Raw genomic sequence first — 144,179 nt, forward strand, 5'->3', positions numbered from 1 at the left:
ACTATCATATCTGAATAATATATTTTGTGAACCTGGCAAAGTTAATTGTACACTTCTTGTTTTCAGTCAGAAATGTTCCTCAAGATAGACTTCTATTTCTGTTATGATTGTGACTTCCTAGTAGATCACAAATAAAAGCTGTCCATTCATGTCAGGCTAACCAAGGGGACCTGAATGACGTGACTGTTTCCAGTCCCGTCTGTATGCCGCTTGTTTTCTCTTTGTTAGACACAATGCATGGAGCTGGTCAACGTCATGGTGAATATACACTTTTGATGAAAGTTAGGGAAGTCCTTAACAGAGCAAATCACGTTTTTACCCATTAGATGTACTAGAATCCCTTGTAGCAACCCAACAGCCCAGTCAGCATTCAACAGTCATGTTGCACACGTCAGCTCGTGGTTTTCTGCCATTACTGAAGTAATAAAAAATATTTCCTTTGAAAAGTGGATGTGATACTGGAGCAGGATATTGAGAAATACGTCGCACAGCACTTGCTTGTCATTGTAATTTGACAGTGCGAGGCACGAATTTAACAAATCTTATCGGTTTTCGTATTGTTAATAATTTAAATGTCATTCTCACTGCCTTTTAACCAGTGCTTCATTTGTAAATTAGGAGGTGCCGGTGCTCAAAGCCCTTCTCTAAAACACGAGGCTGCTGTAATTAAATCTGCCAGCACTGAATACTGAGGCAGCTTAATCCTGAAGCCATCTCGGGCCTCTTCAATCCAATTCAATCCCCTGCCCCTTCAGCACATCCTGCAACTTTCTACTTTCTCCCTTTATGATGCTTTTTAGCTTTTCCTTCTTTCGTCTATCACATATGTGTCTTTTGCTCGCAGCAGATGCTTGCGGCATAAGAATGAGACCCGGCCCTCACAAATAAGTGCCGGTGCACAGCACTGGAAACAACAAGCACAAATTAAGCACTGCGTTTAACATAGGTAAGGGACTCACATTTACAACATGTGAAATGCCTCAAAGAACTACAAATCAGGGGCCATATTATCCAAAACAAGGTGTCCATCCTGACCTAATGGTGATACTTTTATGATCCTATGTATATTTTATGGTTTATATATTGTTAATCATCGAAAAACACGAAAAGAAAGCAACTATTTGGAATTGGTGGGCCCTCATAAAATTAGTAGATAAATAATAAAAAAATATATCTTAGGAGGAGCGGGATGGGATTTGGTCGGAGAGTATCGAGGCAAAATTAAAAAAAAGCAAAGGCGAACTGAGCAACTTGGAAGAACTAAACGGAACTCTTTTTTCATAACACTCTATTGATTTTTACAGAGCAACCCTCCCACACTAATTCAGAAAAATAGAGTACAATTTAATAAAGAATTTGACCCCAAAACTGCAGACATCTATTAAGCAGCAATGGAGATATGCAATTTTAAATGTTTAATTAAAGTAGTGCTTAAAAGCACAAAGTGCCAATTGTGGTTATCTGGTTGCGGTGGACCGGGTCTATGTGACAAAGTCAGGCCGACCATGACAGAGCACAAGCTGGATACCAGAGTTATTTTAGTCTGCTTTTAAAAGTACCTTATGTTCTGGTGCGTTAAGATTCAAAGTCTTTGCATTGGCCTGCGTGGTGCGGGAGCCAAGGAGTCGTCAGCGGGAGCCGTGCTGAGAAGTCCGGCATAGAGATGGATCACACTGAGTTGAGGTCAATGGAGCCATCAATGGGGGCAGAAGTGCAGTCAACCAGCCCTTGAAGACACTCTGGTGGTTCTGAGTTCAAGTTGGTAGATTTAGTCCTTCTTCCTCTGAGAGTATGGCAGCAGAGCAGTCCCTCTAGCAACCAAGTAGCAGGGCAGTAGAGCAGTCCTTCTCCTGAGTTTCCCACAGATCCAAGTGTGATCTGAATAGTGGGAATGAGGGTCCCCTTTTTATACCTGGTACCCTCTTTGAAAAGGGAGAAGCTTCTGGAGTGTTCCCCTAGAGACATGTCTGGGATTTCCTGCCGCCCTGCTCTGGTCCCAATCTGTCTGGGGGTATAATAGGCTACTGTGAAATCCTTTGTGTGAGCTAATCCAGTGCCTTTGAAGTGCAGGTGTTGTAGGTGACAGCTCAACCCCCTATCAAGTCAGAGATTGTGCACTCTGCCAAGACCCAGGCCCTCCTTTGTGATGCTGTCTAGGAGGAATGCACAAAGACCAACTGCCAATTACACCTAATCATTTGACCAAGGAACAGGCTGCAGACGCCAAAAGATTAGGATAAGAAAATCCAACTTTACCTTTAAAGAGGGTTTTAAATCATAATTACTTTAACAATAAACATTAATTTTCTACCTGCTTCAAATCAAAAGTTATCAATTATTAAATTTAATAAAGTAACCCAGTGTTATCCTATGAGAGAGGTAGGCCTTTCAATATGGAAAAACGAATTTGAGAGTTTTTTCCACCAGGAAAAGTTAATGTCCAACTTTTTAAATGCACCATGCTCTCTAGGCTGTTTTGGGCCTACCCTGATGGTGCCTGTTGTACCTGGCCCTTTTTGCAGGGTCATCCCAAATCATTTTGCCTCCTGCCTCGTATTTTGTCTGACCTGTTGTTGTTGGCTTTTGAACTCAGAGCACTTTACCACTAATAACCAGTGCTAAAGTGCAAATGCTCTCTATGTAAATTGTATTGTTGATTGGTTTATCCATGATTGTCATTTCTGATTTACTGGTAAGTCCCTAGTACAGTGCACTAAAGGTGCCCAGGGCCTGTAGATCTAATGCTAGTAGTGAGCCTGCAGCACTGGTTGTGCCACCCACATTAGTAGCTCTGTAAACATTGCTCAGACCTGCCACTGCAGTGTCTGTAGGTTTAAACTGCCAATTCAACTTGGCAAGTGTACCCACTTGCCAGGCCTAAACCTTCCCTTTTCTTACATGTAAGACACCCCTAAGGTAGGCCCTAGGTAGCCCCATGGGCAGGGTGCAGTGTATATTTAAGGTAGGACATATAATAATGTGTTTTATATGTTCTAACAGTGAAATACTGCCAAATACTGGTTTCACTGTTGCAAGGCCTATCCCTCGCATAGGTTAACATTGGGGCTGCCTTTAAATATGATTAAAGCATAGATTCCCTTTGGGAATGGATAGACATGTGGAGGTTGGGGTTTAACAAAGTTGATTTTGAGATGGTGTGTTTGAAAATGCCACTTTTAGAAAGTGAGCATTTTCTTGCTTAAACCATTCTGTGGCTCTGCCTGTTTGTGGATTCCCTGTCATGGTCAGTTTGACAGTTGGCCTGTTTGCACCTCTCTCTAGACAGTGACACAAAGGGAGCTGAGGTGTAGCCTGTATATCCTGATGAGCCATCTGTGCTAAGAGGGAGGGGAGGAGTAGTCACTCACACCTGAAAGGGCTGTGCCTGCCCTCACATAATGCAGTCTCCAACCCCTTGGTGTGTGTCTGGGGCCTGGGCAAGGCACAAACAAGAGAGACTTTCCTTTGAAGTAAGCCTATTTCAAAGGCCAAAATGGGTATAAGAAGGGCACCCAAAACCACAGACTTTAGATCACTTCTGGATATCAAGAGGAACCTCTGCCAGTAGGAGAGGTGGAGCTGAGGAGAAGTGCTGCCCTGCCTGTGACTGTGCTTTGCGGAGCTATCCTGCAGTTGCTGCTTCTGCCTGGTGAAAGGGGACAAAGACTGGACTTTGTTGTGAATTTCTGCTTGTGAGGAAATCTCCAAGGGCTTGTCCTGAGCTTGCCTCCTGTTTTTGAAGTCTTAGGGCCATCAAAGACTTCCCCTGTCAGCACCTGGACACTCTGCCGAGACTCCTGCCCTGCCAAGTGGTGCCCTATCCAGTTCCTGGGGCCTTGACAGGTGAAGCTGGCAGACCAAGATTGAAAATCCACGCACAGACCGCAGTGCGGGGAAATTTCCAACGCAACCTCTGAAACACGTCTGAAAATCCACGCACCACCTGCAGTGTGGCTGAAAGGTCGACGCAAGCGGCTGGAGTAACGACATGCTACACCGCTAACAGAGGCTGGTAATATCGCAACCCACACAGTGCGGTTTTGCTTATACCGTGCCGCAGGATTTTCGACACAAACCTTGCTGGGTGTAGAAAAACAACGCAATGCTTGCTGGACCCAAGTGCTTGCCCGGATTGACGCATCGCTCTCCTGCAGAGAGGAAAAATGATGCACGCCAACCCAACTGGAGAAGGAGAAACAATGTACGGTCTTGCTTGGAGGTGAGAAATTGACACATCACTAACCTTTTCCGACGCACACTCGCCCATGCATGTTATTTTGACACTACCCGGGTACTTTTCAAAGCTAACAGTGTTTTTACTGTTTACAAAAGGATTTAATACTCTTTTGTTTTTAAACTTAATAATTTGACTTTTGTATGTTGGATTTTTGTCATTTTGGTCTTGTTTTGTTTAGATAAATGTTTCCTATTTTTCTAAACCTGTGTTGTGTAATTTTGTAGTGTTTTCACTAAGTTACTGTGTGTTGGCACAAATACTTTACACATAGACTCTGAAGTTAAGCCTGCCTGCTTGTGCCAAGCTACCAAGGGGGTGAGTGGGGGTTAGCGTAGGGTGATTCTCCTTTACCCTGACTAGAGTGATACTCCTTGCCTGGACAAGGGGTAACCTGGCTGCCAACCAAAGACTCCATTTCTAACAGTGACATATGTATTAAACAGGAAAGTTTAGGTCTGGCAAAAGGTTTATTTGGCCAGGTTGAAATGGCAGTTTAAAACTGCACACACAGGCAGCAATGGTGGGCCTGACACATGTATAAAAAGCTACTTAAGTGGGTTCCACAATTAGTGCTGCAAGCTCACTAGCAGCATTTAATTTACTGGCCCTGGGGACCTGTAGTACCAATTCACTAGGGATTTACAAGTAAATTAAATGTGCCAATTGAGTATAAGCCAATTTTACTCTGAGAAAGCACAAGCACTTAAGCCCTGGTTAGCAGTGGTACACAGAGCCCTAAAAGCTAACAAAAACGGGGTCAGAATACAGGAGAGTTAAGGCAAAAAGTTTGGGGATTGTGCTATATAGAGGGCCAAGTCCAACAGAAAGGGTCGAATGCTTATATGCCATGTGGTGGCTCAACATCATCCGAAGCATTCGTACAAACAGGAGGAGAGTTTTTAGCATACACTTCTAACACCCATAAGTATTGTGTCTTACAGTTGATCAGACTTTAATCAAAGGCCCTGGTGCCCTGAGTCCCTGGAGCCAAATGTTATCATATTTCGTTTGTGCCCCTCACTCTTTTTAACCAGCTTCTCTGTTGCTACGCATTGATCCATCCCTGTGGTCCATTTATTAATAGAGGGTGACTAGGCCTCCCAGCAGTGCCGCACTAGATCCCTCTTTGCAGCCAGATAGCCCATAGCTGTGAGTGTTGGGGAGGTGTCCAAAATTCACAGCACGGCTACATTGGGATATAGGTACTCTTGACTGACTGAGGGCCCTGCTGCCAGCCCACCAGTGTAAGCGAATGATTGGGCAGTCCCATCCATTGTGAAACAATGAGCCCAGGGAACGATTACATCTGGGGCATTGAGGGCCTTTGGTGTGACCCATCTGCCACAGTCTAGCGGAGGAGTAATAGAATTGTCATATGTATTTAAATTGTATGAGGCAAAAGTTCCATCCTTGCCTCATTCCACTCATCATCTTTGAGAGTGTCCAGGACTGCCTCCCACCCTGGCTCTGAGTTTCATTAGAGGATCAGATATCTTTGTTTCAAGGGAAATGTGGAGCCAGGAGATACTGGGAAGCTAGGTGAAAGGAAGCTGTTGACCCAGACCTGAGCCCACATATTTGTGTAGAGGATGGAAACTCAACACATATATTAGTCTCTGAAGTTCATTTTGCAGAGGGCCACTAGTAGGAAGGGCCGGAGCACTGTCTTGAAGGTGCGTTTGATAACGATTAGGAGAAGCCCGTTGTTGATTACATAATCAGCACAGGCCAAGGTTAAATGTAAATGTAGTATTCCTGTAAATATAGTATTCCTGTTAGACATGAATCCATTTTGTGTGGCATAAACTATAGAGTGCACCACCTTGACGAGACAAGAGGCCAAAACCTTAGTGAGGATTTTAACTTCAAGGTTGATTAGGGAGATGTGACAATAAGGGGCATACCCCTCAGGGGCTTATTGGCTTGAGGATGACAGTGATAGTTGCCCCTCTTGGGTCGTGTGGCAGCCTTCCCTTATCAAAGGTGTCTTCATACAGGGCCCATAGCTGAGGGTCCCACATGGAGGAGTATCTGTTAAAGGGCTCTAGGGGGAAGCTATTAGGACCTGGTGTTTTCCCTGAAAGCATTGATGAAATTACCTGTTGGATCTCTGCAGCTGTGAGGGGGATGTATAATTCCTCCCTCTCCACTGTCTGGAGGGTTCACATTTGGAAGTCTTGTCCTATGTGGTTGTTTCTTTTGGGAGGGCCAATGGTGGTCTTTTAGAGCATGGTAGTAATGAGCGAATTATGTTGCTATGAGGTGCTCTACTTGGCCGCTAGACAACACAGATGAGTGGCAGTGGCAAGCCAATAATGTAACTTCCTTGCTTTATAGCCCAAATGGTATACTCTTCCCTGAGAGTGAAACCTATCCAGATACTCTGTGACAAGAGTTTCTGATTCAGAGGAAGTTGTGTTAGTTCAAGTTGCTGCAGTGTAATCGGTGTGGGAGAACTCGTCACCTCCTAATCCAGTCAGGTAACCTCTTCCTCAAAGTGCAGACGCTCCCCCTTCCAGTCTCTAATGTTACAACATATGTGTGAAAATCCCCCTTATCCCCTCTGAGGACCATTTTGAAGACCTCCCAGAGCACAATCAGAGAGGAGGCTGTACCCTTTTTAACATAAAATCATTGGTGATGATGCTGTGACGATGTTCCATGAACTCTTTGTCTGGAAACCACCCGATATCCAGGGGACCAGCTTCCTCTCTCCAGTCAGTTTTCCACCCCCGATCAGCAGCACTGGTGAGAAGTCTGAAAGTCCTCTTGGATGTATGTGTGCTGCTACCGACATCTGTGGAGGAGTAAAAAAATAATCTAGATGGGGGAGGTACAATATGGGGTAGACTTGTGTACTGTGTCTCTGCATTGTGGTGCAGCCACCAAATTTTGACAGGCCATGTCAGGAGGCACGGAGACCGGGGAACCACCGAATGGGAGTCCATGTCATGCTGGGACTCCATTATAGTGATTAAGTAATCACCTATCATCATGAGCCCTGCATAGGATTTAGTGAGCAAATGTCAGACCACCCCTAGAGTAGAGTCCAACAAAAGAGGGGAGAGTGTACGTTGATGAGAGACCATGCTCGTCTGTCTAGATTTCCTGTGACCATCACAAAGCAACACTGGGGGTCCGTGGATACATTATGGACAACCAAAGGGAATGTTCTCTTCAGAAGGAATGTCATCCCCTTGGGTCCCCTGCTGTATCTTACCTCATTCACTCTGGAGTATCTGTGTCTACCCAGAAAGGAGCATTGTGTGCCAAGCAAATCAGTCTCCTGGAGCATCTGAGCCCCAAGGTGGAACCTTTTGGCATATAAAAGCACCGCCCCTCATTTAATCTTGTCATTAATCCCTTTGACATTCCAGGTTACTATATTGTAGCTCCTAGAGGGTCCTGACGTCAAGCCAGTAGACATACAGAGTGAGTATGTAATGAAAGGTGCTGTGCAGGAAGACGCTGATCAGCCTGGCACTGCAACATGTTAGAAACAAACTAAAGTAATAAAAAAACAGCGAATGGAGCTGCAAACAGCAGCAAATGAACTACAATACTATCCTCCTCCCTACGCTTCTCCCCTTGAACCATTTCTTGCCCTAACTAGGAAATTAACCTTGAATATCCAAGTCAATAAAAAGATCAACAGTGGGGTTGGGAGAGCCCATAGCCTCCTGTCAGTAGAGCAAGTTATTGACCATTACGGCTGTGAGAGTAGCAAGGCACAAAAGGACATGCTGGGTTGTCAGCATTCAAGTCACCTTTGCCACAGTTCCATATTCACAGAGCCCACCAGTGATGCAGACTGTGGGTATTTTTTGGGAGGTAAGGCCTTTTGTCATTCAATTGACTCAGGCACTGGAAGTAGGGGTGCTGGGGGTGCGAAGCACCTCCAGAAATAACTATCCTGGAGTTAAGAAGGTGGATAAGCAATAAATATGCTTTTAATTTAAATTTTGTCTTTATCTTGCCATATTTGCCGTGCATTCGAAGGCAGAGATCAAATGTCTTTAGACAAATTGTTGCGTATTTCTTTAACATGGAAATTGGTGTTTACTTTTAATTCTTTAGAGCATTTTGTAAAGTGAACTATGTGGCAATCTTGCTGTAGTACAGTGAGTGTGAAAAGGAAGGCTGTGCTTTGTCATTCTTTTCTAAAACAAAGTTTAAATACCTTCAAATGTGCTGTGTAAATATTTCAAAATATCAGCAGTCAAAAAAGCACTGATGAAGCATTTTTTGTAATTATAAAGTGTGATTTTTGTAATTTTAAAGTGTGACATAAATAAACATATTTAATAGTATCACAACAAATTAAGATACTTTACTTAATGACAGACAAATGAGGATTATTTGCTAAAACCCAATCTCCACGCATTGTTGATTATGTTCTATATAGTTTAACTTGCAAATTTAGTGGCCATTTCAATGAAAAATGTGCTGCCTGTAAACGGCAGTGCACTACCACACCATGCTTTAGTAATATTAGGTGACAGTGTGCTCCATGAGTTACACCAGCTGTCTACATACCAAACTTTTACCACTCTCCTGCTTAGGTGACTTGGGTGGTATTAGTGGCAGCACCACCCCTGAAAATTGTCCTAGCACCACTGTGATCAATATATCTGTCTATTTCTCCTGGTGCAGCGAGGAAGTTACTACTACTGGGCTGCTGCCCCTCTCCCCTAAAGTGGGGTACTAGGAGGGGAAGAATGGCCTAGCCCTATGTCTGGACACTCCTCAACCCATGATGAGGCACTCTCAGTGTGTCAAAGAACAGTGATTTATCTTTATAGATAAATTTGCAGGATATATTAAATTTGCATGGCCCTGTTTCTCCTAGATGGCCTGAAAGGTAGGGCTTTGTTGCTTCACTTTTAGTGTATAGTCTGGAAAGAGCATCACACCCCCCTCCCACAGTGTAATTTACCCAGTTTATGGGGTTCTCACAAGATGACATCTCTGTCTACAAAGTTCAAAATTCTTGAAGTCTGGGGGCCCTATGGTTGGTCTTGTGGCGAGTGACCTGTGTGCCCATGCCACCACAAAACAAGAGAATAGTTCCTCAATGACTTCAGCCATTCCATGATGAAACTGGGGTACCCCAACAATTTGAATGTTGTCCTGCTTCAACCAACTCTCTGCATCCTCCATTGTGGCCTCCAATTGTCCCACTCTGCACCGGAGGGCCATCACAGTGGCTTTGAAAGTATGTGTAGTGCACTCTACCTCTGAGAGCCTGCCCTCTGCCTTGGTCAGTCTGTTAACTGTGTTTCCGAGATCCTGGTGGAGCACAACAGGTCAATTCTCAACTCCCTAATCTTGCCCTGCAGGGAGGATCTCAAATCCTGTATAGCCTGGAGTATGGAAGCCCTGGAGTCTGGAGAAGTGACAGCCCTGGGGCCTCACATTGCAGCCCTCTTATCTGTCCATCACAGTGGTGGGTTTGATAAATTTATCAATCTTTGCCTGGGTCTGGCTTTTCATCCTGTCTTTGCTTATGACTAAATCTGTGGTCAGTGTGTGCCCAGCTGTTGTAGCCTTAGTCTGAGACAATGTGGTCTCTCAATGAAGTGTGCTGGGCTCACTTGCTGCAAGGCCATTCTGAAAACCTCTTTCTGCAACCACAGTGCAAATGGAAGTCACCACAAGGGGCAAGGCAGGGCACCAGCAGCGCAAGCGAACACGAGCATGCAGTTCTCTCTGCCAACTTGCTGCGGTGTTTCCCAGTGTGCCAACCATAGTTTCCACATGTTCCAGTGTCCCGGCAGGAGCTCACCTCTGGGTGTCCTCAAGGGTAACAAGCCTATATGGTCCTCAGCTTTGAAGCAACTCTTGCTGGGCTGTTAGCTTGTCTGTAAGGCTTGGTCCTCACCCGTTCACTATCTGGTTTCTGTTCCCCAGGGCACAGGCCTTTCGATTAGGTCTTTAGACGGTTGCTGCCATCATGGCAGGTAACCCAGGTGCTCCGTCTAGTGTGCTGGGAACTAACCCCACTACAGGCTGGGGTTGTATCTCTGCCTCAGTGGTGGGGTTTTTCAGGGTGCCCCATTGTGGATGGTTTCGGGGCTGAGTGCCTGCAGGAGGTGGCCCTGCGCTCACTACGATGGGCAACTCCCACTTCTTGCTGAAGTCGGGGACGAGTCACCAGCTCCTTGACTTGCTCGTGGTGCCTTTGGTAGTGACCCATCTCAACTATTTTTGCACCCTAGGAGGAAAGAGCGGGTGTTCTCCTACTCTTCTCAGCCCTCAGGGCAAAGCATATGCAGCCATAACCTGAATGATTGCAGCTTGCATGGGGTAAGGAGCAGTGCTCAAGAATGGGGGACCACCATCTTAGCCGGTAGCCATGCCCCCTAAATGGAACTCTTTTCTACAGTTCCAGAGAAGCATGAGAGTTAGGTCACAGATTGACAGCACTAGGTCGTGGAGTGTAATACAGAGCCTGTTTTATGAAGAACTCCTCATATTGGGGTATAAGTGAGCCTCCAGTGGGCACCATCAGCTTATCCAGTGTTTCTGTTCCAAATCCCTCAACCCATTTCTGTCCCCTTAGTTTTGTCACTGGTTTCCCTTGTGGTCCTAGCATGGCAAGGCACTGGCACATTCTTTTTGGCCTCTCCAGGCACCTTTCTTTACCTGGCTATTCTGCCAGATTCCTAGCAAACTCCTGCCTCACAGTGGAGTTCCAAAAGCTTGTGTGCAGAAATGTCTTGGATCTCCAAGGCAGCCTCCTTTATACTAGCTGTGCCATCGTCCTTGTCTGCATAGACCCTCGTATAGTCATTCAGTCTCTGTACTCGTGAACTTAAATTATAGAAAGCGTAATGGGATGCCATGGAAAATAATTGGAGAGCATCGAACCATGACCAGGGCAATGCATTAAAATGATAAAAATGGAAAATATCTAATGTATATTTGTATCACTGCAACAACCTTTTTTAAATATTTCCTTAACTGCATGAAAAGTGAAATACATCATTTAAGCTCAGAAATGTAACCTTTTCATTAAACTAATATGATCAATAAATGTATCAGCTAATAGCTCCTGATGAGCAGTTACTCTTACCAGGCTTTTTATAAATACAGATTGATTTGACAAAATGGCCAAAAGTCAACAAAGACCATATTCCATAAAAAAGAAGAACTCATTAAATGATTACTTACATCTAAACTTACCTTGTCTGATTAAAAATCCCTTCTGTTTTTCTTTCCGAGTCTTGAATACGTTGTTCAACAAAGAACCTTCTTTTCGGCATCAGTAAAACAAACTGTGAGTACAGGTCCCTTTGTTACATGCAATTGCAAATGCACATGTGAAGATGTATATACATACATGCAATGGAAATTTTTTAATGAGTTCCATAATAAAAAAAACACCAGCATGATGAGGCTAGTGTCATGAAGCATGGATGAGCATGAGTTGTGACGCCAGGAGCCATTTTTTGTTTGATAATTTAAAACAACAGACACCCATGGTAAATATTTACCAGCCTCCGCGCTCAAGGTATGAATTTAAATTCAGTTCCAGCGCATTCCGGAGGCTGCTTGTGTTCACACAACTATTCCTATGCGGAAAAAGGACACAAAAACTATATATAATTTACTAGAAACTAAAATTGAATGAAAAGTATGTATATATATATATAGGTTCTGAATTTACTCATACAAAACCATAGAAATTAAGCAGTTATAAATAGAGTTTTTTCAATTAACCTATAACTCATGTCCCCGCCATGCACAGTTTTTTCTTCAACAATTTAGGTTTAATTAATATTTGTAGTGATGTTATACAAGTTGCCATGATTGCTGTAATATCTGGGGTAATTAGTAGTGCATGGCAAGGGTGTGAGTTTATTTGAAAGAACCCCAACTATAACTGCTGAAATTGTATGTTTTTATTAAGATATAGTACTTTTCATTACTATACGTTAATCCAAGCGCCGCCGTGCACAGCCTCTAGCTGTGCGCTGCCAGGGTTGGCTGCACGGCCTGGCCAATGGCCAGTCCCTGCAGCCAGCTCCTTTAACCAATCAACCCGCACTGCGCATGGCCTTTGGCCATGTGCATCAGGGGTTGTCCACAGGGCCTTTGGCCAGTCCATGCAGCCAACCCCTAAGACCACCCAACCCTGCATGGCCCCCCTCCTCAGGCCCATATTGGTCCTGGGAACCCAATCTCCCGGGACCCAGTGTAAATATTTAATATTTTTATTGGGGAGGAGGGGGCTGAATGCCCCCCCAGGCTGATCTCGGCCACAAGGATCCCAGCCCCCGGGGCCTGACCTAAACATTACATTTTTGGGGAGGGATGGAGGACACATAACCCCACTCCCCAGGCCAATTCTGTCCCGGGGTTCCCATCCCCCAAGGCCTGGTCTATTTTTCTTTTGAGGGAGCCCACGGTCATGGGCCCCCTCCCCAGGCCATTCTCAGTCCCAGGGAACCTATCCCCAAGGTCTGGCTAATTTGTTTTCTTGGGCGTTAGGGGGGGGTCATGCAGCCCACCTCCCTAGGCCGATCTTGGCCCCATGTACCGCAACCCCCGGGGTTCACCCTGGTTTGTTTTTTGTGTTTTTTTGGAGGGGGCTGTGTGGCTCGTTCCCCAGGGCCGATCTCACCCTATAGACCCCATCCCCCGAGGCCTAGCCATGTGACCTGGGTCCCACCCCCCAGGGCACCTAGACTCAATGTTGGGGACTGTGAGAGCCTGAAGGCCCCTAATGTCCTGTCCCAGCTAGCTCCCTACCTCCTGTGGGAGCCAGCATTGCTGTCACAGAGAGAAAGCTGCTAAAGCAGTTCCCTCTCTGTGAGAGCAATGTTTCCTCTGTCTGCCTGCCTGCATCCCTGTTTGACAGCTCTCCCTTCATTGGAGCAGAGTGTTTGCTGTGACTTGGAGGCAGCTGTCAAAACTTCAGCCAAGCCACAGCAAACAGCGATGTCGTGGGGGTGGACACCCCGGAACATAGCAGGAGCCAGCCCTCGAGGGTGGCAGTCCCAAGGGCCATCATTGGGTCCCTGAGGGGGGGGCGCACAGTCCCCTCCAACATACATAGCCCCAGGGAGGTGGTGGTTTCATAGGCCGCAGATGGTCCAAAATGAACCCCCAATCTCTTTTTTTTTTACATCTACCCAGGGGAGGTGGTGGTACCTACGGCTGCGAGGGGAAGGCCCTGCATTTCAATAAGCATTGCCCCCGGGACTTGGCCCACTGGAGGGCTTGAAAAAGATGAAAGATGGGAGCCGGCACTTCATAAAAAAAAAATGTTTCCCCGATCCTCCGTGAATCATTGTAAAAATGTTTTTAAAAAGCTTCTTTGCTCGGGGGGGGGGCTGTGTCCATACCCTGGCCCTTATTCTTTCTTTTTTTTTTACATTTTTGTCTGTGACTAGGCTCAAGCCAAGTTCCAAGATGGCGGCCAATGCTTCCTGGTTTGGTGTTGCCAGCCAATCATATGTCAGCACAAGATCGGAAGGGGTTGTGAATCCTTCATGTCCCTATATATACAAATTTGGATTTTCTTCAATTTCTCCTGAACAGATCTACACCAAAAAACAAAAAGGGCTCTTTCTGGATGAAGAGCGACCTTTCTGTCAAATCTGGTGTAATTCCGTCCAGTGGTTTTGGAACTATCGCTGTTCAATTTTTCCTACGGGAATTAACATTGGAAATGCTCAAAATTTCACCCCCACTTTATCTCGTCCCCGGCTTCATGGGTGGCATCTTTGATATTATCACTGCAACATTTGCAATAAAATTATTAATAAGAAAACTGTGCATGGGGAAGGCCCGAGTTATAGTTATCTTAGGATGCAAGTTATAGTTACTTGATATAGCTTTCACTATAACTGCTGAATTTCAATGGTTTTGTTTGAGTAAATTCAGAACCTAACTATAACGTCCTTGTAACCTTTGGTTTTTTCAGTGAATTTCAATGTTTTTTTAATGTAAATTGATTTTAATAACTATACGTTATTCCAACCCCTGCTGCGCACGGCCTTTAGCCGTACTCAGCAGGGATTGGTCGGAGCCCGGCCTTGCAGCCAAGCCTTATAACTACCCAAACCAGCGCCATGCACAGCCTTTGGCGTGTGCAGGTTGGCCACAGAGCCTGAGTGTCTGAATGAGTCTGTGGTTTTTCTTTCAAATTTTTTCATATTAGCAAATATTTTGCTAATAATTTGTGTAAATTCATGAAATTTCATCATTTTTCATTAATATCGCGCATGGTGAAAAAAAAATATTTTAAACACATAGGTGCATACGTATACTTGGCTTGCCCAGTTTTTGCACAGTTTTAACGTTAACATTTTTTACGCTAAAACAGTGCAGAGCTAACTCTATATTGATATTTTGAAGCTAGATGGGCCTAGCATCAAAATATTGGAGTTAGCGCCATGTTTAGGATGCATGAAACTACCTTGCGTCAATGAGATGCAAGGTAGGTGTTCCCATCCTAAACATGATGCTAACCTCCAGGGCCATACTTCTCCCCAACGCAAAACCAACGCTAACGAACGAAGCAGTTTTTAAAAATAGCGTAAAGTCCAATTAGCAGCAAAAATTAACGCCTGGTCAGATCCATGCATGAAAAAGACACTCACACACCACCACTCAAAGAAAAAACCCAGAAGGAGCCTTGGAAACTGCAAGAACAACATGGTGCTAGTGCTCCAGCTTGGAACATGCCATCTGCGAAGACAGCAGATCTAACCACCACCACCGCAGCAACCTCAAACTCCACCACAATAGCCACAGAGACAGCACAGAAGGAGGGAAATAATCTTTAGACAGCGAATCACCATCTTATGGATGAGGGAACAAGATGTGGCCCCGATGTACGGACTCACAGGAAGTCCATCATATGCCTGCTGCACCTGATAGTGCCACACATCACGGCAAGGCTGCAAACTCCCCATAGCATTCCACCCATGACAAAACTCCTCACTGTCCTCCACATGATTGCGTCTGGATCATTCCAGACAACGGGTGCTCTAGTGGCTGGTATCTTCCAGACATCCTTCTCCGTCTTGAGGTACTGGGTTTTTCAGAACCGGTACTGATCCGGTAACCCAGCGGTGCCAGGGTACACCCAAAGACCTCGGGTACTTTCCTGATTCAGACTACAGAAACTCAGAGTCTTCTAGGTGAAGTCAAAGATCGAATTTATTGGCTGCAACCAATTGACAAGTGTCCTAGAAGTACAACAGCACGATTTGTATGTTCTCAGGAGACTGTGTTTCAATGCAAAGTCAGGTTTCCTTTTATACCGTTTTTTAAGCTTCAGGCAAACATTCTTGACATTTTGGTTGGTCATTCACATGTTTTCACTACAAAGGAAAAAACAGTGTCATGATGAAACCTCATATTTCATGTCATCCAACCCATAATAAATTACCCGGCAAGGCCTAGTATTTTACATCAGATAAGTGTGGACCCCCAATAAAAACGGGCACCTCCCCCTCGTAAAGTAAGAAGAAGAAAAGAGCAGGTGCAGGTGTGAGCAAGATTAGGCAGGGTGTGTGAGCGATAATAAGGGTTTTATGGCATGGTGTGCCTTGATGCTATCTGATTCGGCCACTGGGAGAGGGACTGACCAAACAGGTTTGGCCTGAGGCAATGGTTCCAGCTTGCCCAGGTCAGAGAAAAGTCAATCAAGGTGTACGTGTCCTTGGAATCAAATCTGACTGTATTATAAGCCTATGTGAGGGCAACTTTTAAAATGGCTGCCGTGTATAAAATGGGAGCCACGAGTGCAGGACGAAAATGGCGATTTCGAGGTGAAAACGCTGCTGGAATTGAGCGAAAATGCTCATGCTTAGTGTACTAGTCATTATCGGTCTTTTGATACTAAAATCGTACTGCTGTGGCAAAGTAAATTACATGGGTCCAGAATTTTTAGAACCACAAACCCTCCTTTTGCCCTTACATAGGTAATAAACCTATTCTCATGCTAATCTGAGTCCAGGTCTATGTTTATAAGGCCATGGAGATGTTGCTGGAGCAAAATTCTAGTACTTGGTAACTCTCTCTGGACAGGTCTCCTCGAACATGAAGTAGCACAAAAGGCGACATATGGCAGGACAAAATAAGGAATACCTCTATCTGCAGTAGGTGGCATAAGATCACACACCCAACAATTAGTGATGTTCACTACTAACTAGTGTTGATGCAGAAGCTGTACAAAAGAATTGCTTACAAATTCTGATCTTCTAACCTGCTCCTGTTCAGGAAAAGGGTGAAAAGAGTGCAAAGAAACAATAGTAGGAAAAGACATAGGTTGGGAAGTGGGTGCAGAAGTCAATTGAGTAGAGAAAAACAATCCCACCCATAAATGACAACGTCATGTTTAAAAGACACTAGAAAACACGTTATTAAGAACATATAGACAACGGGAGAAAGTAGTGACCACTATTTACAAATGAAATAATATTTTTTCACAACCCTAACCAAAAAGCAAATCCTAAAATTATCTAGTAACATTTTTAGGGCTCCTCTGCATTTCAGTAATTTTTGTATGTTCAGGTGGAACAGTGGTGACTCTCATCAATGCTCTAAGGTGAAAAGGGGGTACTCTTTCCACAGAAAATGGACTTTATTCTGCTTTTACTAAACAGAATAGTACTTTAAAACAATGCCAGCAAAACAATCCGTCTCCTAACACCTAGTCTATACAATCACACGGAAACCTCTTGTGAAACCAACTATGCCCAGAGTCCGTTCAAAAAGCCTCTCTGGCAGGCTTCTATTGTCCATCAAATTTTCTTTTGTTGTTTTCTTTCGCATGGGCCTCTCAATTCAGGCCTCTTCGTGAGAAAAGTACTGCTTAGTTGGAGTGCCCTCCTGGCAAACACCCACAGCTCACTCGAAAGTCTCAATGTCTTAAAGCAATGCACAAGTGTCTCTCCTCTGTGGCAGATACTACAAACAATGTGCTCTTCATTGATCAAGGGCACAAATCATCTCGTGCAGACCCAAGCACCATTAATTGGGAAATAGCTCAAGCTCAGCAGCACTTTCAGACTCCAACACTCATTATTTAGTGTCAGAGGACGCTCAAGCTGCTCTTTCATGGGCACCAAAATATAGTGCCTTTTTCCAAACTTGAAATCTCCGGTGCACTGCCCTTCTTCCGTTGGAGCAAAGAAAAGGGGGTGTGCGGCCAAAACTCAGGCCAAGGGGCTCAAGGGATTGCACACTGTCAGAGGTTACCAGCACATGACAGGTAGAGAAATGAAACCTCAAAACAGCTCTGCCATCAACAACAGGAATCCTTCTCTTTAGCTCTTTTACACTGAAACTTTGGTTTTGTGATGTCCAACGCCGTCTGATGGAGCAAGTACGATACCATGCGCTGGCGATCGCTGTCCAGCTTTGCTACTTCCTGGGTGCTGAGACTGTAGGGCCAAGACGTCCGTCTTTCATCTGTAGCTGTCACTGATGGGAATTAGGCTTAAATCAATGTCCTGCAGGTTATTATGACTTGATACCCGCAGAATCTAGTGACGTAGGAAGTGTGCCACAGCTGTTAGTTTCCTTCAATTTAGTACAAAAACAGTTCATGGTTTTTAACAAGGGGACTGCAAGCAGGTGGTCTGCAATCTTCAAAGGAGTAGCCATACACCATGGGCATAAAATACAAAGACAAAGGCAGAAGGGCAAAACAGGGTCTGTAGCATCTTTAATTCAGTTCTCTCCATTATTCTCTGCCATCTATAGCTACATGAGAATTCTATCTGAATGGATTTCCTCACACAGTGGCATTGTCTAATGGGGTAAACACATATTTGCCTCAATGATTAAGTCTAGGTGTTCCTCCTTACCTTAGAACATCTCAATAGAGAAATCACATGATACCGATTATCAGGGACATGTAGAAACCTTCCTTTAAAAACTGTGCATCAGGTGCACTATGCAATACACAGGCTAATAGTCACATGTGCAAACAAAAAGACAAGAACTAGAGGGTCCTGATATTTGCATGATTAGGACACATCTGATCCCACAAAAAATTAAAGTAGCAGGAACAGAAGGGAACCGAAAACCAAATTAAAATAGACATTGAAAATTCGTCATGTTCAAAAAGGTAAACATAAGATATCTCCTATTGAGATGGAAAACTTGTCTTACTATAATATTGAGTCAGTTAACCAGTCTATCGCTACCCTGACAGTCAGGCTGGAAAACATTGAAGCAGGCAAATTCTTGAAAACCAGTCTGGTCATACCAAAGGGAATTATACATAACATGGGGGTCCCTGGTACATGACTGCAGTCTGGAAATGTGAACCTGAACAATACATCAATAATAATAAAAGGGCTGACTGGTGAAAGGAATTCGAAAAAGATAAATGGGACTAGGACATAGCTAAAATCTCAATAACTAAGCATGGTGCGACATTGGTCAGGGGAAGTAACCAAAGAAAAAATCTATAGAAAGAACAAAAAAAATTATTTGGGTGATAGTCAGGCATGTGACACAACACCAAGAGTACGGGTGATACACAAAGGCCAAAGTTACACAAATTTTAACTCTACCGTTGGCGACTACACCATATACGGTACTCCTAGCTAATGTTTCAGTTCCTTCTTCAGGAAAAAATGAAAACCTGGTTTTCTTTTAAGGAACGAAAGCCATATGCTACTTAGGAAACAGAACATCATTAACTAATGTAATATAGAAATTAGGCCACCTTGAGTCACAGATCCATAATTTCATCCTTAGGTCCAATCAAGGATACATAAATGTAGGGCTGCCTGTTCCTTTAAGGGAAGGGGCAGTAACGTGACTAACTGCAGGTGACACACTTTGATCCTGTATATCTCTTTTTATTTTCCTTCAATACCATTATAGCCAAATAGACATTCACTGGTGAAGTGTTGTCTTTTATGTTCACAGCATGAAATATCATTATCTGTGGAATTTAGTAACCAGAACAAGTTCAACCAACTGTTGCGTAGCGATGGGCATCGTCATGACCATCCCCTCACAACACAGGGGAGCTTGTAATAGTATCAAAAGCAGCAACAAACATGCAAAAAACAAATAAAAAAAATAATAAAAACGCACAAAACGTCAAGCCATCAGATATACTTGCTGTGTATCAAGCACAAAAAGCATAGACAAAACAATAGCATGTGTGAATAAGCGGTGACACACAACACCATGTCATGTACTTTATGCACTGTAAACCTGCAGCCCAAAACCCAATATTTGGGCCTGTTTAATTTGTCAGGTTTATAATCCTTACCCTCCTTTTGCCAGTAGATCACCAGGCAATGGAAATCTGCTGTCAAATATAACTTTACTGTTTCTCTTCTAACATACAGGACCAGCAAGAACAATTCATGATAGGACCAAATACATGAAAATAAATTTCCATTACTTAACTGTTACCCTCTTGTCAGTTACTTCGCAACATCAAGCCACCTTAGTTTTACCTTTCTAAAAGTAAAAATTGTTACACTGACACTCCATATTAATTTGGCACCTACAATTTCCACTGTGAAAAATAAGTCTTAATTGGCAAATCATTCTCATTAAGGCATGTAGCCTCCAAAATTTTAGAAAAGGGCTGCATCTTATTTTCTGTCTAAGACTTAATGCAACACTTCGTTTTCTGTCAAATAAAAGCAACTAGCAGGCATAATTTTATTTTTTTAGAGCGGAGACGCAAATGTATCAGTTCTGCAGAGCATTTAACATGATGTTGGGACTTTCGAAGAAACCCCTTTTTTTATATTTTCCCTTTGGAATTAAGTTCTTTAATTGTATTGATGTTCTTCTGGAGAAACCAGAAATCCCACTTTTAGAGGCCCGGTAGGGTCATTCTGCATTTCACAGAGACAAGGCCCTAATTTAAAAGGTCACAAGTGTCAACATGACAGCCTCCTCCATTGTTTATGGGAAAACTAAAGATAGCATCTCAGCAGCATGACTTGAGCCAGCCTCTGTAGCTCTCCTAGCTTCTGCCACTCTGAATCTGTCAAAGACAGTAGGCCTTTCTATTTTCCTTCTAACCTGCAATAATTCACTCTATTTAAAAAAAAAAAAAATTCCTTTTTAGGCGCTAAAAAAATGTATCTCTATTTCCAGATTATTAAACTACATTTACTGTGAATAATTCACAAACCTTAATAACACACATACCAGTTGTTAGAATAAATGCTTGTAGCAATCCCATGCAATGGTACATATTTCATCAACCTCGAATGAATGAACGTCTCAGTAGGCCCAGCTGAAGTTAGAACCTTCAACCTTGATATTAAAACAAGCCTTTGTACTGGCACATTGACTCATTGAATCATAAGAAGGCACAACCTGCAAATATATATCAAACCTAAATGTATGCATTTACTGAAGCCTGAGACACTTTAAAAAGTACTCTGAATGAAAGAAAATGCAGTTGTCTTGAAGGTGCGTTTGATAACGATTAGGAGAAGCCCGTTGTTGATTACATAATCAGCACAGGCCAAGGTTAAATGTAAATGTAGTATTCCTGTAAATATAGTATTCCTGTTAGACATGAATCCATTTTGTGTGGCATAAACTATAGAGTGCACCACCTTGACGAGACAAGAGGCCAAAACCTTAGTGAGGATTTTAACTTCAAGGTTGATTAGGGAGATGTGACAATAAGGGGCATACCCCTCAGGGGCTTATTGGCTTGAGGATGACAGTGATAGTTGCCCCTCTTGGGTCGTGTGGCAGCCTTCCCTTATCAAAGGTGTCTTCATACAGGGCCCATAGCTGAGGGTCCCACATGGAGGAGTATCTGTTAAAGGGCTCTAGGGGGAAGCTATTAGGACCTGGTGTTTTCCCTGAAAGCATTGATGAAATTACCTGTTGGATCTCTGCAGCTGTGAGGGGGATGTATAATTCCTCCCTCTCCACTGTCTGGAGGGTTCACATTTGGAAGTCTTGTCCTATGTGGTTGTTTCTTTTGGGAGGGCCAATGGTGGTCTTTTAGAGCATGGTAGTAATGAGCGAATTATGTTGCTATGAGGTGCTCTACTTGGCCGCTAGACAACACAGATGAGTGGCAGTGGCAAGCCAATAATGTAACTTCCTTGCTTTATAGCCCAAATGGTATACTCTTCCCTGAGAGTGAAACCTATCCAGATACTCTGTGACAAGAGTTTCTGATTCAGAGGAAGTTGTGTTAGTTCAAGTTGCTGCAGTGTAATCGGTGTGGGAGAACTCGTCACCTCCTAATCCAGTCAGGTAACCTCTTCCTCAAAGTGCAGACGCTCCCCCTTCCAGTCTCTAATGTTACAACATATGTGTGAAAATCCCCCTTATCCCCTCTGAGGACCATTTTGAAGACCTCCCAGAGCACAATCAGAGAGGAGGCTGTACCCTTTTTAACATAAAATCATTGGTGATGATGCTGTGACGATGTTCCATGAACTCTTTGTCTGGAAACCACCCGATATCCAGGGGACCAGCTTCCTCTCTCCAGTCAGTTTTCCACCCCCGATCAGCAGCACTGGTGAGAAGTCTGAAAGTCCTCTTGGATGTATGTGTGCTGCTACCGACATCTGTGGAGGAGTAAAAAAATAATCTAGATGGGGGAGGTACAATATGGGGTAGACTTGTGTACTGTGTCTCTGCATTGTGGTGCAGCCACCAAATTTTGACAGGCCATGTCAGGAGGCACGGAGACCGGGGAACCACCGAATGGGAGTCCATGTCATGCTGGGACTCCATTATAGTGATTAAGTAATCACCTATCATCATGAGCCCTGCATAGGATTTAGTGAGCAAATGTCAGACCACCCCTAGAGTAGAGTCCAACAAAAGAGGGGAGAGTGTACGTTGATGAGAGACCATGCTCGTCCGTCTAGATTTCCTGTGACCATCACAAAGCAACACTGGGGGTCCGTGGATACATTATGGACAACCAAAGGGAATGTTCTCTTGAGAAGGAATGTCATCCCCTTGGGTCCCCTGCTGTATCTTACCTCATTCACTCTGGAGTATCTGTGTCTACCCAGAAAGGAGCATTGTGTGCCAAGCAAATCAGTCTCCTGGAGCATCTGAGCCCCAAGGTGGAACCTTTTGGCATATAAAAGCACCGCCCCTCATTTAATCTTGTCATTAATCCCTTTGACATTCCAGGTTACTATATTGTAGCTCCTAGAGGGTCCTGACGTCAAGCCAGTAGACATACAGAGTGAGTATGTAATGAAAGGTGCTGTGCAGGAAGACGCTGATCAGCCTGGCACTGCAACATGTTAGAAACAAACTAAAGTAATAAAAAAACAGCGAATGGAGCTGCAAACAGCAGCAAATGAACTACAATACTATCCTCCTCCCTACGCTTCTCCCCTTGAACCATTTCTTGCCCTAACTAGGAAATTAACCTTGAATATCCAAGTCAATAAAAAGATCAACAGTGGGGTTGGGAGAGCCCATAGCCTCCTGTCAGTAGAGCAAGTTATTGACCATTACGGCTGTGAGAGTAGCAAGGCACAAAAGGACATGCTGGGTTGTCAGCATTCAAGTCACCTTTGCCACAGTTCCATATTCACAGAGCCCACCAGTGATGCAGACTGTGGGTATTTTTTGGGAGGTAAGGCCTTTTGTCATTCAATTGACTCAGGCACTGGAAGTAGGGGTGCTGGGGGTGCGAAGCACCTCCAGAAATAACTATCCTGGAGTTAAGAAGGTGGATAAGCAATAAATATGCTTTTAATTTAAATTTTGTCTTTATCTTGCCATATTTGCCGTGCATTCGAAGGCAGAGATCAAATGTCTTTAGACAAATTGTTGCGTATTTCTTTAACATGGAAATTGGTGTTTACTTTTAATTCTTTAGAGCATTTTGTAAAGTGAACTATGTGGCAATCTTGCTGTAGTACAGTGAGTGTGAAAAGGAAGGCTGTGCTTTGTCATTCTTTTCTAAAACAAAGTTTAAATACCTTCAAATGTGCTGTGTAAATATTTCAAAATATCAGCAGTCAAAAAAGCACTGATGAAGCATTTTTTGTAATTATAAAGTGTGATTTTTGTAATTTTAAAGTGTGACATAAATAAACATATTTAATAGTATCACAACAAATTAAGATACTTTACTTAATGACAGACAAATGAGGATTATTTGCTAAAACCCAATCTCCACGCATTGTTGATTATGTTCTATATAGTTTAACTTGCAAATTTAGTGGCCATTTCAATGAAAAATGTGCTGCCTGTAAACGGCAGTGCACTACCACACCATGCTTTAGTAATATTAGGTGACAGTGTGCTCCATGAGTTACACCAGCTGTCTACATACCAAACTTTTACCACTCTCCTGCTTAGGTGACTTGGGTGGTATTAGTGGCAGCACCACCCCTGAAAATTGTCCTAGCACCACTGTGATCAATATATCTGTCTATTTCTCCTGGTGCAGCGAGGAAGTTACTACTACTGGGCTGCTGCCCCTCTCCCCTAAAGTGGGGTACTAGGAGGGGAAGAATGGCCTAGCCCTATGTCTGGACACTCCTCAACCCATGATGAGGCACTCTCAGTGTGTCAAAGAACAGTGATTTATCTTTATAGATAAATTTGCAGGATATATTAAATTTGCATGGCCCTGTTTCTCCTAGATGGCCTGAAAGGTAGGGCTTTGTTGCTTCACTTTTAGTGTATAGTCTGGAAAGAGCATCACACCCCCCTCCCACAGTGTAATTTACCCAGTTTATGGGGTTCTCACAAGATGACATCTCTGTCTACAAAGTTCAAAATTCTTGAAGTCTGGGGGCCCTATGGTTGGTCTTGTGGCGAGTGACCTGTGTGCCCATGCCACCACAAAACAAGAGAATAGTTCCTCAATGACTTCAGCCATTCCATGATGAAACTGGGGTACCCCAACAATTTGAATGTTGTCCTGCTTCAACCAACTCTCTGCATCCTCCATTGTGGCCTCCAATTGTCCCACTCTGCACCGGAGGGCCATCACAGTGGCTTTGAAAGTATGTGTAGTGCACTCTACCTCTGAGAGCCTGCCCTCTGCCTTGGTCAGTCTGTTAACTGTGTTTCCGAGATCCTGGTGGAGCACAACAGGTCAATTCTCAACTCCCTAATCTTGCCCTGCAGGGAGGATCTCAAATCCTGTATAGCCTGGAGTATGGAAGCCCTGGAGTCTGGAGAAGTGACAGCCCTGGGGCCTCACATTGCAGCCCTCTTATCTGTCCATCACAGTGGTGGGTTTGATAAATTTATCAATCTTTGCCTGGGTCTGGCTTTTCATCCTGTCTTTGCTTATGACTAAATCTGTGGTCAGTGTGTGCCCAGCTGTTGTAGCCTTAGTCTGAGACAATGTGGTCTCTCAATGAAGTGTGCTGGGCTCACTTGCTGCAAGGCCATTCTGAAAACCTCTTTCTGCAACCACAGTGCAAATGGAAGTCACCACAAGGGGCAAGGCAGGGCACCAGCAGCGCAAGCGAACACGAGCATGCAGTTCTCTCTGCCAACTTGCTGCGGTGTTTCCCAGTGTGCCAACCATAGTTTCCACATGTTCCAGTGTCCCGGCAGGAGCTCACCTCTGGGTGTCCTCAAGGGTAACAAGCCTATATGGTCCTCAGCTTTGAAGCAACTCTTGCTGGGCTGTTAGCTTGTCTGTAAGGCTTGGTCCTCACCCGTTCACTATCTGGTTTCTGTTCCCCAGGGCACAGGCCTTTCGATTAGGTCTTTAGACGGTTGCTGCCATCATGGCAGGTAACCCAGGTGCTCCGTCTAGTGTGCTGGGAACTAACCCCACTACAGGCTGGGGTTGTATCTCTGCCTCAGTGGTGGGGTTTTTCAGGGTGCCCCATTGTGGATGGTTTCGGGGCTGAGTGCCTGCAGGAGGTGGCCCTGCGCTCACTACGATGGGCAACTCCCACTTCTTGCTGAAGTCGGGGACGAGTCACCAGCTCCTTGACTTGCTCGTGGTGCCTTTGGTAGTGACCCATCTCAACTATTTTTGCACCCTAGGAGGAAAGAGCGGGTGTTCTCCTACTCTTCTCAGCCCTCAGGGCAAAGCATATGCAGCCATAACCTGAATGATTGCAGCTTGCATGGGGTAAGGAGCAGTGCTCAAGAATGGGGGACCACCATCTTAGCCGGTAGCCATGCCCCCTAAATGGAACTCTTTTCTACAGTTCCAGAGAAGCATGAGAGTTAGGTCACAGATTGACAGCACTAGGTCGTGGAGTGTAATACAGAGCCTGTTTTATGAAGAACTCCTCATATTGGGGTATAAGTGAGCCTCCAGTGGGCACCATCAGCTTATCCAGTGTTTCTGTTCCAAATCCCTCAACCCATTTCTGTCCCCTTAGTTTTGTCACTGGTTTCCCTTGTGGTCCTAGCATGGCAAGGCACTGGCACATTCTTTTTGGCCTCTCCAGGCACCTTTCTTTACCTGGCTATTCTGCCAGATTCCTAGCAAACTCCTGCCTCACAGTGGAGTTCCAAAAGCTTGTGTGCAGAAATGTCTTGGATCTCCAAGGCAGCCTCCTTTATACTAGCTGTGCCATCGTCCTTGTCTGCATAGACCCTCGTATAGTCATTCAGTCTCTGTACTCGTGAACTTAAATTATAGAAAGCGTAATGGGATGCCATGGAAAATAATTGGAGAGCATCGAACCATGACCAGGGCAATGCATTAAAATGATAAAAATGGAAAATATCTAATGTATATTTGTATCACTGCAACAACCTTTTTTAAATATTTCCTTAACTGCATGAAAAGTGAAATACATCATTTAAGCTCAGAAATGTAACCTTTTCATTAAACTAATATGATCAATAAATGTATCAGCTAATAGCTCCTGATGAGCAGTTACTCTTACCAGGCTTTTTATAAATACAGATTGATTTGACAAAATGGCCAAAAGTCAACAAAGACCATATTCCATAAAAAAGAAGAACTCATTAAATGATTACTTACATCTAAACTTACCTTGTCTGATTAAAAATCCCTTCTGTTTTTCTTTCCGAGTCTTGAATACGTTGTTCAACAAAGAACCTTCTTTTCGGCATCAGTAAAACAAACTGTGAGTACAGGTCCCTTTGTTACATGCAATTGCAAATGCACATGTGAAGATGTATATACATACATGCAATGGAAATTTTTTAATGAGTTCCATAATAAAAAAAACACCAGCATGATGAGGCTAGTGTCATGAAGCATGGATGAGCATGAGTTGTGACGCCAGGAGCCATTTTTTGTTTGATAATTTAAAACAACAGACACCCATGGTAAATATTTACCAGCCTCCGCGCTCAAGGTATGAATTTAAATTCAGTTCCAGCGCATTCCGGAGGCTGCTTGTGTTCACACAACTATTCCTATGCGGAAAAAGGACACAAAAACTATATATAATTTACTAGAAACTAAAATTGAATGAAAAGTATGTATATATATATATAGGTTCTGAATTTACTCATACAAAACCATAGAAATTAAGCAGTTATAAATAGAGTTTTTTCAATTAACCTATAACTCATGTCCCCGCCATGCACAGTTTTTTCTTCAACAATTTAGGTTTAATTTATATTTGTAGTGATGTTATACAAGTTGCCATGATTGCTGTAATATCTGGGGTAATTAGTAGTGCATGGCAAGGGTGTGAGTTTATTTGAAAGAACCCCAACTATAACTGCTGAAATTGTATGTTTTTATTAAGATATAGTACTTTTCATTACTATACGTTAATCCAAGCGCCGCCGTGCACAGCCTCTAGCTGTGCGCTGCCAGGGTTGGCTGCACGGCCTGACCAATGGCCAGTCCCTGCAGCCAGCTCCTTTAACCAATCAACCCGCACTGCGCATGGCCTTTGGCCATGTGCATCAGGGGTTGTCCACAGGGCCTTTGGCCAGTCCATGCAGCCAACCCCTAAGACCACCCAACCCTGCATGGCCCCCCTCCTCAGGCCCATATTGGTCCTGGGAACCCAATCTCCCGGGACCCAGTGTAAATATTTAATATTTTTATTGGGGAGGAGGGGGCTGAATGCCCCCCCAGGCTGATCTCGGCCACAAGGATCCCAGCCCCCGGGGCCTGACCTAAACATTACATTTTTGGGGAGGGATGGAGGACACATAACCCCACTCCCCAGGCCAATTCTGTCCCGGGGTTCCCATCCCCCAAGGCCTGGTCTATTTTTCTTTTGAGGGAGCCCACGGTCATGGGCCCCCTCCCCAGGCCATTCTCAGTCCCAGGGAACCTATCCCCAAGGTCTGGCTAATTTGTTTTCTTGGGCGTTAGGGGGGGGTCATGCAGCCCACCTCCCTAGGCCGATCTTGGCCCCATGTACCGCAACCCCCGGGGTTCACCCTGGTTTGTTTTTTGTGTTTTTTTGGAGGGGGCTGTGTGGCTCGTTCCCCAGGGCCGATCTCACCCTATAGACCCCATCCCCCGAGGCCTAGCCATGTGACCTGGGTCCCACCCCCCAGGGCACCTAGACTCAATGTTGGGGACTGTGAGAGCCTGAAGGCCCCTAATGTCCTGTCCCAGCTAGCTCCCTACCTCCTGTGGGAGCCAGCATTGCTGTCACAGAGAGAAAGCTGCTAAAGCAGTTCCCTCTCTGTGAGAGCAATGTTTCCTCTGTCTGCCTGCCTGCATCCCTGTTTGACAGCTCTCCCTTCATTGGAGCAGAGTGTTTGCTGTGACTTGGAGGCAGCTGTCAAAACTTCAGCCAAGCCACAGCAAACAGCGATGTCGTGGGGGTGGACACCCCGGAACATAGCAGGAGCCAGCCCTCGAGGGTGGCAGTCCCAAGGGCCATCATTGGGTCCCTGAGGGGGGGGCGCACAGTCCCCTCCAACATACATAGCCCCAGGGAGGTGGTGGTTTCATAGGCCGCAGATGGTCCAAAATGAACCCCCAATCTCTTTTTTTTTTACATCTACCCAGGGGAGGTGGTGGTACCTACGGCTGCGAGGGGAAGGCCCTGCATTTCAATAAGCATTGCCCCCGGGACTTGGCCCACTGGAGGGCTTGAAAAAGATGAAAGATGGGAGCCGGCACTTCATAAAAAAAAAATGTTTCCCCGATCCTCCGTGAATCATTGTAAAAATGTTTTTAAAAAGCTTCTTTGCTCGGGGGGGGGGGCTGTGTCCATACCCTGGCCCTTATTCTTTCTTTTTTTTTTACATTTTTGTCTGTGACTAGGCTCAAGCCAAGTTCCAAGATGGCGGCCAATGCTTCCTGGTTTGGTGTTGCCAGCCAATCATATGTCAGCACAAGATCGGAAGGGGTTGTGAATCCTTCATGTCCCTATATATACAAATTTGGATTTTCTTCAATTTCTCCTGAACAGATCTACACCAAAAAACAAAAAGGGCTCTTTCTGGATGAAGAGCGACCTTTCTGTCAAATCTGGTGTAATTCCGTCCAGTGGTTTTGGAACTATCGCTGTTCAATTTTTCCTACGGGAATTAACATTGGAAATGCTCTAAATTTCACCCCCACTTTATCTCGTCCCCGGCTTCATGGGTGGCATCTTTGATATTATCACTGCAACATTTGCAGTAAAATTATTAATAAGAAAACTGTGCATGGGGAAGGCCCGAGTTATAGTTATCTTAGGATGCAAGTTATAGTTACTTGATATAGCTTTCACTATAACTGCTGAATTTCAATGGTTTTGTTTGAGTAAATTCAGAACCTAACTATAACGTCCTTGTAACCTTTGGTTTTTTCAGTGAATTTCAATGTTTTTTTAATGTAAATTGATTTTAATAACTATACGTTATTCCAACCCCTGCTGCGCACGGCCTTTAGCCGTACTCAGCAGGGATTGGTCGGAGCCCGGCCTTGCAGCCAAGCCTTATAACTACCCAAACCAGCGCCATGCACAGCCTTTGGCGTGTGCAGGTTGGCCACAGAGCCTGAGTGTCTGAATGAGTCTGTGGTTTTTCTTTCAAATTTTTTCATATTAGCAAATATTTTGCTAATAATTTGTGTAAATTCATGAAATTTCATCATTTTTCATTAATATCGCGCATGGTGAAAAAAAAATATTTTAAACACATAGGTGCATACGTATACTTGGCTTGCCCAGTTTTTGCACAGTTTTAACGTTAACATTTTTTACGCTAAAACAGTGCAGAGCTAACTCTATATTGATATTTTGAAGCTAGATGGGCCTAGCATCAAAATATTGGAGTTAGCGCCATGTTTAGGATGCATGAAACTACCTTGCGTCAATGAGATGCAAGGTAGGTGTTCCCATCCTAAACATGATGCTAACCTCCAGGGCCATACTTCTCCCCAACGCAAAACCAACGCTAACGAACGAAGCAGTTTTTAAAAATAGCGTAAAGTCCAATTAGCAGCAAAAATTAACGCCTGGTCAGATCCATGCATGAAAAAGACACTCACACACCACCACTCAAAGAAAAAACCCAGAAGGAGCCTTGGAAACTGCAAGAACAACATGGTGCTAGTGCTCCAGCTTGGAACATGCCATCTGCGAAGACAGCAGATCTAACCACCACCACCGCAGCAACCTCAAACTCCACCACAATAGCCACAGAGACAGCACAGAAGGAGGGAAATAATCTTTAGACAGCGAATCACCATCTTATGGATGAGGGAACAAGATGTGGCCCCGATGTACGGACTCACAGGAAGTCCATCATATGCCTGCTGCACCTGATAGTGCCACACATCACGGCAAGGCTGCAAACTCCCCATAGCATTCCACCCATGACAAAACTCCTCACTGTCCTCCACATGATTGCGTCTGGATCATTCCAGACAACGGGTGCTCTAGTGGCTGGTATCTTCCAGACATCCTTCTCCGTCTTGAGGTACTGGGTTTTTCAGAACCGGTACTGATCCGGTAACCCAGCGGTGCCAGGGTACACCCAAAGACCTCGGGTACTTTCCTGATTCAGACTACAGAAACTCAGAGTCTTCTAGGTGAAGTCAAAGATCGAATTTATTGGCTGCAACCAATTGACAAGTGTCCTAGAAGTACAACAGCACGATTTGTATGTTCTCAGGAGACTGTGTTTCAATGCAAAGTCAGGTTTCCTTTTATACCGTTTTTTAAGCTTCAGGCAAACATTCTTGACATTTTGGTTGGTCATTCACATGTTTTCACTACAAAGGAAAAAACAGTGTCATGATGAAACCTCATATTTCATGTCATCCAACCCATAATAAATTACCCGGCAAGGCCTAGTATTTTACATCAGATAAGTGTGGACCCCCAATAAAAACGGGCACCTCCCCCTCGTAAAGTAAGAAGAAGAAAAGAGCAGGTGCAGGTGTGAGCAAGATTAGGCAGGGTGTGTGAGCGATAATAAGGGTTTTATGGCATGGTGTGCCTTGATGCTATCTGATTCGGCCACTGGGAGAGGGACTGACCAAACAGGTTTGGCCTGAGGCAATGGTTCCAGCTTGCCCAGGTCAGAGAAAAGTCAATCAAGGTGTACGTGTCCTTGGAATCAAATCTGACTGTATTATAAGCCTATGTGAGGGCAACTTTTAAAATGGCTGCCGTGTATAAAATGGGAGCCACGAGTGCAGGACGAAAATGGCGATTTCGAGGTGAAAACGCTGCTGGAATTGAGCGAAAATGCTCATGCTTAGTGTACTAGTCATTATCGGTCTTTTGATACTAAAATCGTACTGCTGTGGCAAAGTAAATTACATGGGTCCAGAATTTTTAGAACCACAAACCCTCCTTTTGCCCTTACATAGGTAATAAACCTATTCTCATGCTAATCTGAGTCCAGGTCTATGTTTATAAGGCCATGGAGATGTTGCTGGAGCAAAATTCTAGTACTTGGTAACTCTCTCTGGACAGGTCTCCTCGAACATGAAGTAGCACAAAAGGCGACATATGGCAGGACAAAATAAGGAATACCTCTATCTGCAGTAGGTGGCATAAGATCACACACCCAACAATTAGTGATGTTCACTACTAACTAGTGTTGATGCAGAAGCTGTACAAAAGAATTGCTTACAAATTCTGATCTTCTAACCTGCTCCTGTTCAGGAAAAGGGTGAAAAGAGTGCAAAGAAACAATAGTAGGAAAAGACATAGGTTGGGAAGTGGGTGCAGAAGTCAATTGAGTAGAGAAAAACAATCCCACCCATAAATGACAACGTCATGTTTAAAAGACACTAGAAAACACGTTATTAAGAACATATAGACAACGGGAGAAAGTAGTGACCACTATTTACAAATGAAATAATATTTTTTCACAACCCTAACCAAAAAGCAAATCCTAAAATTATCTAGTAACATTTTTAGGGCTCCTCTGCATTTCAGTAATTTTTGTATGTTCAGGTGGAACAGTGGTGACTCTCATCAATGCTCTAAGGTGAAAAGGGGGTACTCTTTCCACAGAAAATGGACTTTATTCTGCTTTTACTAAACAGAATAGTACTTTAAAACAATGCCAGCAAAACAATCCGTCTCCTAACACCTAGTCTATACAATCACACGGAAACCTCTTGTGAAACCAACTATGCCCAGAGTCCGTTCAAAAAGCCTCTCTGGCAGGCTTCTATTGTCCATCAAATTTTCTTTTGTTGTTTTCTTTCGCATGGGCCTCTCAATTCAGGCCTCTTCGTGAGAAAAGTACTGCTTAGTTGGAGTGCCCTCCTGGCAAACACCCACAGCTCACTCGAAAGTCTCAATGTCTTAAAGCAATGCACAAGTGTCTCTCCTCTGTGGCAGATACTACAAACAATGTGCTCTTCATTGATCAAGGGCACAAATCATCTCGTGCAGACCCAAGCACCATTAATTGGGAAATAGCTCAAGCTCAGCAGCACTTTCAGACTCCAACACTCATTATTTAGTGTCAGAGGACGCTCAAGCTGCTCTTTCATGGGCACCAAAATATAGTGCCTTTTTCCAAACTTGAAATCTCCGGTGCACTGCCCTTCTTCCGTTGGAGCAAAGAAAAGGGGGTGTGCGGCCAAAACTCAGGCCAAGGGGCTCAAGGGATTGCACACTGTCAGAGGTTACCAGCACATGACAGGTAGAGAAATGAAACCTCAAAACAGCTCTGCCATCAACAACAGGAATCCTTCTCTTTAGCTCTTTTACACTGAAACTTTGGTTTTGTGATGTCCAACGCCGTCTGATGGAGCAAGTACGATACCATGCGCTGGCGATCGCTGTCCAGCTTTGCTACTTCCTGGGTGCTGAGACTGTAGGGCCAAGACGTCCGTCTTTCATCTGTAGCTGTCACTGATGGGAATTAGGCTTAAATCAATGTCCTGCAGGTTATTATGACTTGATACCCGCAGAATCTAGTGACGTAGGAAGTGTGCCACAGCTGTTAGTTTCCTTCAATTTAGTACAAAAACAGTTCATGGTTTTTAACAAGGGGACTGCAAGCAGGTGGTCTGCAATCTTCAAAGGAGTAGCCATACACCATGGGCATAAAATACAAAGACAAAGGCAGAAGGGCAAAACAGGGTCTGTAGCATCTTTAATTCAGTTCTCTCCATTATTCTCTGCCATCTATAGCTACATGAGAATTCTATCTGAATGGATTTCCTCACACAGTGGCATTGTCTAATGGGGTAAACACATATTTGCCTCAATGATTAAGTCTAGGTGTTCCTCCTTACCTTAGAACATCTCAATAGAGAAATCACATGATACCGATTATCAGGGACATGTAGAAACCTTCCTTTAAAAACTGTGCATCAGGTGCACTATGCAATACACAGGCTAATAGTCACATGTGCAAACAAAAAGACAAGAACTAGAGGGTCCTGATATTTGCATGATTAGGACACATCTGATCCCACAAAAAATTAAAGTAGCAGGAACAGAAGGGAACCGAAAACCAAATTAAAATAGACATTGAAAATTCGTCATGTTCAAAAAGGTAAACATAAGATATCTCCTATTGAGATGGAAAACTTGTCTTACTATAATATTGAGTCAGTTAACCAGTCTATCGCTACCCTGACAGTCAGGCTGGAAAACATTGAAGCAGGCAAATTCTTGAAAACCAGTCTGGTCATACCAAAGGGAATTATACATAACATGGGGGTCCCTGGTACATGACTGCAGTCTGGAAATGTGAACCTGAACAATACATCAATAATAATAAAAGGGCTGACTGGTGAAAGGAATTCGAAAAAGATAAATGGGACTAGGACATAGCTAAAATCTCAATAACTAAGCATGGTGCGACATTGGTCAGGGGAAGTAACCAAAGAAAAAATCTATAGAAAGAACAAAAAAAATTATTTGGGTGATAGTCAGGCATGTGACACAACACCAAGAGTACGGGTGATACACAAAGGCCAAAGTTACACAAATTTTAACTCTACCGTTGGCGACTACACCATATACGGTACTCCTAGCTAATGTTTCAGTTCCTTCTTCAGGAAAAAATGAAAACCTGGTTTTCTTTTAAGGAACGAAAGCCATATGCTACTTAGGAAACAGAACATCATTAACTAATGTAATATAGAAATTAGGCCACCTTGAGTCACAGATCCATAATTTCATCCTTAGGTCCAATCAAGGATACATAAATGTAGGGCTGCCTGTTCCTTTAAGGGAAGGGGCAGTAACGTGACTAACTGCAGGTGACACACTTTGATCCTGTATATCTCTTTTTATTTTCCTTCAATACCATTATAGCCAAATAGACATTCACTGGTGAAGTGTTGTCTTTTATGTTCACAGCATGAAATATCATTATCTGTGGAATTTAGTAACCAGAACAAGTTCAACCAACTGTTGCGTAGCGATGGGCATCGTCATGACCATCCCCTCACAACACAGGGGAGCTTGTAATAGTATCAAAAGCAGCAACAAACATGCAAAAAACAAATAAAAAAAATAATAAAAACGCACAAAACGTCAAGCCATCAGATATACTTGCTGTGTATCAAGCACAAAAAGCATAGACAAAACAATAGCATGTGTGAATAAGCGGTGACACACAACACCATGTCATGTACTTTATGCACTGTAAACCTGCAGCCCAAAACCCAATATTTGGGCCTGTTTAATTTGTCAGGTTTATAATCCTTACCCTCCTTTTGCCAGTAGATCACCAGGCAATGGAAATCTGCTGTCAAATATAACTTTACTGTTTCTCTTCTAACATACAGGACCAGCAAGAACAATTCATGATAGGACCAAATACATGAAAATAAATTTCCATTACTTAACTGTTACCCTCTTGTCAGTTACTTCGCAACATCAAGCCACCTTAGTTTTACCTTTCTAAAAGTAAAAATTGTTACACTGACACTCCATATTAATTTGGCACCTACAATTTCCACTGTGAAAAATAAGTCTTAATTGGCAAATCATTCTCATTAAGGCATGTAGCCTCCAAAATTTTAGAAAAGGGCTGCATCTTATTTTCTGTCTAAGACTTAATGCAACACTTCGTTTTCTGTCAAATAAAAGCAACTAGCAGGCATAATTTTATTTTTTTAGAGCGGAGACGCAAATGTATCAGTTCTGCAGAGCATTTAACATGATGTTGGGACTTTCGAAGAAACCCCTTTTTTTATATTTTCCCTTTGGAATTAAGTTCTTTAATTGTATTGATGTTCTTCTGGAGAAACCAGAAATCCCACTTTTAGAGGCCCGGTAGGGTCATTCTGCATTTCACAGAGACAAGGCCCTAATTTAAAAGGTCACAAGTGTCAACATGACAGCCTCCTCCATTGTTTATGGGAAAACTAAAGATAGCATCTCAGCAGCATGACTTGAGCCAGCCTCTGTAGCTCTCCTAGCTTCTGCCACTCTGAATCTGTCAAAGACAGTAGGCCTTTCTATTTTCCTTCTAACCTGCAATAATTCACTCTATTTAAAAAAAAAAAAAATTCCTTTTTAGGCGCTAAAAAAATGTATCTCTATTTCCAGATTATTAAACTACATTTACTGTGAATAATTCACAAACCTTAATAACACACATACCAGTTGTTAGAATAAATGCTTGTAGCAATCCCATGCAATGGTACATATTTCATCAACCTCGAATGAATGAACGTCTCAGTAGGCCCAGCTGAAGTTAGAACCTTCAACCTTGATATTAAAACAAGCCTTTGTACTGGCACATTGACTCATTGAATCATAAGAAGGCACAACCTGCAAATATATATCAAACCTAAATGTATGCATTTACTGAAGCCTGAGACACTTTAAAAAGTACTCTGAATGAAAGAAAATGCAGTTTAAACAGTGCTTTTGCCCAAAATCGACTTTGATATTTTAGGCATTAAAAAATCAATATCCTACAATTTTCTTGCATAATATGCATTACCAGAATGTCTATTACACAATCCATGAGTCAGCCATTGAAAATATTAACTTATACTTTATAGAAATGAGCTTGTTTGCTCCTGCGCCAAGGAAAAATTGCACATACAAATGTCATTTTAGCGGTGCAACATAACTTAAATTAAATTTTAATGTTAGGAGGTCATAGTATAGGTATTAAGCTTTATAAATATTAAAAAACGATTTTGAAAGGCACTTATTTTTTTAATAATTTTTCCATAATTAATAATTTTCTTTAAAAAAAAAAAAAAAAAAAATATTCTTTTTTTGGTGATAATTCCACATATAAAAGCAAGCTGCATCCCTTGCCTATTATTTGGGATACATTAACTCACAAGCCTAAGCGCATAAGCCTAACTTGAAATGCGTCACATTTTTGCGCCACTTTCATTTAAAAGGAAGGTTATGCAAAATTCCACCCATGTTTAACTGGGAAAGTGCTGGCTGAATTGAAAATAGATAATTTCGTTTTTTTTGGGGGGGGCCCTATTTATATCTATTGAATGTGTTTTCTAATTTATTAAGCATTTAACGGCAGTTTTGTATATGTGCACAATTGCTCATTCTATAAATTAAAGAGCAACATATAGCTATGTTAGCACATCACATGGTTCATTTCTGGATTTTTTCTAAGTTTCTACTTAATATTAATTAACCAACATTTTACTTAACAAACTGTAAACATCAAGAAGACCCACAAACACACATTGAGCTCATTTCAGATATAAACAGAAAACACTCAGTACACACAATACAGCGCGCTTTAGCCATTTTTCATAAATAGCGCCGTCGCAATTTACTTACAGAACCGTTTGCAGATCCTAGTTGTAAGTCATATTTACAAGAAAAAAAAACTTTTCTCAATTATTTCCAAGAATAGCGGACCCATACTTTATTAAACGTGATGGGGCCCACTCCGTGCTTCACATATAGTTCATAGGTTGGAGTTCCAATCGGAGGAACCGGACATGAGTCCTCCAACCGGGAGTCCCTTTTACAACCAAGACAAAACAAATTTCCAAGTCTGCTAAGACCAGGCATCTTCGCTCACTAGTCTAGCTTCAAACTTCAAAGGATTATCGTTTACGATAGTCTCGTGAATACACGAGTCCTTCGGCTTTGGTACTTGCAAGTTCCAAATCAAAGTGATCCCAAAGGGATACCAAACCAAATGTCCAATTAAGGACCAAACCAAGTGTCCAACTAAGGACCAAACCAAGTGTCCAACTAAGGACTGGGAGACGCTCCACTTATACTTAACTGAAAATATCAATGACGTCACCAGAAGACTCGTCTTATCGTTTCGCTCTACCAAAAATCAAGGGTCCAAATCAGGGCGATAGCCAGGGCAGCAGTCCTTCATAGCCGTCGGGAAGCGGGGAACCTCGCAACAAAGACTTTCGGACCACGTCGACATGCAGGGGTCGATGAAGTGGCGGCCTTCCTCCAGAATTTTCACACGAAGCTCCCCACGGACCTCAGGCTTGGACCGGTACCGCTGGTATCGCCCCACGTTTGGGCGCCAACTGAGGTACTGGGTTTTTCAGAACCTGTACTGATCCGGTAACCCAGCGGTGCCAGGGTACACCCAAAGACCTCGGGTACTTTCCTGATTCAGACTACAGAAACTCAGAGTCTTCTAGGTGAAGTCAAAGATCGAATTTATTGGCTGCAACCAATTGACAAGTGTCCTAGAAGTACAACAGCACGATTTGTATGTTCTCAGGAGACTGTGTTTCAATGCAAAGTCAGGTTTCCTTATATACAGTTTTTTAAGCTTCAGGCAAACATTCTTGACATTTTGGTTGGTCATTCACATGTTTTCACTACAAAGGAAAAAACAGTGTCATGATGAAACCTCATATTTCATGTCATCCAACCCATAATAAATTACCCGGCAAGGCCTAGTATTTTACATCAGATAAGTGTGGACCCCCAATAAAAACGGGCACCTCCCCCTCGTAAAGTAAGAAGAAGAAAAGAGCAGGTGCAGGTGTGAGCAAGATTAGACAGGGTGTGTGAGCGATAATAAGGGTTTTATGGCATGGTGTGCCTTGATGCTATCTGATTCGGCCACTGGGAGAGGGACTGACCAAACAGGTTTGGCCTGAGGCAATGGTTCCAGGTTGCCCAGGTCAGAGAAAAGTCAATCAAGGTGTACGTGTCCTTGGAATCAAATCTGACTGTATTATAAGCCTATGTGAGGGCAACTTTTAAAATGGCTGCCGTGTATAAAATGGGAGCCACGAGTGCAGGACGAAAATGGCGATTTCGAGGTGAAAAAGCTGCTGGAATTGAGCGAAAATGCTCATGCTTAGTGTACTAGTCATTATCGGTCTTTTGATACTAAAATCGTACTGCTGTGGCAAAGTAAATTACATGGGTCCAGAATTTTTAGAACCACAGTCTGCCTACCAAAGGTCCTGGACGCAATCCTACACCTCATGCCACAACACATCTGCTTCCCAAACACCCAGCAGCTGCAGCAGGACACCAAGCAACGTTTCTATCAGATTTCTGGGTTTCCACATGTCTTGGGCGAAATGGACTGCACACATGTCCAACTGGTGCCACGTGCAGCAACAGAACACCTCTACAGGATCCAGAGGCACACACATTCCATCAATGTGCAGGCTATCATGGACCACCGTGGGCTCTTCACAAACATCCTTGCAAAATATCCCGGAAGTGTCCATGACGCAGACATCTTTTGCCATTGCACCATCAACCAGCGGTTCCAGGATGGCGAATATGGCAATTAACATAATTTTTCATTACGACAGGGCTCAATGGTTACCGTCAGTTTTTATTACGATCACCATTCATTTGCGCTATGGAATGGAGCTAGCCTGCACTAAATAAAATGACGCAAAACTGCATTTGCACAGTTTTGCATCATTTTGTATAAATATGGGCAGTAATTTGCCCCTAAAACACACCTTTATCACATCCCTGGGGTCAGGGTACCTTCACCCTAACCCCTTATGCCACTTTCAGTTAGGATTCATTCCCGGGTTTCAGTCAGCCAATTTCATTGCTTCTTTTCACACTAAATAATTGCAAAGTCACTGCAGCCAGAGATATGCAGATTTTAATTTCCCTAAATTTCTCAAAAACTATAGAGCAAATTTGTACTACATTAGTGCACACATGATCTGCATACTGAAAGCTACCTTTCTGTTTGGCTTAATTCTGTCCAGTGGTTCAGGCTGTGGTCATGTCTAAAGGTCCTACATAAATTAACATGGGAACCACAACTTTTTGTACTCCTCCTTTTTCTCACCCCCGCTTGATGGATCACCCCGAAACTTTCCATGCTCATCAAGAATCACTCGCACACTTTTTTTTTCAACTTCAAGAAGATTCGTCAAGCAGTGTCAAAGATATAGGCAAGTCAAAAAACACTTTTTCTATGGAAACATGGACTATAACTACCTAGTGGCTAACAGGCTAAGTTGGAAAAGAACTCACAACATTAAAGCACAGATATGAGAAGCTAAAGTCATTGTTCTATAGGGTATGTTGATGTTAAGGTAATACAAGATAGTAATATATATATATATATATATATATATATATGTGTATGTGTGTGTGTGTGTGTGTATATATACCTACATATATAATATCAAAGATGCCATACAAGATCTCATCAATGACATAATATGTGAAGTAATTAGCTGTGCATAGCGCAGGTGCAAGCTATAGTTACCTTAAGGTGAGAGTTATAGTTACTTAAAGGAAATGTAACTATACCTGCTGAATTTCTATGGGTTCAGTATTTTTTACCTAAATGTCTCAAAAACTACTGAACATATTTACACCAAATCACAAAATGCATGCTTTTGGGTCCAAAATCTAACTTTCAGACAACTTTGGTGTAATTCCATTCAGTAGTTTTTGTTGTTTTGTCGTAGCGCTGCCTTAATTAGTCAATGGAAAATGCAAGGAGACATTTGTTTTTAGACCCACCTTTTTGCACGTCCCCAGCTTTGACAGATCACCCAAAACACATTGCAGGAAAGAGATGAGGTGAATGAACATTTTTTTGTGAGTTTTGTGGAGGCTTGTCAAATGACACCAACATTTTAAGTAAACCAAATAACGCTCTTCCTATGGAAATGCAGATCTAACTATAACTACTCACAGCGCCCACTTATGCTTATATCTTTCATTTCTGTGAAAAATTAAAATGGCACAATTCCATGCCATCAATTTAGCACCAAATTAAACACACTTGTTTACAACATTGTTCGGGAGAAGATACAAATAAAAGCTTTACAATTCAATTAGACATTTAAAACTAGCAAAGTAAAAGAGGCATAAAATGAAAGCTTGGAAAAGTCCAAAAAACCTAAGTCTGGCATTAGCCAAGACCTTATAATTTTAGTAAGATTATACATGCATTATACATAAGTATAGGGCCTTTCAGCCAGCCCTCTTTATCCATTGATCTGATGTTGTTTCTTTCAAATGTTTCTCTGTTCACTGCAGCTTACAGCCTGGGGCAGTGGGTCAGCCGACTTGACACATTGATTCCGTGGACTGTGCCTGCATTTTACTTGATCACATGTATGTAGCTGTCTGAAAAGTAGTGTACTTCAGTGTCAGGGCTCATGGAAAAAATGAACAAGGTGACCCGGATTTATTTCGTTCAAAATGTGACTTTCGTTAACTTTTTCCAACAAGTGTTTCCTCTGGTGTGATATTTATGTTGTGAGGTTGCTTTGGGTTTCCGTCTAAATACCACCTTTGCTGACACTTGAAATTTTGGAGAGCGTTTCAAGCATTTTATAAAGAGTTGCAGGAATCTTTGTCACTTAAAAGGGGAAACAGTTACTGGGCTTCCCACAGCTTACATTACTCATACAAACAAAAATGGTTCAATTACCTTTAATGATCATTACTCTGAGTCCCAGTGCTTGTAATTCCAGTCCTGGCTCATGGATGCTCCAGTGATTTGTATACCTACCTTAGATTTTACACAAAATTAGAACCGAAGGTACAAAACAATTTCACTTACATTAGGAACAAAGGGCCAGATGTGTAATGTATTTTTGCAGTCGCAAACGGGCCGATTGGACCGTTTGCGACCGCGAAAATGCATTTTGGTATGTATGAATTCCAATTTGCTATTCGGTAACTTGTTACCGAATCGCAAATTGGAATTGCGACTACATACCGATTCAGTATTAGGAAGGGGCATGTCAAGGGAGTCCCTTCCTAATACGAATCGCAGCGGTATGCAGGAATGTTTTGTGACTGAAATGTGATCGCAAAACATTCACATTTTACCACCTACTTTACGTAGGTGGTAACTGTTAGAAATGGGGTGTTTGGTTGGCAGTCAGGTTGTCCCCTGGCCAAGCAAGGACCCTCACTCTAGTCAGGACAAAGGAGAACACACTTGGTTAACCCATGCTCACCCCTTTGGTAGCTTGGAGATTTTACACAAGCAGAAATGCACAACAAAGTCCAGTCATTGTCCCCTCTCACAGGCAGAAGCAGAAACTGCAGGATAGCCCAACAAAGGACAGTCACAGGCAGGGATGGCACTTCTCCTCAGCTCTTCTCCTTGGCAGAGGTTTCTCCTGGTTCCAGAAGCAAATCTTGAAGAAATCTAAAGTCCGGGGTTTTGGGTCCAATACATATACCCCTTTCTGCCTTTGAAGTTGCCCAACTTCAAAGAAAAGTCTCTGTTGTTTACAGGATCCGCCCTTGCCCAGGCCAGGCCCTAGACACACACCAGGAGGTTGGAGACAGCATTGTGTGAGGGCAGGCACAGCACATTCAGGCGTAAGGGACCATTCCTCCCTCCACTCTAGCCAAGATGGCTCATCAGGATATGCAGGCTACACCCCAGCTCCCTTTGTGTCACTGTCTAGAGGAGATTCACAAACAGCCCAACTGTCAGAAGGCCCAGCCAAGAAATCCACAGACAGCAGGAAAATGCCTACTTTCTAAAAGTGGCATTTTCAAACTAACAATCTAAAACCCAACTTCACTAAAAGATGTATTTTTAAATTGTAAGTTCAGAGGCCACAAACTCCATATCCCTATCTGCTCTTAAAGGGAAACTGCAATTTAAGGATATTTAAAGGCAGACCCCATGTTAACCTATGAGAGGGATAGGCCTTGCAACAGTGAAAACAGACATTGGCAGGATTTCACTGTTAGGACATGTAAAACACATCAGTACATGTCCCACCTTTAACATACACTGCACCCTGTCCATGGGGCTACCTAGGGCCTAACTTAGAGGTGCCTTACAGGTATAAAAAGGGAAGATTTGAGCCAATGAATTGGCAGTTTAAAACTGAACACACAGACACTGAAGTAGCAGGTCTGAGCCATGTTTCCAGGGCTACTCATGTGGGTAGCAAAATCAGTGCTGCAGACCCACTAGTAACATTTGATTTACAGGCCCTAGGCACCTCTAGTGCACTTTACTAGGGACTTACTATAAATCAAACATGCCAATTATGGAAAAGCCAATTACACATACAATTTCACATAGGGAGCACTTGCACTTTAGCACTGGTCAGCAGTGGTAAAGTGCCCATAGTAACAGAAACAGCAAAAGTAGATTCCAGCACACAGAAACAACCTGGGAAGCACAGGCAAAAAGTTAGGGGAGACCACGCCAAGGATGCCAGGTCTAAAAGTAACCCATTCTCACGGACCACTGTGTACTCTTAAAAAATTAAAAGAAAACTTGTAATTTTTCTTTTTTAAATGCCTCACTCTTTTCTTTAAGGAAAATGGGCTGCATTTGAAAAAGAAAAATAGCTTTATTTAAAAGCAATCAAAGAATGGTGGTCTGCTGAGCCCAGCAGGCCACCATCCCGGTGATTTTAGCGTTTCCTGATGGGTAGCAAATTGCGACCAACCGCATGAATATTAATGAGGTAGGTTGCTTTGCGACCAATTAGGAAACGTAAAATGAATATTGATTACTTAATTGGGATTCACAGGGAATCGCAATTAGGTAATCGCTATTTAATAAAATGATACATCTGGTCCTTATTGCCTAATTTTGACCTGGTGGATGGGTTCCTCCGTCACCACGGCGAGGGATATCCTGTCTACCAAAATCTAGACCCTATTTGTTATAATGGGATTTAGATTTCGAAGAACGGGATATGACGTAGTAACCTGTATGCCAAGTTCCAAATCGGGCCCTCATTTTGGGGGTTTTTGATCAGAAGTCAACAGATGCAATTTTTGTTTTATTAGATAGATACGAGGGCATCATTCGATTATTTGGTGAAACTCGAACTTTTGCGTTCCTTCACTGCTCTGTCTGTCTTTCACATAACCTGAGGTGCATATGTGGCACAGCTGGGCCCAAGATGCAGTGCTAGAAGTTTTATTTGCAAGGCCCTGAAACTGCACGGTACTGATATTTCAATTATATCAGGGCTTCAATTCACAGTATGTTGATTAGGGAAGTTTTTTCCAAGGGAGGACAGGCCTTTCATTCCACCAGGCATTTCCCAGTGGGCAGGACGTTTTTGAAAGCCCAGGCACTGCTAGGGACTCTGTCACTTTCCCCACCTCTACAGTTATTTGCAGTAGGCATGGGGTACATCAAGAGAGTGAAAGGGAGGGAGGGTGAAGGTAAAGAGAAAGCAATCAGAAACAGTGAGTGGTGAGGACAGAGACAAGTAGTAGATAGAAAGAGAAAAATGTCACAAGGAGTCGAAGGGAGCTGGAATGGTGGGAGAATTTTTGTCAGGGTTGCTTTTAGTTCCGGACTCCAGCTCTGTCTGTTTCACCTGATACATTTAAAGAATTCAATTTTCAGGCCCTGCAACGTTTAGAGTGGAAAATGGAGATGCCCCATTGGTGTTTAAGCACATTTTTTAATCCATGGACAAGGTTTCAATTAGGGTTTTATGTTTTTTAACTACCTGCCGATTCCTACCAGTTTTGTTTGCTCTACTGTGCCATAAGTATCTGCTATTTGTTTGCGTGCCTATTTTGGTAAATACAGACAAGACACATTTACTAGAGTCTTAAACTTCTTATTTATAATAAATTTATCAAAATATACTTTCAGTGCATACAAATATATTAAGTATTTGTCAGGGGTTCATTTAACATGGTAATCCAATTTCATCAGCATAACACTATTTCCGCTTCTTGCCTACATGAGTTCTATGAACTAACCTATCTTTCAAGGGCCACTCAAACACCTTTAAGTGTGTACTGGAAACATTTCCATTTTTTTACACTGAACACTGTGACTCATCTTGAATGTTCTTCAGGCGTTTAGGTCTTTTTATTTATGTGGGAACTAGTGACGGCCAGTAATTAAAGCGGGAGAGTGGCAGGCAGGCTCCAAATGGACCCACTCAACTAACTACACGCACACATACTCACACCTCATGCATTAACAAGCATGCATACATATACTCACCATTCACAAACACACAGGCACACACACACAAATTCATAGCACACACTCACAAATAAGCATATATTCATACATACGTACATTGCTGGAAATTGGGTAATTTGTTGAACGGGTAAAACCTGACTCAAGCAACAACCACAATCTCTATGAAGGTGAAACACAAGCAAGCCCTAAATTATCCTGTCCTTAACTCTCTGACAGCTTGGCACAAAGCAGTCAGTCTTAACTTAGAAGCAAGTGTAAAGTACTTAGTAAGCACTTCAAAAAGTAATGAAGAGAAAACACAACAGAAGAAAAATCCTACACCAATTTAGAAAAATAGAGTATAATTTAATAAATGACTTGAAAGCAAAATGACACAACTCCAATCAGTAAACCCAAATATACACAGTTTTAAAGATTTAAGTGAAAGTAGTGCCTAAAATCACAAATCACCAACTGTGGTTATATGGTAACTCTGGACTGAGACAAAGTCACAAGTTCAGGCCGACCACAATGGAATGTGGGCTGGATACAGGGATCAAGTTTGGCCCTCTGAAGAAGAGTACCTTAAATCCGGATTGTGGAGCATTTTGAGGTCTTGCGTTGAGGGTGCGTTGCACAGCTGAGGTAATGTGAGGTCCTAGTGAGTAAATGCATTATGCAGTGCAGTTCCAAGCAGCTGCAAGACTGCGATCCGAGGTCCTGCATCGGCGTTGAGGATGCCATCAGCGAGGGGCTTGCAATGTGAAGTACTGTGTCGAAGATACGTTGCACACCTCTGGGTTAGAAGAAGTTGCTAGGCTTGCGATTTGGAGTTCTGCGTCATCTTTGGGAATGCCTTAGATGAGGGGTTTGCAATGCAAAGGTTTCTATCCAGGATGTATTGCACAGTGTCAGTTCTGAGGAGGTTGCTGGCTGCAATACAAAGTCCTGTGTCAGGGATGTCTTTCACTGAGGCTCCTATGTGGAGTTTTGTTAGGTGCTGCTTTGGATAAAGTTCTGATGTGAAATTCTGGAATGCAATGCGTTGTGCTGCATCGGTTCTCCTGGGACCACAGCTGAGTTGGCAGTGCATCTTCAGGTCCACTTCTAAGGGCCCAGGACTGAAGTGCCACCACTTAAGAAACAGAATCACAGCAGACTGACTCCAGCTGCTGGGTTCATAATGGTTGAAGCCTGTTCTGTCCCTGAGGATTCTGATAAGGGGGTTAGCCAACTGGCTCTTGGAGTCACTCTGGTAGTCCTAGGTTCAAAATGCAGGTCCAGTCCATCATTCAGGCAGCATGACAGAAGGGTCCTTCACTCAGGCAACTGGGCAGCAGGGCAACAGAGAAGCAGTAGTTCTTGCAGAGCTAGACAGCAGTCATTTTGAGTCTTCCACAAAGCCAGAGGTGTACTAAAGAGTTGAGTCTTAGTTGTACCTGGTGCCCACTTGGAAGTAGGAGAAGGTGCTGGAGGTTTACATTCCCAGAGGTGTTTGGTGTTCCCTGCCTCCCTGGCCTGGCCCCAGCTTGTCTAGGTCACAATAGACTAGTGTCACATTCTGCATGTATGTGCTGAGGCAGAGCCTTTTGTGATGTGTATGTGTGTTATGTGACAGCTCCCCCCCCCATCAAATCAGGAAGTTGGAGGTGGCCCATCCTGTAAACACCTATTGCCCCTTTGTTTCTTTGGCTGGTCGCAATACAATCCACCGCCAGCTGCACCCAGTCTTCTGACTGTCTGACCCATTGTTAGAAATAGGTGCATACTGTAGCCAACCAGAAACCCTAAGCCAGCAGAACCCACCCACTCTAGTCAGGGCGAAGGAGTTACACACACAAAATAACCCCTCCTTACCCCCTTGGTAGCTTGGCACAAGCAGTGAGACCTATCCCAGAGGCAATGAGTAACGCGATTTCACAACACACGCAACTATCCCCACCACAAAGGAAACACAATATCAAGTTGTATAAAAATAAACTGTATTGTACACAACATCATTAGGCTAAACATAACATGTCATTAATACCCTGCTACCCAAACAGTTGTCAGAACATTACACAGTACTATTACTCTGCGAAAGCCAGCAGTAGTCACATAAAACAAGTGTTACTGATTATTCTGCAACATAAGCAGTAGTCAAGAAAACATTACTAAACGGGCTAAAATTGAAGTGCCAAGGTTAGACACTATCAGTGATGGACCTCCTTGTCATGAGGCGCCGGTCCCCCAAGCAATTTGCCAGACTTAAGAGGTCACGCCCATAGGGTTGTGCCATCTTCAGCCCAACAAAGTTAAGCTCAGACAGCCAGACACTTGTGCATTTAGCGCAAGTATAGATCCTGGCTGCCTGATCTGAACATAAACAGTGTTGGTCAGGCTGATCTCTGCTCAGCCTGTCATACTCTCTTCATGTCGCCAAAAGGGAGAGGGGAATATCCCCTCCATCCTTAAGGAGAGGCCACTGCTGGTGGGAACTAAAATGTGCTCTTAAACGTTAAACCTCAAGAGTATGTTAAGATCCATATTAGGGGCAGTCCTCACTTACAGGGCTTTCAAAGTTATACGACTGTCAGGAAGTGCTTTTTCAAAAGCTATTTTGAGATCATCTTAAAATGCATACACAATAAGAAATATAGTGCTCATTATCACAGTCTGGCCTTCTTTTAAAGCTGTAAGCCACAGTTTTCCCACAATGATTATAGTATTCAGTTAATTGGCCACTGAAGACTGAAAGGTTACTGAGTGAGCTGCAGGTCTCAAGCACCGATGTAAACTGTAGATATCCATAGCCTGGCTTGTGTAATACCTATGGTATGTGAAGTGACATTTTCTGACAACTCCTTCTTTGGGTACCGGTGGTGTGTGGGTTGTTCATTTGGTTCCTAAAATAAGATATATTCCAAGTTTGAATCAACAAGATAGTGTTCAACCCACCCCATGATAGTGGCCTCTTAAACCAGAGTCCTACAGTCCTTGATAAAAGAAAGGCACATTTTCAGGTGTGGCGTTAGCCGAGACCTCTTATTTTTAATAAAATTATATATATAATATACTTACTTATCGGGCTTTCAGCTGGACCTCCTCATCCTATGATCTGTTGTTGTATCTTTCACATTTTTCTTCCACTCTTGAGTATTCAGCATTGGACAATAAGTCAGCCCACTTGATCCATTGGCTCCCTTCACTGTGAGTGACAGCATAATTCTCTGATCACATGTATGTAGCTCCCTGAAAAGCAGTGCACTTCAGTGCTCCTGGGCTAATGTCTGCTTCAATTTGTGCTTTGAATTTTTGTTCTTTGCCAACTTTATTTTTCCAAGGGCCTAATCTGAGGCACCCCACGCATCACTGCAACAGGCTACTTGTATCCAGTGGCTGAACAGCCTCGGTTGTCAGGCCGTTTATTTGTTATACCAGAGCACCCAATAGTTATTGCAGTCCATCTTTACTATTTACTATCATACACGGAAAAGCAAAAGTGTTACCAAGCCTCCTGGTGCTGCCTCAATGTAATGTCTGTACACTCTATGAAACAATAGCTACATTCGGTGTTGCTATGCATGATCAGCGCTTCAACAGGAGATCACACTATCTGCATCCATTATCCCATTGTCATCCATACATCAACCAGTTCTGCTCCTAGAGACCGGTAAGTGCTATGCATTTCCTCTTCTACGTTTGCATTTCATGCCATAGGATCTAGCAGCCCTCTGTAGTGGGCCACTTTTTGAAGACAGTCCTTTTTTCTCTAAAATTCTTTGCAAAGGGGTATTGCTTCATTCTAACATGGTTACCATGTTCAAAGCTTGCTGAATACTAGGAACACTGCATTTTAGTCTCTCCTTCATTTCAGATGCCTCTCTCATCTACCTTCGGCTGTATTTGGGGAAGTGAATCACTTGAGCATTGCTAGCACATTCCATTGATTGTTCACCTCACACTCTAGTTGCACAACAGTCCCTTTAGCACTAAGGGGGTCATTCTGACTCCCGCCGGGCGCGGTCACTGCGCGCCCGGCGGGAGCCGCCAAAATACCGTACCGCGGTCGGAAGACCGCGGCGGGTATTTTGAGTTTTCCCCTGGGCTGGCGGGCGGCCTTCAAAAGGCCGCCCGCCAGCCCAGGGGAAAACGACCTTCCCACCATGAAGCCGGCTCGTAATCGAGCCGGCGGAGTGGGAAGGTGCGACAGGTGCTACTGCACCCGTCGCGTATTTCACTGTCTGCAATGCAGACAGTGAAATACAAGCGGGGCCCTCTTACGGGGGCCCCTGCAGTGCCCATGCCATTGGCATGGGCACTGCAGGGGCCCCCAGGGGCCCCGCGACACCCCCTACCGCCATCCTGTTCCTGGCGGGTGAACCGCCAGGAACAGGATGGCGGTAGGGGGTGTCAGAATCCCCAAGGCGGCGCAGCGAGCTGCGCCGCCTTGGAGGATTCTTAGGGGCAGCGGAAAACCGGCGGGAGACCGCCGGTTTTCCTGCACTGACCGCGGCCAAAGCGCCGCGGTCAGAATGCCCTGCGGGGCACCGCCGGCCTGTCGGCGGTGCTCCCGCCGACCCTGGCCCCGGCGGTCTAAGACCGCCGGGGTCAGAATCACCGCCTAAATGTCGTGTTTGAGGGGCAGTAGATCATTATATTATTGCAGTTCTGCTCATGACGTTGAATAATAGACACATTAACTTTTATTTCAGTTGCCACTCTTTGAGCTGCCCAAACTGTATGTTCATGAGTCAAGTGATAGGGAAGGGTGTGGTGCTGAGAACATCAAGAGTGTGCTCTGCTAGGAGAGGTCTGCATCATGGTGAGACGAAAGTACCTTTTTATGAGCTTGTTCTTTAAGGTGTTGCTTTTACAGCTAAAAGAACAAAGAAATAAGGACTACCCCCTCCTGCTAAATAATTAATGAGCAGCAAGAAGTGAGTCCAAAGGTGTATTACACAAATGTGGAAATAATCTACCTGTTTTTCAGGCATTTCAGTCTCCAAAGAGATTGTATCCACACTTTTTGGTAATTCCTAGAGAATTCAATTCTTTCAATTGTCAGAGCCATGCCTTCTAGATAGCACACTGGGTCTCGTGACTGTATTGTCTTCTTTGCTAGGATCGCCACCTGGCAGGTTCTATACCTGCATAACAAGTATTTTAATGTCCCAACCAGAAAAAGAAAAAAAAATAGGAAAATCCCCTAAAGCCAGTATTTTGCCCTTATCACTACATACATAGTAAATATAAGAATAAACACTTTCAAATGTGTTCTAGACTTGCTTTAATTATACCTCATTGATAATTGAAGAAAACAAAAACAGAAAAGCGATGTTTACAATGGAAACATACTTTTGTTATTTAAAGTTCTATTTATGTATCACGTCCTGGCCTTTGCAGAAGTTTAAAACGTAAACAATTGGCTAATACTTTTAGTGGAAAAGGTGGCAACCCAATTTCAATGCCCTTTGGCTTTTTAATTTACAGCTGGTCGTGCTTGCTATCGCTGCAAGTTTAAGAACTTTCCACGTGTGTATGTAATATTTCCTTTTCAAAGATATCCGTACTTTTGAAACAAGTGTTGACGTGCAGATTTCTGGGAATGGGCTTCTGTGGTTGAGCACCTTATTTTGTTTTACACCTCAGACAGAATGATGTGTCCTAAATCGCTAGGCAAGTGAATGCAGATTTCTGTTCTGAACATTAATAAATGCGTACAATGTTATCTCTTAGAATCAGAAGAAAGGAACGTCAAGCACAGTAAGATCAATTTCATTTTAGATTTGGCCAGAATTTAAACATTTTTGTAGTACACCACCCAAGCCTTTTTGATTGCAGCACCTGGATACCTGGGCTTCGGTGCAATGGGCATGCGCTAAGGTGGAAATGTAGTATGAAAAACTCATCCTGATTGTGTTGTTCATGTGTTTTATTTCACATGCTACTGACCAATCCGATGCCTGAGTAGATGAGCCACTGGACAATGTTTTCAGCAATAAAACTACTAGGTTGAAATAAAACTTAACACTTCGGTACTTTTATTTACCGTGGTATTTCTTCAAAATTAGCACCAGTGTGCACAGTTGCTGCTTATTTTGTCTATTAGCAAGACGCACAAGCGGAATGCATTTTTACTTACTTGACTGCTTAGAATAACTCAGTTCGATAAATAAAATATTTGCTCATCATCAGTTAATTGATCATTGAAAACAAATGCAAAAGGGAAGTAAACAATGTTCAGTTTCTGAGGAACTGATACGCCCAAAGATAAATGAGTAGGAATGACTTTGCAATACCTTTTTATGGGACCTCTGATTCTATCTTTAGTAGATGATATATTTTTAGTAGATGGGTAGACTTACAGTTAAAGGACAAGGAATATTATGAGGAAGTTACTATGAATATCACTTTTCAAGAGTAAGTTTCATTTACGTTTTTGTGGTAAAATAAAAGAAATTACAGGAATTAACTGAATGCTTTATTGCTCTATTTCATAAATTATATCAATATATAGTACAGGATGGCCAGCATGTAGGATTCAACTTGCATAAGTAACAGTACAAACTGACAGACAGTTCCAAGATGGACTTTCAAAGACATGGCTTTTTTAGGTTGAGAGCGCAAGCGCTCTGGCCCGTTGTAATCTATCTGTGGGCCTTTAACTATGCCCACCACACACCTATCACTATCACTCGTTTATGGGCTTGCCTTTCAAAAATCATTTGTTATCAATGGTAAATGCTTTACGTTTGTCCCTCCTTGAGGCAATTTTGTAACCGCCTTGGCCTTCAACCCTGTTACATGAAAAATTGCACTTTTGCCGATACGTTTGACTGCGAGTGGACTTCTTTTTCCTTTTGTGTCTCCCCTTCATGCTCATGACGCCCGTGGAGCTTTGAATCGGCTTGCTTATGTTGACTGTTTTACTTTGAATTTTCAAATTCTGTGGCAAGAAAAGTCCAGTGAGGAATTTACAACGCTAATAGCTTTTACTCAAGACAAGACCCATTACATTGGAAATGATTGTTCTAAATGGCAGCACTATTTTATTTTGTTGCATATGCTTGCAATAAAAAAACTAACAAATAAATAATAATAGAATTATAATAACTGCCCAAGCTTGACAAACTCAGATCTATTGGCTTTGCCAATTAATGTTTTTGCAATTATCTTGCAAAGGTAAAAATGAACTTCTGAACAAGTACACCTCCTCTCCACTCCATATTTTTATGATGTGCTTCTACCCCTGTATATTTCTTTATAATTTAACAAATGAGAAACAGACAACTTTTTTGGAACGCATCCGTTTACTTCAAATATCTGAAGATCAAGTTACAGTATTTTGTAGAATCACATTTCAAACTTGTAAGTGATATATGCGCAATCATATTCAGCAAAACACTGAACACGTCAAACACTCATTAATTTCCATATTTAAATATCTGCAGGGTCAGGCACAAGATTAGACAGGTCGCTCTGACTTGATCAAAAGCTGGCATTCTTCATATCTTGTCCTTCTAGTATGACATCTCAAAGCAAAATCACCATTGTACAAAAAACAGGAAACTGCTGGGCTACTTTATCCTTGCCCATGGACCACTAATGACCAAACCTCAAAATATAAAATCTTGAGGTCAGTCCATGGAAAAAATCAAGGGTCTGGACCTCCAGAAAGCCAACTAAGCCTTGCATATAGCCCAATGCCTATCAGGTTAAACTGTCCAATCTGGTGAGTACCAGACCCTTTCTCGTATCTCTGTGCAATAACTTAAAAAGTACCAGATATCCATATCTTTTCTTTTGTGCTTGTCAGCAAACGACTAACTCCCAGAGCTTCCCTCACTTTTGTGTCTGGCAGTTTTATCACTGTGTTTCCATCACTCTCTTCTCTTTGTCCTCCTTACCTGTATCAAACATATTGTGTTCTGTGCCCTTTCATTTTTCTATTATAGGTCCCCCCTGCAACGTTTTATCTTGGTCGTTCCTAACCTTGTCTCACACTTTTGACTCCCGTACAAATCCCCAATCCTCCTCTCACCCATAATGTCAAGGGTCACCCCTTACTTTACTGCATCTCCCATGATGCATACAACACCCTCTGTAAGTTGGATCACCCCTCAGTTCTCTCTGCCTCCTCCTCTTCTTTACCAGTCCCTTTTTGCCTTTTCAGTGCTCCCAAAATGGCTCCCACCACTTTCTACTATTCACCATCACACTCACTCACTGCTCACTCCACCTCTCTTCATCCTGCCATCCCTCTTGTTAGTGTGTCAGACCTTAATAAGTAAACTTACAAGGGGACACGTATAGGTCATTGAACCTTTTGACTCGTTTAAGGTGTTCTTACCATAGGTCCAGTACATAATCTATAATCGATACACAATAATCAATAATCATTAGTCATCAACAAAATCAATAATCAATGGAGTCAGTAGATACCACACACCATGACCTTTCAGCCATGAATAACCACACCTTTAGTAAAATTTTAGTAAGTTTATATCCCTTATAATACCAATGCTAAAGTCATGTAGATTAATCTAAAAATCAAATGAAACACATATAAGAAAATACTGGTTGTCTAAAACAACGGAAGTATCGCAATCTAATCAAAGCTTGAATCACAACACATTCTACGGTGCATATCAATAGCAGAGTCAGTTGCAACAAAGTAATCACGTGCATAGAATTCATCAAGATAACCCGTCAGTCATTAGTCCCTGTATTTGTCAGTCATTGTGTGAACACCCTCAACTAACCTCAGATTAGCATCAGCATGTTTGTCTTCATGGAAAACAATTTAGAACACCAATTTAGGGAAAACATCTAGCTATGGATCTTGTCAAAACAGCGCAGCTGGTACCTAGAAAGAAAAGCCATAAATGCATTACAGTCACATTGTGATATCTACCTATCCACGGTATGGGTCAGCAAGCAGAATCAGTCTTTGCCCTCAGGTCATCAATCGATCAGCAAAACATCAGGCTCTCAGTCAGAGAGTATGAGCCCAATGACAGAATCTCGAGTCTCTTCTTCTCTCAGTATCGTATCTCAAACCGGGATAAGGTCTCTCTCTCCCTCTAGTCTGAAGGCTTTTCCCTATGTCGCATTGTTATTTCAAAGTCACCTAAACTATCCCCTAATTCCCTATTGGTCAGTTAATTGTACGGTTATACACTACCCAATAATATTTCTATACCAAATCTATGAATTCTAATATTTTGCTCTTCACATGAAGTTGACTCGTCCACTTTACAATGTCCTCATCATCCGGCTTGTCAGGTAACAATATTGTTGCATCTTCAGCTCCAGTCAGTGTCTTCATTGTTCGCGTCCTGGGAAAGTACATCTTACACACATTACACACATATTTTTGCTCTGCTAGGAACATCATCTCCTGTTAGTCGGTTCTCACAGAAAGCTTTTGTTAAGTACTTTTAACAAGACAATGGACATTTCACAGTTTAGTTCACTCTGTCAGCATTTTTTATTAAACGCTAAGAAATACAGCTTCTGCATGAGGACTGGCAAAACTAGGCCAAGACACTCGCTAAGTTAATGCCTACAATGAATAAGTAAGAGAATACTTCGTAACCACAAATATAACATATTACTACATTAATCAAATACAATTTCAATATTTCATAAGTATTAACCACTAATTAGTACATTTCGTGAACATTGGTGGCCGTTCTCCGAGGTCACATTTCCCAACGTGTGCATTATTTTTCTATTTTATTCATTTTCTACAAAATTCATTATTCAAAATACATAAACACTCATTAATAATTTCTAGTTGAAACACCTGCTTCAGCACTCTCCCTGGCCTCTTCTCATTACTGCACTGCCTCCCTCTTGAGCCAACTTCGACAACTTGTCTCAAAGAGTTGTCCTCACCTGTCAATGGGGGCTACTTCCTGCCACCATTTCCCATGCAGGCATTCTCCTCTCTGTCTCCCCTTTCTTCTTCATGTTCCTTTCCCATCAACCATCCTCTCTTGGCCTATTCTTCTCTCTAGTAGAAGTCACTGTCAGCTCCTTTGCTCCTCATCTCTACTTCACCATCTTCTTTTGATCCTCCATCTTCCACCCTCTCTTACTCCCTCTCTATTCTCCCAGCTTCATACTATGCCATGCAGCCTAGAGCCTTGCCTTGTGGTCTCCTACCTCCCTTGTTCCCCATCCCATTATTTTGTCTACTAACTGCCTTGTGCACCATTACTTCTGTTCACTGCATTGCTTTTCTGCCGCTACTCAGTACGGCATTACCCTCTTTAGCCTTTCCATGCCCAAACAGTCCTCTATCCTTGTCTCTGAAGCAGATGATCATCTGGAAGCAGGGGTGCCATGTCCTCCTCCAGTCTCTCTAGCACCTGCCAGCCGCCGCTTCCTGCCATCCATGGTAACTCCCTGAATGGAGGGTGCTGGCTCCGGAACCTCTGCCCCCTTGCATTGGAATCCTCAACAATATGGCCAACTGGAGGTAATTTCTGTCTTGCTCCATGCCTGGGGGAAGGGAATGCCTAGCTACTGCCACTCCCTCTCAACTCTCTGTCATGGTTCCCATCACCCCACTGTGTCCTGCACATGTCTCTGGTGTGGGTAAGCTAGCCAACATGTGCTCCACTCCCACTGCAAAGGGACTCAAGTCTGCCCTAATGGGCCCTGGGGGTCTGTGCTCACTTACCTGCACCGTGTGCCCTCCTACAACCCCCAAATTGGCTTCCTCTTGTCCCGAAACTGCTTCACTACCCCCTTGTCGCTAACGGGGATCGCATCCACCTTCTACTACTGTGCTTCCCCCATCCGAAGGGATGGAGCTATCTGTACTTTTGAGGTGTTCCAGCCTTCCTAAACTTTCCCCTGAGCATGAGCCCCACTGGTGGTGTTACTGTGTCCCCCGAGCAGCTGTTCTTGTGTGAAGCGGGACTTGGATTGCAGTGGCCACATGGCTACTGCAGAATTGTGTCCACATCTTCTTCTCCCGAATCTCCTCATGGGAAAGGGTAGTATCCCTATGGCCCTGCATCCAGTCATAAGGGGAAGCTCCTTCAGAAGCTAGATACGGAAAAAATATGTCTGGTGTAAGGGTAATCTCACCGTCCAGCGAATATGAAAGTCATTAAACTCTATCCATGCAACAGAATGTGTCAATTGTGACGAAAACATAAACAGTCCCACTACAGTCCACTTCGAAGCAAATCTTAATGGAATAATTATTTGCCTAAAACTACAGCTAGAAACGAGAGTCAATGCTAACAATGAAAACTATAGCCTATACAATAGTTCTTCTTCTTTTATTGATCACGTAATGCCAATAATGAGGCAAATATACCTTTAAAATACCTCGCTGATGAGATTATATTTCTACTGCTCGATCCAATGCTTCATACAAATTCACAGAACTAACAAGCATTTTCAATGCAATGGGTCTTGCATTTTGCTCGAGTTCGAGCTATTCGCATTGTAAATTACTAACTAGACCTTTCTTGCCACATAAATTGAAAATGAAAAGTAAAACAGTCGACATAAGTGAGCAGATTCGAAGCACCACAGCAGCCATGAGCATGAGCGCGAAGGAGAGACACAAAAGGAAAAAGATGTTGCTCGCAGTCAAACGTATCAGCAAAAGTGCAATTATCCACATACCAGGATCGATGGCCAAGGCGGTATCAAAACTGCCCAAGGAGGCCCAAATGTAAGTCTCCTGATTTTCGGAGAATTCTGTGGCCTAAGAGATCCATTAGGCACACGATCATGAGAATAGCAGGAATTTTATGGGGATTTCTTATTGCTGACCTGTTGTAGCAACTCCTTCCGACGGTGATATTTGGAAAATGCAAACATTTTGCAGCTCCAACTCAGATGCCAAAGCACAGACCCCTGTGCTCCACTGTGCTTGTCTAAGGCATTTATTGCCCGATCGTAATCCTGATGAGGATTTCAATGGCCTTCAAATACCAGAGCCTGACAGAACTTATTACTAGCATGTTGCACAGACCCTGAATGCCGGGTCAGCACTTGGTTTGGGAAATGGCTGAGCTTTGCCACTCAAGTCCTGCGCCTACCGCTGTCACTTATGTTAAATCAGGATGATCATATTGTGTTAAGAACAAGACTTGCTATCCCACTGCCCCATCGCCCGCTCCTCCGCCTCCCTGCCCCCGCCCGATACACCACCAGCCATTTCACAGTGGACACAAGACAAACAAAATGATTATGTAAGCAACCAATGATGCACTACTGCTAATATGTGGGGTGTTTCTACCAAATTAAGCCTCGCATACCTTAATTATCACAACAAATGCTAACCTCTATGAAAAGAAAATCCTAATTTCAGTGGAAAATTAATATATCTTGGTGTGTGGTGTTTCAGACGAATCCTTTCTTCCTAGAGCAGTCCGTTTTCTTGTGATATATGTCGGGTTGATCATATTGCACATTAATTGCTCTGATAGAGACAACATGGTGGCAGTAATTCTGGCCAGTGTTTATTTAATGAACACTTCATAAATTGTGGGAGTAAAATTAATCCCTCTTAAACAAATGGTACCTTGCAGAAAGGGTAAAGTAGCAAGGATTCTTTAAAAAAAAAAGCATAATATAAATAGTTTGGTGTGTTGTAAAGTGTTAGTATGCAATGAAGGTATTTAGAAACGTTTATAAAGAGTATGATAATATGAGATGTGCAAAGGCCCCATGACCGCGAACCTGCACTCTCAAGTGTCTCAAGTATGACTTCAAAGGTGAGCGCATGCACCCCCCTTTCTCTGTTTTACACTTTTACGAAAATCATAGAATGTGCGTAGTCCCAACGTATGCTCCTTATATGTCTTATGCTGCAGGACGATGTATGTGCAGGGCCAACGTCACAATGATTAGACGTATTTAAGAAGTTTGTGTAAGTACTTGAGTTTTTATTAGACTACAAGAACAGCCGAAATGCAAGAATCCTATTCCACAGACGTCAGCACTGATTTCCACATTCAGGGAGTGCTGTGGTGACCAAAAGGCGGGCTTTGCAAAGAAGATATGATGCTTAAGCATGATATTGTGCGACATATGGGACAAATAAATCGTTTAAATATCAGGCAACAATCCAGCATGAAGCATTAATTCCTATCCAAATGCGCCCTAATTAAGAGTTTTCCTGTTTTTTTGCCTGGAACACATTTGTGGACGTTATGCTCATGTCAACTTCTATGTTTGAGATGGCGCAAAATAAAGGGTGTGCGATAAATATTTCAGTGACCATAGTACCCAGGTGGCTGCTTCCTGATTGCACCATAGTTGTGAGCTCTGACCAATATTCTGTGTTTCAAACACTCTTCCGCTGTCCCAATGTGAATCAGACATTCAACTCAAGGTTATTATACAATCTGAACTCTAATTAGACAGATAGACAAGTCTCACTAATTCATTTTATATCCATCAGTATCCCACTTGGTCATACCATTCACTAGTACCATGCAATATTCATCAGAGAGTAGTGTTGGAGTAGTCCCTCTCTCCAGTGCATGGAAAAATTGGAAAAACTCTACTTCCTTTTCAGGCAATGACAAGAATATCATGTCCCAGGTATTAGTATACAATAATTAGTATTTACTTTCAAACAACCTCTGGCTGCTGTTTCCACTCTACTATGCCTTGCTGCGGAACTCCACCTGGTGTGGGACACATCTCGGACCTGCGCCCATGCCTAGCACACAAGCTAGAAACGTTGGAATCATCACAGATAGCAAACTGAAATGTCATCTCAAGTTGACCTAGTTGCATCATCCTGTTTTCACATCCTGTAGATGCATAAGAAGATCTTCAAGTGGCTACCGGACAAAACCAGGAAAACAGTCACACAGGCACTGATCAGCAGCAGACTGAACTATGGGAACACCCTATACACAGGAATAACCAACCAACTTACAAAAAGAGTGTCCAGAACGCAGCAGCCAGACTAGTGCTCAATCTCTCTTGCCAGGTCCACACCACACCTCACCTAAGAGAACTCCACTGGCTTCTGATTCACCAGCATGCACACTTCAAACTCCTCAAAGACCCATACGTAGCTACACAGCCCATGCCTATTTGGAGAACTTCGTACAATTCCTCCAACTTTCTGCCAGACTCACTAAAACAGATCTGGAGGTCATGCCGTTTCGTATAATATTCCTAAAACCTGGAATGACCTCCCACAACACATCAGAGCCTCGTCATCCCTTCTTGAATTCTGCAAGGAGGTGATGATGTGGCTAATTAAGTACACTCTCCTGAGGCCCGCCTCATAGACCTGCTACAATTCCAGAACATCCTTACAGGTTATAGCGAATTATAAAAATACAGGTAACAGAGCATAATCTTGCCAAACCCGGAAATGCCCTTTAGAGGTGTGAACATTTAAGGAATAAGTACTATTACAGTGTTTGCTGAAGGTCTACTCTTATGATGCCTCCCAACTCCCTTAACATTTTTGGTTCAAAGGGCAAATTGTCAATTCTCCAATGATGATGTGATTTAACTATAGGACTGAAAATGACGATGAATCCTGATGCATTTGAATGTGTATGAATACCAATTTTATGCTGACTTTATACATATTGTAATCAGATATTGTGTAGTGTTAATGGCCACAAGAACAAACGTTCAATCCTTTAGAGATTTAAAAAGACCAAAGTATGTACATGGATCAAGAAAGATTTGTTTGAGATAGTTTTATGATTAGAATGACGATAGTTTCACACAAGTATATTGTACATTTATTGATAATCATACTCAGTACACACACACATATATATATATATATATATATATATATATATATTAGGAATGTAGGAATTGGTGATTAGAAAAAGAAAGAGTACAAAACAGAAGACAGTCCGATAAAGTAAGGAGATGTTCTTTTTTCTAGGATGCACAAGCAGGTCTAGTACATCACATAGAGAGCGTAATGATTTGGTCATCTTAACTAGACCCTTGTAAAGTGAATGAATATACTTACTGATGCTTATTTAAACTCATTACAATATAAATTATAAAAAAATAGAATATACTTCGATACAGGGCAGACAATGGCTCTTTATGGATTTTTTATGCACAAATGTAAATATGGCGAGCAAGACACGAAAGGATATATCAGTGTTTTACTTCAGTTGCTGCAGTACCGCATGTACTAAGGGAAAGCCGCACAGGTTTGCATAATAAATAAGAGGAAGGATGGCTCTAGACAATAGACTCGTAATTTGGCATTTGTTTCCTGTGTGCCTAGTCTAGTTGCCAAATAAAAAATTCCAAAGACAAAGGGACATAAACGAAATCTTTTTTTAAACAGTTGAATCAGTGGTGAGTACAACTAACATTTGTTTCAGCTTTGTTAACATAAAACGCATTCACACTCAGACTCTGGTCACTTAGTGTTTCTTTTCGGTAAAAATGAACTCTTGTTTTAAAGCCCCCTCATTATGGTCTTCATGAACTACACTACGACCCCATCACCTTAGGTACACTTCCGATCACTATACCATTATCCTTCAATAGAAATGTCAGGGCTTCGGTTAGTTCTTTAATGCGATTGGATAGTGTTAAATCAGAATACACAGTCGCCGCAGAACGACAGCATCCTTGCGAAAGAGATAAATGATACCGAAGTCAAGAAAATCTCTTTCAAAAGAAAGTAAAAGTGTTTAATTGTCGAGCATCCATGCTGCCCTTTTCAGTATAACCAGAACGAATAGAAAAACGTTGTTTGATATCGAATGCAATCGCATAATCAACTTTCGGGTTTCTTCAAGGTGTTGTTTGTTAGGGGTAGTTACCTAACTTTAAGATGTTTGAATACATGCGATGGTGTAGTTTGTATTCCTTCAAGGATATAGCTAGCAGTTGTACAACAGGCGCAGTAGCACCGGAGGGCCCACCGAACCCTGATTACTGATGTATTTTACGTTCGAACCAGTCCTCCATTGGTGGAGGGGGGGGGGGGGTTTCCTTGCTTGCACGCAGGCTCACAGTACCTTATCTATGTCAGTGTTTCCTCGGTCCTTCCCCATGCATCTTAGGAAAATATTGAGGGTGTCATTAATGGTGGGACATGGGTAAATCAGGGTCGAAGGGTGCTGGATGTCAGGTCACTCGCTAACCCTGGCATTTGCCAAATGATGATCCATTCAGCATAGTACACGTGTCCATGCTGAATATGAGAAAATATTCTTATAAATGACGGTTCAGAATGCACTTGATGGCGCCGTTTCAAATCAGAGCTGTGCGTGCAAGTGTTGCAAAAGTTTTGGGAGTGTACCTAAATGCCGCCTCGGGTTACCATGCATCCTTTACTACGAAAATTCTAGTGTGAACAAAAGCTTCGATTTCCGTGGTGAAAGTTTGCAGCGGATACTCTGAAATTCCCCATCATTGTTTTAGTACTGATTCACTTAAGAAATATTTTCATTCTGTGAATTATATGAGCAGTTCGTTACCAAGAACATTGTCACATCTTACTTTGACACGTTTGTCTGGGTTGAGGAAACAGACAAGCTGTATGTGACGCAGAACATGTCCTGGTTTATGAGAAAGCAGGCATTGCATGGGGATGTGCTCATAATTTGTTCAGTCTGCTGAATTAAAAGTTTAAGTAAAGGCAGGTTTGACAGGATGCGCTAAGGTGCAGCTTTACCGTAAGACACTATTTCAAAACTGGATCGAAGCTATTAGACTTAAAGGAATGAGAAATAAAAATGGAAAAGTACAACGGACTGGATAATTGTGATGCTTAACATGTTCAAATTTATTGCCTGGAATGCATTTACTACCTCAAAAACTGAAGCTTCCTCTGTGTATAGAGGGCCTGATTTAAGAACAGCTGTAATGCATCCCCACTTAGTGTCCCCTTACCGCCATATTTATTATACGGCACGCCATGGCACACGGTATGGGCATCAGCGTCTACATTTTTGACGCTATTGATGTACTGTGTAGGATTACAGCGAAAATTTTGTTTGTGAAAAGTAGCCGCAAAAAATTATGCAGTGGAATCTCAGATTTCACTGCGCATTTTTGTGATGCACCTAACGGGGGAATGCTCCCCGCATACATTATTCCTGGCACAGGCATAATGTGGTGCAAGGGGTTACAAAGTGATGCAATGCATGCATAGCGCCACTTTGTAAATATGGCGTGGCAATTTGCTAATGTGGCACAAGGCTGTCTTAAATCTGTCCCACGATTTCACCCAAAAAACAAAGGCTAAAGTGACATTATAGGTGAAAATTTCAGTAACAACATAATGGTTAAAACTAAAAAAACACTGACATTCACCAGTTATAGTTATCCCTAGTAGCTATAACTCATTCCCTTAAATAACTATAACTTGTGCCCTCATGTTGTACAACAATCATGTTATTTCAAATGACCCTAGAATAGATCATGAGTGATGTAATATGTGGGGTAATTAGCTGTGCATAGTAACCCATCCCCAAAGCCAAAACATATATTTTAGGACAAGAGAGTGCATAGCCACTGGAAAGTTTCTTGAACATACATAAAACTGCACAAAAAAGTTATTAGCAAACCAGAAAATGCTCCTTCACTGGAAAATCAAACCGAATTCTACCAGTGGTGACTGACTGCCATGGGATTCTATAAAGCTAATATCTTTGACCCTGTTTGACAAATCTCCACAAAACGTTCCATTAAAAAAGTTCATCTGCCTCAGCTCCTTCTTGGAAAGTTTTGAGGTGATTTGTCAAGTGGGGGCTGAGAAACAAAGAAGGTTCTAAATCGCAAAATCCCCATGCACTTTCCATAGACTTTTTCAGACAAGGCTACAGCAAAAACTGCTGAACGGAGTCACACCAAATTCAATACAAAGCTAGATTTTGGTCTGCAGATTGTGCTTATTGTGATTTTGTAAATCTGTTCACTAACGCTTGAGAAGTTAAGGGTAAAAAATAATTGTATATTTTGGCAGTTGAGCTCTCATGAGTCTCGAGAGGCTCTGATGGGGCTGCCAATTTAAAAGTAGAGCATTCTGATTGGCCCTGGGAGCTTTATTTCCCTTGGGCCATCTCACTACCACAGGCGTCAGTGATCTGATTGCCTGACAGCAACATGAGAAAAATGTTGCTGGCAGCCAAGATAGGACTCAGGAATTTAGGGTTGGCGGATATCCTGTCAGACAAATTACAATTCCCGTAGGATATAATGGGATTGGAATTTGGCAGATGGAAGATCTGTCACATTTGTGACCGAGTAACACTATTCGCCAAACTCTCAATCAGGCCCTAAGTCTCCTTTCCTGAATTTATTTAAAAAAAAATATATGGGTGCAGTTTGGGGATCCCCCTAACCCTTGGGGAGTTGACCCAGAAGCCCCACCCCTTCTGGGGCCAAGAGGAAAAAAGGCAAGCAATGCAGCAATCCTACAATATCCTTGCAGAATTTAAAAAAAAAAAATGGTGGCCAGACTGCATTTAAATATCTCATGCCCCAAGGAGCCTACCCCAGGGTCTGATTTCATGAAGGTCAGGTGGACAGCGTAAACTCCCCCAAGCCTGCAGAGGCCCCAGGGAGCCCACCTGAGCACATTGTTTATGGGGGGGGGGGTGCTCACAATTAGAGGCCCTGGGAAGCCCACCCACAGGATGAACCTATTAAGTATGGGAAAGGGGGACATGCCGTCCCTTGGCTGATCCTCGAGATGCCCTGTGAAGCTGAGGTGGGCTGGAGGACTCCTCCCTTACCTATAAAAGGCCCCGGGGAGCCCACCCTGAGGCTGAAAATATTCAAAATAAGAAGAGAGGTTTCACTATCCCCCTTCCCAAGTCTTAAAAAGCCTCATGGAGCCCACCCCTGGGGCCAATTACTTTAAGGGAGAGGCCCCCTCCCTGAACCAATAATGGCCCTGGGAAACCATCCTCCAGGACCAGCTCACAGGATATGTCCTGGGGAGCCCACCCCCAGATCATAGCAGGTTACCTGCCAGCAGCAGCATTTGCAGTGAAACCAGTGTTGGCTCTTGCTTTCTAAAGGACCCTGGGGGATAGTGTCCCCAAGGCCAAGCTTTAGTCAGCCCCTCACTACGTTCGGCCGCGATCCATTCACAGCGCAGGTTAGCTGCATGCGGCAGGGGATTGGCTTTATGTATCGTAATTAAATGTGACTTTAATGAAAGAAACAAAGGCGAAAGTAATGTTATATGTTATAATGTTATATTTAGATGTAATTCAAAGATCTGGTTTAATTAAAACAAATAACCTTAGATGTTCAATGAAAAAAACAAAGGTTAAAGTAATGTTATTGGAGGTGAATTTGTCAGTGACAACATTCATGTTTTGAACTAAAAATCCACAGAAATTCACCAGTTAAACTTAACAGCATTAACTACAACTTGGGGCCCCCACCATGCACTGCTTATGACCTCACATGACATCACTCATGACATGTTCTATGACATCATTTATGACATCATTGATGACATCTCAAATGACATCACTTATGACATCTCAAATTACATCATCCAATCAGTGTGTAGGTTTGATTTATACTTTACAAAGTGACTGTTAACTACCATATTACTTTTCTACCTAATTATTTTAGATCCTGTGTCCAACTAATTGGTATAAGTATTTAAAAAATGCATGTGCTCTTTATGCACAATAGGTGTGTAGAGGTATTGAACACGTTATAAATCTTTGTTTTGAAGAGTAACTCTGTGTGCAGGTGACCTGTGTTAATTATGTTTCACACATGTTTTTTGATACTGCAGAAAAGGTTTTCAGCAGGGCAAACATTCTATGTACTATCTACTAAGGGTCAGATTTATGCTGGGCGTTCGCCATTCCAATGCCACATTAACGTAATTTTTTTTAGGCTAATGTAGCGTTGAAAGGAGAAAAACGCGGTGCCATATATACAAAGTGGCGCAATGCTTGCATTGCGCACTTTTGTAAAACCTTGTGCCACATTATGCCTGCGCCAGCCATAATGTATGCAAGGGGGGGTGCTCCGGCACTAGGGGAGCCATACAAATGGCACAAACGAATCTATGAGATTCCTTTGTGCCATTTGTATCTGCATTTTTTAACGCCTGCTAAGTGTAGGCATCAAAAAGAGGCTCCCATTGATTACAATGGGCCTCTGGGTGCTTTGCAAGATTAATGTCATAATTATTGATGCTAATCCTGCAAAGGACCGTACTAGCGTAAAAAATGATGACACTAGTCACCCTAACTACCACCATGGTGCGCCATACTTTAAATACGGCACTACCATGGTGGCGTTAGGGGGGCGCTGAGTGGTGCAGGAAAAGTAGTGATGCACTAGGTGCAGCGCCACCTTTCAAAAATCTGCCCCTACGTTTTGTAAGTGCCTTAAGTTATTGAAGTGAATCGTCCCAGCATGACTATTTCTACTTAGCACAGAAGACTGTGCACCAGTTATTAACCTATGCACATGTGTTTGGTTTGCTTCAGGAGATGGGCAATCTGTAATGTTTTCAGCACAATATGAAGGCGGCAGGTAATATGATCTTTAGCACCTTGAGACCTTGGTTATTTTAAGTGAATAGTTGCTTATTGGACACATTTTGCATACAGTGTACACTGTGTTTAGTAGTACTTTTTAATGCTCTGTGGTGTATTTTTCATGAGAGGTTCACTGTCTGCAAACAGTGTGATACAGAGTAAAGCCTTTCCATTGAGTAAATAGTGTTAATAGCACCCACTTTTCTACTTATATCTACTTAATTTCTCAGTCTAGAATCAGTGTCTGTCAGGGGCCTGATACAGTGTCCATAGTAGGACATTAGTTATGTAACCCAGTTTAAAACTTGGTTTCCCCAGAACAGTTGTGTACAGTTTGAACACCATGCACAGGATAGGCTACCCTTTCATCTGTGATTCATAGTCTACACGAACTCAGCTACCCATGAAGGGTATTGTATAGGGTAAATGTTGCAAAAAACACAGGCTTGCTTTACCTGTGGGCATTGCATGTTTGATACCAGTAAAGACGGTTCATATTTTTCTAAGCTATTTCACACTTCCTTTTACAGTTTTAATGGTATACCTGTTTAAAGAGCAACATGTATAAAGTAATGTTGGCCGATGTCATCAGTGATGTCATCAATGATGTCATAGAAAATGTAATGAGTGGTGAATTTCTGTGTTTTATTTTAGTTCAAAATGTTAATGTTGTCACTGGCAAATTCACCTAACTAAAATGTTACTGAAACCTTTGTTTTTTCAGTGAAGTTTAGTGAATTTCTAAAGTTTTTTGTTTTATATCAAATTAAAGATTTTGGGGGTCATTCTGACCCTGGCGGCCGGTGGCCGCCAGGGCCACCGACCACGGGAGCACCGCCAACAGCCTGGCGGTGCCCCTTAGGGCATTCTGACCGCGGCGCTTTGGCCGCGGTCAGTGCAGGAAAACCGGCGGTCTCCCGCCGGTTTTCCGCTGCCCGTCCTGTTCCTGGCGGTTCGGCCGCCAGGAACAGGATGGCGGTAGGGGGTGTTGCGGGGCCCCTGGGGGCCCCTGCAGTGCCCATGCCAATGGCATGGGCACTGCAGGGGCCCCCGTAAGAGGGCCCCACTTGTATTTCACTGTCTGCATAGCAGACAGTGAAATACGCGACGGGTGCAGTAGCACCCGTCGCACCTTCCCACTCCGCCGGCTCGATTACGAGCCGGCTTCATGGTGGGAAGGTCGTTTTCCCCTGGGCTGGCGGGCGGCCTTTTGAAGGCCGCCCGCCAGCCCAGGGGAAAACTCAAAATACCCGCCGCGGTCTTCCGACCGCGGTACGGTATTTTGGCGGCTCCCGCCGGGCGCGCGGTGACCGCGCCCGGCGGGAGTCAGAATGACCCCCTTTATCTCACGTAACTATGAAGTTACTTTAAACTTTGTTTTTTTCAGTGGATTTCTAGTTTTTTTTTTAACATAAAGCAATATTAAATGTCTGGTGCAGCCTCCAAAGTTACTCTTCTGGGCCCCAGGAGATGGGGTCCCCGGGGCCAAAACCAGCCTGGGGAGTAGGATTGCATAACACTTCTCCCTAAATTTGGCATTGGACCCAAGGGGATGTCGTTCCTTGGGACAAAATCAGCCTGGGTATATAGGAAGCCTCCCTCCCCCTTAACAAATACAGCCAGGAGCCAGTGGATGGGGTCCCAGGGGTCAAAATTGGCCAAGGGAGAGGTAGCTTGTGCCCCCCCACTTTTATAATTATTGTTAGGCCCCAGGGGATGGGATTTCTAGGGCCAAAGTCAGCCGAGGGAGAGGGTTCCTCTTTAAAATGCAGCTAAAAGGGCGGAAGTCAATACCATTGAGTGGGCTCAGGGTTGTATATCTTGCAAAAATGCTCCCCTACCTCCTTGTAGCATTGCCAGTACACATGTGTGCCACACACATTCACAAAGGTAAACATGAGAAGGAACTAAAGTGTACATCGACATTGCGCCCTGCTAATCTCACCCCTGAGGTGGTGACAGATATCGGCACACCTCAGGTCTACCTAAACACGTACATTTGGGGCTGCATAAAAATGCAATGGGTGTTGGCGTGGGCCACCCACAGCAACAGCCAATGCACGCCCCTTCCACACAAAGTGCAGCATGGGAAGGGGCGGATATTTACATGGGGGGGTCAAGGAACGAGAAGTGGTTTAATACCACCTAGTAAATACGACTCAGTACATTGGGCCACTGGAGCGATCCTTCACGTGACACTCCAGTGGCACTAGGGCCTAAAAATATATGCCACGTAAGCCCTCATTACAACCCTGCCGGTTGGTGTTAAAGTGGCGGTAATACCGCCAACAGTCCGGTGGTAATTACCACCAAATTATGACCATGGTTGAATGATCTCCGCTAGACAGCCAATGTACCACACTGACCTCCAGGGTGGAAACAACAGTCACCATGGCGGTAGCCGCCTACAGCCAGGCGGAAGTCAATGTCCCACCCACCATATTAAGACACAGCAAACTGTCACCTTTTCCGGTGCGGTACCAACAACATCAAAAGCCTGGTGGAAACTGAGCTCAGAAGGTAAAGTACTCACCATTAGAGATTCACGGAACAACCACGCCGCCATGGAGCTCGAGCTGCATGTCTTCCTCATGATCTTCTATGTGCTGTTCCATCACGAACATCAACACCGGCGAAGACGGTGAGTACAGCCGCTGAGCATTCAAGGGAGGGAGGAAGGAAAACAACAGTGACACACACATACACCACACCCTCTCTCCACACAATACACACAACCAGCTGCATCACAAATTTTTACCCCGTAACTCGTTGAATAATGCAAGAACAAAACGATTTTGAAAAAGGGAAAGTAATCAGAGCAACACATCAAGATAAATAACTTAGGCAAGATAATAGATATATACATATGTACACAAAAAGGGACACAGCCCAGTCCACAATGTTCATAGGCCACATGGCCACAGGCCAAAGTCCAAGGCCACACATGTCACCTGCATCAACACGGAGAGAACACTGCAGGGGCATCAGTTGGTAAATAAGCAGGCACCTCAGGGGGATGGGGGCACCTCAGATGTGAGATGGAACAAGAACACTTGGTCTGGAGGGACAACATGCCCTGTGCTTGGTCCCTGGGAGTGCAAGACCACAGTCTCTCAGGTGGGTGACTTGCCCATTTGCTCTGGAGGGGGCAACATGCCCTGTGCTTGGTCCTGGGGTGTGCAAGGCCACAGTCTCTCAGGTGGGTTACTTGCCCACTTGCTCTGGAGGGAGCAACATGCCCTGTGCTTGATCCTGGGGAGTGCAAGGCCACAGTATCTTCAGTGGGTGACTTTCCTTCTTGCTCTGGAGGGAGCAACATGCTCTGTGCATGGTCCTGGGGAATACAAGGCTGCAGTCTCTCAGGTGGATTACTTGCCCATTTGCTCTGGAGGGGGCAATATGCCCTGTGCTTGGTCCTGGGGTGTGCAAGGCCACAGTATCTCAGGTGGGTGACTTGCCCACTTGCTCTGGAGGGGGCAATATGTTGTGTGCTTGATCCTGGGGAGTGCAAAGCCACAGTCTCTTGAGTAGGTTACTTGCCCACTGGTTCTGGAGGGGGCCTCGTGTCCTGTGCTCTTGATCCTGGGGAGTGTTGGGCATGTGGGTGTCTTACCCACTGGTTCTGGAGGGGGCCTAGTGCCCTGTGCTCTTGATCCTGGGGAGTGTTGGGCATGTGGGTGTCTTACCCACTGGTTCAGGAGGGGGTATTGTGCCCTGTGCTCTTGATCCTGGGGAGTCTTGGCTATGTGGGTGTCTTACCCACTGGTTCTGGAAGGGGCATCGTGCCCTGTGCTCTTGATCCTAGGGAGTGCAAGGTCACAGTCTCTCAGGTGGGTGTAATACCCACTAGATTCGCAGGGGGCAGGCCACACAGCAGCGCATGGAGGCAGGATTACATACCGTCCGCCGGCAGTGATGGCTGCTCAATGGTGGTGGTGTGGTGGTGGGAAGAGGCTCCTGCCCATCCCCTGAAACCTCTGATGGCTGCCCACTGGAGGTGGTGGTGCTGCTGGTGGGGGGAGGCTCCTGCCCATCCCTTGAAACCTCTGACGGCTGCCCACTGGAGGTGGTGGTGCTACTGGTGGGAGGAGGCTGCTGCCCATCCCCTGCAACCTCGGACGGCTGCACAACCATAGTTCCTGCCCCAGGCCCCTTGCTCTTCCTGCCTGCTGGTGCAGGCTCCTTGCTCTTCCCGGCAGCTGGGGCAGGTTCCTTTACCTTCTGAGCAGCTGGTGGGGCAGGCTCCTTGCTCTTTCTGGCGGCTGGGGCAGGCTCCTTTACCTTCTTAGCAGCTGCTGGGGCAGGCTCCTTGCTCTTTCTGGCATCTGGGTCAAGCTCCTTTACCTTCTTAGCAGCTGCTGGGGCAGGCTCCTTGCTCTTTCTGGCAGCTGGGGCAGGCTCCTTTCCCTTGAGGCTGCCTGGTGCAGGCTACTTCACCTTCAGGACATGTGGCCTGGATCCTTTTCCACCTCGAGTGGGTGGGCGACGACTGGGCTCGTGGACTGGGTGGCTGGAGTGCTTGGCTGGATTCTCCCTATCCTGGCCACACATGCAGGATGGGGGGAGGTGTAGGGAAGAGGTCAATGTTGAATAGGAACTGATTTTTAGGGACATTAGGGCGGGAAGAGGAAGAAGGAATGGGAGTGGAGGAAGAGGGAGTGATTATTGGAGGTGTCTGCTGATTTTGGGTGCAGGTGCATGGGCTGGATGCTGTTGTGAGGTGGATGGCTGTTGGGTGTCTGAGTGCTTGCGTTTGTGTACCTTAGGAGGGGGGACAGACACACTGGGAGAGGACACAGGGGACATGTGCATGGCTGTTGTGGAGGGGTCTGCCAGTGAGGTGTGTGTTCTGCTTGGTGTGGTGATGATACTGGTAGTGGATGATGATGTAGTGCAGGCAGGTGTGAGTGTAGACGGAACTGGGCGGGAGGTGGAGGAGGAGGAGGGGAGACAGTGGAAATAGTGGATGTTGGTGTGTGTGCATCTGGGTGGTGTTTGTGTGAGTGCCTGTGGGATGAAGTGTGGTGCTTGTATTTGCCTGTACCACTCTTGTGTGTTGTCTTGTGTGCATGCTCGTCTGGCTGTGTGCTTGGGATGGGCTGGGAAAAGGAAGTTGGAGGAGGGAGAGTAGAAACAGGGACAATGGCTGCCATCAGAGAGGAGTCCTGAGCCTGGATCGATCTCTGTTGGGCAGCCAATCTAGTGTGAATGCCCTCCAGGAATGCATTAGTCTGATGCATCTGGGCTCCATTCACAATGGTTGACTGCCCTACAGAGATGGATCACAGGAGGTCAATAGCCTCCTCAATCAGGGAAGCAAGGCAAACTGGGGCGTGGCCTGAGGTGCCTGAGGTGCCTGGAGCTCAGGAGATGCCCACCCCCCTGGTTGAGCGGGCATGGGCAACACAATGAGTGGCTGCTGGGAGGGTGGTGCTGGTATGGGGTGGCGGTGGTACCTGTAGCTAGGGTGGTCACAGAGGTGTCTGCCACCACCAGGGGCTTCCATCAGAGGAAGTATCTGTCTCAGAACTGTCCCCTCCAGTGGCCGCCATGGTGCTCCCCTCACCCTCCGTCCCACTGGTACCCTCAGTGTCGGGGGACTCTAGCTCCTGGGTCCTGTGGGATGCAGCTGCCTCTGTCACCGGTGCCTCTGCTCCTCCACCAGATAATGCTGATGCACATCAGGACTGGGTGACAAAACAAAAAGGGGGGGGAGAGAGACAAAGGACACACTTGGTTAATGGCTGCACCAACACCACCGTTAGCGTACACAGCACTCTCACACACAGGAACAGCCCTGCGCAATATACCATAGCACTAGCAGAGAAATAGTTAGCAGCCAAGCCATGGGGAGGGACACACACTGCCAAATGCAGCACACCTGGGACCCACCCAGCCCTGAGCAGTTGTGAATGCATACAAGCTAGGTACCTAGATTATCCCTTCTGAACCCTAGCCACCAGGGGACCTATGCTGCAATGTCAGGCCTGGCCTAGGGGCACCCACTGACACACATCCCCCATCTGGATACCTACCTTGCGTAAGTTGTAATGATGGGCACTGTACTCACCCCCTTGTGGCTGCTATGATACCCTCAAGTACCCATCCAGTTCAGGATAGGCAACCACCAGTATGCGGGCTATCGGGGTGGTCAGGGTTCGACGGGCACCTCTTCCTCATTGGGAGGCCATCCCCAGATGGGCCTCTGCCGTCTTCCGTGCCCAGTGTCTCGGGTCCTCCCACTGTTTCTGACAGTGGGTGCTCCGCCTGCCGTAGAACACCAGGGTCCGCACGCCCTTGTCGATGGCATGCCATATACAATTCTTTTGATGGGCACTGGCCTGCAGAGGAAATACACACAGGAAAAAATAATTAGTCAAACAGTCCTGCCTGTTACACGTATGGCCCACTATACCCCTTCACATCACCATTTTCACACACATGGCCCAGCACACAACCAATACGCCGCCCAGAGAACATCCACCCACCCCCACCACCTCCCCTTGCATGATGCCTTCACACACACCATTCCATGCATTCATATCACATGCATCGTGCCCACAGTGTGCTCACCTGTTGGTCTGGAGGCCAATACAGCAGTCCGTACTGAGGTAGGACCCCATCCACCAGTCTCTCCAATTCCTCCGAAGTGAAAGCTGGGGCCCTTTCCCCAGTCCCACTGGCCATGGTAGGTTCCAGACACAGGTCACAGCATCACATGCAGTGTAGGTCCTCTCCTGTTGGAGATCAGGTAGCAAGTGAGGGATGAGATAGAAAATTGCAGTTACGACCGCGGCGTTGCAAACCGTCACCGCCGGCGTAGATTACCATTGGCCACTGTAACCCATAAGGCCCAATGTTAACCAATGAGGAGTTGCACGGCGGTTCCTGACCGTCTCCCACAATGGTGCACAACGTCAGCGGAATTACCTCACTTCCACCTGTCCCTCCACACAGGACAGGCGGACGCCATTTCTGGTGAGGGGGTGCAGGCCCTGGATAATTGCTGCATCACTGGTGAAATTAGGACATACTGTACAAATCACACTTACCCATTACAAGTTAACAGCATGCAAAGTTCTGTTGTAGCCCCTTTGTTCAGTTTTTGACCGGCTCCTCACTCTTTTGCCCCATAGATTGCTACCGCTACGGATGAATAGGAGATGGAGACATACCCCCGTGTACAGACCCCTCGTGGACTTGGCAACAATGAAGGACAGGCACATTATCCTCACGTATAGACTGGACAGAGCCACAATCACAGAGCTGTGTGCCCAATTGGAGCCTGACCTGAAATCTGCTATCCATCACCCCACTGGGATCCCCCCTCTTGTGCAAGTTCTATCAGTGCTCCATTTCCTGGCAACTGGTTCTTTCCAAGTGACAGTGGGCTTTGCATCAGGAATGTCACAGCCAATGTTTTCAATAGTGCTGACAAGAGTGTTGTCTGCCCTGATTAAACACATGTGCAGCTACATTGTATTTCCCCAGGTTGATGATTTGGCCACAGTGAAGGCCGGGTTCTATTCAATGGGACATATCCCCAACATAATTGGGGTGATTGATGGAACACATATTGCATTTGTCCCTCACTCATCTGAATGAACAGGTGTTCAGAAATCAGAAGAGTTTCCACTCTATGAATGTACAGATGGTGTGCTTGGCGGACCAGTACATCTCCCACGTCAATGCTAAATATCCAGGGTCAGTGCATGATGCCTTTGTCCTGAGGAATAGCAGCATCCCAAATGTGATGGGCCAACCATAGAGGCACAGGATGTGGCTAATAGGTGAGCCCTGGTTCCCACCCAGTAGATGTTGGCATACGGTTATTGTGTGCCATATGAGATAGTGTTTGGCTAAATGTTGTCCCTCATAATTTGCATGTGACTCTAGTTACCCCAACCTATAATGGCTGCTGACCCCTGTGAGGAATGCCAGGACAAGGGCGGAAGAACGTTATAATGAGGCACATGGGCGAACCAGAAGGATAATTGAAAGAACTCCCCTGAATGTCACCCTTGTGTCCCACTCTGACACCCTGTCCACCTTGAACTTCCATTGTACAATGCACCTGTGATACCAATAGACTTTCCTGGACTTTCCTCCATCAGCAACCCACCCCATTACAATACCCCCTCCACTTATTATCACAAAAATAAACACCCTTGGAACAAATACAAGTATGGAGTCTGTCAATTGATTGAAATATGTATATAACAAGCTGTAAACATTGCAATTCAACTGTACAGTTATGTATACATAGGTATGATCTGTAGTGGGAACCAATAAACACACCAGGAGCTAGAGTGGGGGACAGATATCTGAAAATAGAGATGCCAAAGGCTACAGTAAGTAGCCATAGAATTTGGAAAATCAGCCTGCCACGTACAATGTCCAACATAAAACTGCAATGGAAGGTGAAGTTACAGTGTCTTACCTGTGTGTCACTGGAAGTAACATTGAATTATATACAATTACAGCAAACAAAAGGTGGTAAATGCCATAAGCTCCAACATCCAATCAAATGAATATACAGTGTTCTGGGACAAAATCCTGTATTGCTTGGTGCCAGCCTGGTGCAACACCCAACCACCAAGGGTGTTGGAAATGCTGAATAAGATAGTCAGCAATGCTATATGTCAATCTAGACCAGGGCACACCAAAAGTAATCCATCACAGTTCATCCAAGTTGAAAACAACTGAAAGTCCAAAGCCACGTAGTTGGTGATGATAAAGTTTTATTCTTATCAAGAAGGAATAGGTCCAGTATACAGCTTACAGCCAACGCGTGTTTCGTCACATTGACTTTATCAAGCCTGTAGATTAAATGAGCAAAGAGAAACAATAATAAGAAAAACAATTCTGATGATATGCAGGGGTCATTACGTAAATGACACGGTTGAGAGCATGAACAAACCACTGTAAGTGATCAAACCACCAGGGAGGGAGGATTGATAGTGTCTTTAGACAATGAGCCATGACAAACAGAGTCTATAGTGAGGTGTAGACCCATTAGAAAAGAGAAAAAAGAATTGTGCAAAGTTGAATACGATAGCTCTTCTCTTTGGCAGAGGTTCCTCTTGATTCCAGAAGTGATCTAATTTTCAGGGGTTTTGGGTCCTCTTCTTATATTCTTTTCTACCTTTGAAGTAGGCCTAATTCAAAGGAAAGTCTCTCTTCTTTGTAACATCCTGCCTTGCCCAGGCCAGGCCCCAAACACACACCAGGCGGTTGGAGACTGCATTGTATGAGGGCAGGCACAGCCCTTTCAGGTGTGAGTGACCACTGATCCCCTCCGTCCTAACACAGATGGCTTATCAGGATATGCAGGCCACACCCCAGATTACTTTCTAGAGAGAGGTGCAAACAACACAACTGTCAAACTAACCCAGACAGGGAATCCACAACCAGGCATGGTCACAGAATGGTTTAAGCAAGAAAATGCATACTTTCTAAAAGTGGCATTTTCAAACACACAATCTCAAAACCAACTTCACTAAAAGATGTGTTTTTAAATTGTGGGTTTAGGGACCCCTCTGCTCCAAATGACCATCTACTCCCAAAGGGAATCTGCGCTTTAATAATATTTAAAGAGAGCCCACATGTTAATCTATGAGAGGGATAGGCCTTGCAACAGTGAAAACCAAATTGGACAGTATTTCACTGTCAGGACATAAAACATATTAGTATATGTCCCACCTTAAACATACACTGCAACCCTGCCCAGGGGGCTACCTAGGGCATACCATAGGGGTGTCTTACATGTAAGAAAAGGGAAGGTTTAGGCATGCCAATTGGGTACACTTTCCAAGTCAGATGGGCAGTTAAAACTGCAATCACAGACACTGCAGTGGCAGGTCTGAGCCATGTTTACAGAGCTACTAATGTGGGTGGCACAACCAGTGCAGCAAGCCCACTAGTAGCATTTGATTTACAGACCCTGGGCACCTCTAGTGCACTGTACTAGGGACATACCAGTAAATAAAATATACCAATCATGGAAAGCTAATTATACCTACATTTTACATAGGATCACTTGCACTTAAGCACCGGATAGCAGTGGTAAAGTGCCCAGAGTAAGCTAAAACAGAGTCCAGCACACATCAACAACCTGGGAAACAGAGGCAAAAAGTTAGGGGAGAACACACCAAGGATGCCAAGTCTGACAGCAGACAACGGGCTGGAGTCCATTCAGAGGGAAGTTGCCTCCCTCAAGGGAGACATATTTGTCTGCCACTGCAATGTTGTTGCTATATTGAAAAATCAGCAGTTCCTCCTTGCTGCAATGATGCCTTATGTCTTACCACAAATGGCTGTTGCTGGTACATTGGGATCCAAATCTTTATCTCCTGAAGTGTGTGTGGCCCCCTCTACCTCAACAACAGCACCACCAATGGCACAAGAGGCACCACACACATCACAGGATGAAGATGTGGAACAAATCACTTTCAGTAGGAAGAGTACCCAGTAGCACTAGTATGTGCCACATGGACAGTTCTTCCTAGTTCTGGCCTCAAGATCATGCCAGGGTCGTGACAGTAGGAAGTGTGCTCTCTTCACCCACCCCCTGCTATGTACTGTCATTGTCTCTGACATACCAATTGGCAATTGTTGTTCTGCCTCACTAATGGACACTACTCCTGAGCATGTCTCATGACTTGTCCCTCAACCCTGGACTCTGATTGTGTCACATATCCATAACTTACACTAATGAGGTCTCAGACCTGGACATTGTAAATAAGTCACTTTCACAGTACCACCTGTTTATAAACACCTTGCACACATTTCACATGTCTATGTTTTCTGAAGACCAACTACTCAGCTAAATGATTGAATTGTGTGAATCCATTGCAGTGTACAGTAAAGCAGTACATGAGTGCGGGACTGTGAGACACCAAGCTCCACCCAAGGTTGCTGACATGAGAAATCTATAAGATGGTCTTGCCTGATACAACCACTTCACTGAGTACAATAACTGAAATGTTTGCTTTTACCGTTTGCTTCTGATAACTGGCAGGTAAGGCTGAGAACCAAGACCAGATGGGAGTCCCAGAACAACTCATTTGTGTGGTACAGAGGTAGCTAACCTCATCAGTGATTAGCACCTGTCAGTGTCGCAGAATACAGTTCCAATTGTACCTATTGTCAGATGTGTCACAGATCTCAATATAGAAACTACAGGACCCCTAAGTACCAGCCTTACCTGTCCAAAACAAAGTACACATGGAGATTGTGAATGGTGGGTACACTGGATGGCAAATGCATGTACCAGTAGACGTGATGTTGCAGACAAAGTGAAAGCTCCTTTGTCACTAGGGGAAGCACATGGTCAATCACAGATTACAAGAAAGGAAGGTTTCCATTAGCCATTCCCCCAAATTGCCCAGTGCACTCATGAGAAGACCCAGATACTCAGGCAACTGACAGTAAATGAATCAGAATATTAAGAGGATTTATTATTAAAACAACAACCTATATACTATAGATAAAAACCTCCCCTATCCTAGACTCACCTATTCTAACTATATTCATAAAACAACTACATCTATCAAACCTAATCTAAATTTATCCTACACATGGAACACCACATTCTAAACATTGCCCCTCCCCACCCTGCTTAAGAGACAAGATACAAGTAGGACAACAATTACTAAACTACTAACTAACTTATCCTATTTACTATACAAATATATTTTTTTTATTTTTTTTCGAAAAAAATGTTTTTTGTTTTTTTTATATGAATACACATACCCCAACATAACCCCCACCATACCCCAACAATAAAAACATTAGAATAAAAACCCACCCCCAATATACTTAACCTTACTAATGCCTACCCTACACTAACCCACTACTACCTATCTAAAACCCAACCTAAAACTAACAAAAATGAAATAGGGAGGGGAAGGAACTGAGGATAGTCCAAATTGTCCAGAAGTTCATTTGTGCTGTTTCTTCATCTTCTTCTTTATGAACTTCAACATTTTATGGTTGTCAGCCGATTCCTCTTACAGTTTCTTCAGGCGCTTGAGAATGGCATTCAAGTCCCTCCTGATGTCCAATTCAAACTGGGTGGGGGCACCAGCTGCTGATGGCTGTGTGCTGACAGGTGGTTCTGATGTTGATGGTGTAGGTGGAGCAGAGACCCCCTGCATCCCTGAGGTGCAGGCTCGTGTGTCCCTTGGTGCCTGCAGCGTGGGACCGCCATGTGGAAAGGGACGCCATTCCCTGGAAGCTATCTCATGCCTATAATTCCGGCCCATCCTGTGGTATCCCACTTCCACTTCTAGGATGTGGCGGTACCTGTCTGCCTTCTTCACAAATACTCGCCACTGTTCAAGAGTAATATTGGCAGCTGAAATATGAGAAGCAAGCATCAGCATTGGGTGAAGTTTGTACAGAGTCAAAATTTACACTGCAACAGCAACTAACACATACAGTCCCACACACATTCCACAACACTAACTTCTACCTCATCTATGTCTAAAACCAACCAGACATTACCAGTATCATGTCCATGTCAGTGAGATGATGGCAATCAATTGAAAAGCAAGAGGGGGCGCAGGGCTGACAGGAACTAAAACAACCCTCATCAACATTTGTGTCACCTAACTAGTGAGGGTCACGTGCCAATACAGGTCTGAAATAACTTTCTCCCTGGCCATTAGGGGGTGTGGGCATGCTTTCCATCTCCTCAACACCCCTCGGTGATACATCACGGCCTGATCACTCATTATAGAGTCAAGGCCCATATCATTGTGGGGCTACTAACTACCAACCTGCCATTCTGAGGTCAGGTAAATCTACATTCATGTGTCCTGGTGTAAGACCTGCCCTGAGTTTATGTAACAAGAGGCCAACCAATATCCCTTTATGTGCTCACATGTACAACTGATGCCATGTTGGCCAAAGAAAGGTTGGGCAAAGTCTAAGCTGCACATTGCAGTTATCAGCACATTAGAGAAATGCAGCCCCCTACGCTGTGCTGTGTAATCCTACATGTGTACAAGGGCACATACAAGGTGGCTGTATGGATGGCCTTAAGCCCACAGTGATATTGGAACAGCATTGGTTGCTGCAACTGTCGCCTCAAAGGTGTTACATCATTAGCACATGCATGTCATACCACATCAAGGTACCAGCTACACATACATAAATCACATAATTTGCATATGTGATGTGTTCTACATCAGTCACAATTATCATGGTGGCAGGACCATGGTGTGAGAACTGCAGACATTTGGGCCCATATTCATGTGAAAATGACATCAATTTCACCACTCAGGGATGAGCCTTATGTAATTGGATAAGGCACACACCTGTTTTGTCCCATGCATAGGCCCTAAAATTATCTGTCTGGGCCAACGCAGGCATCCTTGCACTATTGTGTAATCAGACTTTTCCCACAACCATCTGGAGTGGAGTTGTCCACAAATTGTGTACACTACTGCCTGTTGTGCAGCATATTATGGCTCCATGCTGTCCTACAAACACATTATGTCTGAAGGTTACTTAGGCACCTATGGTGTTTGTGTTTCCTACATATTCCCCCTAGTGACTTCTGCAGATAGATCCCACATCTGTACCATCATGTCAATAAGTGTATGCTATGTGTGGCACACAGTGCTGACAATGATGCTGTGACATGGTGGTTGTCAACAGGCATACTATGTACATGTCCAGCTGCCCTGTGACTCATAATGGAACATAGCTATGAATATGTGGTCAGCCATAACTAATCCCATTACACACAATTCCATGCCAGCACACGTTGGCCCATGAACTACATGCAGCCCCTCCTCATTGCATAACATTCCAACATACATGATGTCACTATCTATCCTCCTATGATATCAGATCATTGGTCAGGATTAAATACTCCTGTCATTGCATTCCACACCTCTGATTGACTCACAACATTCCCTGGATTGGCTCACAGGATGCACAATGTGACACTTACTCGATGCTTCTGGGTCTTGGATATGCGCCACCTCTCCAATGGTGTAGAGGGCTGGTTCACCTGCAAGACATGAATGGAAAACATTGCTTAGTGTAAAAGGCAAGTTGCAGTACATGGACAATATTTTACAGTGTAAACTTGTTAGGCTGAATGAGATAGTCGTCCTAGTAGTAGATCACAGTAACTGACCACCTTCTGTGATCACTCTATCAAACATACTCACAGCTATGGTAGACCCACGCACATCCAAACCATCACTGTCCCAGACACTCCTGTGATGCTTCTCACTGCACCATATTTGCATGACATTGTCATGCAGCTGTCTGATGGCACAACACCTCCATTACCATATGGGACTGCTTGATAATGTTTTTTCCATCTGAGGGGCATGCAATGGTTGTCGCAGTGCCTTGGCCACGGTAACACCCATGGCAATCCAGCCTGCACCTGATGTTGTAAATATCTACATCATTGTCACAGATAACTGGCAAACTACAACCCTGAGGTTGTGTGGGTATTCCAAGGACTTGAGGAATGGCATCAGATATCCTTCAGTCAAGTAAGTGATCTGTGTGTGCCATCTCAAGGCACACATACTATCAAATTGCTATGGGACTGTACATATGTGATGTTAAGGTATCTACCTGCACACTTACTGAATGAAATCATGTATGTAGTGCCAGTAGTGTGTGGCCTGCCATTGCTGCCATAGTATACCTTTCTCACTCTATTGAGGAGTAAGTACACGGACACACTTGCTCAGTGCTCAGAGGATGCATCTTATGGTACAGGTTAGTGAGTGGCATGCCAGTGATGGATCTGGTGCAGGGCAGCCCCATACTGTCAGTGACAAGCGACAGACGCGTGGAACTGACTCAGCACATATGTTTGGTTTTTGACATCATATAAGCTGTCTGTGATACACAACGAACTGGAACGTGGAACTGCCAGTAGACTGGACCATTGCATGTTCAGGCACCCTTACATGGCCATAGCTATTTACACAAAGGGCCCAATAGGACTACGGTGGTGCATTACTAATTGCATCTGTACTGTCCTCGTGGCCCTCAGTGGACTCCTTACTCACTGTCATGTGTATCCATGGTCAGAAATATGTCACACCATGTCGCATGTGCTGTCCAACATCATCTATTAATGTGAAGGTCAATGACGCAGTTAGAAGGCGATGCAACTGATCATCAAAACTACTGCTAAGTAAATGGGGGCCCTTCTCATACATTTGTCTGCCCACATTACACAGATTCTCACAGCAGCCATTCTGAGTGCTGGAAAATGATACCCAGGGAATTATCTACTAACTCAGTGGTTGAAAAATTGGGATCACAACAATGTTTTAGAGCCCCATTTCATGCATGCTGCATGGCGCAGGCCTCATTTGTAGCTGCTCATTACCCAATTACAATGTGCATTCATCACCACAATTGGAGATGGTTGTGCATGCTAAAATTTACATCTGTTATGCATTTGCTTCATTGTTGTATAATTGAAATGGTGACCTAATGTGGGGCATTGACTCTTCATACAGCTCGCAAACGACATGTCCACATGCATTCCATGCAGCCCTCAAACTTAACAGCAACTGTCATGCATATGCTCACAAATTTAGGTTGTATGGCAATGGATGACTTACCAACTGTTTCACCAATCTCTACTCCCAGATGGTTGAGCAGATCCTGCTGCCTTAACACCATATCTGCACAGCGGTGTTTGATTTGGTGGTCATGCCTTCCAGTTTTGAAAATCCGTGTCAGATTGTAGGGCACCTTGCCCCACCACAGCCACCTTGCCTCTGTGGGGTAGCCTTGGATCACCCGGCCACCCAGTTGCAGCATCATTGGGAGGCAGTGTGTCACTAGCCAGATGACCGCCCAACCTCCTCAGCAGACATCCAGCTCATTTTCCCTTTCCCAGACATTACTAGGGGTGACTGCAGTTCACATAACCCAAAAATTAAATGAATCTTAACCCCTACTCCTACCCCAATTACCCAAACTAACCCAAATACTTAACCACCCCAGACGAACTCCTAACAATACAGAGACAATTACAGTACACTCAACAGACAAAAGACAAGTATTGACACAATAGTAATACAAATTTTGCACAGGACACAGCACAATGTACACAACACACACTGCAAACACTCCACAAATTCACCAGCAACAGAAATACAACCTCACACGGTCACAGGGAAACAGAATGGAAAGTGAAAGTACACCCACTGTAGCATGTTTACAGGCAGGATGTCCTGGTACATCACTTCCTGGGTGTGTGCATCACGTTTTTCAGTCATGCATAATTTTTTGAAAATGCATGCTGGGTTTGCACCATATTTTCACAATATTAGTGTGAAAAATACCTTTGGACGTGCGATAGATGCACAGTGGCTTTGCATCTATTGGCCTAGGGGAATTGTATGACAAATGCGTATCATGAAACATTTTCACGCATCACAGTATTGTGTGGATTTTTGTATTGTGACCCTTGAGTGCATCCTGAGAGACTTGAGATGTTACATGGGGTGTACAACTATGGTGTATATGTGTAATAGCAACATGTGGGTGTATGTCCAGTACTGTCATCATGGTGACTATGGAATGTTGACCATACTGGTTTGTTTGTGAGTGTGCTGCATGCGATTACTGAATACCTTGTGCACATGTGCATGTGTGGCTACACTGTGTCCACAGATATGCTGGCACATGTGTGCTATGTGTGTATACATGTGTACGAAAACTACGTTTTGTGTGGACTACATTGTTATGTCAGAGATACAAGTGTTCATATACCTACGCCACCTAACATGTTTGGTGGCCTATGTCTAACACATGGTAATGCATGCGACAACCGTGTAATCTTCTATACAGAGAACTCAGTGGACTTGGACTGTATTAGCATCACAACAACCTAGCCAATTTGCTGTGCATGTGTGTTCACTATGTGCTGTGTAGTTGAATTTCACTTGTGGGGGACCTGTGGGGATGTAAATTCAGTGTTATAGTTTCTGCGTGTGTCATCTTGTGCATGGGTATGTTGCCCTCTATAGTTGATATTGCCATGGCAGATTAGCCTTGGTGTGATTTGTTGTTTGGTGGGCTAGGTGATTGTCTCTAGTGTGCATGCAGTGGTGATGGTTGTCCATGCAGGTCTGTGATTGGTGTCCATGCATTGGTGATGCTTGCAGGGCTTGGCATTGAGATGAGTGGGGTGTGATGGTAGGGAGTATGTGAGGTGGTGGTGGAGTTATGAGGGTGAAGGTAGGTGTGTAGGTTTGTGATGGCATGCAGGTGGGGGGTGATAGTAATGGAGATTTGACTTACCAGAGTCCAGTCCTCCTGCTACTCCTGCCAGGCCCTACGGATGCATGATTGACAAGACTTGCTCCTCCCATGTTGTTAGTTGTGGGGGAGGAGGTGGGAGTCCACCGCCAGTCCTCTGTACAGCTATCTGGTGTCTTGCTGCCACGGAACGCACCTTCCCCCGTAGGACGTTCCACCTCTTCCTGATGTCATCCCTTGTTCTGGGGTGCTGTCCCACGGCATTGACCCTGTCCACGATTCTCCACCATAGCTCCATCTTCCTAGCAATGGATGTCTGCTGCACCTGTGATACGAATATCTGTGGCTCTACCCAATGATTTCCTCCACCATGACCCTTAGCTCCTCCTCTGAGAACCTGGGGTGTCTTTGTGGTGCCATGGGTGTAGTCTGAGTGGTGTGTGTGAGGGTGTGCGGGGTGATGTGTTGGGGTGTGTGCTGTAAGGTGCGTGGATGGTGTATGGGTGATGGTGTTCTGTGGCTCTGGTTCTGTGGGTGCTCTTGGTGTGTTTCTCTCTTAGTTGTAAATGTTTTTGAGTCGTAAAGGGTTGCGGGTAATGTGTGTGTGTGATTTATAGTGTTGTGGATGTGTGGGTGTGGTGTGTTTATGGGTATCAGGTGTGTGTTGTTAGAATTGTCCAATGTAGTGTAGTTTTGTTTGAGTGTGCGTATTTTGAGCACTGTGGTATGTACCGCCAATGGATTACCGGTTGAATGTCCGCCGCGGTGATTCGTGGGCCATAATGCTGTGGGCATAGTTCTGTTGGCGTTACGGTGTGAGTTTTTGTACCACCAGTTTATCACCGACCTTTAGGCTGGCGGACTTGTGTGTGTGTCTGTACAGTGACAGAATTCTATGTGTGTGTCATAATACGGGTAGTGGTATACTGCAGCGGTCACAGTATGTTGGCGGCAGTCAGCATGGCGGTAAGCTGCACTCCAGGGTCATAATGACCCCCATAGTATGTTATTCTGGTGATTTTGTAAGTTAGGGATACTCCTGCTGTTTTTAGCCTTTTGCCTGTGTTCCACAGCGCTGGGATGCTCCTTGAGAAGTGCCAGTGACTCTATAAAATATATCATTCATTCATTCATTTTGAACTTTTTTTCATAGGCTTTGGAAAAGTTGGATGGGTAAATGACCATGAAAAATGTTCACACATGACAGTATTGTGTGGATTTTTGTATTGTGACCCTTGAGTGCATCCTGAGAGACTTGAGATGTTACATGGGGTGCACAACTATGATGGATATGTGTAATCGCAACATGTGGATGTATGTCCAGTACTGTCGTCATGGTGACAATGGGATGTTGAACCTACTGGTTTGTTTGTGAGTGTGCTGCATGCGATTACTGAATACCTTGTGCACGTGTGCATGTGTGGCTACACTGTGTCCACAGATATGCTGGCACATGTGTGCTATGTGTGTATACATGTGTACGAAAACTACGTTTTGTGTGGACTACATTGTTATGTCAGATATACAAGTGTTCACATACCTACGACACCTAACACATTTAGTGGCCTATGTCCAACATATGGTAATGCATGTGACAACCATGTAAACTTCTATGCAGAGTACTCAGTGGACTTGGACTGTATTAACATCACAACAACCCAACCAATTTGCTGTGTATGTGTGTTCACTCTGTGCTATGTAGTTGAATTTCACTTCATGTTGCTCTGCTAGATGTGTGCTGTTGTGTCCCCTAGCACCGTAAGTGCAGGATATGTCATGTACACATGTTTAGTGTAAGATTGGTATCTGTTATGTGTGTGCATGGACAGATGTTTTGTGATTCCTGTCACATGTGACAACAGTGGTGTGTTAATGGGATGTGAAATCTCACATTACATTCTTCCTGCATGGACACATGTTGCCATTTGGCAAATGCATGTGTTGTCACACCAGTGCCACCCATGTTTCTATATGTTGGAACACATGTATAGCTCATTTCTGTCAGTCACTGATCTTGTGACCCATATGCCCTACTTTTGTGCTAGGTTGCCTTTTGGTCTCAATCCATACACATGTCCATGGCTGAGCCAATACAGTGGTCCATGTATGTTGTCATATGTGGCATATGTGTGCATGTCATCAACTAGGCACCCATATTTGTCCCCATCAGGTTAGTAATGACTGTCAGAAACAATGGCATACCACTGTGTCACAGTGTTGCAGCCTGGCATAGCTGCCAGCCTACTCATCAACACAACAGTGTGAGTTCCTAGAGCAACACAAAAGCATGGTTGCATGTGTTGAGGTTAGTGAGAACACCAGCATGATCACACCCCTGTGCACATGTATGAGTCCCCTAACAATGTGCTATGTACATGTAGCTAGAGCAGTGGTGTGTGGGTACATTGAGCATGGACCTAGCCTCTTCATGTTTGCCACTCAGCTGCACTTTGCACACCCCCAAGCAGACACATGCACATTTGAGGCCATAACGTCCTGGATCTCCTGTTTACCACTATTGTACTTAATGTCAGCTTTCCCCTCTCACGTACTCACGTACAACACTCTGATCTTGGGCATTTAGTTCTTGTGACATGTTTTAATGTTGTTGGCATATCCCTTGGGCATCTTTCTGGCTTAATATCTCTGTTGTGCCTTCAACATTTGAAACATGCCATGCTACAGATGGTAGTATCTGTGGCAGCCTCCAGTCATGCTGGCATGCGAGGGGCAAATACCATGGTATGCAAGTGAACAACATGACTGGGTGATGTACTGACCCAGCCACCCTCTCTGTACAAGTGTGTAATATTGACATCTACACATTCACATGTTTTACAGTCAGTGTTGGTCTATGTGTGTCCCTTCTCCATGTATTCCTGCACTACTGCTGAGGCATGTTTTGTCACCTACATTGCTCCCATTCTTTAGTCTGTTAGCACTTTGTGCACATCTCATACTACAACATTGTCTATTAATAAATGGACATGATGCTACATGTGACTTGTATTCATGGAAGATGTACACATCTCCTTCTCCTGACAGCTTGATAGGTACAGTTACATTGTCTGTATTGGTGAGTTTTCATGTGTTACACACACACACAACATCACTCCTGCCACACCACTTCTGTTGTCTCCGTTAAACATCCCATGTTGTATGTATAAGTATGTGTGGGTGTCTGGAAGCAGTCCATCCAGTAGGTCCATTGTACATGTGTTAGCATTTCTTCCAGCATGGCACAACCTAGGTAACTCTTAACATGACTGACTGATATTGAGGTGTCACATTATCTCAGTGCTGGTGAGTTCATTAGCCATTGCAACATATGTGGGTAGGTGTACTCCCACTTTGTTTGGCGTTGTGTCTTAGACATGTTTCAACAATGCTGGACAGAGCAGTACATCCTACACTTGAATGCGATGTTGGAGGTCACAACATGTACGGGAATTGTTAGACCTGGCAGATTTATGGCATGTCTCTTCTGTCCTTTTGCCTTCTGACCTGTTTTTATGGTGTACTGAACTCTGTTTTTGCTGGTTTGTTGTCTCTGCACACTTTGCCGCTGCTAATTAGTGCTGAAGTGCAAGTGATCCCCATATAAATGGTACTGTTGATTGGTTTGTGCATGATTGCCATATTTGATTTACTGGTGAGTTCCTAGTAAAGTCCACCAGAGGTGCCCAGGGCCTGTAAATCAAATGCTACTAGTGTGCCGCAGCACTCATTGTGTCATCCACGTGAGTAGCCCTGTAAATATGGCTCAGACCTGCCACTGACGTGTCTGTGTGTGCAGCTTTAAACTGCCAATTCAACTTGGCAAGTATTTTCACTTACCAGGCCTGAACCTTTCCTTTTACTACATGTAAGGTAGGCCCTAGGTAGCCCCATGGCCAGGGTGCAGTGTATGTTAAAGGTGGGACCTGTACTGATTTGTGTTACATGTCCTAACAGTGAAATACTACCAAATTCAGTTTTCACTGTTGCAAGGCCTATCTCTTTCATAGGTTAACATGGGGGCTGGCTTTTGAAGAATTTAAAGTGCAACTTCCCTTTGAGAGCAGAGGGAATTATGGAGTTTAGGGTCTCTGGACTCAGAATTTAAAAATACACCTTTTAGTGAAGGTGGTTTTTAGATTGTTAGTTTGAAAATGCTACTTTTACAAAGTAGGCATTTTCTTGCTTAAACCATCCTGTGAGTCTACCTGTTTGTGGATTCCCTGTCTGGGTCAGTTTGACTGTTTGGCTGTTGTGAATCCCCTGTAGACAGTGACACAAAGGGAGCTGGGGTGTAGCCTGCATAACCTGATGAGTCATCTGAGCTAGAGTGGAAGGAGTAGGGGTCACTCACACTTAAAAGGGCCATGCCTGCCCTCAGACAATGCAGTCTCCAATCCCCTGGTGTGTGTCTGGTCTGGACAAGGAAGGATCTTGCAAGCAACTGAGACTTTCCTTTGAAGTTTTCCAACTTCAAAGGCAGAAATTGGTATAAGTATTGGACCCAAAACCCCAGACTTTTAGAATCTTTCTGGAATCAAGAGGAAGCTCTGCCAAGGAGAAGAGCGGAAGAGCTGGAGGAGGAGTACTGCCCATTTGCTGTGTTGCTTTGCTAGATTGGCCAGCAGTTGCTGTTTCTGCCTTAAAAGAGGTGTCCTGCTTGAGAAACGTCTCCAAGGACTTGTTTGGAGTCGAGCTAGCCTCCTGTTGGAAGTCTCAGGGATATCAAAGACTTCAGCTTTAACTGCCTACAGCACTGGGAACTGTGTGCTTTGTTCTGCAACAGAAGAAAAACTATTGCAACGCCATCAACGACGCCGCTGACTGCACCGTGACCTGCCGATGCTGCATGAACACACACGGCCCCGATTTGCACCGCAAGCCTGGCCTCAATGATGCCACCATCTGATGCGTCCACTGAGCTGCTGCTTGCACGTGACGTGTGGGCCCCGCACTCCTGCATCGTCTTGCTCACACCACAGCCTGGGCATCCCAGACAACGCTACTGCTGACACCGGCGCCGCTGCCTGCAGCGTGGCCTGTGGACACCGCTTGTGAGGTACACGAAGCATCGTGCCGTCCCGCACCGCAGCCCCAATCCAACGAAGTCAGCACCATCGAGTCCAGTGTCATCAACACGGCTTGTGGATGCTGCACAGAGCCCGTCCCGTGCAGTACCACCAACTTGGGCCTACCGGCGATAGCGCTTCAGCAACTACGACTTTGCTGCCTGCATCGTGACCTGTTGACACCGCACGTTGCACTGCCCCGCTTCACACCACAGCCCTGCTCTCACCTACACCGATGGATGCCGTCACTGAGCCGCTGTCTGCACGGTGACCTGTGGGCACAGCATGTCGCCTCATCCCTCTTCGCCCTGCAGCCCCAACGCCATCCATGCCAGCGCTCCTGACTTCATCAGCCAAGAGTTCAATCTGCAAAACGTGTGACTTCAAGGGCCTGACGACCCCCTCTTCAACCTCCCCGACCAACACAGTGACACTTTTGATGCCACTTTTCAGACCTCATTGTGAGGATCACAATGCCCTGCATTTCCAAGGTACTGTTTGCCGGTCTTTCCGAAACCGTAGCTGGCCTGCAACACCACGACTGGCCTGAACTGTTCGATTTGTTGTTCACGACACTGGGATAGCCTCAGGTGGGGCTTTCAACTTCAAGGAACTGTATTTTTAAGATAATTCTTGCAAAATTCACATCTTTATTAGTGTATGTTGGGTTTTTTCATTCTGGTCTTGGTTTACATAGATAATTATTGTCTATTTTTCTAAAACGTGTGTGGTGTCCTTTTGTAGTGTCTTAACTGTGTTACTGTGTGTTATGTGCAAATGCTTTGCACATTGCTTCTGGGATAAGCCTGACTGTCCAAGCCAAGCTACCAAGGGGGTGAGCAGGGGTTTATCGGAGCGGGTATCTCCCAGATCCTGACTAGGGTGGGGGTCCCTACTTGGACAGGGTGCAAACCGACTGCCAACTAGAGACCCCATTTCTAACAGGAATTATTGACCATATTTCCATCTTTCACTTGTCCTGTCATATGAGTGACAATGGATGATGTGTATTGCTTTGTGCTGTGTGATATAGTTGTGCACAGCATACTAGTTGTACATGATGTCACATTAAGCATTGTTGATCCTGGCAAAAACCGTTGCTACCTAGAACATACACCCTCACATCAGTATGCACATATTGTTGCCTAGATTTGGGCTTGCCATGTGTCAGGACAGGAAGTTTCTGAGAAAAGTTAGCACCTTATGTACATTGTGATCATTTGCTACTCTGACGACATTCAACCCGGTTGAAATGTGGTAGTGCATTGTCCCAAAATATTCATGGATGGACACACTGGATCATGTGTTTGGATATTGGTTTTGTACCTATAGCTGTTTATGTAGTCAAGGCAAGCCATTGCGCAATCCACAGACTCCGTGTGTGTGCCATACGTGAGGTGCAGCCCACATTGTGCCCAGGTCACGCAAATTGGCAGTGCTGGTATACATTCCCATGGTTACACTGTGCAGGCTCAGCATGGGACATTGCTTACAATCCTTGTCCTTCAACTGAGGGACCACAGTTCACAATGATGTACCACACTTGTCACACATGTACCATGCAGGCAATGCTACTGTCACAACGACTTCTGACAGTGTACTGTTCATACATGACTTGTTATCCATTTGGTGACAGCCCCAACCTCATGTGTGCCCCCCTTGCATTAATCATGTTATGCATGGTGTTGTTGTGGTGGATGGTCTAGGTATTGGCTCCTTCCCCACTTGACAGGACAATATATGTAGGGGTGCATGGAACTAGACCTTCAGGATTCCACTTCCTGCAATTTACATGTCACTAAATTTGATATGGTAGCAGTGGACCCACTCATGTCACAAACATTGTTGCAACCATGCTGCACACCTTTGTGTTACCTACATGCTCACTGTGCTTAGGTTCACATTCCAATGGAGTATGTAGTCATAAATGAGTAGACCAAGGAGATTTATGTGCAAACTGATTAATTAGTGCCACTTACAAGGTGATGTGTAAAGTATTGTGCTCATGTGTAGAAGTTCTCCACAATGTGGAGTCTCCTACGAACTTCGGCTGCAGTGTTTATTTGTTCCCTCTTCACATGATCTGCTCCATCATCCTGTTCATCCCAGGGTATATTTGTCCGGACACAAATGTTGTGCAGGATTGCACATGCCAAGATGATCTTATACACAAGTGGTGAAGCATATAAAAGGCTTCCTCCTGTCAGGGACAGACTCCTGAACCTGAATTTTAGCAGGCCAAATGTCTTCTCCACCACACTGCGGGTCTTCCTGTGTCCCTCGTTGAAGGCCCGCTGTTCCACCATTGTGGAATTAGTAAAAGAGGTCATTACCCACGGCTGGATGCCAAACCCTTGATCAGCTGCAAAGGATAGAGAGGAGGTGTGTTGTTAGGTGTTGATAGTTGTTTGGTCCCTATCATGGCAGTTGTACATGTTCATTGGAGTTGTGACTGTGTCGATGAACATGACAAACTTGGATAGTGGCTCAATGGCTTCGGAAGTTATCATGTTGTTCCCAGTAGTGATGGTCATGATTTAGGCCCTTGTGCTGTGTAGTCCATATTTGGAGCAGTGTACTAGTCTTACATGGTACATACCGCTTCCTAGCAGCACTATGGTGTCAGATGTTGATACAGCATTGTTGCCCTAAAAAGCACATTTGTGCCGTCCTTTTTGACATATTGCACTATGCATGCAGTGTGACCCTTAGGGCTATTATTTTGAGCACCTAGCACCACCAGAGTGTCACTTCTATAGAAGCTCTGGCAGCGCTATGTCCTGCCCCATATTTCTAGGTGGCATTATACCAATTTGTTGTTGCTTGATGCCACCTTGTGACTAAGGCCCCTTCACACACAACCCTTTGCGTGGAAGGGACGTGCAGTGGGTGTTGATGTGGGTGTGCAACAGCAACACCCATAGCATTCCCTAGCTGACTGTGATTTGGCAGTTTTTGTTAACCTGAGGCAGCACCAATATCTCACCCCACCCCAGGGGTGGAGTTAGCAAGGCACAACAAGAAGGTATACTTTGATTCCTCCTCGTGTTCTATCTAATTCAATGTGTGCTGCATACTGCAGCACGCTTAGTGGGAGCAAAATGCCAGATATGGTAGTTAATGTACTGGAAGGCGTCCCTTCCCACACATTTACAATCACAATCCTCAGCGCAGACATCCTTGCACAATGGTGCAAGGATGCCTGGGTTGGTGCTGGTAGATAATTTTTGCGCAGGCACTGGTGACAACACAAGGGTGTGCTGTATACTATTAATTTAGGGGCATCCCTGCATTGTGTAAATGAGGGTCAGCTGAGCAGCCTGTTTTGACACAGTGTTGCATTCTGTCATTTCCCTTAATGAATGTGCCCTAGAGACCCTTTGTGGCAGGATGAAGTAATTTGTTGCAGACGTTTTGCATGCCTTCTATTACATTATTTCTGACAGACACTTTAACACATGCACAGTGCTGGCTTTGGGAGGGGGCATAGCTATTTTTCAAATGGGTCCCTTAGTACAGTGCATATAAGCTTAGGTATCTCCACCATACGCCTAACACATCTGACTATGTCATCCATGAATGTCAGTGAATTTGTTCACAGACACAAGACGGTGGTGCTTTTCTGAAAGTGGAATAGACATGGTGTTCTTAGTGGGCACTAGGGGCGCATGTGAGGTGACATTTCTCATGGTTCAACCCCATGGTCTTCAATGGCAAATATTTTTGTAGATATATGTTTGGGACACAATGCAGCATGCAGGTGTATGTGTACACTGCAGGTATGTCGGGTATGTGTAGCTGATGTATACTTGGTTATTGCACCACTTGAGTGGCATTGGATTTAGTTTCTGCCCCAAGCTTACACACCATGAGTCACGTGGGACTGTGCCTATGTATGACTTCTTCAACATGACCATAGCCTATGCCACTGACATACCTGTGTGCTTTTTGGTTTGGTTTGATGTGTGTGATCTGTATTAATTTGTCAACCTGTGGACACTTGTAGTGAATTGTGAGCAGCTTCTGCATGCCCAGGAAACTTGGCTTCACCTGTCCACACGTGATTTTCCTGCCAGGGTGTTGCTGTGTTAGGTAGTAGGTAGATTAGGGTGCATGCATTTGCGACATCCAATGTGTGCAGTGTGGTGTGGCATGTGGCTTGTGTGTTGTTTCCTGTGCATCTCTGTGACCCAGCCCATGTGTATTTCTTTTTCAGTTTGTCTTGTTTTTCCTTGATGGTTGGTATGTTATGTGGTATGATTGGTGTGGTGACTTACCTATGAGTAGGCTATTGCCATGTTCGCCATCCTGGAACTGCTGGTTGATGGTGCAGTGGCGAAAGATGTATGCATCATGAACACTGCCAGGATATTTCGCCAGAATGTTTGTGAATATCCCACGGTGGTCTACGATAGCCTGCACATTGATGGAATGGGTGTGCTTGTGGTTCCTGTAGAGGTGTTCCGTAGCTGCAGGTACCACCAAGCTGGACATGGGTACAGTCCATGGCACTCAGCACATGTGGAAACCCAGCTATCTGATAGAAAACTTGTTTGGTCTCATGGTGCAGCTGCTGGGTGTTTAGGAAGCACATGTGTTGTGGTGTGAGGCGTAGGATTGCAGCCAGGACATTAGATGGAGACAGATGACTGGGAGATACCAGCCCACTTGATCACTTGAGCACCCGTTGTCTGGAATGATCCAGACGCCATCATGTGGAGGACAGCAAGGAGTTTTGTAATGGGTGAGATGTTATGGGGAGTTTGGAGCCTCGCCTTGATATGTGGTGATATCAGGTGCAGCAGGCGTACGATGGACTCCTGGTTTAGTCTGTACATCCAGACCACATCCTATTCCTTCACTTCTAAGATGGTTATTCACTGTCGGAATATTCGCTCCCTCATTCTGCGCTGCCTCTGTGGCTGTTGTGGTGGCATTTGTGGTTGCTGCAGTGGCGGTGGTTGTATCTGCTGTCTTTGCAAACATCTTTGGCATATGCCAAGCTGGAGAAGTAGCACTTCCATGTTGTCCTGGCAGTTTCCAAAGATCCTTCTGGATTTTTTCTAGGAGTGGTGGTGTGTGAGCCACTTTTTAATGCCTGGGTCTGACCAGGCATTCATTTTTGGCGCTAATTGGACTTTGCACCATTTTCTGAGTCTGCTTACTTTGTTAGCACCATTTTTGTGTCAGGGAATGAATATGGTGCTGGGGGTTAGCATCTTGTTTAGACGGGAACGCCTACCTTGCATCTCATTAACGCAAGGCGGACTTGCGCATCCTAAACATGGAGCTAACTCCAATGTTTTGATGCTATTCATGTCTAGCGTCAAAATATAAATATGGGGATAAGTTTGCGCCAGTTTAGCGTCAAAATAAATGACTAACCATAGTATAAATATGCCCCTAAAAATGATCCTGCCCACTGGGAGTGGACTTTTCATCTGGTTCCCTTCCTGCACTGAAGTAAGCAGGGAAAGAGATGAAAAATGTGCTTCTGCTCACAGAGAGCTGCTTTTTTAGCTGCTTCATGTGGCTAGGAGCAATGTCGGCTCATGCTAAAGGTAGCCATAGTGTGGTGGATGCCGTGGGTGGGTGCCACCCACCATTTTTTAGCCGAGCCCAGGGGAATGAGGTCCCCAGGCACAAAAATCAGCCCAGGGAGGGGGCTGCATGACCCCACTCCTCCATTGGGTACCGGTTTGGCCCTGGGAATGGGGGCTGAGGTCCCTGAGGCCAATATTGGCCTAGAAAGGACGCTGCATGCCCCCTCTCCCTACTGCAGTAAAGCTGGGTCCCAATGGGATGGGGTCCTCAGGTCAAGTCATCCTTGATGGAGGGATTGCATGACCCCTCGCCCCTTTTGCAGTATGGCTGGGTCCCTGGGTATGGGGTCCCCAGGGCTAAAATCAGCCTGGGGAGGGAGGCAATGTGCCCTCCCTCTGTAAATATAATGGCTGATCCTGGGAGAAGGAGCCCCTAAGGCCAAAACTGGCCTGGGGAGGGGTGTCACATGGACCCTCTCCTTAACAATCCACATCCATCTTGATAAAATACACAAATACACAGATTAGTAGTAACGATTCATTACAGAATTCAATTTAAAATTTACATGTTTAGAAATAAGTTCGTGGGTTCCAGGAGTTCATTTTTCATTTTCAGGGTTGCTCAGTACTGCAGAGAATAAGTTTTTTGTGTAGGACTCACACAGAAGATAACAATTTGACAACACTGGCAATAAATACATCATCCATATTAGTTCTTAAAAATTTCTACACGGTTTGACATTAGGCCTGATCACGAGTTTGGGGGTTGGAAAACCCAACTGCCAGATCCATGGTGAGGAGACAGTCGTCAAGGTGGACGTCTCTTCCCCGGCCTTATTATAACTTTCCATCTAGGCTGGCGGATGACCATGCTGCCACACGCAGGGTGTACCAGCACCCTTGAAAAGCACAATGTCTGCAAGCACACAATGCACATTACAAGGGTGCTGGACAGGGGACCCATGCACTGCCCCTGCAGTGCAGGGCCCTCATGTGGCCCTCTGCTCTTGTTCCAGTACCATGAAAAGGCTGGTGGCGAAAAAGGTTTTAATCAGCAGGGCAGCGCTGAGTTCAACCAGGACTGCCGTCAGCCCATCGGGATAACTGATCCTGGTGGGGACGGCAGTAGGTTGATGGGTTTGGCCACCAACCTCGTAATGTGGTGGTTTGACTCATTGTCTAACTCCTAAAAAGCAAAACATTGGTTTAATCCACTTCTTGCAGGGAGCTTGATAAGCATTACAAACAAAGGGGGTCATTCCGACCCTGGCGGTAAAAACCGCCAGGGCCGCGAATGACGGAAGCACCGCCAACAGGCTGGCGGTGCTTCCTTGCCCATTCTGACCGCGGCGGTAAAGCCGCGGTCAGAAAACCGGGGCCGGCGGTTTCCTGCCGGTTTACCCCCGGCTGGGCAAATCCGCCAGGGCAGCGCTGCAAGCAGCGCTGCCCTGGGGATTCTGACCCCCTTCCCGCCAGCCTGTTTCTGGCGGTTTTCAGGAAGAGGCTGGGGGGAACGGGTGTCCTGGGGCCCCCTAACAGGGACCCAGCATGCTTTTTACTGTCTGCCTAGCAGACAGTGAAAAGCACGACAGGTGCAACTGCACCCGTCGCACACCTGCAACACCGCCGGCTCCATTCGGAGCAGGCTTCAGTGTTGCAGGCCCGCCACGGTTAGAATGACCGCCAAAGTGTTGAGAGTTTCAGTCTCAAGACCACAAGAAGGATATAAAGTGCTTGTGTAAATGTTCTCTCCCCATTCGAAACAGAAACTATTGATTGACCGAAACTTGTATCTGAATTTAACATATAGCTACTTTGCAAGGGGCCACATAGTTTTTATCAAGAAACGGTTCCAATAATGGGACATATTTATGATCTAAAAAAAATTTCTGTCAGATTTTCCGATTTATGGTTTTGCAATTCCTCTTGCCATGGAAAGGCCTTTAGTTTTTCTTTGATGATGGACTTGTGGGTCAGATGATCATCAGGAGTTTGCCAAAGGGTAGCTAGACCTAAGCTATAAAACATGTTTCTGACACCCATCAACCAAGGGATTCTCATATCGTCCTTTAAACAGAACAGTACATGTATGGATCTAATTCTTCTATGGACCAGAATCTTTGCCAATGCAACAGAGGTCATAGCTTGACTGTCATAGAAATTGGGTAAATACCTGGGTCTATTAATTGCAGTAGGTGAAGAGCACTCTGAGGAAGGCTTAATAAGGATCGCATGAATAGGTTTTTAACCAAAGCTTGCCTAGAATAGTTTATGTGACCCCTTAGCTCTGATGCATATAGGGCCTTCCCATTGTCTTTCACACCATTTTTATATTTAAAGAGCTGGAGAGAGGGTTCTTGACTTTGGCCCTCATTACGAGTGTGGTGGTCTTAAGACCGCTACACTTACAGTGGCGGTCCTACCATTGCGGGATCCATGGTAAAGACCACCGTATTATGAGAGTGGCGGTTTGGCCGAAGCCAAACCTCCACAATGCCATCAGTACAGTCAGGGTGGTCGGACCACAGGGACGGAGGTGAGCACCTCCGACCCCACGGCAGCCATGAGACCGCCGGCGGTATTATGACCCAACAGACCGCCAGGCTTTCCGTGGCAGTCCCACCGCAATGAAAAGCCTGGCAGTAGCGCACCCCGCAACAGGAATCTCTATTCCTGTCGCTGGCACCCCCCATGTCCACACACATGCATGCAATCTCCCCCACTTCCACGCACATGCAAACACCCTCCCCCTATTCCATGCGCATGCAAACACCCTCTTGCCCACTTCCACTTCCACGCACGCACCCTCACCACCCAACCACACACAACCATACACATACCCCCACTCGCATTCATACATGCGCACCCTCCTCTGCAATCATGGACCACTGCCTGCTCTTGAAAAATTAAAAACAACTTTTCATATTTCTTTTTGTAATGCATCTACAGGCTGCCTACAAAAAAAAAATGGTTTATTGACAAAGCAATCACAGACATGATGGTCTGCTGACTCCAGTAGGCCACCATCCCTGTGACTGTAGCCGTTCACAATGGGTCACAAATTACAACCTGCCTCATGAATATTGAGAAGGCAGGCCCATTTGCAACCCTTTGGGAATCACTAACAGTGTTAAACACATCGTTGTACATTGCAGTTTGCGATTCCCTAATAGTGAATCTCTAAAATTTGCTATTAGGAAATTGTAAAGCTGCGATTTAGTACATCTGACCCTTTGTGCTTTAAAAAAAATGTTAATACAAGATCCATATTTTTGTTATTGAAACAGCAGGTGCATCTTAGTATTTGTTGTCTATGAAAAACCTAAAATAGAAACCTCAACATCAATGGTCTGGGCCCCTCCTGGTTCACAATCAAAGCAGTGTGGAACCTCAACAACGATGAACTACTTACTATTGCTGAGTGCCACAAAAACACATATCTCACCTGGAAGAACAGCAAGCTTTCGTGTATAAAAATTTCAGCCAACCATGGTGCATAAAGTAGCAAACCATTACATTTGGAAGTTCCTAAGATAATGAGTTGATGCTGATGACAGTAGTGTTAAAAAAATGTGGTAAAGTAGCCTGTGGATGAATGGTCAGTGGGGGTTTATACAACTCATGGTGATGGAGCTATGCTTCCCACAAAAAATCTCTTTGATGCAGTTGGTATTTAGGGATCAGAGCATGCATACTCTGATCTGGCAATGTTTCTACATGTCCACGCTGGAAATGTTTCACACATGGACATAGAACAACGTCCTCTTATTCAAGGGCTTCAGTGTTCCACTTAAGTGATACCAGCCAAGCAATTTCACTGTATATAGTTTATCTGGCTTGTGATGTGGGTTGTGAAGTTTTTGTACTGCAAATAATGGCCTAAGACAAAAGGGCATAATTGCGATTGTAAATTCCAGATTTAGGGCCAGATGTATCATCAAGGCCTTTTGCGATTCGGAAATAGCGATTTGTAAGAAATCGCTATTTCCGACTCGCAAAATGCCATGTATCACATTTGCGAATCGGTAATAGCGATTTCTTAAAAATCGCAAATGCTATTTCCGAATCGCAAATTGCAATACCGGCCCCATTCCACCTATGGGCCTGTTGGCTCACATCTGCAAATTTTTTTCTATTTCCAAAATTGCGATTTCTTAACCAGAAATGGCAATTTTGGAAATGTAAACCCCAGGGTGCTGGGGGCCTAAGGCCCCCTCTGCTGCACTCCAAACATTTTTTGGGGGACATGTAAGGTGCACACATGCCAAAGTGGCATGTGTGATTTACATGTACATTTTAAAAATGCTTTTTAAATGAATTTTTAAATTTTGCACATGGTTACCACCAGGTTCAACCTGGTGGTAAATAGCGATTCCTAAATGCCCAAATCGCATTTAGGAAGGGCTTCATACATGTGCTAAGAAATCGCAAATAAGGAATCCTTATTTGCGATTTCTTATTTAGAGAGTCGCAATTTGCGACTCTCTAAACAGGGTCACAATGTTAAGGAATCGCTATTTTAGCGATTCCTTAAAATTGCATTCAGAATGTCTTTCATACATTCTCAACTGGCTTTTTGCATTCGCAAACGGGCATTCGCACCGTTTGCGAATGCAAAAAACCTTGATACATCTGGCCCTTAGTCCCTTGCAGAAATGTGCAGTATTTTGATTTCCTATTTTTGATTCTTCTGTCACAATAGATAGAATCTCATAGTTAATAACACTGGAGTCTAATCTTGCAACCTCAACCATGTATTGTAATTTAATGAACATATCTGTGGAGTTAACTAGGGAGGCCCTTGCTGCCAGCCAAACATTTTCTTGGCTCACTACACCTCCTACTTATTCCTATAAGACACTTCATAAAAATGAGTTACTGAGGTGTACATATGAGAGACTTCCACTACTGCTATACAGTGGTGGCTGCCACTGAATGGGGTGGCGTGGTGGGGGGGATAAAAAAAAAAGAAAGAAAACAAACACTTACCTTTTTCCCATTGATGGAAACGGGTTTGTCTCCTCCGTCTTCTAACTGGAAGCACACAGCCTTCCAGACTCCCCTCCAATCACAATGCTGATGTCATCAGTATGACAGCAGTGCCATGATTTGTGTGAGCGCCCTGCTTCGACGCTCACAGAGGGATTGGCACCCTGTGCACTTTTTCCCCCCGGCTGTTTAATACAGCTGGGTGGAGAAATACAAAGTGTGCATGTCTGTTTGGCCTGCCGGACATGGCCGGCCAAACAGACATGCGCACTTATGGTGCACCAACCACTCCTCCCTCCAGCCCCGCCCCCCCCAACCAGGCTCACCGAAAAGTAAAATAATAATGACGCCTTGTTATTATAATTTTATTTTTACATCCCTTTCTGCTGAAAGCAGGGGGGCAATGCTCCTCTGCCTTAGTGGAGGCGATGCCCCTGCCACTATAACCTCAAGTTCCCTAGTTTGAACTAAAAACATCATTTAGTATCAGTGTCTTTCCGAACTTGAGGCACATATTTAAAGAGCTTACAACTCATTAAACTAACGTAATACTTGGAGCTGCACGTCTAGGACAAGGTTGCTTGGTGGTCGAGCAGTGACATTGTTAATATCACTAAGAGCTTAAAACCGGGGCCATTTGTGCACTTCAAGAGATCTAACGTCTGATTTCATCTGTCCGTAAATCACCTTATCGACAGTAATTCCAAATGCACCACTGCCATGTTCTGAGCTAAGTCAGACAAAGCTTTGTAAGAATTGGTAATGATAAATTGGATAACAGAAACGGGTGGGCTTGGCTAGCTGTCACTGGTGAAATTTGACAAGCAGTTTGAGCCACGCGTCCCTTAACAGTGTACCAATTTAGCAATGGAGGTCATGTGAAGACTAGCTACAATCCAAAGAGGGTGGAAACATTGGATTGGAAACAATCAAATGCCAACAAAAGGTCAGGAAGAGAGAACCATTGCACAAAGAAATCCTCTAATAAGAAAGGACATCTTACCAAGATGTAGGTGTTTCTAACCTTTGATTCTCTCCTCAAGTACCAGACTTCACATCAGCATATTCTCTTAACCCAAGTTTCTTCTAGGAAATACTTTTTTTCAGTTTTAAACTTTATTTATTTAGAGAAACAGGAGTGATACATGGTATGAGCACGGATAACCTCTGTGCCAAGAAACAAAGCACGACCAAAACAAAAAAAAACACATATCATGACATAGCAATTTGAGAACCACTTGAAGGACATAAGCACAACAGTAACGGATATCCAGTCTGCCAAAATCTCAATCCCATTGTCTTCTATGGGATTTAGATTTCGGCGGGTGGGATATTATTGTGACAGAGTAACCAGTCCGCCTATTCTAAAGCAAGGCCCCTAAGGACCAGAGGTACTAGGTTTTTTTCTGTGTGCAAACAGCCAGATTTGCAGAAGCATTTTGGGATGTACAAATGCGATTCAGTAATCTTTTACCAAATTGCAAAATAGGTTTGCAAGTCAATATTTGGAAGGGCATATCAAGGACATCCCTTCCTAATAGCGAGTCACTGGAGAAATAGGAATGTTTAGCAACCGGGAATGCAGTTGCAAAACATTCACAGTTACCTCCAACTTCAATTTGGTGGTAACCCATTCCCAAACAGGAAGAGGTCCTCAAGTGATCTCACAGACCACTGCCTCCTCTTAAAAATTAAAAGAAAACCTTTCAGTTTTCTTTTTGTAATGCATCCCACTTTCCTTTAAAAAGGGGTGCATTACAAAAAATGCTTTATTTAAAAAGGAGTTACAGACATGGTAGTCTACTGACCCCAGCAAGTCACTATCCATCCCTGTGAGTGTATCCTTTCACAGTGAGTCGCAAATTGTGACCTGCCTCATGAATATTGATGTTGTTAAACACACTGTTGTACATCACATTTTGCGATTTCCTAATGGCGAATCGCTAAAATTCATTAATAGGAAATTGCAATCCCGGAATTTCGTACATCTGGCCCTAAGTTATTTGCTGAGAATCTCATGATTTTCAGTCAAGTTCCGAGGCTAAGATTAACACTTTCAAATTAAAGTTAGTTTTTAGAAGGAAAAAGTAGATTAACTTTTTTTTTACATTTTACCTATGAACAGAGATATAAAGAGCCTTGGTCAAATTTATACACTTCTTACAATAAAAAGGTACATTTCATCTGATGGTGTTACTATCTAAAGAGCACTTATGTCAATAGATACTCCGAACAACAAATTTGGGAGTTTCTATATGTGCTGTGAAAATAGAAGGTGCCTTGATTAGGGGCAGATACATGACGTGAAAATGTTACTTGATAGTGAGGGTTCAACAAGGAGAACGTCGTAGGACTCGGTAGAAGAGGGGCTTAGCTACAAAGATGGTTGTCTGCCAATGGGCTGTGTACAGTTGTGAAATACCGAAGAGGTATTCCGTGCCCAAATAGTTAAAAAGCTAATATTTGTACCTTGAATTATTTGCGCATTGAAGTCTAAATACTATACCTTGAGATATGGCATAATTCAAAATGAAATAGAAACTCATCATACTTATGACTGTTCTAAAAAATAAGTGATATTTAATTAAAGCTTTTCTATTTGCAATGTGTTGCTGGTGCTCTTCTGCCACCTACTGCCAGTTAGTTGTATACATCCACAAACTTAGTTCCGCACACACATTACCTTCTGCTAAGTTTCATGCTTTTACCTAAGAAATGCTAAATTTGAGATATATTCTGTTAAATAATGTGGATTTTCATTTTAAAAGTATTATTATTAGCATGTCAGGGAAATCCTATAAACATTGCTCCAACACATGTATTGAGCTGAAAATGAATCGAAGCAAGTAACTTTAGCATCTAACTCACACAAAGCAAGGGTATACATTTTAACCTATACCTGGTGCTAAAGCAGATTTGCTAATTAGAAAATTATTAATGATGTTTCCGTGTTTTGAATAATGAAAATTTTGTAGAGAAATTAATCGCAGAGAAAATAATGTGCACGTTTGAAAATATGCCTTCAGGCATGTCAGCCATTTATACCATATTGTATTAAAATAACTGAAACTGCGTGAAATAATGAGAATGTATAAGAATAATGTAGTAATATGTCATATCAAAATGTATAACCTATGTTTTGTATTAACTTGTAGTTCTAACTTAACTGAATTTAAGGCCTAGTCTTCCTAGGCCTCGCACACGAAGAGCTGAAATAATAAACGCGCTGCAAGAAGCTGAATGTATGACCTGTCTTTGATTCACCCAATGCTAAAGTTGCTTCGCTAGAATTTTCTGCAATGTACCGGGGACAGGAGATGATGAAGACAATTGGATACAATTATGTGTAAAGCAGGCTAAATGTACTTATCCCAGGACTTGAACAATGGAGGCACTGGCTGAAGAGGAACATGCAACTATTTCGATACCTGAAGAGCCGGATGATGAGGACATCATATAGTGGACCAATCAGCGACTTTTGAAAGGACTGATATTAAAATTTGTAGATTTGGTAAACAAATATTATAGGTTAAAGTCAGATCTGCTGACTGACTGACCAATTGGGAATTAAGGGGATGGACTGTGAGACCCTAACAAAAAGTCATGAAAAGGGGCTAAGATTTTAAATGCGAGGGGAGAATTGATGACGTCAGGAGATGCTGTTTGAGATTCTGTCGTTAGACTTAAACTCTTGAGAGCCTGATGCGTAGCTGATCGATTGATGACCTGAAGACGAAGACTGACTTTGTTGCTGATCCATTCTGGGGATAGGTAGCTATGAAAATGTGACTGACTAACTTGTGCCTTTTCTTCTATTTACCAACTGAGCTGTTTTTATAGATTTTACCTTAGAAAGATGTTTTCCAAATTCATGTTTGCTAAACTGTTTTGCATGAAGTCCCACATGCTAATGCTAATTTTGGTTAGGTAGGCTTCTTAGGGGTGACGTTGACAGTGACAAATGACTGACGAGCTAACTGCTGAACTCTGCTATTGATGCTGGAAATGTTTTATTGGCTTATGCAGGAGTATTCAAGCATATGCTTCTTCAAGTTCTGATTTGATAATGTTATTGATGTTCATTAATGAACTAATACTGAGATGATTGAATAAAGATTGATCTAACTTGCTGATTTAGTATTGTAACCAATAGGAGAATAAAATTGTTTAACACTTTAACGAGTGATGGTTGTTCATGAATAGATGAGTTTAGATGTGGTCAATTAAATATTGATGATTGGGTATGTCTATTACTGATTTTAGTAGTCACTACATGACTAGGATACTCCATGCGATCCAAAAGGTTCATCAACCCATACACGTCCCCTTGTAAGTTTACTCACTAAGGACCAGGTGCACTAGCAGGTTTTGGTAGCAGATTGATGGTTTGTTTCCTTGGAGAACTAGTTATGTGGTGATTGCTGGTTATGGTGGTAGTTTAAGTTACGATGCGAGATGATGTCCCCTTAAGCCAAGAAATGACTTTCCCACATCCTGGATCCCGCTAGTAAAGATGGGTATGTTCTCAGTGTGTTTTGTGATAATATGAAAATGGTAGGTTGCGCTTGCAGAGGCTTAAGCAAATCGCAGGTGAATGGTGATGTATGTGAGGTAAAGTAGGGAGTTTGCGTTAATCCAGTTGAGGTTAGTAGGAGTGTGGGTACTCTGCAGTATGCAAGTAGGGAAGTCATCGAACTTCATATGTGAGTGGCGCTTTGTGCTCAAAATTTGTCCACATGGTTGTTGGTGATGTACGGACCCTGCGTGGTCTAAGACTCCGGAGTATATTGACAAGTGTAAGAGACAGATGGTAATATGTTGTAATCTGCCTGGCTTAGTAGGTTGATCAGGCATGGTCAACAAGAAGGTGTGTGAGTTAAATGAGTAAGATACATTTTCGAGTGAGATTTGGCGAGTCCTATTTGCACCAGGACAGACCCATTGATCAGTTGAGAGTGCAATTTGCAGGTCAAATTTTGCTTGCGAATGTGGGAGACTGAGAACGAGGAATAGCTACATGAGCGAAAGGTCCATTAGTGAAAATCTGAAGGTCTATGAAGTGATTGTGTACCTTCCTGTAGTAAACCAGCTGATTTGTTTTAGTTATTGTTTTTTGGTTAAGTGCTTGCAATATTTTGCATTAGTTTATGTGAGTTGAAGTCTAGGAGGACAAGCCACAAGACTTTGTCAGCCGCAGTGTGTGAGTGTGACGTCAGAGTGCGCTGCGCTAGGATGAGGTGATTAGTAAGAAAAGTCACGAGCGGATTGGCAGCCGTCCGTAAGAGGCAATTGGTTGAGTAAGCGGGTGAAGGGAATCTTGGGAGTAAAAGTCATTTCATTGTTGAATCGAAATACATACAATAGGCAAAATTACGTTTTTCAAAGCGTTTAGAAGTGTCATGGAGGGTGATTCTTACATTAAGACGTCAGTGGGGGAGCCAACCCCACCGGAAAATTCTCCAACATATATTGTGATGGAGAAGCGAGGTGTCGCACCATGTCTTTGGTTGAAACAGTGGTGCAAGATGACAAAGAAGTTGGGAGCTTTAGCGTTCCCATAGCATGAAACGTTTAATTTGAGAATTTTGGATGAATTGTGAATGACAATATATGAGACAAAGCAATTACCGAGACCACAGTTTGAGGCTTTAGCGGTTTGGGAGCTAGTAGCCAGACAGCTACAAGAGATGAAGTTTAAGAGGAGAATAAAGAAGGTGGAAAAGTCATTGGCAGAAGCCAGGTGGAATTGGGAACAGAAAAGGTGGAGAACAGAGACACTACAGGGAATTAAATTATTTCCTGCAATCGCAGAAGAAGATGAGTCAGAGAAAGAAGATACTGCTAAGGGAGATGAGAGTACAGGGACAAAGAAAAAGAAAAACCCCTATGTAGACGATGAGGATTTGAATGTTGAGGATCCTATAACACAGTGTTGAGGGATCGACCTCCACCATATGTGACCCATCCAGGGGTTCAAGTACTAGTTCTGCCCCAACTGCTCCAACACAAGCATCAGGGATAGTGGGACCAGCGCAGACAGATAATGGACAGGTACAAAGGGTGGTACAGAGTACTCCTACTGCAGGGACTACTTCTGTGGTCCAAGCCCAGATGGATCCACCATCGATACAGAAAATGTATCCAAAAGTACCAGATCTTGAGGCAATTTCAAACTTAGTGGTGCCATCGGAACAAGTGCTTTCGAGGTCAATGCTAGTTCAGACTGAGCCTACTCCAATGTTATTGCCCCCGGCACAGTCACAGGGTTTGCCAAAGTTTACACCGATAAAACAGACACAGTCAGATGTCACACCAATGATAAACCAGAACATGGGGGTAGCTTTTCCACAAGGTGCGAGTGTCAGGGCAGCTCCAAATGCGATGTCACTACCGACTACTGTTGGCCCAGCGGTACCTCTATTTGCACAAAAGAAAGTGAGTGCGGGAGATCAGAGTGAAATGTTACAGAGCCTCGTGAGGAGGGGAGTGAGTGATCCTGTGCAGGTGGTATCATGTATGGATCAGACCTTTAAAGGATCTAAACCGTTAATGGATCTTAGTCGTCCACTTGTAGTGCTCCCAGATGCAGTAAATCACCCGAGTGCGAGTCAGAGTTTGAAACTTTTGACACTGCAAACTCCAGGTGCAGCAATGCAACAGGTACCAGTGCCAAATGTAAGTAACATCTCGTTACAGGGATTGACAGCTCAGCAATTGAGTGAATGGTTGGACAGTTTGAATACACCTCCAAATACATTCGAGGGTGAAGAGCAGATAACTCATGTAAGGTTAGCTACAGAAGTAACAGAGCTAGTTGAGGGAACGATGGGAGTGAGCAGGTTAGAATCCTACACCGAAGAGTTGAGGAACTTGTGTCCAAGAATTACAAGGGAAGTGAGTAAGATACATCAGAAATTGGTAGAGCTTGCAGAAAAACATGATATCGAGATTGAGAAAACAAAGAATTTGAAAACAAAGTTACAGGCTAGATTTTGAGGCAAAGGATTTCGAGCCCATGAGGTCGGCAAGAATGAAGACTCACTTAAAAGAATTGTTGCAGAGTGCTCAGATCTGGGGAGCATTAGAGAAGTGGGAAGGTAGATGGGCAAAGAAGAAGGATAAATGGAAACAAGACTCACAAGAAGGGTCTGAAGGTGTTCAGAAAGAAAGGGATCCAGTAAAAATGTTACCAATGAGAGAAATTCAAGGAGGGCATTTTGTTCATGTCCCATGGCACAGAAGTGATATATTGTCATTCAGAAATGATTACCCAAAACTGAGAGAGAAACCAGTTGAATGGTATCAGCAGACAGACATGTTCGTGAAACTCTCTAAATGTCTGTGGGAAGACTTGAATACATTGTTGGAAATAGTGGTTCCGGGTAATTTGTGGGTCGAGTGTAAGAGTGCAGTGGATTGGCCAACAAGTGAACCGGAAAGGGATAGAGTTACAGGTGCTCCCTCACCTGTGGGGATGAAAGATTATAATAAGGTGATTGAACTCCTGAAGATGAGAATTTTGCCTAAAAATATTGATTGGCAAAGAATTGACAGAACAGTGCAAGAGACTAAGGTGGTCATTCTGACCCTGGCGGTCTTTGACCGCCAGGGCGGAGGACCGCGGGAGCACCGCCGACAGGCCGGCGGTGCTCCAATGGGGATTCCGACCGCGGCGGTAAAGCCGCGGTCGGACCGGCACCACTGGCGGGGTCCCGCCAGTGTACCGCGGCCCCATTGAATCCTCCGCGGCGGCGCAGCTTGCTGCACCGCCGCGGGGATTCCGACCCCCCCTACCGCCATCCAGATCCCGGCGGTCGGACCGCCGAGATCCGGATGGCGGTTGGGGGGGGTCGCGGGGCCCCTGGGGGCCCCTGCAGTGCCCATGCCACTGGCATGCGCATTGCAGGGGCCCCCGTAAGAGGGCCCCTACATGTATTTCACTGTCTGCTGCGCAGACAGTGAAATACGCGACGGGTGCAACTGCACCCGTCGCACAGCTTCCACTCCGCCGGCTCGATTCCGAGCCGGCTTCATCGTGGAAGCCTCTTTCCCGCTGGGCTGGCTGGCGGTCTGAAGGCGACCGCCCGCCAGCCCAGCGGGAAAGTCAGAATTACCGCCGCGGTCTTTCGACCGCGGAACGGTAACCTGACGGCGGGACTTTGGCGGGCGGCCTCCGCCGCCCGCCAAGGTCAGAATGAGGGCCTAAGTAGTCAATACATACCTACTATGAGAGATTGCTGAAAGCATTTAAAGAGTATAGCGGTAAGGAAGCAATTGAGGCGAAAGACATGCTGCATTTTGTGTTCCGATTCGTCGAAGAGTTGAGACCAGAAGTAGGGCAGATGATTCAAAGTAATTTTATTTGTTGGCAAGCAAGGCCAATTGATGAAGTATTGCAGTATGCAAAATACTGTAGTGATGAGATCGAATTGAAGCAGAAAAAGCTGAAGGAAAAAGCAATGGTGATGCAAATAAAGGCAGCACAGACAGGAGTGCAAGGAGCTTTAGTGCAACCAACGCCGCAGCAGCAGAGAACTATTATGTTCCAACCTCAGATGAGAGGTAGAGGTCGTGGAATTGACATGACACGTGGTCTGGATTTTTGTACTGTGATAGTTCAGAATGACATGCAGGGAATGAAAAAGATGTTACTGTGTCATTTGTGCGGAAACGTGGGACATTGGAAGCGCGAGTGTCCGTTGATGGTGCAGGATGGTGTTGTTCAGCAAGGTAGTGACATCAGTACGTTTCAAACTGTGAAAGTCCCAAAAATGAGAGGATTTAGTCCAAATGTTCAGAACCGAGTGCAAAATTTTCAACCCATGCAGAAGTTGCAAGTGCTGCGTGCACAACTAACACCGTTGCAACCGATACAGCAGCAAGTTCCTGTGGTACCTAGACAGCAAATGCAGATACCTCAAGCCCCAATGGAACAGCAACAGATAATGCTTACTCAGCAGGTCACAGGTCAGAGACAAGACAGAAGTAATGACACAGTACACCAATTCGTATTTCACAGTGAGGATGAATTAAACGAAGAATGGATGAGTGACAGTTTGGATGAAGGACCGTGTATGCTTGCAGCGTCCCTAGAAGTAGACCAGAGAGGACCTTTTGTGAAAGGGAAGGTGATGGGGTCAAAGCTCTTTAGTGGACAGGGGAGCTACATGCTCTACAGTCAGAAGTGCAGGAGTTCTAAATTTACCTCTTTCAGGAAGGACAATTCAAGTTGTGGGAGTAGAGAACAGACAGTTAACAAATCCAATCACAGATCCAGTGCAGGTTGAGATTGGTAACTTTCAGGGACTGCACAGGTTTGTAGTCTGTGACTCGAATCCAGTATCCCTACTGGGAAGGGTCGTACGTGCAAGACAAAAAGCTCCATTAGTTGTTGAAACACTGGGATTGAGGTACAAACTAATAGTGATGATGAAGAAGAACAGGTGTCTGAGACAATGGTCAACAATGTTAATGAGGAATACCTATTGATTGATTTTTTCCCAATGTTTACTGTGGGAGAAATTCATGCAGATCTACAAGGAACAGTGCAGGAAAATGTGTGGGATTTGACAGGAAAAGAAGTGGGTTTGATTAAAGGAGTAGAATCGATTAAGATCACTTCCACAGTATAACATGGCACAGTGGCCCATATTTATACTTTTTGACGCTAAACTGCGCTAACGCAGTTTAGCGTCAAAAAATTTAGCGCCGTCTAACGCCATTCCGAAGCGCCATGCGGGCGCCGTATTTATGGAATGGCGTTAGCCGGCGCAAGCAGACCGGCGCTGCCTGGTGTGCGTGGAAAAAAACCACGTAGACCAGGCAGCGCCGGCGTAGGGGGAAAATGGCGCTAGGGCGTCTTAAAATGGCGCAAGTCGGGTTGACGCTAAAAAATCGTCTTAACCCGATTTGCGCCATTTTTTCGACGCCCAGACGCCATTTAAATGACTCCTGTCTTAGTAAAGACAGGAGTCATGCCCCCTTGCCCAATGGCCATGCCCAGGGGACTTATGTCCCCTGGGCATGGTCATTGGGCATAGTGGCATGTAGGGGGGCACAAATAAGGCCCCCCTATGCCACCCAAAAAAAATTGAAAAATATAAAAAATTATACTTACGTGAACTTACCTGAATGTCCCTGGGGTGGGTCCCTCCATCCTTGGGTGTCCTCCTGGGGTGGGCAGGGGTGGCAGGGGGGGTCCCTGGGGGCAGGGGAGGGCACCTGTGGGCTCATTTTGAGCCCACAGGCCCCTTAACGCCTACCCTGACCCAGGCGTTAAAAAGTGGCGCAAATGCGGGGTTTTTTGACCCGCCACCTCCCGGGCGTGATTTTTGCCCGGGAGTATAAATACGACGCATTTGCGTCGCTGTCATTTTTTTAGACGGGAACGCCTTCCTTGCATCTCATTAACGCAAGGAAGGCGTTCACGCTAAAAAATGACGCTCTTTGCCCATACTTTGGCGCTAGACGCGTCTAACGCCAAAGTATAAATATGGCGTTAGTTTTGCGCCGAATTTGCGTCGAAAAAAACGACGCTAATTCGGCGCAAACGGAGTATAAATACGGGCCAGTATGTCCTAATGAAAGTGGTGCAAATAATTGGAGATTTTCTGAAACAGGGGGTTTTGAAAGAAGTGTTGAGCAGTCCATGTAATTCACTGATAATGGGCTTAAAGAAGCCATGTGGAAAAGTGCGCATTGTACAGGACTTGCGAAAAGTGAACGATTTGGTCGTCAAGTGTTGTCCAGTGATGCCAAATCCAGCAGTGATACTGTTTCAGATTCCTTGCGATGCAGAGTGGTTCACAGTGGTTGACTTGCCACAAGCTTTCTTTTCTGTGCCTCTTCATGAGGATAGTCAGTTTCTTTTTAGTTCCAAATTCCTAGACAGAGTCTACAGCTGGTGCAGGCTTCCACAAGGGTATACGGAGTCACCATCACTGTTTAATCAGATCCTGAAAAAGAATCTGGAGTTGTTGGAATTACCATACCAATCGACTCTAGTGCAATATATTGCTGATTTGCTGATTGCATCCAGGACAAGGGACGGGTGTAAGTATGACTCAATTGCCCTGTTAAATCATTTGGGAAAATTTGGACATAAGGTGTCATCTATAAAACTGCAGTATTGTCAGAAATCAGTGAAATACCTGGGACACCAGATTGAGAAAGGGTTAAGGAGAATCTCCAGGGAAAGAATTACCATGATTCTGCAGAGAAGTCCCCCGACTTTACAAAGAGATGTCAGAATGTTTTTGGGAATCTTAGGGTATTGTCGACTGTGGATTCCAAATTTTGCTGAGATTGCCAAACCATCACAGCAGTTGACTCATAAGGAAGTTACAGATCCCATTACCATAGATGAGACTCAGATGAAATTGTTTACTAAACTGAGAGAGAGTTTGTGCAGAGCTCCAGCGTTGGGAATGCCTGATTACATGAAACCATTCATATTGTTTTGCCATGAACGTGATGCCTGTTCCTTGTCTGTTTTGACACAGGTCCATGGAGGTGCTTATCGCCCAGTAGCCTATTTTTGAGCTACCTTGGACCCAGTCGCAGCAGCTTTACCAGGTTGTCTGCGTGCAGTAGCTGCAGTTGGTCAAAGCCTTTCTCAATGTGAGGGAGTAGTCATGGGATACCCTTTGACGGTATTGGTACCACATTCTGTTGAAATCCTACTGACAAGGACGAAAACACAGTATTTGACTAGTGCAAGACTGACAAAGTATGAGATGAGCATATTGAGTGCTCCGAATGTAACATTGAAAAGATGTACAGTGTTGAACCCAGCGACATTGCTTCCAAGTGAGACTGTTGAAATTGAAAAAGAGGAAGACATTGAGCATGATTGTCTCGAGGTAACTGAACTGTGTACAAGACCAAGGCCTGATATTAGAGACACACGATTGGAGGAAAATGACCAAATTGTCTTTGTTGATGGTTCATGTCTCAGAGATGGTACAGGGACTTTGAGAGCAGGATATGCAGTATGTACAATCACAAGCACATTAGAAGCTTCTTGGCTTCGAGGTGTATAGTATGCTCAAGTGGCAGAATTGGTAGCTCTTGCTAGAGCATGCCATGTTTCTGCGAGACTAAGAGTCACAATCTATACAGATAGCCAATATGGATTTGGAATTGTTCATGATTTTGGTCAATTGTGGTCACAAAGAGGTTTCCTGACCTCTACTGGTATACAAGTGAGAAATGGCAACAAGATAAAAGAGTTGTTGTACGCAATACAATTACCTGAAGAGATTGCAGTGGTAAATTGCAGTGCACATCAAAAGACACAGGATTACATTTAATTGGGGAAAGGATATGCAGATCAAGTCGCAAGGTTTTACGCATTGAAATGTATATCGTTTAAAGACAAGTGGGAACTGATGTCTGAAGAAGATAGTAATTTCACAAGTTTTCCATTAAAAGTGATTGATACATTTGAAGAATTGAAAACATTGCAAGACAATGCAGAAAAAGAAGAAAAATGACTTTGGGTTAAATTAAAATGTGTTCAAAGACCTGATGAAATTTGAGTTTCTGAAGAAGGTCAGGTGGTCTTGCCTAATAGTTATTGTCTCAGATGGCCCCTTACTATCATGGGCAGGCACAAATTGGAAGGGATGCTATAGTTAGATTGTTCAAGATTGATTGGTTTAATCCTAATCATGCAAGCAGCAGAGGCAGTATGTCATCGATTCATAGTTTGTCAGCAACTGAACATGGGAAAAGGAACAGTGATGAATTTGAGCCACATTGGAAGAGCATGAGGTCCATTCAGCAGAATGCAATTGGATTTCATTGAAATGCCTGCGTGTGGAGGTCTAAAGTACGTGTTAGTGATTGTGTGTGTCTTTAGTCACTGGATTGAAGCACACCCCACAAAAAGAAATTACAGTCTCACAGTAGCAAAACTGTTGCTTAGAGAGTTAATACCACGTTTCAGATTTCTGATCTCTTTAGAATCAGATAGAGGAACTCACTTCAATAATGAGGAGATTAAACTCTTACGTGCAGCACTAAACATTGAGCAGAAGTTCCATTGTAGCTATCGCCCTGAAGCATCAGGACTAGTAGAACAAATGAATGGTACTATAAAATCAAGAATTGCCAAGATGTGTGCCGCTACCTATTTGAAATGGGCAAACGCATTACCTTTGGTGTTGATGTCAATGAGAAACACACCTGACAGGAAGACAGGGCTGTCGCCCCATGAAGTCCTCATGGGCAGAGCAGTAAGATTGCCAGCAGTTCCAGCAAATGCACTTGTCAACATTGCAGATGATATGATACTGCAAGGGTCTGGCTGATTTGGTTCTCTCTTTCTCTCAGCAGGTGCAGGCCACTACCCTGCCACCCATCCATGACCCAGGTCACAATCTGAGAGCCGGAGACTGGGTTATCATCAAAAAGGACGTCCGCAAGACCTGTTTGGAACCGCATTGGAAGGGTCCTTACTAGGTTGTGCTAACAACAGTGACAGCTGTGAAGTGTGCAGGACTCCCGAACTGGATACACGCAAGTCATACAAAGAGAGTGGTGTGTCCACAAAAGCATGAAGAAGTGTTATTGAGAGCACCAACAACAGCGAAACAGGTAGCTACCCTTCAACCAGAACAAGAACCAAATGAACCTGAAGTTGAACCTGAGCTGGAGGAAGATGGGTATATCACCCCTGTCAGAGACGAGAGTGAAGAATTACAGGAGGATGTGCAAGAACCTATATCAACGGATACAGCAGGAGGGCTTAGCTCAGAGGAGGTTCTCCCAGAAGCAGACGACGCTGAAAAGCAGATAGAGCAAGTGCCGGACCAAGAGGGTGAAAGAGTTGAGACGGATAAAAGTCAAGGTGATTTGACTCCTCCTGAGCCCGCTGCAAGTCCATCAAGAGAAAACACCGTAGAGGTAGAAAAGGAGAAGAATCTATATTGAGAAGAATATTGAAGGAAGAGACAAGGAAAGGAGATAATTGGCCTGAATCACAGATTGGGAAAAAGAAGGAATTGGTCATAAATGAAACAATAGAAGAAGAAGTGGATGCTACGAGAAAAGAAGAACTGAGGGAAGGAGAATTAGGTGGTGAATGAAGGTTAAAAAGAAAGAGAATAGCAAGTCGGAGATACACAGGTCCTGAGTGGGCATATGAGTTTACCAACGAATGGCAACACAAATTTATGTCCTTTTGTTTTGATAGAGAAGTTCTGAGTCAGTACTTTGATATAACCTGAAGATGATCGAATGACTGAATTGTTGAGCTGATTTAGGAAATCTAAGAAAGAAACTGTTGAAATAAAACTGGAAGAGACATTGATAACCTGATATGGCAATTTAAAAAACGGATGTGACGAGCTGCTAATCAATTTTTGACAAAGGAGAAGCATTCCTGGATGTGAAACTGAACTGGGAGAAATAATTTGTCCTTCATTTTTTTCATTTTTGTGATGTACTTATCTAAGAATTATTTCTGCTTTCTAATTCCTTACAGTTCATGGCTGAGCTAAATAATCAAATTAGAAATATTAGGTACTGTAGATACCTGAGCATCGGAGTAGCAGTTACATGTGGAATAATGTTTATAGTAATGATTGTGGGAATATCTGTTCATGATATGAAGAAGGCTATTATTGCTTCTGTTCCTGAAACTATTGCACTAACAGATTTAGAGAGGTGTAAGCTAGATGAGAAATACTTGCACGATTACACTAATGCTCAAGGAGAGCTTTCTTCTAATGTTTTCTATTGCTTGTTGAGTGAGTATGTTGAGACGATGGATGCGAGGAATTGTCTTGTGTGTGCGCAAATTCCTTCCTCAGTAGAAGAAGGAGTTACGTAACATAGTTTGCCTTTAATATATGGCATAAGCTGTAGTTTGCTACTAACAAGATTTTATAACCACGAGTATATACATATACTTTTACTCTAATTATGATGTGGTGTTTTCATTCATTCTTATTATTAGATATTTGAGTAAAGTAGCTAAAGAACATGATATAGTACTAGTCTGAGGTTTTTTTGAGCCAACATTAACGTTTGGGACAGCATACGCTTACAAGAATAACCTAACATGTTTGCTAACAACTTTAGAAAAGAGCTATATAGGCCATACTGACGACAGGAGAAAGGCATTGAAGGAAAAGATAGAGAAGGGATTAGAGAAAATAACTTTTAAGAATGATTATGCTTACACTGCTATTACAACGCAAGGAAAGTTAGCTCTAGATGCATTACATGTAGGGAAGCTTTGTATATATAGGCCAAAATCACGCACTGACACTATATTTGTGGGAACGAGTGAATGTAGACATGTGTTCTAGTTTCAGAGCAAATGGACTTTTATGCTGAATGGTCAGGACCCTGTGATTCCTGGGATCTATTATATTTGTGGACTGAATGCTTATTACCATCTTCCTAGAGGATGGTATGGGACATGCTATTTGGGGATAGTTTTCCCTAAAATTGATCAGATAAATGATCTACAGAAGTTTCCGAAAGAGACTGAATTACATCAAAAGCGACAGAGGAGTGAAACCTCTTCTGCAATTGTGGGAGATATTTTTGGTGCGGTGATTCCTTCTTTTGTAGTTATTTTGAATGTAATAAAGATACGAAAGTTGTCTACTATTGTGGCTAACATGCTGACAAATTTTACAGGGGCAATACTCCTGTTAGATACTGAATTAGCTGCGGATAGAGCTATGACGCTTCGTATAGTCTGTAGGATGATTAATGCTAGACATTGTTGTTCTTACATACCTAACAATAATACAGAGATAAAGGACTTACTCACCAACTTAACGTATTCAAGTAAGGATTTGAAGGAGTTGAAGGAATCAGGGGTTTGGGAGAAGGTTGGAAAAGGATTTGCTTCAGTAGGCAATTGGTTTAGTCAAATTTGGAATGGGGTATCATTGAAAATTGTACAGAGAATATTAATTGTGATTGCTTGTATATTAGGATTATGGGGCATATGCAAATTGTGGCAAAAGATAAGATTAAGGAGATCCACAAATAATCAGAGGAGGGAAGAACTACCCAGGGGAACAATCTATAGAGGAAATTTGAGAAAAAGGCAAAATACAGCAGAGACGGAACTGTAAAATGTTGGTAAAGAAAGGTGTGATGACATATTTAATCATCAGAGGAGGGACTGCTGAAGCAGATATGCTAATTAGAAAATTATTAATGATGTTTACGTGTTTTGAATAATAAAAAGTTTGTAGAGAAAATAATTGTAGAAAAAATAATGTGCACGTTTGAAAATGTGCCCTCGGGACATGTCAGCCATTTATACGATATTGTATTAAAATAACTGAAACTGTGTGAAATAATGAGAATGTATAAGAATAATGTAGTAATATGTCATGTCAAAATGTATAACCCATGTTTTGTATTAACTTGTAGTGCCAACTGAACTGAATTTAAGGCCTAGTCTTCCTAGGCCAAGCACACGAAGAGCTGAAATAATAAACGCGCTGCAAGAAGCTGAATGTATGACCCATCCTTGATCCACCCGATGTTAAAGTTGCTTAGCTAGAATTTTCTGCAATGTCCTGGCGGACAGGAGATGATGAATTTGATACAATTATGTGCAGAGTTGGCTAAATGTACTTTCCCAGGGCTTGAACAATGGAGGAACTGATTGAAGAGGAACATGCAACTATTTCGATACCTGAAGAGCCAGATGATGAAGACATTGTATAGTGTACCAATCCACGACTTGTGAAAGGGCTGACGTTAAAATTTGTAGATTTTGGTAAACAAATATTATAGGTTAAAGTCATATCTGCTGACTGACTGACCAATTGGGAAATAAGGGGATGGACTGAGAGACCCTAATAAAAAGTCATGACAAGGGGCTAAAATTTTAGATGTGAGGGGAGAATTGATGACGTCAGGAGACGCTGTTCGAGATTCTGTTGTTGGGCTTAAACTCTTGAGAGCCTAATGTGTAGCTGATCAATTGATGACCTGAAGACGAAGACTGACTTTGTTGCTGATCCATTCTGTGGATAGGTACCTATGAAAATGTGACTGACTAACTGGTGCCTTTTCTTCTATTTACCAACTGAGCTATTTTAATATATTTTCACTTAGAAAGATGTTTTCCAAATTCATGTTTCCTAAATTGTTTTGCATGAAGTCCCACATGCTAATGCTAATCTTGGTTAGGTAGGCTTCTTAGGGGTGACGTTGACGGTGACAAATGACTCACGAGCTAACTGCTGAACTCTGCTATTGATGCTGGAAATCTTTCATTGGCTTATGTAGGAGTATTCAAGCATATGCTTCTTCAAGTTCTGATTTGATTATATAAATTGATGTTCATTAATGAACCAATACTGAGATGATTGAATTAAGATTGATCTAACTTTCTGATTTAGTATTGTAACCAATAGGGGAATAAAATTGTTTAACACTTTAACAAGTGGTGGTTGTTCATAAATAGATGAGTTTAGATGTAGTCAATTAAATATTGATGATTGTTTATGTTGATTACTGATTTTAGTAGTCACTATATGAGTAGGATACTCCATGCGATCCAAAAGTTTCATCGACCTATAAGCATCCCCTTGTTAGTTTACTTACTAAGGACCAGGCACGCTAGCACTGTTTTTTCAATAAAAATATGATTACATCGCACATTTTAGGCCATCATATCATTGACACATTATTCACTGAGATGAAATCCATTGCCGCTCTGATGAAGCACCACATTATCAAAAAATCCGCGTTTTACATGAGAACACTCTTCAAAGACATGTTTGCCTTTTTCTTTAAAACCTAATTACCATTCTTGGGTTTGATTTGTGTTGTCCTGATGACATTCACAATCCAAGCTACCAAAGCTAACAACAATGTGGGAATGACAAATGTACGTCGACTCACCAAAATCCCAGGGGTAGCAGAAGTGACATCACATGTCCTTTGACCCGATGATGTCTCAGAAAGTGACATCACAAGACCTTTGGCCTGGTGACATCACAGGACGTGACATCATGATACTTTTGGACAGCAACACACAACAGGAAGTGACATCACACAGCGTTATTACTTGATGCCAATACAATAAGTGATGTATTTTACCTTTAGAGTTAACATAAAGAGGTTGAAAACTCTGTACCAGATACTCTATGAAATACTCCAAACAGAAACATATTTTATTGAAATTCTATTGGAAATGCTACCACATACATTGTCGGTATAATACAGAATCTTTAGACACAGGGTTGAGGACATGCTGTCTTATTTAACAACCTTTTTGAAAAGTGTACAATGGCACAAATGTATTATATAATGGGAAGGTCGATAGGCATATAATGCTCTGCACAAGTGTACTTTGTCATTTGTTTTAGAAACTAAGAATGCCATGTAATGAAAGCTCAAACATGAAAAGTAGGTCACAGTGCTATTTAATGCAGGTCACGTTCTCTCAGCAACCTTTTTCCCACAACATTTTAAATCTTTCCCTGGTTAAAAGCCATTGCCCTTTCCCAGCCTTACTATAAGTAGTTTTGTCAGATAAAAGTGCACATTACCAGTAGATCACTAGTATGCTTGTTCCCCATTCAGTGGACTGACAGTATTTTGGCTGGGGAAGTGTTGTCTTGAGAGTTAAGGATTGTCTAGCAGTAGGAAGGTAGATGTTACTGTCATGGAAAGAGATACTGACTGCCATGCTGATGAAGAATGACTAATGAGAACAGACTAGTGGGTGTCAAGTAGTATTTGATGATTGGAAATCAAGATGCTGATAGACATAGCTATTAAGATGCTGCTGCTTGGCTTCACTCAAAAAAGGTCTGAATAAGTGGAAAATTGTTGCTTGGACAGGTGACAAAGGAGGCAAGTGCTCATGTGTCCCAAGACAGAATATTATCTGCTGCTATGAGTAACTGAGGTTCTGATGTTTCAGCATCTTGCTGTGAAGAGACTGACCCAAGGGTAAGTTGCTGCTCAACTAGAATGAAATCAAGATGGTGGCTGACAGCATAGCATACATGGTTTACATATATCCAGATAGGATACTTGTGGCTACCTGTAATAGTTGGTGGTCATTACACTAAGCAGTCTTGAAGAACAAAAAGGACTGTGGGCTCAATTCACAAAGGTAAACTTAGGGGCAGATTTAAGAGCCCCTAGTGCCTCCATGCACCACATTAGCGTAATTTTCTATGCTAATGTAGCCCAATGAGGCCAAAATGGCATCACCAAATTTACAGTGGTGCAATGCATGCATTTCGGCACTTTGTACACCTTTGAACTACATTATGCCTGCGCCAAGCATAATGTATGCAGAGGGGATGTTCCCCCATTAGCAATCCTGAAAACATGGCACAAAGAAATCTAAGAGATTTGTTTACATCATTTTTTATGCACTTCTAATGCCTGCTCAGAGCAGGCATTAAAATGAGGCACACCATTGTTTTCAATGGGCCTCAGTGGGCTTTGTAGGATTAGCTTCAAAATTTCTGATGCTAATCCTGCAACCCTCCAAACTAGCGTAAAAAATGTTGATGCTAGTTCCCTAACTACCACCATGGTGCGCCGCATCTGAGATACGTTGCACACATGGTGGCGTTACGGGGCGCAGTGGGGTGTAAGGAAAGTGGCACTGTGTGCGGCGCCACTTTCCTTAAATCAGGGCCTTAGATTTAGTTTAAGTTTACTAATTTTGGATATTCATAAATGTAAATTTATGGGTAGTAACTTTTTGGGGACAGAGACTCCACCCTTAGGGGCTTTTTTGAGAGCCCCTAGCACCACTGGAGTGTCTTTTTTAGTTACGCTTCGGTGGCGCTATGCCCTGCGCCGTAATTTACAAGGTGGCGTTAAGCCACTTTTTGTGGCTTAACGCCATCTTGTAAATACAGCTCCTTCACACGCAGCCCTTTGCATGGAAGGGGGGTGCAATGGGTGTTACTGTGGCCGTGCCACAGCAACACCCATTGCATTTTGATGCTGCCCCAGATTTACGAGATTTCGTAAACCTGAGGCAGAGCCAAAATCTCATGCCACTCCAGAGGTGGCATTAGCAAGGTGCAAGGAGGAGGAATACTTTTATTCCTCCTTGTTTTTTGCTTTTTCTATGCCTGCTGCATTGCGCAGCACACATAGAAAGAACAAAATGCCAGACATGATTGTTTATGTGCGGGCAAGGTGTCCCTTCCTGCACATAAACAATCATTTCAAAATGACGCTTTGGCTGCATTCTGCAGCACACACAGAAGTGCCAAATCACTGTGAGTGATTTTTTATGTGCATCAAGGGACACCTTCCCACACATAAACAATCAAACCCCTCAACGCAGGCATCATTGCACGGTGGTGCAAGGATGCCTGCGTTGGTGCAGGCAGCTTAATTTAGTGCCAGTGCAGGGGACAACAAAGGGGTGCTCCATAGTCAATTAAATTCAGCGCACCCCTGTGTTGTGAAAATGACGGAGCGCGTCGCAGTGTGTAGACTCTGCCCCAGTAAAGTTACTACTTGTAACTTTACCTTTGCAAATACCCAAAAGTAGTAAACATAGACCAAATTTCTAAGTTTACCTTTGCCATTTGGGCCGTGCATAGGCAGCAAGTGGTGTTTATCTTAAGGGTTAAGATTCCAGCTTTAGAGCTAGCATATTAAAATTATGATTTTACCTCCCCTATCTCAAAAATAATTTGAAAGCCTGTGGGAGAGAGCAGATGAGAGCAAATGAGAAATGTGAGACATAGCCAGTGAGAGGGAAATGAGAGTGTCATTTCTGCAAATATATAATGAAGAAAGGAAAAGAGGAAAACAAGAAATTCTAGTAAACAAATGACAGGTTCAGAAGCGAGAGACAGTGAAAGAGATGAAAGCAAGGACGCTAAACAAGGAAGCTGTACAAGAAAGATAAATACAGGGAAAGGAAGGAAGAAGGGAGAATCCAGATAGGTATGAACAACAGAGAAAAACGAGAATGATTGAAAAAACAGAGGCTGAGATAAAGAAGAGGAGAATGAATGAAAGATAAAGAGTAATAGTGATCCTAAGGAAAAGAAAATCAATGAGTGAGACTGAAAAATGCAATGGAGAGAAAAAATCGCGAGGGACAGATATTTTGGAAAGTAGAACGGATGGAAAAATGTGGAGGGTAGAGCAACTGAGAAAGGAATGGTAAACGAAAGGAAGAGTTTTGGAGACAGGAGTGAAAAAGGAGATGAGTTAAAAAAGGAACTGTGAAGGGACAGGAACAGATAGCATGAAAAATCATGGAGAAAAGAGGAAACAGGAAGAGATGAGAAATAGAATGGAGGTCAAAGCTGTGAGAAAGTGAGTGAAAGAGAAGGTGGAAGAGACACAAGTGGCAGATAAAAAACATAGAAGGAGAAAGAAAAGTTGGTGAGAATAGTGGGAGGGGCTGAAAACGTTGAGAAGAGAAGCTGAGAGTGAAAGGTGAGATGGAAAGAGGGGGTGAGGCAGAGTACTATATTATCACACACCCCAGGGCCTGAAGATTTAAGGTTATTGCATCTCAGGGCACATGTTGTAAACAAATGAAACAAAAGGACTGGTGTTCTTTATTTGTAGCATGTATCCCTATGACTCAGCCCATGCACTGGAAAGCTGTTGTCAAGCATGAACGCTGCAACCTCTTTTTAACCTCTTTTTAAAATAAAATGCTGCATTCTCACTTAACTCCTTTGGCCAAACATGTCGTTTTGAAGTGTAGTTGGGAACCCAGCGTTCCTTGCTGTGTGATCTACACAAAGGCTTCAGAAAGGAGACTTAACAAGTTGATGTGTGGACGTAATGGCCTTGTTCTGGCATGTGCCTTTCATTATTAGGGGCCCAAACCAGCATGATCCAACAACAGGGTGGACTTGAGGTAGCTTTTGAGATTAACTAATTTGAGCTGCGCTGGATTACCATGGGTGTGCTTGTGACCCTCCTCCACCTCACTTCCTTATTAGTGACCAAGAGACAACAGCCGATCTATTTACTGTGTCATTTTGTACCACCATTTACATACCTTCCAGTTCTCCTATAAAGAGTAGTTTATTGCACCTGCACAGTACAATACTATATACAAATGTACAATGGGATTATAAAGGTGAAGGAGGTCTCTATAAGGAGCATGCCAAAGAAATACAGCTACGGATCCTTTCCAAGCGGATGGCCCACTTAAGTAGGGGTTTTTCAAACTATATGAACAAAACTCTTGCACATCATACAGTCGATGACATGAACAGTATTCGTGGGAGAGGGGTGCTTTCTATAAGATTGTCAGTCATTGCATCCAGGAATATACAATAAAAATTGTCCTACACCTAAAACAAGCGAGACCTATTGGCTCCGCCTATACTTTTTAGCAGCAACAAAATAATGAATAGCAGCGATTGTGAAAATGTTTCAATTCTGAAAATATGAACTGTGTATTAAGCATTATTAATGACAGTGGAAGCAACTGTGGTTTTCGTAGTATCTCAGCCAGTATCATTCTCCCTGGAACGCAGTGTTCATCTGCAGTCTCTCTGTTAGACACTTCTAATCTCTTACTCCCCACACCCTTTTTAAATCTTTTATAGGCACATTTCACACATAATCTATTTCCTTTTCCGCAATGCCTTTTTTACTCCCTCCTTCTGTAGCTACTTAGGGCCATATTTGTACTTGTTTTGTGCCGAATTTGTGTCATTTTTTTACGCAAATTCAGTGCAAAACCAACTCCATATTTAAGCGTTGGCGCTAGACCCGTCAAGCACCAAATTTACGGAATTAAAGTCATTTTGGGAACGTGGAAACCTGCTTTGTGTCAATGAGATGCAAAGAAGGCATTCCTGTGCAAAAAATGGCTCTATGGCCTTAGCGCCATATTTATTCCCCTGTGCTAAAATCACGTACGGGAGGGAGGAGGGGTCAAAAAATGGTGCAAAGCTTGCTTTGCACCATTTTTAAACGTCTGGGTCAGGGCAGGCGTTAGGGGACCCGTGGGCCTATTTTCATGGTGGAACACCATGGAATAAGCCCACAAGTGCCCTCCCCAGGCCCCAGTAACACCCCTACCCACACCAGAGGGACAGCGGAGGATGGGGGACCCCATCCCAGGTAAGTATAGGTAAGTACAGGTAAATATTTTTTTTTAAGTACCATTGGGGGGCATGACACTGGGTGCAATGGCCATGCCCAGGGGACCCTGGTTGCCTGTGTTGGCGATTGGAGTGGTGAGCATGACTCCTGTCTTTTCTAAGACAGGAGTCATGTGGTATGGATGGATTTGTGTCAGAAAATGACTCTAGACAGGTTAGAGTAATTCTTTTTACTCTAACCTGCCTAATGTCATTTTCTGGTGAAAAACCTCCTTCTTCCATACCGCCAGCCCCACTCGACTAACATCATTTTTGTTTACACTAGCCTACCCTTTGCACCATTCCATAAATATGGTGCCCGGCTGGTGCATAGCAATGGTGCAAGCCGATGCTAAACTTTTTGGTGCAAAACTGCATTAGTGCAGTTTTGCATCAAAAAGTATAAATCAGGGCCCTAGTTTCCCAAAAGAGGTTGCTTCAGATAGGGGCACAAACTTCCTGTCCAGCTATCTGAATGTGATGTGGGATGTTACCTACAAGTTCACCACCCCAAATCATCTCTAGACCAAAGGTCTGGTGGAAAGGTTTAAGAAGACCCTGAAAGGCATGATTGAATGGGTTGTCTGACAAACTCAGGAGGAAATGGTATGTTTTCCTCCCATGCCTACTGTTTGCCTACAGGGAGGTCCCACAAAAGGGGGTTGGTGTCAGTTGTTTGGGCACCCTATGAGGTAGCCATTCTTCATGCTGAGAGAGTCTTTGGTGAAGCCTCTCAAGGAAGCAAAGGACAATGTGCTTGACTTTGTGCTAAGCCTGTTCTCACACATGGCAGAGTACATGTACAAGGCAAGCAGGAAACTGGAGGGCAGCCAGGAGCTCATGAAGCACTGGTATGATCAGAAGGCTGCAATGCCTGAGTATTCTCCCGGATAATTGGTATGGGTATTGAAGCCTGTAGCCCCTGTGACCATAATGACAAGTGGACTGGGCCCTATCGAATCATTGACAAGAAGTGAGAGGTTGCCTATCTGGTAGACCTTAATACCACCAGGAACCCTCATAGGATCCTGCATGTCAATAGATTGAAACCATACCATAACAGGGCAGACATCACCATGTTATTGATCACAGATGAGGGAGAAGAGGAGGAAATTGAGCCAGTGCCCTACCCTCTCTCCAATGATGTACAAGATGGGTGAGTAGAAGGAGTTGTACTCTCTCCCAAATTGACTGACCAACAGCACACAGACTTCAAGCAGGTGCTGGGGCAGTTTGCTGGTCTGTTCTCTTTGACCCCAGGTGTCACAGATTGGTGTGTACACCACATTGAAACTGGTGACATCCCCCTGTCAAAAATAAACTGTACAGGTTGACTGACCATGTCAGAGACAGCAGTAAGCCTGAGGTAGCTAAGATGCTGAAGTTGAGGGTAATTGAACCTTCTGACACTCCATGGGCCAGCCCAGTGATGCTGGTGCCCAAATCTAATCCCTAGGGGGGAAAGAAGGAATTAAGTTTCTGGGTGGACCACAGAGGACTGAATGCAGTCACCAAGATTGATGCCCATCCTATACCTAGCGGTGATGAGCTCATTGATAGGTTAGGGGCTGCTAAGTATCTGAGTACATTTGATTTGACTTCAGGCTACTGGCAGATTGCACTTACTGGATGAACAAAGGAGAGGGCAGCATTCTCCACACCAGAGGGTCATTACCTGTTCAAAGTAATGTCCTTTGGCTTAAAGAATGCCTGTGCCACCTTCCAAAGTGTGATTAACAGGGTCTCGTCTGGGTTGGAGCAGTTCAATGCAGCCTATCTGGATGGTATAGCTGTTTATAGTTCCACCTGGGACGAGAACTTACACTACCTGAGGGAAGTTCTTCAGGTCCTGCAGCAGGCAGGTCTGAATATTATGGCCAGCAAGTGCCAAGTAGGGCAGAGGTCTCTGGTGTACCTGGGCCACCTGGTAGGTGGAGGCCATGTATATCCTCTCCAGGCCATGATCCAAAACATTTTGGGTTTGGACAGCTCCTACTACCCAGACACAGGTCAGGGCCTTCCTTGGTCTGACTAGGTACTATAGAAGGTTGGTTCAGAACTATGGGACCATGGGGCCATTGTGGCTCCCCTGACAGAACTCACTTCTAAGAAGAGGCCCCAGAAGGAGATTTGGACTCCAGAGTGTCAGAAGGCTTTTGACACTCTTAAGGCTGCTATGTATTCAGCACCAGTGTTACTGGCCCCTGACTACACAAAGGAATTTGTGGTGCAGACTGATGCTTCAAAGCAGGAAATTGTGGCAGTGTTTGCACAGGTAAATGAGGAGGGCCTTGATCAGCCAATTGCCCTAATTAGCAGGTGACATCTTCCCAGAAAACAAAGACGGAGTGCCATTGAGAGGGAGGCCCTTGCTGTGGTCTGGTCCCTGAAAAAGCTGAGACCATATCTGTTTGATACTCAGTTCTGTGCACAAACCGACCACAGACATGTCAGGTGGCTCATGCAGATGAGGGTAGAGAATCGCAAGCTTTTGAGGTGGTCCATTTCTCTACAGGGGATGGACAATACAGTGGAACAAAAACTTGGGGTTCTTCATGCCAATGCGGATGGACTTTCCAGGTTTTACACTTAGCTGATGAGGACTGCCTGTGTGCTCTTTCATTTGGGGGTGCATGTTGCAAAGTCATCCTTTTGCCCTGTTCACCCCCATTTTTTTTTTACTGACTGGTACTGATGGTAACTGACTCTATCTGTGTCCTGGGCCCTGCTAGCCAGGCCCAGCCCAGTGTCATGTTAAAACACATACATGTAGTAGAGTACACTAGGTATTAGGGTACTCTTACAATTGGCTTGACAGACACTGTAAGTCCCTAGTAGCTAATAGGGCAAAGGGGTACAATCTGCCTATAAGTTCCTAGTATATAATAGGGCAGAATTTCTGCACTTGCATGTGTGTACTGCTGTGTGCTTTCTGTCCTGTTAAAAGCAAAAAGAACAGATGATGGAGGAATGCTGTACAATGCAAACATTCACCCCAGTCATGAAGATCTAGGTTTAATCCATCTTTTTTTGCCCACCACTACACCCTAGTTTGAACCAGGCCATTTTCAAATCAGTATTGACTCTGCTCATCATAGGAACAGTCCAGCCCAAACTGCCAGTCCAGATCCTCCCTGGCCCGGAATCAAGCTTCCTGGGACCTGTTTGGGATATCACCCCTCATCAGCCAGGGTAGCTTGAATCCAGTGGTGCTGTGAGCATGGGACCTACGTCTGGGCATACCCTTCCCACTTAGGGCGACAAAAGCAAAAAGAACAGATGATGGACGAAATGCTGAACAATGCATTCACCCCCAGTGACTAAGTTCTGGGTTTAATCCATCATTTTGTTGCCCACCACACCACCCCACTTTGGACCAAACCATACGCAAATCAATCTTGACACTGTTCCTTTTAAGCTTGCCATGCAGTCTGTCTTTAAAAGTAAAATTCTTACCATTTGCATGACAGTCCCTCTAGGTCCTTAGTAGATAATAGGGCAAAAGGGTGCCAACTACCTATAAAACCCTAGTAGATAACAGAGCATGGAAGTTAGATGCCCAGCAGATTTGTTGCACTTTGCATGTGGGCACTGCTCGAGGTTTTCTTTCATCTTTGAATGCAGCCTGACTAAGCAGACTGCATTTAAATGGGAATGGTGTCCTAATTGGACTTTGGAGCTATTGGCACTTTAAAGGTGATAATCTACATTATTGTTACATACTAGGTACCCCCAGGACCTCCCCTGGGTACCCCAGGGGTGGGGGATCATGTAACTATAAGCTAGGTCCTTATAAAATATGTTTTATAAGCCTTGGTGACGAAAAACTGCTAATTTCATTTTTCTCTGTTGTAGATACTGAGCTCCCTAGGCTAACACTTTAAAATTGTATTGATTTTAAATATTGTTAGGAAAGGCATAGAAACACCATTCCAGCCAGAACATAGAAGATTTGTCTTGTTGATAAATCCAGAAATTTGACATTGGTGAATTTATCCTAACTTTTACAGAAAATATGTTATGAGTCTTTTCTCTGAGCCAAAATCGAGCCTTCTAGAGGTCTCCCCTGATTGGTCAGTGCTAACAAGATTAGCAAGGCTTCATTCATTAAGTGATAAGTGGCTGTCGAGGGGAGAGGCTATCTGCTGAAGGGAGCTCTGCAGCTGCACAGGAGTGCCAGAACAAGGGATGAGGTAATAACCCATCCACCTCAAAGAAGAGCAGGACAGGCAGAGTATACCAGGCCACCTACCCCCACATTCTGTGCCTCTCAGCCACATACCAGGCTTAAGGAAGGAATTTACAGATGTCAGGAGGAGGAGAGCTATGGAAATGAGCTACACTGGGAGATGGTTTAGTTAGCTCTGACTGCCCTGCTGAAATTTCAGCCATCATGGATTTGGGTAGAATGGTGCTTTCTGGGACAGGAATATGTCACACTTTGGAGGAAGTGGTCATGCACCTGGGTGTCCCCCTACATTCTGTTGGTCGAGGTGCCCCACTTCCTGATGCCCAGGAGCTGTGAATACATTTGTGAGAGTTGCATAGCCTCTCAGTTCTGTTGCCTGAAACTACAAGAGAAAGAAGGACTGTCCTGCTGGAATCTGGATCTTTTGGCCTGCACTGCTGAGTGAACTGCGCCTGCTGCACAATCGGGTACTACAGCCCTGGGGACTGTGCCTTGCTTCAAGAAGGACTAAGGAGTGAACTTCCTGCAGCTAGAGGTTAACACAGCTTCACCTACATCATCTCCAGCAAGAGTCCCCAGCCTGGAGTGCATCCAGTAGACTTTAAAAGATGTGGTCAGGTGCATTGTGGGAAATGTGGTCCCATCCTTCCAAGGATCATCCAGGAGAGTCCAGATCCTTGGATTTATGTTTTGGACCATTTGAACCTGCAAGGAGGACTTCAGGAAACATCTCCTGAAGTTTGGAGAAGTTTGGAGCACTTTTGTGAAAAATCTCCACTAGGTGACTGACTCGACTTGGGAAGTCGAGCCAGCGAACCCTCACCGTGACCCAGCATGGTTTTCAAGTACACCCTGCTGAAAAGCTCTGGAGGTGTGACTTCCAGTATTTGACCATCAGCGTCAAGCGGGTGTACCCTCGTTGAGTCCAGCCTGGTGAAGAGCAGTGAGGGCCCTTGGAAGAAAAAGCTCCAGAAACGTTTCTGAATATGAAAGCAAATTTTTGACCAAGGCCTCCTGCTTAGTTTATCTGACCAGGGCTCCATCGAGGTCGACTTCAAACTTTGACTTTGTCCCGGTTTACTGCAACCAGATGTCCTGATTTAGGGGCAGATTTAAGTGTCCCTAGCGCCACCGGAGCGTCACTTTTTGTCACCAACCACTGCTCCACATGAACAAGAAGGTGTAACAACAGTTTTTGTGGCGTTACGCCTCCTTGTAGGTATGGACCACCCTGACGCAATTTTCCATGTCAGAGGAGTGTGTAATGGACGTTGCAGTGGGTGTTCCACTGCAACACCCATTGCTTTTGACCCAGTCCCAGATTCAAGAGAAATCATAAATCTGTGGTAGTGCCAAAAACTAACGTCACCCCAGAGGTGATGTTAGCATGGCAAAAGGAGGAGGAATGCTCTTTTTTGCTTTTTTGCTTTTTGTATGTGTGCTGCACACATAGAAGAAGCAAAATGCCATGGATGATTGTTTATGTGCGGGAAGGTGTGTCTTCCTGCACATAAACAAACATTCCAAAATGACGCTGTGGTACTTCTATGTGCGCATTTTGCAGCACACATAGAAGTGCCAAATTGCCATTATAGATTGTTTATGTGCAGGAAAGGACACCTTCCTGCACATAAACAATCTATCCCCTCAACACAGACACCCTTGCACTATAATGCAAGGATGCTTGTGTTGAGGCAGGCAGCTTAATTCAGCACCGGCGTAGGGGGAAATGCAGGGGTGGCCCGTATTCCTGTAAATACGGCGCATCCCTGCATTTCAAAAGTCACACTGTGTGTTGCTGCTATTTTTGGTGCAGCACCACGCTGCACTTCTTTGGCATCAATCAGGGCCTTAGCGCTTTGTGTTTCTAAGCACTAGAAAGTGTTTATTCTCTAAACATTCATATCTTCGATTCTCTATATTGGATTTTGGTCATTTTGGTGTCTATTTACTCATAAAAATATAACATATTTTTATAAATGTGCATGGGATTTTTTTTGTATCTTGTGTCTTACTTATTTACTGTACTGGTGTTTTTGAATGTTTTACACTCTTGTCTCCTCGGTTAGGCCTTCCTGCTTGGTTACAGCTGCTAAGGGTTGAGCAAGGGGTAACTTACTGAGACCTTTACTAACCCTTTATTGTGTTAGTGACCTTATTACCTATGGTAGGTGTATATTTAACACTACCAATAACCCACTTTCCAACAGTGACCATGCAAAGATATAGGGTAAGTAGCTATATCCCACAAAACAGAATAATGTCAAACCATTATAAGGCAGTACCTCCAGTAAAGGGGGATCAACAAGTCAAAGTCCGTTCACCAGCTATCAACAAGAACAATGCACTTGCTGGCCCATGTGAGACAAGGAGGCTATGACTGGCATCCTGTTAGCACTTTAATGACATATCCCCAGCTCCTCCCTGCCCAGAAGAATGAGGGCTATATACATCAGCCCAAGCTCATCAATGGAGCGCACTTTGTGTTTTGCACAGTTTGCAAAGCCCGACCAGGCAGGGACATCTTCAGGATTTTGGTGACCATGGGTCGAAAATAATTTGGGCCCCTGCTTAAAACAACTCTGAATTCATTATCCACCATCAGCTCATTTATGCCTGCAAATACTTTGGCTGAATCACTCACTACTCTCTTCTTTTGTCAATACTATACTTGGCCCAACATTTGAGCAAACAGGCCAGCACCAGAGAAACAGAAAGATTATTAGTACGAACCAGTCAGTTACATGTGGTGCTGTGGACTGTTGCCTCACGTTTTGGGCCTCTGCATAAGGAGGGTGTTTTTCTGTTTACTGCACTGCAGTTCCTGCTATGGGAGTAACATGGACTCTGTGTCAGGTGGCACTAGGCTGCAATTGCACCACCACAGAATCACGGATGGAGTGTATAATGCAGTACTGATAATTGACACGTGGTCTACCTGCCACAAATGCAGAAAGACTAGTGCTATGATGTTAGAAATTGGGTTTCTGTTTGACAGAGGTATGCATTCTGATCAAGCAGGAACTACAGAGACAGTCAGGACAAGTCACAAAAACACCCTAAATTAACCTGTGCTCACCCTCTGGTAGCTGGGAACAGAGCACTCAGGCCTAAATTAAGAGGCAATGTGTAACGTATTTGTGCAAAACTTCAAACAGTGAAACAGGAAAAAGACTGCACACAAATACAACAGGTTATTAAAATAGAACTTAATTTAATAACTATAACAAAACCAAAATGTAAAAAAACAAATCAGTAGAACTTGGGTTATTAATTTTTACAGATTAAACTGTAAAATAGCACTTAGAAGCAAGAGGAGCCAATCGAGGACATCTGGTCACACCAGACTGGGACAAAGTCAAAAGTTCAGGTCAACCATGATGGAGTGCAGCCAAGATACAGAGACCTAGTAAGTCCCACTGAACAAAAGCACCTTAATACTGGTTGCGTCAATGATGAAGGTGTGATGTGCAGCAGAAGCAATGCACCATGTCGATCCCCGCAGTGGAGGAGATGCATCAATTTTCCCCATGCAGTTGAGAAAATGCATCAATTTTCTCCATGCAGCAGTGGTGATGCATCAGTTCTGTGATGTGGCAGGTCTGGAGGCGATGCACCAGTTCTGATCCATGCATCAGGAGTGATGTGGCTGTTCTGATCTCAGCAACAGGAGCGATGGGCTGGTTCTGATCCACGAAGCGGCTATGCGTCTGGTTGATCAGGCATGCATTGGTTCTGCTGGAGCAAGCAGTTCAAACCTCACTTCCAAGGGTCCAGGACTGGGGATGCACTACTTGGCAGGACAGGTTCATAGATGACAGAGTCCAGGTGCAGGTGTAGGTTGGTTGGAAACCTTTTATGTCCCTGAGACTTCAGATCAGAAGACCAGTCACTTGGCCCTTGAAGTCTCTTGAAGTTCAAGTGATGCAGGTCCAATCCTTCTCACCCAGGCAGGGGAACAGCACGGCAGCACAGCAAGACAGGTGTCCCACTAAGCAGCAATCCAGCAGAGTGGCAGTGCTTCAGCAGCACAGCATTCCTTCTTCCTGACAGAGTAGTCACAGGTCCAGACGTGTGCTGAGTTGGTGGTGTCAGAGGTCCAGTACCTATACCCAGATGGGCCTTTGAAGTGGGAGAGACTTCAGAGACAGGCCCTTGACATACACAGAGGTCCTGTCCTTCCTGGCTCCAGACTCACTACAGGGGGTGAAACAGCCCTTTGGGTGTGGACAGGACACAGCCTTTTCAGGTGTAAGTGAGGTTGTGGCCAGTTCCTCCCTCCCAACCTCACAGGATTGCCCATCAAGTTACACCTAAGCTCCCATTGTTTGTGGCTGTCTTGAGGGAATACACAAAGACCAGCTGCCTCCCACCATAGACAAGTGAACAGAGGCAGGCAGCAGACAACAAATGACTAAAGTCAGAAAACGCCAACTTTCTAAAAGTGGCATTTTCTGAATTACAATAAAAAATTTGCCCTCACCATAAGTTGTGAATTTAAACTGTAATTCCAGTGGATCAACTGAATGTGTTTTATAGTGCTGATGGTGCTTAGATGAGGGAGACTGCACAGGCCTCCTCCTTCTCCCGATGTGTCCTGGGACTTGCAGTCCCCGATAGCAGCTGTGAGAGGGAGCGCTTCACAAACACAATAACATAAGATGAGAGCTTTGGAGAGGTTGGATCATATGTTAAAGATGTCCTTTAGTGGGAAATGTTTCTGTCCAGTTTGAATCCAGCAATATATTTGCACTTTGATATCTTAATCATTTATAGAGTTTAAAATGCTGGTGCCTATGATGGACTAAATGGGAAAAAACAGGCATTTATGTAGTGAAGCACAATCTCACCAGTAGATGTCACTAGAAGATAAGAAATGATGTAAACTAACAATTAAAGAAAATCATTTCTAAATCATTCTATTCAACTCTTCCCATGGCTGCCGAAATGTATATTCTAAATTTAGGAAGCACGTTCCTGCCTACGGTTTTTTATTCGCCCAAATGCAATTTGAAATTGCTGCATCGTTACTCCTTAAAAATTGGAGTAAGCACGAACCTTGGCACCGAAGTGACGAGAAATAAGAATTTGGGGTTGCAATTACATTTTTATCATGTTGACTGGACAAATTAGCAAGACAGATAAAGGCTGGCTTATTTTGAGTATTTTACCACTGCTATCATATGATTACAATGGGCCTAGAAGCATCTCAAAAAATCTGAAATAACAATAACTGCTGGGTAACCGGAGGGTCATATTTAAGTGCCCCTAGCACCACCAGATCGTCACTTTTAGTGATGCTCCGAAGGTGCTGTGCACTGCACCATATTTAAAAGGTGGCGTTAAGCCACTTTCTGTGGCTTAACACCACGTTGTAAATATAGCCCCTTCACACACAACACTGCCTGGAAGGGACAAGTAATGGGTGTTGCTGTGGGTGTGCCACAACAACATCCATTGCATTTTGATGCTGCCCGAGGTTTTTTGTAAACTTGAGGCAGCCCCAAAATCTAGCACCACCTTAGGGGTGGCGTTAGCATGGCGCAACAAGGAAAAATGCTTTAATTTTTCCTCTCTTTATGCTCTTTCTATGTGTGCCGCATTCTGCAGCACACATAGAAATAGCAAATTGCCATTGAAGATTATTTTGTGCAGGAAGGTGTTCCTGCTTGCACAAAAAAAATCTCCCCTTCAACACAGCCATCCTTGCACTATGGTGCTTTACTCAAATCTTGAAACATATGAGAGCTTTAGGAAAAAAGAATCTGTTACAAATCTTCAGCTAAGGTCTGAACTGTGTGAATATACACGTGGATCATTTCTGGGCTATAGTAAAGTAGATGGATTCCTTGTACAAAGAGCTCTCTAAAACCATCATCAACTGTTTTGTCCTACTATTGGATACTTTCTGTATGTAGGTTGATAATTTTGGAGCTACCTTCTGTAAACCCATCTTTGGGTTCCACAGTGAGGTCCAGTTCTTGGAGTGATATTACATATCTCAGAAGTTTAGGATTTTCTTCCTTCACTGCCATCAGCTACCTCTGGACCTTAGGTCTGTATGGCCAACAAATTATGACTGTTTCATCGTCAGTGCCCCCACAATACCAGATTACTCTCACTCTTTCACTAGCCAGTTTTATTTCCTGTGTAGAAGAACTATCCCGATGAAGGACATTGGATGAATCTCACAGTTCTCATTCAGTTGAGCTAGTGCCAACATCCTGTGGTCTAATGCAGTGAACTCCTTACTGTAGCTGGGTGCATTCACCACTGAGTGATACATTCAGACAGTGAGTGTAGAATGTGTTCTTGTGGATTTACTAGCCAAACTAGGCAATTTCCCTTACTGAATGGAAGAGCAGTGGACCATTTGGGCTGCTCCCCAGAGCAGCCTGCCAGAGGTTGGATGGAGTACATTCACGGAATCAAATCAAATCAAATCAAATCAAATCAAATCATTAACATTTATAAAGCGCGCTACTCACCCGTGCGGGTCTCAAGGCGCTAGGGGGGAAAGGGGGGGTTATCGCTGCTCGAACAGCCAAGTCTTTAGGAGTCTCCGGAAAACGGAGTGGTCCTGGGTGGTCCTGAGGCTGGTGGGGAGGGAGTTCCAGGTCTTGGCCGCCAGGAAGGAGAAAGATCTCCCACCCGCCGTGGAGCGGTGGGTGCGAGGGACGGCAGCAAGTGCGAGGCCAGCGGAGCGGAGGGGGCGGGTGGGGACGTAGAAGCTGAGGCGTCTGTTGAGGTATTCCGGTCCCTTGTTGTGGAGGGCTTTGTGTGCGTGGGTGAGAAGACGGAAGGTGATCCTTTTGCTGACTGGGAGCCAATGCAGGTGTCTCAGGTGTGCGGAGATGTGGCTGTTGCGGGGTACGTCGAGGATGAGGCGGGCCGAGGCGTTTTGGATGCGTTGCAGGCGGTTCTGGAGTTTGGCTGTGGTCCCGGCGTAGAGGGTGTTGCCGTAGTCCAGGCGGCTCGTGACGAGGGCGTGGGTCACGGTTTTTCTGGTGTCGGCGGGGATCCAGCGGAAGATCTTACGGAGCATGCGGAGAGTGAGGAAGCAGGCGGAGGACACGGCGTTGACTTGCTTGGTCATGGTGAGAAGAGGGTCCAAGATGAAGCCGAGGTTGCGGGCGTGGTCTGCGGGGGTCGGTGCGGTGCCGAGGGCCGTGGGCCACCAGGAGTCGTCCCAGGCGGACGGGGTGTTGCCGAGGATGAGGACTTCCGTTTTTTCAGAGTTCAGCTTTAGGCGGCTGAGCCTCATCCAATCTGCGACGTCCTTCATACCCTCTTGTAGGTTGGTCTTGGCGCTGGCGGGGTCCTTGGTGAGGGAGAGTACAAGTTGGGTGTCGTCGGCGTAGGAGGTGATGATGATGTCGTGCTTGCGTACGATGTCGGCGAGGGGGCTCATGTAGACATTGAAGAGTGTCGGGCTGAGCGATGAGCCTTGAGGTACGCCGCAGATGATCTTGGTGGGTTCTGAGCGAAACGGAGGGAGGTAAACTCTTTGGGAGCGGTTAGCGAGGAAGGAGGCGATCCAGTCCAGGGCCTGGCCTTGGATCCCGGTGGAGCGTAGGCGGGTGATTAGGGTGCGGTGACAGACGGTGTCAAAGGCAGCCGAGAGGTCGAGGAGAATGAGGGCGACTGTTTCACCGTTGTCCATCAGGGTTCTGATGTCGTCTGTGACTGAGATGAGGGCGGTTTCCGTGCTGTGGTTGGTTCGGAATCCGGTTTGTGAAGGGTCGAGCAGGTTGTTGTCTTCCAGGAAGGTGGTCAGCTGTTTGTTGACGGTCTTTTCTATTACCTTGGCTGGGAAAGGTAGAAGAGAGATGGGGCGGAAGTTTTTCAGGTCGCTTGGGTCAGCCGTAGGTTTCTTTAGTAGGGCGTTGACTTCAGCGTGCTTCCAGCATTCGGGGAAGGTAGCAGAAGAAAAAGAAGAGTTGATGATGGTCTGGAGGTGCGGGGCGATGATGTCGTCGGCTTTGTTAAAGATGAAGTGCGGGCAGGGGTCCGAAGGGGCGCCGGAGTGGATAGAGTTCATGATGGATTTGGTTTCTTCCGTGTTGATGTGGGTCCAGTTGTTGAGGGTGATGTCCGGGGAAGCGGGTTCAGTGGTGTATGGTTGGGTCTGGTGTCCGAAGCTGTCGTGGAGGTCGCTGATCTTGCGATGGAAGAAAGTGGTGAGGGATTCGCACAAATCCTGTGAGGGCGTGACGGCGTTGGCGCTGGCGCTGGGGTTGGAGAACTCTTTGACGATGCTGAAGAGTTCTCTGCTGTTGTGGCTGTTTTTGTCTAGTCTGTCGGTGAAAAAGTTCCTTTTGGCAGTGCGGATCAGGTGGTGGTGTTCGCGTGTAGCGTTCTTGAGGGCGGTCATGTTGTCAGCGGTGTGGTCCTTGCGTCAGGCCTTCTCAAGGGCACGACAAGTTTTCTTTGATTCTTTGAGGGTGTCAGAGAACCAGAGAGGTTTTTTGGTGTTGGTCTGTCGATGCGTGCGTTTGAGGGGAGCAAGGTTGTCAGCGCAGTTGGAGATCCAGTTTGTGAGGTTGAGAGCTGCGTCGTTGGGGTCGGTGGTGAGGGTGGGTTGGTTGGCGGCGAGAGCGGAGAAGAGTTGCTCTTCAGGGATCTTGTTCCACTGTCGATGAGGGATGGGTTGAGTGCGGAGGTGGGAGGTCTCGCGTCGGAATGTGAAGTGGACGCAGCTGTGGTCGGTCCAGTGTAGGGCAGAGGTGTGGCTGAAGAAGACGTGTTTGCTGGCGGAGAAGATAGGGTCGAGCGTGTGTCCGGCGATGTGGGTGGCGGTGTTCACCAGTTGTTTGAGGCCGAGGTTGGCGAGGTTGTCGAGCAGGGTGGTGGTGTTGGGCTCCCCAGAGCAGCCTGCCAGAGGTTGGATGGAGTACATTCACGGAAATGAATTGCCTTCAGGTTATTACAGAAACCTGGAGAGGTCCCACATATATGGGTACCCCTCTCAGACAGTCCAAGGTTGTCTGTCTCCAGGGGGCCTCTGAAATCAGGGCCATAGACTGCTGTGCAGTCAGGGTAGAGGATTCTCACCTAACCACCTCTAATTCGTATTTGGAGTATGCTTGTGAAACATAGGGAAGCAAGCATTGAGACAGTCAATATGTTTGGCTTTTGTAGGTAAGTAGAAACAGAGACACAAGGGGGCATATTTATACTCCGTTTGCGCCGAATTTGCGTCGCTTTTTTAGACGCAAATTAGACGCAAAACTAACGCCATATTTATACTTTGGCATTAGACGCGTCTAGCGCCAAAGTGCACGGAGTTAGCATCATTTTTTTGCGTGAACGCCTTCCTTGTGTTAATGAGATGCAAGGTAGGCGTTCCCGTCTAAAAAAATTACTCCGACGCATATGCGTCGTATTTATACTCCCGGGCAAAAATCACGCCAGGGAGTGGGCGGGTCAAAAAAAACCACATTTGCGCCTCTTTTTAACACCTGGGTCAGGGCAGGCGTTAAGGGACCTGTGGGCTCAGAATGAGCCACCAGGTGCCCTCCCATGCCCCCAGGGACCCCCCCTGCCACCCTTGCCCACCCCAGGAGGACCCCCAAGGATGGAGGGACCCACCCCAGGGACAATCAGGTAAGTTCAGGTAAGTATAATTTTTTTTTTGTGGCATAGGGGGGCCTGATTAGTGCCCCCCTACATGCCACTATGCCCAATGACCATGCCCAGGGGACAGAGGTCCCCTGGGCATGGCCATTGGGCAAGGGGGCATGACTCCTGTCTTTGCTAAGACAGGAGTCATGTAAATGGCGTCTGGGCGTCGTAAAAAAATGGCGCAAATCGGGTTGAGGCGATTTTTTTGCCTCAACCTGACTTGCCCCATTTTAAGACGCCCTAACGCCATTTTCCCCTACGCCGGCGCTGCCTGGTGTACGTGTTTTTTTTTCGCGCACACCAGGCAGCGCCGCTCTGCTAGCACCGGCTAACGCCATTCAATAAATACGGCGCCCACATGGCGCTTCAGAATGGCGTTAGCCGGCGTGAAATTTTTTTACGCTAAACTGCGTTAGCGCAGTTTAGCGTCAAAAAGTATAAATACGGGCCAAGATGTTCATGCACACATTGGCTTAGATCACACATATATGATTATATGAAGACATACCTGCAGGCAGTAAGGGACACAAACCAACATATCTTCAGAAACACTCACATAACCAGACCGATATGCGTGCCTAATTTGAGCCAGTGGTTTCAGGTAGGGCCCACCAGCACTCATTTTTAGGGACTAACACTTAGGGCCTCATTTACTAAGAAGTAGCACAGCACTGCCCCAAATTTGTCAGCACTGTGCTGAATCACTTCAGAAATGCAGGGATGCAGCATATTTAATACAATAAGGTACGGCCCTGTGTTATCCCTAATGCTGGTGCTATAATTAGCTGCCTAGCGGCAACGGAGACACCCTTGCACCATGGTGCAAGGGTGCATGCATTGCAGGGAATGATTGGTTATGTGCAAGAAGGTGTCCCTTCCTGCACATAATCAATCAACAATGGTGATTTACTAGTCGTATGTGTGCTGCATAATACAGCACACAGAGGAGTAGCAAATCATCATTAGTTAATGATTGTTTATGTGCAGGAAAGGACACCTTGCTTCTCAGAAACAATCATTAAATAATGATGATTTGCTACTCCTATGTGTGCTTCATTATGCAACACACATAGGACTAGTAAATCACCATTCTTTCCGCACATAAACAATCATTGATGGTGTTTTTTGCTCTTCCTATGTGTGTTGCAGAATGAGAAGAAATAAAAGTATTTCTCCTCTTTTTGCCATGCTAGAGCCACCCCTGGGGTGGTGTTAGTTTGGTGCTGCCTCAGGTTTATGAGTCCTCGTAAATGTGGGGCAGCATCACAATGCAATGGGTGTTACAGTGGAAAGCCCAAAGCAACACCCAAAGTGATGCGTGTAACAGGACCATATTTACAAAGTGGCACTGAGGCGCCACGGACATAACCACTACGTCCTGGGATGGGCCCTAGGGGGAAGCGCTGGCACTCCTCCCGAGGGTCTCCCCCAACCCCCCAGGGCAGGGCTGGAAGGGGAATCACTTCCTCTTCCACCCCCGGCCCCTCCAGTGATGTCTGATGACATCAGCATGCGATCGCATTAGAGGTCACCTCCCATTGCGCTGGAAGCATGCTTCCAGCACGATGCAGAAGAGAAATGCTCAGCATTTTTCTTCTGCTCATGAGGAGGGGGCAGGCAGATGCATGGAAGGAAAGGCCTTATTTTTCCTTTCATGTCTCTGCAAGCATTTCTGCTGCCTGGTAGCGATGCGATCGGGCAGCAGAAATGCCCACCAGACATCAGGGATTTGTTTTTTGATCGTTACTCATAAGGGGAGCGGCCCCTTGGACAAGGGCCGCTCCCCAGGGGTACAAATTATTTTTAGGCCATTTCTGCCGCCAGTGGGGCGCAGAAACCACTATGCACCAGGGATTTTTTTTTTTTTTATACTAACGCATCAAGTGAGTGGCCCCTTGGGTAAGGGCAGCTCCCCAGGGGGGCAAAATATTTTTAGCTAATATAATTAAGCCCGATCTGCCCCGGGGGGGGGGCAGTAACCCCTAGATACCAGGGATATATATTTTTTTATGTTTACTTTTTTAATATGTGGAGCGACCCAGTAGGCAAGGGTCTCTCCCCTTGGGGGCAAATTGTATTTAGGCTATTTCTGCCCCCCTTGGGGGCAGATTGGCCTATTTTTGTTAGGCCAATATGCCCCCAAGGGAGCAGAAAACACTACACACCAGAGATTTTTATTTATTTGCATCAATTTCACTCAAAGGGAGCGACCACTGAGGCAAGAGTCGTTCCCCTGGTGGGCAAATTTATTTCATGTCATTTTTGCCCCCCTTGGGGGCTGACGGCTGATCAGCCTATTTTTATTAGGCCAATCTACCGGGGATTTTTTTTTGCGTGCCAATTTCATGCAAGTGGAGTGACCCCTTGGGCGAGGGTCGCTCCCAGGGGGGGCAAATTTATTTTAGGCCATTTCTGATCCCTTTGGGGGCAGATCGGCCTATTTCTATTAGGTCAAGCTTCCTCCGGGTGGGGGGACCTACTTAGGCACCAGGGATTGATGTGTGTGTACGTGAGTGTTTTGTTTGGGGGGCAGCCACTTGGGCAAGGGTCGCTCCCCATGGGGGCACATTCATATTGGCCATATCCGCCCCCCTAGGGGGCATATCAGCCTGTTTTTGGAAAGCCCATCTGCCCCCAAAGGGGGCAGAAAGCCCACCAGAGACCAGGGAAGATTTTTTGTTCAAAATAAGAGGGTGGGGATATGGGCATACCCCCACCCCAAATAAATGGGGCCAAAGTTCCTCTGCTCACCAGTGGGCAGATGGGGCAATTACCCCCAATCCACACCCCAGGGGGGGAGAAAGTCTACTAGATGCCACAGAATTTAAAAAAAACTAAAAATAGTGGGGTGGTAGCTACCAACCATTATGGGGCTGGTTATGCCCCCACCTCAACTGAGGGGGTAACAGTCTTTCAGCTCCCCCGTACACTAAAACATCTTATCCGACAGAAAACAAGAGGACATTTGATTATTTGGGGTTTTGGTTTTACATTTGGGCCATGAGAGCTTGGCTAACTCTCAAAATCGTCCCACTTGGAATGGTGAGGGCTGCACTTTTTGGACTTTGGGACGCTGCCATGTAGAAAAATCCACAAGACCTAGACACATCTGAAAACTAAACATCTGGGTGATTCCAGGGTGGTGTGCTTCACATGCACCTGCACCATGTTCTTACCCACAATGCCCTGCAAACCTCCAACTTTGCTGGAAATCACACATTTTTACCACATTTTTGTGATGGTACCTTCTGGAATCTGCAGGAATCCACAAAATTCCTACCACCCAGCATTGTCTCATCCATGCGATAAAAATGTTGCTGCACTTGTCAGCCTACAGATGTTTTTTTCAAACTGCTCTTTTGGACCCGCTTTGGTTCCCCCTCAATTTCGACATGTTTATGGCTCTTCCCTGTCACAGGCACTTGGCCCACCTACACAAGTGAGGTATCATTTTTACTGGGAGACTGAGGAGAACATTGGGTGGTAGGAAAGTTGTCCCCGTGTGGTGGTCAAACACAGAAATGTGGGGAAAATGTGGGTTTTTTTAGCTAAATTAGAGGTTTGCTGAAGATTCGGGGTAACAAATCACTGGGGGACCCCTGCAAGTCACAACTCCCTGGACTCCCTTGGGTGACTAGTATTCAGAAATGTCTGGGTTTGGTGGGTTTCCCTGTATGGCTCCTGAGCCCAGGACCAAAAACACAGGGGCTTCTTCTTCGCAAAAACAAGTATTTTTGTATTTGATGATTTTGATGTGTCCAGATAGTGTTTTTGGGCATTTCCATTTGCGGGCACTAGGCCTACCCACACAAGTGAGGTACCATTTTTATTGGGAGACTTGAGGGAACGCTGGGTGAAAGGAAATTTGTGGCTCCTCTCAGATTTCAGAACTTTCTGTCACCGAAATGTGAGGAAAAGGTGGGTTTTTTTTGGCCACATTTTGCAGTTTGCAAAGGATTCTGGGTAACAGAACCTGGTGAGAGCCCCACATGTCACCCCATCTTGAATTTCCCTAGGTGTCTAGTTTTCAAATCTGCACAGGTTTGGTAGGTTTCCCTTGGTGCCGGCTGAGTTAGAGGCTAAAATCCACAGCTAGGCACTTTGCAAAAAACACGTCAGATTTCAATTTAAAAATGTGATGTGTCCATGTTGTGTTTCCTATCGCGAGCTTTAGACCTACCCATGCAAGTGAGGTACCATTTTTATCACGAAACTTGGGGGAACACAGAATAGCAAAACAAGTGTTATTGCCCATGTCTTTCTCTACATTTTTTCCTTCCAAATGTAAGACAATGTGTAAAAAAGACGTCTATTTGAGAAATGCCCTGTAATTCACATGCTAGTATGGGCATCCCAGAATTCAGAGATGTGCAAATAACCAGTGCTTCTCAACACCTTATCTTGTGCCCATTTTGGAAATACAAAGGTTTTCTTGATACCTATTTTTAAATTTTATATTTTAGCAAATGAATTGCTGTATACCCGGTATAGAATGAAAACCCATTGCAAGGTGCAGCTCATTTATTGGCTCTGGGTACCTAGGGTTCTTAATCAACCTAGAAGCCCTGTATATCCTCGCAACCAAGAAAGTCCAGCAGATGTAATGGTATATTGCTTTAAAAAAACTGACATCGCAGGAAAAAGTTACAGAGTAAAACGTAGAGAAAAAGGGCAGTTTTTTCACCTCAATTTCAATATTTTTTTATTTCAGTTGATATTTTCTGTTAGAAACCCTTGTAGGATCTACACAAATTACCCCTTGCTGAATTCAGAAAGTTGTCTACTTTTCAGAAATGTTTAGCTTTCTGGGATCCAGTATTAGTTTCTGTCACTAACTGGAAGGAGGCTGAAAGCACAAAAAATAGTAAAAATGGGGTATGACCCAGTAAAATGATAAAACTATGTTGAACAATTGGGTTTTCTGATTCAAGTCTGTCTGTTCCTGAAAGCTGGTAAGATGGTGATTTTAGCACCACAAACCCTTTGTTGATGCCATTTTCAGGAGAAAAAAAACACAAGCCTTCTTCTGCAGCCCTTTTTCCCATTTTTCTGAAAACAATTAATTTTTGCTGAATTTTGGCTAATTTCTTGGTCTCCATAAAGGGAACCCACAAAGTCTGGGTACTTCTAGAATCCCTAGGATGTTGGAAAAAAGGGTGCAAATTTGGCATGGGTAGCTTATGTGGACAAAAAGTTATGAGGACTAAGCGCAAACTGCCCCAAACAGCCAAAAAAAGGCTTGGCACCTGACGGGGAAAAGGCATGGCAGCGAAGGGGTTAAGCCAGAACATGTGGCTTAACACAGCTTTGTAAATATGGGACAGGGCATTGTGCCACCTGAACATCAGTAAATGCGATGTTCAAAAATGAGGGCCTTAGTTTTCCACAACAGACTTTGATCTAAGTCAATAGAGAAAAAGACACAAAAGGAGGAATGAGGGAGGAAGAGAAAGATGGAAAAACATTGACAATAGGAGAAAGCAGGGAAGAAAAGGGACCTGCAACAGATAGATAAAGAGAGAGAGACTGTCTGGTAATTGGTTAGAGAGAAATGAGGATGAATGAACACTGTGCTGCCTTAGTATTTAGCAGTCCATCCTTTCATATCGACAAATTAAGCACCATCTACAACTCTACATGCACCCTTGTACATAAGCCAACAGACACAGCAAAAGTGGCTAATTTGTCAAATGAGTGCCAGTGTCCAAAGCACTGCTCAGACGCCTGCTTGTGTTAATGAATGTCATCACATGAATACCAAGGGGCATATTTATACTCTGTTTGCACCAAATTAGCGTCATTATTTTTACTCTAATTTGGTGCAAAACGAACTCCATATTTATATTTTGGCGCTATACCTGTCTAGCACCAAATTTATGGAGTTAAGTTTTTGGACATGGAAACCTACCTTGCCTTAATGAGATGCAAGGTAGGCATTCCTGTGCAAAAATGGTGCATGGGAGGGACGAGGGATTCAAAGAATGGGGCAAAGCTTGCTTTGCCCCTTTTTAAAAAAAATGTATTGCTTGGGTCAGAGCAGGCGTTAGGGGACCTGTGGGCCTATTTCCATGGAGGTGCCCTCCCCAGGGCCCAGGGACACCCCTACCCACACCAGAGGGACTGCAGAGGATGGGGAACCCCATCCCAGGTATGTACAGGTAAGTTAGTACAGGTAAGTATTTTATTTTTTTAAATTGCCATAGGCCCTGAAATGGGCCCCCATACATGGCACAGGGTGCAATGGCCATGCCAAGGGGACCCAAGGGGACCCTGGTGGTGGGCATGACTTCTGTCTTTTCTAAGACAGGAGTCATGTGGTATGGATGGTTTTGCGTCAGAAAATGACTCTAGGCAGGTTAGAGTCTTTTTTGTTTTTTTTACTCTAACCTGCCTAACGTCATTTTTTGGTGCAAAACCCCCTTCTCCCATACCGCCAGCCCCACCAGACTAACGTCATTTTTTTTTTTTACACTAGCCTACCCTTTTCACCGGCTTGCACCATTCCATATATATGGTGCTCGGCTGGTGCACAGAACTGGTGCAAGCCGGTGCTAAACTTTGACCCAAGGGTAGGTCGCTCCCCCTGCCGCTGCAGCTCCTCCAAGTTCCCGAGTTCCTGTGTTCCTGAGACCCACCTAACTGTAAGTACCCCCCTCCTCCCAGCCCCTCGCCCTGCCCCGCGCCACTCACCTTCTCTTCTGCTCCTGCTTCTTTTCCTCCTCTCTGTCTCTTCCTCCTCGCTCCCCCTCTGCAATCTTCTTCTGTGTTCTTCTGTTCTTCCCTTCTGTTCTTCCCTTCTGTTCTTCTGTGTTCTTCCGGTCTTCTGTGTTCTTCTTCTCTGTTCTTCTCTGTGCTTCTGTGTTCTTCTTCTCGGTTCTTCTGTGTTCTTCTGTGTTCTTCTCTGTTCTTCTGTGTTCTTCTCTGTTCTTCTGTGTTCTTCTGTGTTCTTCTCTGTTCTTCTCTGTTCTTCTCTGTTCTTCTCTGTTCTTCTGCTCTTCCGATCTTCTGTTCTTCTGTCTTCTGCTCTTCCGGTCTTCTGTTCTTCTGTCTTCTGTTCTTCTGTCTTCTGTTCTCCTGTCTTCTGTTCTCCTGTCTTCGGCTCTTCTACATCCTCCGTCTTCTTCCCCCGAGCCTGCCCTCCTGCTCCTTCCTCATCCCCCTCCCTCACTCCCCTCCCCCTCTCTCACCCCTAGCTAACCCGTTCGCTATCTACCTCCCTCACTCCTCCTATCTTCCTATCTCTCTAGCTCCCTATCTCACTATCTAACTCCCCCACTCTCCACCTCCTCCTACCTACCTGTCTATCTATCTATTTCCCTATCTATCGACTTCTCTATCTATTTTCTCTATCTATTTCTCTATCTCTCCCCCCCTCCCGCCACCCCCTCTACTACCTATCTCCCTATCCTCTCACTCTACCTCTCTCCCTCACCCACCTCTACAACCCCCCCTCCCCTATCTTCACAACCCTACTCCTATCTCTCTCCCTAATCTCCAAACCTCCTAACACTCACCCTCCTCCACCCTAAACCCCCTCCCCCAGCTCCTCTCACTCTACCTGTCCCCCCCCCTCCCTCGCGCTTTCCCGCCGCGACCTCCTGCACGCCCCCGCCCCCCAGCTCCCATTCGCCCCCAGCTGACCCCTCCCCCCCCCCCTCCTACCTCTTATGGCGGCCGCTGCGCGACAGTGGTAGCGACCCTTGACCCAAGGGTAGGTCGCTCCCCCTGCCGCTGCAGCTCCTCCAAGTTCCCGAGTTCCTGTGTTCCTGAGACCCACCTAACTGTAAGTACCCCCCTCCTCCCAGCCCCTCGCCCTGCCCCGCGCCACTCACCTTCTCTTCTGCTCCTGCTTCTTTTCCTCCTCTCTGTCTCTTCCTCCTCGCTCCCCCTCTGCAATCTTCTTCTGTGTTCTTCTGTTCTTCCCTTCTGTTCTTCTGTTCTTCCCTTCTGTTCTTCTGTGTTCTTCCGGTCTTCTGTGTTCTTCTTCTCTGTTCTTCTCTGTGCTTCTGTGTTCTTCTTCTCGGTTCTTCTGTGTTCTTCTGTGTTCTTCTCTGTTCTTCTGTGTTCTTCTCTGTTCTTCTCTGTTCTTCTCTGTTCTTCTCTGTTCTTCTGCTCTTCCGATCTTCTGTGCTTCTGTCTTCTGTTCTTCTGTCTTCTGTTCTTCTGTCTTCTGCTCTTCCGGTCTTCTGTTCTTCTGTCTTCTGTTCTTCTGTCTTCTGTTCTCCTGTCTTCTGTTCTCCTGTCTTCGGCTCTTCTACATCCTCCGTCTTCTTCCCCCGAGCCTGCCCTCCTGCTCCTTCCTCATCCCCCTCCCTCACTCGCCTCCCCCTCTCTCACCCCTAGCTAACCCGTTCGCTATCTACCTCCCTCACTCCTCCTATCTTCCTATCTCTCTAGCTCCCTATCTCACTATCTAACTCCCCCACTCTCCACCTCCTCCTACCTACCTATCTGTCTATCTATCTATTTCCCTATCTATCGACTTCTCTATCTATTTTCTCTATCTATTTCTCTATCTCTCCCCCCCTCCCGCCACCCCCTCTACTACCTATCTCCCTATCCTCTCACTCTACCTCTCTCCCTCACCCACCTCTACAACCCCCCCTCCCCTATCTTCACAACCCTACTCCTATCTCTCTCCCTAATCTCCAAACCTCCTAACACTCACCCTCCTCCACCCTAAACCCCCTCCCCCAGCTCCTCTCACTCTACCTGTCCCCCCCCCTCCCTCGCGCTTTCCCGCCGCGACCTCCTGCACGCCCCCGCCCCCCAGCTCCCATTCGCCCCCAGCTGACCCCTCCCCCCCCCCTCCTACCTCTTATGGCGGCCGCTGCGCGACTGCGCAGCGGGCGCGCGCAGCGGGCACGCCGCTGGCGTGCCGGAGGCGCGCCAGAGGCAAGCCCGTCTGCGCCCGTCCGCGCCTGGCCCGCGCCCAGCGCCACGACCCCTGGTCCCCAGCTCCCCCAAGCCCCGCTGATCCGCTACGACCCCACCACCCTCCACGCCCTCAACCCAGGGCGCTCCAAAACCTGCTTCCTAGCTCACCCCAAACGCACCCATGGACCCTTCGCCTGCAACTCCTGCAAACGCATCTTCCACGCAACTACCACGACCACAAGCCCACGCGCCATCAACCACCTCAAGTGCATCCTGGTCAACGCTCGTTCCGTCCACAAGCACGCCGTTGAACTTTGGGACCTCCTGGACTCCACAGCCCCGGACGTCGCCTTCATCACGGAGACATGGATGAACGCCTCCTCTGCTCCAGACATCGCTACCGCCATCCCCGAAGGCTACAAGATCTCCAGAAAAGACCGCACCAACCAAGTAGGAGGAGGTGTCGCCATCATCTTCAAAGACTCCATCAGCGTCACCACCTCCACCGAAGACCCCCCCCTCGCCGCTGAACACCTGCATTTTCAGATTCGCACCGACCCAAGGACCACCCTCAGAGGATCCCTCGTCTACCGTCCTCCCGGACCTCGCGCCTCTTTCAGCGACGCCATCGCCGACTTCATCTCCCCGCACGCCCTCGCCTCACCGGACTACATCCTCCTAGGCGACCTCAACTTCCATCTGGAACAAAACAACGACCCCAACACCACCACCCTGCTCGACAACCTCGCCAACCTCGGCCTCAAACAACTGGTGAACACCGCCACCCACATCGCCGGACACACGCTCGACCCTATCTTCTCCGCCAGCAAACACGTCTTCTTCAGCCACACCTCTGCCCTGCACTGGACCGACCACAGCTGCGTCCACTTCACATTCCGACGCGAGACCTCCCACCTCCGCACTCAACCCATCCCTCGTCGACAGTGGAACAAGATCCCTGAAGAGCAACTCTTCTCCGCTCTCGCCGCCAACCAACCCACCCTCACCACCGACCCCAACGACGCAGCTCTCAACCTCACAAACTGGATCTCCAACTGCGCTGACAACCTTGCTCCCCTCAAACGCACGCATCGACAGACCAACACCAAAAAACCTCTCTGGTTCTCTGACACCCTCAAAGAATCAAAGAAAA

The sequence above is a fragment of the Pleurodeles waltl genome, chromosome 1_1 (assembly GCF_031143425.1).
Source record: "Pleurodeles waltl isolate 20211129_DDA chromosome 1_1, aPleWal1.hap1.20221129, whole genome shotgun sequence".
Classification (NCBI taxonomy): domain Eukaryota; kingdom Metazoa; phylum Chordata; class Amphibia; order Caudata; family Salamandridae; genus Pleurodeles; species Pleurodeles waltl.